We start from the raw sequence: 144,179 nt of genomic DNA on the forward strand, positions 1-144,179 counted from the left end.
ATTTTTAAAATAAATTAACAAAAAACATATTGACAAACATTTACAACTAACATAAAGTACAATGTGTCACGAAAAAGCAATCTCGGAATCAACTGAATAAGTAAAAGCATTCCAAAGTGTCAGATTTTAAAAAATGGAGGCGTGTCAGGTAGGTCAAAACTGGCAGGAAGGGGTTAAACCACCATCTAACCAGCTTCATACAGACATAATCTGTGTTGGAGAAACCTGAAATGGATCTGCAACACCATCTTGGAGAAATCTCCCACTGTTCTCAATGAGGCCAGCAGCAGCGATTAAAAAGCAATGGGAGAACTCTACGATCCTCTGCTGCGGCTGTGACAGCCGCAGTGGTGATTTCCTTCATTCCCGCAGTGATGTGAGGCTGTTTTCACATTAAAAAAACGCCTCGCATCCACAGCACTTTTTACATAGTGGCAAGCACGATATCAGGCCGTGAATCACAGTCGGATATTGCCCTCGCCCGTGTGAATGAGCCCTTAAGTATCTTTCCTCAAATGTTTTTCTGTATGCTGCAGCTATATGTTAGCTTAATGCAGGCCTGCACAATATGTGGTCTGGTAGAGGATTCCTTGCAGCTTTCAGCACAGTCATTTCACGATGGGGGCGCCACTACCGCAAAGTTGACTGTGCAGGCAGTCTTTTCCTAAATGACCTTCAGGGATTGAAAGCCATGCGACCGGCTATGGTGTGCAGCGCGTGGCCAGTCACATGACTGACATTCAATTTAGGGAAGGTCCTTTTAGCCCCAGGAACAGCAGTGCAAGTATCAGCTGAGACAAAATCCTTCATACTGATGGCGGAGAGCGCTGACAGCGTAAAGGCTGTGGGGGTAAGGGGAGCGCGGTATCTTCTGAGATCAGCTGCGTATCCACAGCTGATTCTTAATCAAAATCCCCAACGATGATGTCAGAGTCCGCGAGTTCGCTCTCGCAGCCTTTTTCTACAAATGCCTCGCATCACTTCTGCGAACTTCCAATCCTTTCACGCATGATAGAGGATTGGCAGTGTTTCCCATTGATTTGAATAGGAAACCTTGCATCAGAATTGCATGCACATCACACAGCATGCGAGAGCCATGCAATGTATTTAAGGTCCCATTGAGATCAATAGGCGATGCGTTCCAAGGAACACAAAAAAATTGGCCATGCGGCAATTTTTTTCTCTCACAGCATCGCAAATGAAGTTCATATTCACTTGAGCGTCTCGCAACACAATTCAAGTGAGGTTCACACTCGTGTGAAAATAGCCTTAGTGATTGAGAAGGACTAAACAATCACTATTTAAAGTGAATCATAAGTGAACGAGCAAGGAATCACTTTTTTTTCACCATTCATTTTATGCAAAAGTAACAAATCAAGAATTCTCTTTAGTTGTTGGTAACTTCATTTGATTGTTGGGTACACTTAGGGCTCTTCACACTTGCATTTTTCTTGCTTGTTTTTTTCACGCAATATCGCTAAGTTTTTTAACGCAAATATGAATGGGACTTTCTCATGTTAAAAATGCATCGCACAAAAATCACAAAGCACAAACTTGCAGTTTTTGTGCAATGCATTTTTAACAGTAGAAAGTCCGATTGACATTTGCGTTAACGCAGCATTAAAAAAACGCAAGTGTGTGGGAGCCCTTAGGCCTCATGTCCACGGGGAAAATCAGGTCCGCTACGGATTCTACATGGAGAATCTGCAGCGGGTCCCTCCTGCCCCGCGGACATGAGCGCTGAAAATAGGAATTTAAAAGAATTTACCCATCCGGAGCGGGCGGGGAAAGTCTTCTCTTCCTCACGGCCGGATCTTCTTTTTCGGCCGGCGGATGAACTCGTCACGGCTGCGGCACGTCGCCGACGTGCCGCGCGCATGCGCCGGGCACATCCGCCGAGCCGAAGCAAGAAAGATCCGGCCGTGAGGAAGAGAAGACCTTCCCCGCCCGCTCCGGATGGGTAAATTCTTTTAAATTCCTATTTTAGGTCTCCCGCTTCAATAGAAGCCCGCGGGAGCCGTCCCCGCGGGAGACCCGCACGAAAATGGAGCATGGTCCAGATTTTTTCATGCTCCATTTTTTTAAAAATCACTTTTATTGACCATCCGCGGGTATTTATCTACCCGCGGGTGGTCAATGCATCCCTATGGGGTGCGGATCCGCGGGCAGGAGAAGAGTTAAAATCTGCTGCGGATTTTAATTCTTCTTTTGCCCGTGGACATGAGCCCTTAAGGTCCATTTAGACACAACGATTATTGCTCAAAAGCCATCTAAATGTGCTGCCATTGTTCACTGCTCATGCACTATTTGTTCAGTGTTGATTTGTAGCAAGCTAGAAATTAGCAATGAGCCTTATCAGTGCCACACGCTGATTTTCTCAGCGGGCAGCGCTGATAGCATTGTTTCAGCTGGTGGGACACAGCTGATAATTGCAAGAACAAAGAAACTGTTTGCATATACAAAACAGCTGCTTTGTTCTCGGATCTATGGCAGCGGTATCCCACTCCGCCTGCATAACTCTTAAGTAGTTAATTAGCTACTTTAAAACATACAAACATGATAGCTTAAAACTGTCACTTAAACTGTCGTTTGAGCGATCATTGTTCTGTGTAAATGGGCCTTTAGGATGAACCTTTGCTTGTTTGAATGATTTTTTGAACAATAATCGCCCCGTGTGAAAAGGCCTTTAGGGCTCATGCCCACTGATGGAGCAGGTTACGCCTGCCATTTTATGCCACGGGAATCCCGCGAGGATAAGCAAAGCCGTCTCCACTGGTGATTGTGGAAAAACATGCTTTTTAACGCATTTTTCCGCAGTCTCCATTAATACTATGTTATTATATTACGCGGCATAAATCCATCTGTGGTCATTAGCCCTTAAGGTGCATTTGCACACACAGATGATCGCTCAAAATTAATCAGAAACTGAGAGTTTTGAGTGATCATTTTGCATTAGGCAGTAATGGGCTAATCAGCCCTTTAGTACTTCATTGCATGTATTTAGAGAACAGCGGGTGGTCTGTTCTCTAAATACACTGCTATTGTTCTCCAGTGGGACAGCTGGTGTTAACAGCTGTTAAAGAATGTTATCAGCTCTGCCTGTGAAGAACACAGCTTGCAGTCTGTCTTATCATCCTGAGGGACAAGGATTGCATGCGGACCTGAAATCAGCAATGGACGAAAAGTGCACGGTAAGTGCATGAAGGGCGCACATTTGCACACATTCATTATCGCTCAACAGATGGCTTTTGAGCGAATTTTGAGCGATATCGTTGTGTGTAAAAGGGCCTTCCAGAATTCCATTGTTCTAGTCCTAAGTGCCTTGCTCTGGTATGTGTCTTGTTCCTTCATTATTCCTAGTCCAGTCTGTATTTCCTACTTTGTGGTTTGTATTTTCATTTCTTGTTTGTTTCTGCCTGCCTTGGTTCATATTTCAGCATTGCTTGTTTGTGTCTTGACTGGGCCCTAGTGCCAACTAGCCACTTAGCAAACGGAGCTCACAGGCGCCACCATATATTGTATCACCACAACGGGCTGTTTCTGGGTGGCACTCAGAGAGAGGAGGGACAGTTACCTAGGAAAGCCGACTGCCCGTTCAATGCTGCAGACTCCCCTGCCTGGTCCTCCAACCACTGAGAGACTGCAGTTGTGATTCATCACAACTGCAGTCTATCAGTGCAATGCCGGCCGCGTGATTGGTCTGGATGGCAGTGGCTGATAGTGAGGAGAGGAGCGACCATGCAGTGCAACCAGGTATGTACTACATATACTTATACATGTTTAACTGGTATAAGTTATATTGTATAGCCTATACAAGCTGTACATATATAATTATATACAGGAGATTCCTAGGGTATACCAGCATGTTCCATTATCACTATATACAGGGAGATGTATAACTTACATTAGCTGTACATATATAATTATATACAGGAGATACCCAGGTTACACCAGCATGGTCCATATCACTAGCATATCATAGTAAAGTGCAAACTCCACTGGATAACCAGTATGATAGAGAGAGAAACAAAGTATCACAAATATAGATATTAGACTCAATACAGATACATCATCTCCATGTGGTAAATCAGAGAGGTATTCTAGGACGTTTTTAATTTTCTCTATTGATTACTGTCAGGTCGTCAATAGATAATGATAATAATCATAAACTTTATTTGTATAGCGCCAACATATTCCGCAGCGCTTACATAGACAGGGGGGAATACAGAAAGACAAAATACAAACATTACAGAACCACGGTTACATAGTAATCAGTTGATGGAAACAATAGGGGTGAGGGTCCTGCTCCAACGAGCTTACATACTACAAGTAATGGGATGATACAGAGGGTAAAGGGGCTGGAGATGTGCACTGTATGGCGAGGTGGAGAGTGAGGGGTGATATACACATAGACAATGGTCAGACATTTAGCCGTGTGACGGCAGAAACGGTATGAACGCAGGAGCGGTTTATGATGGCTAGCAGGGATTGCAGTCAGTAGGTCAGGGAGCATGTTATCAGGCGGAGTACAGAGGGGTTTGTTTCTTAGGGAATGCGGTATGCCTCCCTGAAGAGGTGCGTTTTTAGAGCACGCCTGAAGTTCTGCGAGTCCTGGATTGCTCGGGTAGCCTTTGGTAGTGCGTTCCAGAGGACCGGTGCTGCTCTGGAGATGTCTTGGAGGCGGGAATGAGAAGTTCGAATGAAAGGGGCGCTCAGTCTGGTTTCATTAGCAGAGCGGAGAGCCCGGGCTGGTTGATGGATTGAGATGAGGGAGGCGATATAGGGTGGCGCTGCACTGTGGAGGGCTTTGTGGATGAAGGTAGCGAGTTTGAATTGAATTCTGTATTTAACGGGCAGCCAGTGCAGTGACTGGCACAGGGCAGAGGCGTCCGAGTAGCGGTTGGACAGGAAGATGAGCCTGGCTGCCGCATTCAGGATGGACTGGAGAGGGTAGAGTCTGGTGCAGGGGAGGCCGATCGGCCGAACATGCTGCTCAGAACCTCGCCGATCATCTGATTCCCAGGGCCCGCCGATCATCAGCTGTCAGTCATCAATAAAAAAATTTAAATGTCCCAGAATACCCCTCTAAGCACCTATAGGCACAAATACTGGGGTAACTATAGGGAATGCAGAGGGGTGCGGTTGCACCCGGGCCCAGGAGCCTTAGGGGGCTCATAAGGCCACTCTTCTCCATGTAGGGAGCCCAGTACTATGAATAAAGCATTATAGTTGGGGGTCATGTTACAGGTTTTGCATTGGGGCCCAGGAGCTTCAAGTTACGCCTCTGCATTATGGGGTTAGGAGAAGTTGGGCGACGCCATGATAAAGTTTTGCATCCGGGCCCATGAGCCTTTAGCTACGCCCCTGGGCACAAATATAAAATTCAGGATCCAAGAAGCCTCCTACATTAACCCTTTCCAATCCACTGTCTGACCTCTGAAGACATTATGATTTAAGGCTGTACAGCTCTGATGTTGGAAGACATCCGTCGGGGCTCTCTTACTGTATATTGCCAGCCTCTCTGCTGTCGGAGCCTATCTAATATGTCACCTCATGCAGTACTGGTGTTAGCCAGCATATAGCACCGTTGTATAACGGCAGAAAAAGAGTAAGCCCCCTAGGAAAACCAGGATACAAATTGGATTGGAAAGGGTTAATGACACTTTGGACCACTCTCCACCTCTCCCAGGCTTATTAACTTGTTCTTACGTACCTGTAAGAAGTGTTGTGATACACCCGATATTGGACATTTATTCATGGCATCATTAGGCTGGCCACATGCAATGTGCTCCGATATTCATATTTTTAATTTGTGTGTGGTGCAGCACCTATACTGCAGGCTGCATATAGGACTCTATAAAAGATACACAACATACATGGTGTTGCAAGTTATGTATGATTTGATGGGACAACTAATATTATTCTAAAAAGAAAAATACACCTAAAGTTTTTATTAGAATATGGCAAAGAGCACACTGTAGGTCTTCACACCTATGGGTGCCTTCTCACTTGCGATTGCGATATCGCTGCGTTTTTTTAACGTGAATGTCAATAGGACTTTCTAATGTTAAAAACGCATTGCACAAAAATTGCGTAAAAGAAAACCTGCAGCGATATCGTAATCGCAAGTGTGGAGGCACCGGATAAGATCCTTTGTATATAAGCCATGTATGGTGTGTTTAATGTTAAAATACAGATCCTGTTGATAGGTCATCAGTAGTATTCATGCCTGGAAAACCCCTTTAACCTTTCCGCTATGCAATGGCACACTTATAGATTGAATGCATAAAGCATGTTTCATGGGCTCACATATTCTCCAATGGGTAAATTCCAAATATTGTGGTGAGAATGGTAACTATCTACATGGAAAATGATACTGTCACTCATTAGTTTCCTCTGTAATTTAGATAGATTTTTCCTGGTGTTGAATCTCCAGTAAGCAAAACATCCAAAAGTAGACTGATAGAGTCATGTAACACAGATTATATTGATTGATATTTAAATCACCTGGGTGAAAATTTTTGCCATATATCTCATTGGTTTTATATTTTGCCTTCCTCTGGATCAACGTTGCAGGATAATAGGCTGAACTAGATGGACACATGTTTTTTCGGCCTTACATACTACATTACCTCTAACTGTTTTGCAACATTAATAAACATATAGTACAATGTACAAAAATAGAACATGGTAGTATAAAAACACAAAATCATTACCTGCCCTGTTCAGAACACTAAGAACAAGATGTTTGCATGCTCAGCTTCACAGTTTAGGACAAGCTTAGGCAATTAAAAGACCTTGACAAGAATCTAGAGTAGCGAATATAAAACATTTACTTGTTATTCTCAATGGCCACACTGAATCATTGTCTACCTTACAATAAACTACCTTGACACTGTTTGTAACTTGCATATGAAAATGACAATGAAATGCAAAATCATATGAAAAGAACTCTGTGCATGTAAGAGATTTGGAAAGTGATGTGGACTGTCAGTAAGCCCAACCACCCATTACTGTATCCCTGAAGCGTAAACAGTTTACTGTTGGCACGTTCACCACCACTATGTGTTGCATTGTTCATCATGTTCCTGTTATCCTGAAATGCACTTTGTTCGCAGGCAGTTGTTGGAGAAATGTATTATTGTACACAGTGATAATCATGATGCTCACACCCTGTAACTTTAAGGCTTTGTGAGAGCATCCTGGCTAGGTGTGAGGACGTACTAAGATTGTGCTGCACAGCCCTGTGACCAGGAGCATATTGCATAGTATAAGGGTGTCTGTCCATTGCTATGGAAAGTGCGGCACCTGTCCACGAGTGGAGAATCATTGCGATTCTCTGCTTGCGGCGGTCAATTCGCAGCATACTGCGAATTGGCCCGATTCTCCACGGCCAGCTTATCTATTAGATAGTGCTGACCGGCGAAGAATCGGCGGCTGCTCCCGCGGCGGAGATCTGCCGCTGGACTTCGCATTGCCGTGGACAGGGGGCCTAAGGAAGCTGCTTACAGCACCTCAAGGCAATAGATAGAGTGAAAGTGAGAGTGTACTGCTCGCTATTAAGGTGCACCACCCTGGGAACGTGTAATGCATCAAAAAGTACTGTACCACCCTAGATAGGCTATGGTGTGAGGTTAAAGGAGTTTTCTACCTCTTTTTAACTGATAACCTATCCAGTAGTTGATGGATGTGGGTTTGCTACTCCGTTGACATCACTGGTCATAGGAGGAAGTTGGAGTGCTGGCTTCACTCTTGCTCAGGACCATGGTCAGCATGTCACATCCTGTCTTGAGCTGGAAGTGTAAGGCCGCCTGCACACGAGCGGAAATCCCGCCGCGGGATTTCCCGGGGGATTTCCGCCGCTGAAAGTTTGCATAGGAGTGCATTAAAATACGCACTACTATGCAGACGGCCGCGGTTTGGCCGCGCGAAATCTCGCGCGGCAAACAAACCGTGGCATGTCCTAATTTTCTGCGGGGCAGGCACTCACCCGGCCGCCGGCTCCGGTCTGTGCATGCGCCGGCTGCGCGGCAGCCGGCACATGAAAGAGCCGGGGGGCCGCCAGGCGCGGGTGAGTACGCGCTCGTCCCTGCAGGCGCTCGGGTCGGATCGCGCGGCGAGAATTCTCGCTGCCGGATCCGACCCGCTCGTCTGCAGGCGGCCTAAATGCAATGCAGCATCTCCCATTGATTTCACTGAGAGTGAAACCAATTCTCCAACTTCCTCCCCTAACTAGTGATGACTACATCCGACCCTCTGCACTGGACAGCAGGCTGGATGATCAGCTGATGGATGGGGGTTTCCAAGCAGAGGACCCCCGTAAATCCACTTACTGATGACAGAGGCATAACTTGAAGCTTGTGGACACCCATGCAAAATCTGAAACAGGGCCCCCAAATATAATGCTTTATTCATAGTACTGTGCTCCCTTTATGGAGAAAAGTGGCCTTATGGACCCCTTATGGCTCCTGGGCCTGGGTGCAACCGCATTCTCTGCAGCCCCTATAGTTACTCCCCTGATTGATGACAAATCCAGGGGTGGCACCCAGCGGTCACATGATCGCCGAGCCGGGAGACAGAAGGGAGAATGCGGAAGACGCCGGACAGGTAAGCAGGCCCCCCCACGGTGCAGGCTCCCGGCTCGGCGTTCATGTGACCACTGGGTGTCAGGTGACACCAGCGGTCACATGATCGCCAGCCGGAATCTCCGTGCATTGCATAGAGCTAATTGAGCGCTATGTAATGTGTAAAGGAGAAGGTAGAAAGGGTTACAAACCCTTTCTGCCTTCTCCTCGGGGGTCCTCGACCAGTGCAGGAGTGTATCTGCACCCGATGTGTCTGATGATCGGGTGCAGATGCACTCCTGCACAGCAGTGTTGGGCCTGCCCCAACATCAGAGCTGTGGAGGGAAATTATGATGTTGGGGCAGACCCGACATTGGATTGGAAAAGGTTAAATTACAGCACTGAGACTGTAGGAGAGTTGGGCACACTGTAGATTGAGGAGCAGCCCTAGAGATTATGTCTGGTAAGAGACCAAGTCCTGAGAGATACCCAGAAGGTATCCCGCAAATGGTTGTGGATTACTACAAAGAGAGGAGTCCTTGGGTGATCTACCAAGTATGTCCTCTAAGTGTGACCTGAGATGTGCTGACCAGTTTTCCACCCTGAGAAAGTCTCTGGAGCTGAGTCACACAGATCAAGTGTGTGTACTAACATCTATGTAGTGAGTCCTGCTGATATGCGATGAGCCACCCTGCAGATGGGAGACAAAAGCAAGTCCTTTTAACTGGAGAATTGCCTGACATGCTTGTGGTTGATACTGTGTACTAAGGTAAAACTGCAGCGGGATACGAGCAAGGGACTATAGTGGAAACTATTGCTACAGGCAACCACTGGTTGGAGTAAAAGTGTTAGAGGCTGTGTTACTGCAAACTACTAAATTATAACCTCTGTAAAGAAGCATAATTGCCAAATTATTGCATCTGTAAAGAAATGTTATGTTACCATGCAGGGCGGCGCAGGGTCCCGCGGTCAGTGCGCGCCGCTCCAGCGTCCTGGAGCTCTGACGTCAGGGCTCTCCCGGCGACGTGGGGCGGCCGGTGTGCGGCGGCGTGGGTGTGTCCACCTGTAGGGTGCCGCCCGCACTCCTCCACCTTTCTTATGCAGCAGTGGGGGAGTTGGCTCCTCCCACTCTCCACCCCCAGACGGAGTCTTGTAGTTATAAGGCTGGCAGTGACCTGAGCTCACTGCCAGTTATTGGTTCTGTCAGCCGCTAGTCAGTTCTGTCTGCAGCCTGTCTCAGTCAGTCCTAGTTGCTAGTCAGTGTCCTTTCCAGTTTGCCTGTAGCTCAGTCTTTTCCTGTTTGGTCATTCCATCTGCCTTTTCTGTCGGCACTCTGTCCCCCGTCAGTTAGTTCATCTTGCAGTCGCCAGGTCCCTACCTAGTGTAGGGACCGCCGTCCAGTTGTCCGCCTGGGGTTATCCAGGGTCGAGGCAAGTAGGCAGGGACAGTGGGGTGCGGGAAGTTCAGGGCACCCCACCTGGCGCTCGGGGGGTCAGAGAGCCGTAACATAATAACTGGCCCTTAAAACTGTTTTCCATGGAGGCGATCAGCTCCCTCGCAAACCAGCTGCAAGCCCTGGTGCCGGTGATCAGGATTTATCCACTCGCATGGCAGCCTAGGAGCAGCGGGGGTTGTTGCAGGGGACAGACACCTCAACCACTCCAGAACCCAAGTGCCCTCTTCCCGAGGTGTTTGCTGGGGAGAGGAACAAATTTTTTGCTTTCCAACAAGCTTGTCGCTTGTTTTTTCGGATGCGGCCGCGTTCTTCCGGGTCAGAGGCCCAGAGGGTCGGGCTTATAATGTCCCTGCTGCGGGGCTCTGCCCAGACCTCGGCTTTTTCCATTCCCGAGGGTTCCCCCTGCCTGCAGTCGGTGGACTCCTTTTTTCAGGAACTCGAGGGTCTCTACGACGAACCGGACCGAGTGGGATTGGCGGTTTATCGGCTATTGGCGTTGCATCAGGGGTCGCTTTGTGTGGAGGATTATTGGTCCAACTTCAGACGCTATGCGGGTGATACGGCATGGAACGATAGCGCTCTGAAAGATGTCTTTCTGCAGGGCCTCTTGGACGCGGTTAAAGACCTGTTGATTTCCCATCCCCGGGTCCTTAAAGGAGGCTATGGAGCTAGCGGTGAAGGCAGATAGGAGGCTCAGGTCTAGGAAGCAAGATAAACAGGCCCGTAGAGTCAGGGACGTCGTTTGTCCTGTTCCCTCTTCTTCCTTACCAGTCTCTGTTCCCGAGCCTATGGAGGTGGACCCGCTGGACCCCAAGGAGCGACGCTGGAGTCGTTTGTTGCGTCATCTATGCCTCTACTGCGGGAAAGCTGGACATCGGGTGATAACCTGCCCCCTGAGGCTTCAGTGCTCACAGTCGGAACCAGCGGAAAACTCCGAGTCCTAGGCGATTGTAGGGAGGATCGCCTAGGACTTCAGGTACTTCCTAAACTTCTGGTACCTTGTCAGGTTAGATTCCGGGATTTTTCCCGCTCTGGGCAGGCGTTTATTGATTCCGGAGCAGCCGCTAACCTGATAAGCATGTGTTTCGTTAGACCCCTGTTGGCTGAATTTGTGACGCTGAAGACGCCAATTCATTTTACTAGTATTGATGCTACCCCTCTCTCTACGGGCCTGGTGTGGTGGAGGACCCCAGTGTTACAGTTCACGGTGGGGATTCTCCACTCGGAAGAGCTATCATTCCTGGTGATGGAGAAAATGTCGATAGACATGGTGCTAGGGATGCCGTGGTTGGCGTTGCACAACCCCCAATTCAATTGGACCACCCGGGAGCTGACTCATTGGGGACCATCCTGCCAAAGCCACCTTGCTCCCCTTCCTCTCTGTTTAGTAGATACCGCACTCATTCCGGAATACCTGTCTGACTTCCGGGATGTGTTTTCTTAAAGACTGTCAGAGACCCTGCCTCCCCACAGAGAGTGGGATTGTGGGATAGACCTTATTCCAAATAAGGCCATCCCTAAGGAAGCCATTTTTAACTTATCAGGGCGGGAGTACGAAGCTCTCAAGGTCTATATTACGGAGTCCCTGGCCAAACATCATATTAGGCCATCCCGTTCCCCTGCTGGGGCGGGTCTCTTCTTTGTCGAGAAGAAGGATGGGACATTGAGGCCTTGTGTAGATTATCGGGCCTTGAATCAGATCACAGTTAAGAACCAGTGCTCTCTGCCCCTGATTCCTGACCTCCTGAATCAGGTGGTGGGAGCCCACTGGTTTTCGAAACTAGATTTAAGAGGGGCTTATAATTTGATCCGTATCCGCGAGGGGGATGAGTGGAAGACAGCTTTCAATACCCCCTTGGGACACTTTGAATGTCTGGTGATGCCTTTTGGCCTGTGTAATACCCCTGCGGTCTTTCAGGGGTTTATGAATGCAGTATTTCACGACGTCTTGGGGGTGTTTTTAGTCATCTACCTCTACGACATCCTGGTATATTCTCCTGACTGGGACTCTCATGTGCAGCACCTTAGGTTGGTACTAACCCGGTTACGCGAGTACCAGTTGTTTGTCAAATTGGAGAAATGTCTGTTTGGCACTCAACAAGTGTCCTTTCTGGGGTACGTAATTTCTCCGACTTCCGTGCAAATGGAGTCAGATAAAGTGGCAGCTATCTCCCAGTGGGTCCGACCAGGTAATCTGAAAGCACTCCAACGGTTCTTAGGTTTTGCGAATTTCTATTGCAAGTTCATCAGAAACTATTCAGTCATCGCTCAACCGTTGATCGATCTTACCAGGAAGGGGGCTGACTTGGTAAGATGGCCACCTGAGGCCCTGGAGGCGTTCGATCGTCTCAAAAGGGGGTTCTCGGCCGCCCCGGTGCTCGTCCAGCCTGACCCACAATGCCCCTTTTTCGTGGAGGTTGATGCATCTGAGGTGGGGGCTGGCTCTGTGTTGTCTCAGGTGGTTAGCGGGAGAGCAGGCTACAGTCCATGTGCATTCTTCTCACGAAAGTTCAGTTCGGCAGAGCGTAATTACGATGTAGGTAATCGAGAGCTGTTGGCAATCAAGTGGTCCTTAGAAGAGTGGCGTCACCATCTTGAGGGCGCTCGACATCCCGTCATGGTGTACACTGATCATAAGTACTTGGTATATCTCGCCAACGCTAAACGACTCACGGCACGTCAGGCCAGGTGGGCTTTGTTCTTTTCTAGATTTAATCTCATAGTGACGTATCTCCCGGGGGCTAAGAATGTCAAGGCTGATGCTCTCTCGCGGAGTTTTGGGGTGCCAGAATGTGAGTCGCTGCCTCCCGAAAATATCCTGGAACCTGAGGTTGTGGTTGCGGCTGTGAACTCTGGTCTCATTCCCCGCCTTCAGAGTGCTCAGCAGGACGCTACATCGGGGGTGCCAGAGGGCAGATGGTTTGTGCCAGAATCTTTACGCCTCACGGTTATTGAAGAGTCCCACTCGTCAGCTTTTGCGGGTCATCCGGGAGTGCAAGGGACCCTGGATCTCTGCTCCAGGCACTTACTGGTGGCCTGGCATGTCCCGTCAGATACGTGACTTTGTAAAGGGGTGCTCGGTCTGTGCTCGCAGCAAGACTCGCCGGCGGCGTCCGGAGGGTCCCCTAATACCATTGCCTGTGCCGTCGCGCCCCTGGTCACACCTTTAGGTAGATTTTATTACTGACTTGCCAGAGTCACAGGGGTTCACCACCGTTCTGGTGGTGGTGGACCGTTTCTCGAAGATGGCCCATTTTGTGGCGTTAGAGAAACTTCCTTCGGCGATTGAATTTGCCCAGGTCTTCGTTAAAGAAATTGTTCGCCTCCATGGAGTCCCTGAAAACATTGTTTCCGATCAGGGGGTCCAGTTCGTGGCGCAGTTTTGGCAGGCCTTTTGCAGAAACCTTGGGACTTCGCTTTCATTCTCCTCAGCATTCCACCCGCAGACTAATGGTCAAACTGAGCGGAAGAACCAGGATTTGGTGCAATATTTAAGGCTGTTTGCAAGCGAAAAGGCTCATCAGTGGGTTGAATTTCTGCCGTTGGCTGAGTTTGCACTGAACAACCGTACCAGTTCTTCCACTGGGGTCTCTCCGTTTTGGTGCGTTTATGGCCAGCATCCCCGTTTCCTGACTTCTCTTCCTACCCCGTCTGCCTGTCCTGCAGCTAATGTCACCACTGATGAGCTGCAGGAGGTAGGGAAGGAAGTACAGAAGAATCTGGAGGTAGTGGGGTCTCGCATGCAGCTGCGCAGTGGGAGAAGCCTCTCCGTTTCCGAACATTACAAAGTGGGTCAAAAGGTGTATCTGTCATCCAGGAACCTAAGATTGAAGGTCCCGTCCTTAAAGCTGGCACCGCGCTTTGTAGGCCCTTTTACCATCACGCGTGTAAATAACCCGCTCGCTTACGAACTTGAGTTGCCAGCCACGTGGGAAGTGCATAGGGTTTTCCACAAGTCCTTATTGAAACAATTCGTCCCTTCGGTGCTCGGAGGGTCAGAGTGCCGTAACATGTTAGCACTGTTATTTGTAACAGCCACGCCTTACGGAGTAAGGATGTGTATCTCCGAAGCTTGCAGCACTCATTCAGAGACTGTATCGAACATGTCCATTGCTGTAGAGTAAAGGCCCATCTGGACACAACGATTATTGCTCAAACGACATCTTTTAAGCAATAACTGTTGTGTCTAAACACGCAGCCATCGTGCACTATTCGTTCAGTGATTTCTAGCAAGCTAGAAATCACTGATGACTGTTATGAGCGAAGCACACTGATTTTCTCAGCGGGCGGCGCTGATAGTATTCTTTCAGCTGGTATCCCTGTGGCAGTTCTCAGCGGGACACCAGCTGAAAGCTCAGATAACAATGCAGCTGTTTGCACATACAAAACAGCTGGTTTGTTCTCTGAGCTATCGCGGCGGTATCCTGCTCCACCTGCATTAACTATTAAGTAGATAATTAGCTACTTAGAGTTATGCAAAGATGATTGCTCAAAACTGTCACTCAAACTGTCCTTTGAGTGATTGTCTTTCAGTGTAAATGGGCCTTAAGTAAGTGTTCTTTTTTGTTAACCTTGCTGTGTCCATGTCATTGCCCCATCTTTGAGTGAAGTCCAAGCTACACACTCTGGCCTAAAACCCATAAGGACTGTTCTGCCTTACATGTGTGCTTGCAATTCTTTCATGAAGGAGAAAGCAACAGAAATTTTTGTGTCACACCTTAATATGCATGTAGTGCGGTCTACAAGAGTTTGTTGCACAGTTAAATCAAGATGAATTTCAAATCTTTGAAATGTGGAATCAATACTTAATCGTTAACAGTCAAAGCACTGTGCTCAATCTATGTAATATAACTGCTGTATGCCGGGGTCACCTGTGTTTGGGGTTAAAGCGTACCTGAATTTTCAAAAGATTTTTCACAAGCAGCCCAGGTCCTCGTTGTCCACGGCTTCGCTGCTGTTTGCACAGTGTTTGAGCTTTATGTAGCATCTTACCAGCACTGGGTAGGAGCTGCGAGTGTAGTAGCCATGCAGGGCTGGAGTGTAATAAGGAGGAAGCCGAAGGCCATCAGCAGGTAGATACGTTTGCAGTACAAATGCATGAGGCAAAAAGCGTAGTCAGATGGAAAGCCAGGAGTTATTGTCGGGAAGTCTGGGAATGTAGTACAAAAGGATGAGGCAGAAAGATTAGTCGGGAGGAGAGACAGGAGTCATCAGCAGGTAGTCACAATTTACAGGAGGGGAGCAGGTTAGGAGATGAGGCTTGATGAAGCACAATAATCATCAGCACAATTTTCTCCTTTATTGTTGCTACTCAAGCCGTTTGACTCACAGTCAGCCTGAGGACCTGAAAACCTTCAAGCTAAACCGGGATAAATCAAACTACTAACGACGACCTGTCCATCCCTGCGTTAGTAGTCAGTGGGTTTGTGAGTGACTTACATGCTCCGCTTCAGATAACATGACGGTGACATCATCAAAGGTCCTTTATCTCCAGTGAGGGAGTTATATGCTCCGCCACTGATCACATGACGTTGACATCATCATAAGCCCTGTATGCACACAGCTGCTGTCTGACTACACGTTTGTCAGTATTCCATAGCAACTGAGGCTGCAAGGGGCTTGTAGTCCACCCATAATCTGCACAAGGATGCAGGAACTTTGATGTTGTCCCTGTCATGTGATTAGAGGTGGAGCAAGTAAGTTCTTCACTTGGGATAAGCGTCGCCGTCATGTGATGTGATCAGGGTCGGAGCAAGACGGTGACGTTATCACAGTCCTTCATCTCCAGTGCTGTGCTGCTTCTGATCCCCGTTGTATGAGATGAACAAAGTATGTAGCAGAGCTCTATGTGTATGAGGCGCGCACGGAGCAAAGCGGTGTCTGTGTGTGAGGCGCGCACGGAGCAAAGCGGTGTCTGTGTGTGAGTTGCGCACGGAGCAAAGCGGTGTCTGTGTGTGAGGTGCGCACGGAGCAAAGCGGTGTCTGTATGTGAGGTGCGCACGGAGCAAAGCGGTGTCTGTGTGTGAGGTGCGCACGGAGCAAAGCGGTGTCTGTGTGTGAGGTGCGCACGGAGCAAAGCTGTGTCTGCGTGTGTGAGGTGCGCACGGAACAAAGCGGTGTCTGCGTGTGTGAGGTGCGCACGGAACAAAGCGGTGTCTGTGTGTGAGGCGCGCATGGAACAAAGCGGTGTCTGTGTGTGAGGCATGCATAGAACAAAGCGGTGTCTGTGTATGAGGCGTGCACGGAGCAGAGCTGTGTCTATGTGTGAGGCGCGCACGGAGCAGAGCTGTGTCTGTGTGTGAGGCGCACACGGAGCAGAGCTGTGTCTGTGTGTGAGGAGCGCACGGAGCAGAGCTGTGTCTGTGTGTGAGGAGCGCACGGAGCAGAGCTGTGTGTGTGTGTGTGTGAGGCACGCATGGAGCAGAACTGTGTCTGTGTGACAGGCGCGCATGGAGCAGAGCTGTGCGTGTGTGAGGTGCACATGGAGCAGAGCTGTGCGTATGGGACGTGCATCTAGCAGAGCTTTGCGTATGACGCGCATGTAGCAGAGCTGTGCGTATGTGACGTGCATGTAGCAGAACTGTGTGTGACGTGCATGTAGCAGAGCTGTGTATGTGACGCACATGTAGGATAGCTGTATGTGACGCTCATGTAGCAGAGCTGTGTATGTGATGCGCATGAGGCAGAGCCGTGTGTATGTGACACACATGTAGCAGAGCTGTGTGTATGTGACGTGCATGTAGCAGACCTGTGTATGTGAAGCACATGTAGCAGAGTTATGTGTATGTGACACGCATGTAGCAGAGCTGTGTGTATGTGACATACACAAAGCAGAACTATTATCAATCAAACACCCTAGAGGCTGAATGATGGTGACGTCATCACAGGTCCTAAAACTGCAGCTATATGCTTACAACTTCAATCCCTTTCACTATATTACATCAGTCAGTGGTGCATTACACCACCAGAAACACTGGTACTATAATTTCCTAATCATTACTAGTACTACCTACTAACTAGATGAACATAACGTTGTGTTATATATTTTGAAATTTATATTATTTTAAATTGATAAGAGTACAAGAAGGCAGATACAATGTCTAAATATGGTCTCCACAACTCGTCCCCACATGTACTCGCTTCCGTGCTGTTACAGAACAGCAAAAATTGTTGGCTCGCAGCGAGGTGGCTGGAGGAAATTTCACTCCTCACTCTCCCTAGCCCTTTTCCATTCACTTAACACAGCAACTATTCAGTACTGAATGGCTGCTGTTTACACTCATCATTCAGGATTTCATGCAGCCCAAACGATGAGCAATGATCTGAACAATGATTGTTCAGTGTAAACAGCAGCAGTTCAGTACTGAATAGCCGCTGTTTACAGTAAATGAAGAGAAGCGGGGGGAGAGCGAGGAGTGAAATCTCCTTCAGCCACCTTGGCCCCTTGCTGGCCGCTCTGTGAGAGAGCCAGTAAATCTTGTTCCTGTGTGACAGCATGGGGGTGAGTACACACAGGGACGAATGTCGGTGTTTCCATGAGGCCGGTCAGGGGCCCTGGGCGACGGGGGCGCGGGTCGCCACGGCATCCTTGGATGACGTTGCGTCCGCGTTCAGGTTGGCGAGCGGCGGCGCCGTGCTCCGGTGTGTGTAAGCGGCCGTGCGCGCGCATGTGCTTGCTGTGAGAGGCGCGCGTGCTCTATCTCTGTGAGTTATAGTGGCTGGCTGGGAGCTCCAGTCAGCCGGCTTGATTGGTCTCTGCCCTAAGGGCGGAGACTCCTGAATACAGTCTGGCAGCTGCTGATAGCAGTTGCCAGTTATTGGTTCCATCCTCTGTATGTTTGACCTTAGTCCTTCTCCAGTGGAAGTTACCCAGTCCCGATCCAGCTCTGCCTGTGTTCTGTGGTTTTTTTTCCCGTTGGTTATTCCATCTGCCTAGCTTGTCAGTACTAGTGAGTAGTCACCTGCATAGGTACAGTGGTTTCTGCCTGTCCTGCCTTTAGGCAGAGTAGGGTCAGAGTTGGCGGCCTGGACGTGTCCACTTTCAGGGCTATCTCCAGGAAGGGACATTGGGCGTGGGTAAGATTCAGGGAGCCCCGCGCCGTGCGTACCTATGCACCCCACTAGTACTGTAACAGTCGGGCATCGTTTGCCCAACATTTGTCCAGTGTAAATGCACCTTAAGTTGTATTAACCCTTTGAATAATAAGATTAACACAGAGATCATTTTGATATTTTCACATCTTGCTTTGCCACAGACCTCAGGCTTTCAGCCTCCTAACAGATTCTCTGCAACAGAGTAATTTCCAGTAGCAGCCTTGCTCTGGCTTTCAGCAACCAAACTCAATGTGTCTGGAGGTTTTAATACATATGTTACACACACACGTGGCCGTATCATAAGCAAACATTGGCAGGTGCACTGCGTATGACAGCATATCTCACTTTTATCTTTTTTTTAAATTCCCTGTTCTGTCTCATGGCGGAGTTGCATATGTATCGTTGCTCATAAGCGTATGGGTAGCTTATGGGTGCATACGCTACCCATAAAAAAAGAATAGGGCTCATGCTGCGTGGTACGTGGTGAATTAGAGTGAGCTAAAGAAAGACATTGATAAAATAGAACAAGTCCAAAGATGAGATACAAAATTGGCGGAAAGCCTCAAGAACAAAACTTATTACTAAAGACTTAAAGAACTTACATTTGTGTAGCCTAGAAGAGAGAAGGGAGGGGCGGACATGACAAACTTTTAAATATGTTAAAGGTATAAATAAGGTTCAGGATGGAAGTGTTTTATTAGGAAACTGAGCACTATTTTGGCTCAATAATAGACTATTTAGAAATGTAAGTGGCTTCTCCATAGGTGAATTTTCTCTTGAATATAAGGTTTACCTAAGTTTTCTTCAAAAGCCGTCAGACATGCAGATGATAATTGCTGAGAAATATTTTGGATTCATAAAGAATTTAGTTGTTGGATGTTATCTGTGCCATTAAAGCTCACTGTACAGTTTATCCAATAGTACAACGACAACACAGGGGATTTATGAGTACTTAGGTTTTATTAAAGACATACATTTTCCGCCCCCCAAGTAACCATCTTCAAAGAATGGCCCGTTATGCTTTTCTTTGCATATTAGCCATTGTTCTAAGCAAACCAGAGAAATTCGGTAGTCTGGATTTCTATACTATCTTAGAAAAGTTGACTAATATGTGCTAACTCTGAGCTGTCATCTGTCTCTGAGATCTGTAGGAGTACCAGTATTAATGTTATCATTATCTATTGTACTTCTACATGCATTTGAATTTTTTGTTTGTAGATCTGTAGCTGATTTCACCACTCTTCATATTGTCACTGCCATGTTTATTGGCAATGTTACTGTTATAGTCATTTGCCACAACTTTTGACATATTTACACTATTATTAAAACTTTGAAAATATTTTGTTAATTTTGTTTGATTGTGATTATTACTGCATCTTTTCATTATTAAAGGGGTTGTCTCGCGCCGAAACGTTTTTGTTTTTTTTCAATAGGCCCCCCGTTCTGCGCGAGACAAACCCAAGGGATGGGTTAAAAAAAAAAATATATATATATATATTACTTACCCGAATCCCCGCTCTGCGACGACTTCTTTCTTCCTTCTCCAAGATGGCCGCCGGGATCTTCACCCTCGATGCACCGCAGGTCTTCTCCCATGGTGCACCGTGGGCTCTGTGCGGTCCATTGCCGATTCCAGCCTCCTGATTGGCTGGAATCGGCACACGTGACGGGGCGGAGCTACGATGACGACGCGGGACCAGCTCTCCGGCACGAGCGGCCCCATTCACCAGGCAGAAGACCGGACTGCGCAAGCGCGTCTAAAAACGCCAGAAGACAGCGAATTTAGACAGATCCATGGCGACGGGGACACTAGCAACGGAGCAGGTAAGTGAATACCTTCTGTATGGCTCATAATTAATGCACGATGTACATTACAAAGTGCATTAATATGGCCATACAGAAGTGTATGACCCCACTTGCTGCCGCGGGACAACCCCTTTAATTATGGGTATATAAGAAAATTTGGGTTTCTAATTGTAAATAGGTGAAAATCACAGGGTGAACAATGGAAGTCAAAGGACAAATTAGTTTGCAAGATGGACTACCATTAAAACTTAACCTTTATTATAATCTTAAAATACTCAGTTCAATTGTGTGTAATCTTATAAAGAAAAAAAGAAAGAAGAGTGAAGAAAAGACTGGGATCAAATTATCCTTACTCTGCCCTTACCCAATTGCCCTTCCTGTCAATCTTGGGAAACCTGCCCTGACAAGGGTGATCCCAATAGGAACCTCCTGTATACATACTGTTGCGCCCTGTATTCAGGGAATGAAGTGAATATCTTCTACTACAAAATTCACATTCAAATGTAGAATCAGTCTAATCTCTGGAGGGAAGTCTCATAATAAATAATATTTCACATAGGGTTCATATTGAAGCCAGCGGTCATTAAATATGATAATTTCACTGAGATACTTTATATAAATCTAAATCATGCAAACCATCTGCAATTATTCACATATCACGTACATCAAATGGTCTGCTTCGAAGTTATGAACTCTACCCTATTAGAGTAATGAATATATCAAAGATATAGAAATAAGACCATTGGGTATCCCATGCATGAATAGCCAATTATATGTCCAGCATACACATACACACACACATATATATATATATATATATATATATATATATATTATACACACAAGACATACATCCCTCATAATACAAATATTCAAAATCTCATTAAGAGCAGCCCATTATGAAGGTGCTTCTTAGCCAATGTGCCGTAGGTCTGCTATGATCCTGTTATATGTACATATGTATAGTCTATTTAAATAAAAGATTAAATCTTTCTCCTCTGTGTTTCCCTGAACTGTTATCTAATGTCCCTTTTACACGTGACGGCCATCATCTAAACCAGTGGTCCCCAACCTTTTTGGAACATTTTTACAAGGCCCGGCAGGGTTGGGCGAGGTTTTGGTTATATGGGGCGGGGTTATGAAGGGGGTTGTTTAGTGCATACTTATTTTAATGATGACATTTAAAATGTCCTGGTAGTACACTCATAGGGCAGTATAATGGCAGTATAATATATCCCCCCCGCCTGGCAGCACACACATAGGGCAGTATATAATCTATCCCCCCCCCGCCGCCCCCCAGCACACACATAGGGCAGAATATAATTTATCTCCCCCCCAGCACACACATAGGGCAGCATATAATTTATCTCCCCCCCCAGTAATACAGTCCTCCCCATTAATAAGCAGCCCTCCCCCCCAGTAATTAGCAGCCCCCCCTGTAATAAGTAGCACCCATCCCCAGTAATAGGCAGCCCCCCCCCCCTCAGTAATAGGCAGCCCCCCCAGTAATAACCAGCCCACCCCCAGTAATAAGCAGCCCCCCCAGTAATAAGCAGCCCCCCCCAGTAGTAAGCAGCCCCCCCAGTAACAGGCAGTCCCCCCCAGTAACAGGCAGTCCCCCCCAGTAATAACCAGCCCCCCCTAGTAATAAGCGCCCCCCCTAGTAATAAGCACCCCCCCAACCCATATACTTACCTCCTCCCTGCTGTCAGCGTCGCTCTCTCTCTCTGCTTGCCCTGACGTCAGTGTGCAGCCCGGCACGCTTCCTCCCCGAGTCCTCTACTGCAGAACTAATGAGCAGGGGACTGAGGGAGGAAGATCCTGGCTCCACACTGACGCCCCCGCTGGTAATCGCTTCAGTGGCGAGCAGCATCGGCACGCCGCGGGCCACATAACACGAGGCAGCGGGCCGCATTCGGCCCGCAGGCCTTGTGTTTAGAAGAAAAGTTCCCGGCGGTGCCGCGGAACAGCGCTAAGCACCTAACGGCCTGGCCCCGGACCGGTGGTTGGGGACCCCTGATCTAAACTACTGCACGAGTGCTGACGTCACCCCTAAGTTAGTTAGCGCTCGTGCAGAGCATTTAGACAGGAAGACTTAGCGCTGGATCGCAGGCTTCTCGCTCAGCGCTTCACCTTCTATGTGAAGCACTGAGCGGGGAGCATTTAACCCCTTGAGTGGTGGGTTTCTTACCACCCTGTCGGACCCACCAGGGCAGGTTTTTTAAATGGTCTAATCATTTAATTTCAACTAATTTTGCAGTCGCGTTCCAAGAGCCATAACTTTTTCATTTTTCCATTGACACAGCCATACGAGGGCTTGTTTTTTGCGGGACAAGTTGTACTTTTTGATGGCATCATTTTTGGTTATATATAATGTATTGCATAACTTTTGTAAAAACATTTGTAGGGGGATTGGGGGGAAAAAAATTCTGCCATTTGTTTTTTCGATTTCATTTTTGCGACGTTCAGCGTGCAGAATAAATAATGTGATAACATTATTCTCTGAGTCACACGATTCTGGCGATACCAAGTTTATACAGTTTTTTTATGTTTTGCTATTTTTGTACATTTAAAACATTTTTTCTTAAAAGGTTTGCTTTTGTGTCACCACATTTCAAGAGCCATATTCATTTTTTTTCCATTGCCAGAGCTCTAGAAGGCCTTGTTTTTTTTGCGGGATGAACTCTAGTCTTCATTTATCAAATTTTTTGGAACCTTTAAAACTTTGATCACTTTTTATTCCATTTTTTCTAGTGGCAAGATTAACAAAATCTGTAATTCTGGCATGTTTTTTATTTTTCACTGCATTCTCTCTGCAGTATAAATAATATATTAAAGTAATTCTACAGGCCAGTACGACTATGCCTATACCAAATTGTAATAGTTTTTTTCCACAACTTTTTCGCACTTTAAAAAAAAAAAAAAAAAAAAAAAAAATGGAATTAGTTTAAATCACCCTCCTTTTGCCGTATCTATAATAAAAAAAATCTAAATCATAAAAGAAAGTGCATTATTTACCCCGCATGGTGAACGTAGTCCGGAAAAAAAATAAAGAATGCCAGAAATGCACTTTTTCAGTCACCCTGTCTCCCAGAAAAAAAGCGATCAAAAAGTCGTATGTATTCCGAATTAGCACTAATGTAAACTACAGGACATCTCGCAAAAAATGAGCCCTTGCTCAAGTACGTCAACGGAAAAATAAAAATGTTATTGGGCGCAGAAGATGCAGCAGAAAATAATTTTAAAAATGTAAATGTCTTTGAAAAAAAATACAAGTACTACAGCAAAAAAACCCACACACGTGTGTTATCGTAGTAATTGTACTGACCCATAGAATAAAGTTATCAGGTCATTTTTGTTGCAGTTTGTGTGCCGTAGAAACGAAACGCACTAAAAGATGGTGGAGTGTCATTTTTTTTCATTTGACTCCACTTAGAATTTTGTAAATGTTTTTCAGTACATTATATGGTACTTTAAATAGCACCATTGAAAAATACAACTCGTCCCGCAAAAAACAAGCCCTCAAACAGCGACATCGATGAATAAATAAAGAAGTTATGATTTTTTAAACGGGGGGACGAAAAAAAGAAATGGGGAAAAAAGAAAAAAAGGGGCCATGTCATTAGGGATTAAATAATGTACTAACTTCTTCCTCTGGGTCATTACGATGCAGGAATACCACAAGTGTAATTTTATTTTTAATTTTTTACCAAGTAAAGGGAGACAAGTGTTTTTTTTAAAATAATTTTTTTACTTTTTTTTTTTCTTTACTTTTTTTAAAATTTGTGTCCCTTTAGGGGACCTTCACAGAGACCGATGGTGACAGCCCTTTACATGCTGCAGTCAAATAGACTGCAGCATTTAAAGGGTTAAGACAGCAGAGATCGGAGGTTTTCTCTGATCTCTGTTGTAAGAACTAGTGCCTGGCTGTCCTCTGACAGCCAAGCACCAGCTCTCCCTGCCACAGAGACAATGGGCTTGCTTCTGACAAGCCGATGGTCTCTATGGCAACCTGTAAACAAAGCAGTGCAGGACTTTGAATTTAGAAGCGGGAGATTGCCGGCAGATCGGCAATTTCTTCCTGCTTCTGTTTTTCTAAGTTCTGCACTGTTCTGTGTGGCTCTGTGCACGCAGAGCACACTGTCACAGCTTATGGCAGTGTGCTCTGCAGCTCCCATAGTGAAACATAGCCCAGAAATCCTCCGGGCTATATCGCTATGGGCAGTGGAGCTCGTACCGGAACATTCCCGGGCGTGCCACTAAAGGGGTTAAACTGAACGATAATCCGCGATCCAGCAATGGTTTTTTATGCTGACTGAAAGTCAGTGATAACGGATAGTGAATAAATAGTAAAGTACTTTTTTACACTGAACGATTATTGCTCAATTTAGTTTGTTGAATGAATTTTGAGAGATAATCGTCCAGTGTAAATGGCCCATAAAGCCTCATTTTTGCAGGCAGTCAGATTCCAACATAATATCATGGACATAAGAGAAAAAGGTGATGTTTCATAGTTGACACTCATGCACAACTTGTACAAATATAACCACATGTTAGTTGTGTCTCAGTATGTATACATCTATCAGGCAAAGATTTGGTTCCAGTGGAGTTCCAGTTTGTGGCAATTACCATCACTATTGCAGTATGGCCTCATTGATATATCTTTGATGTGTTCATCATTCTATTAGGGTATATTTCAGAACATACGACACCCGACTGAATCTGTACAGTAGAATGCAGAGCTTATGTGGCTAAAACTGCTGCAATTTTGTCTTCATGAACCTTTGAATACTCCATTGACTTGTACAAAGAAGGAATATGTACAAAGTTTTATTTTACAAATCAAGGTCTATAGACAGCAACGATTTTATTCCTAGCATTCATCCAGCACACAAAGACTTTATTACTATATGGCAAAAACATTTCTTGTGATACAATTTTGCTAGTAATGACATTTGTCTTTCTTTAAATATATATATTATTCAGTAGGAAATCTACTTGATATTTCACACTTAGCAGTGCACTCAAAATACATTCTCTTAGTTTTTTAATTCTGTAAAATATATCTTTATAATAATCCAGTGGGATGCTTCCTGTCAAAATCATGTGACTTGTGACCTGAAATGTATCTGTGATCAAATCTTAAAATAAAATTGTTTGCAGTAATAAACTATAGACATCAAAGTGTTAAATCTTTTCTGCATAGGCTGAGCAATAGAGCAGTAATGAGAATCTTTCTTTTTGGGAATGCTTAGTCTTATGGGTAATTGAAAAAGTGTTAATTTTTTGTTATATGTCAGAATTTCAACTTTTTAGAATTATTAGGAAATAGACTAACATATAAAGCATTCATAGATCAGACCTGTTCAAAAACTGATCAGTGTGTGTTAATGCTGCTTTAGTTGAAGAGTTAAATCATTACGCTACTACTTCTCAGTTTATATAGGGAGGTCATTATGTTCATGGCCACTCTGTACTGTACCATGGCCCCAGCAGATTTAAGCAGAATGCTTCTCGACCCCTTGTTTAATGCCTAGAACAAGATGAAGGAACCAGTTGAACTGCACAGTCCAGCCTTTATCTCTGCAGACCTCAATTTGGTCAAGAAAATGTTTTTTAGCATTGTCTTCATTCTTCCCAACAGTCAGTGACTCTCGAATGTACTCAATGTCCTCTTTACTTGTTAACTGGGGCATGCCTGTCATGAGCATCATGGAGAACAAGATGATCATAAGGTTTGTATGATGTCGCAGAGCCAAATAGGCTTTTACACATACATCCTGAAAATAAAAAAAATATGCATTCAGTTACCATAGCAATTCAAAAAACTGCACTGTCTGTGGTTAAAACGGCTCCCTACATATTTCTAAATACACTTTAATTATAACTAGAGATGAGCGAACCTACTCGGCTACGCCCCTTTTTTCGCCCGAGCGCCGTGATTTTCGGGTGAAAAGATTCGGGGGGGGGGGGGGGGGGCGCCGTGGGTGAGTGGGGGGTTGCAGCGGGGAGTGGGGGGGAGAGGGCCCCCCCCTGTTCCCCGCTGCTACCCCCCGCTTCGCCACGCCTCCCCCCGCCCCCTGAATCTTTTCACCCGAGTACGAAAGTACTCGAAAATCGCGGTGCTCGATCGAGTGATTACTCGAAACGAGTACGTTCGCTCATCTCTAATTATAACCGAATGAAAAAACAGTAATTTTCTAATACATTTTAGGCTTCAGTTTCAGATCTTTCTTGTTCACAGTGAATGAAAGTGTTCTTGCTAATATCGAATGCTGAAAACAAGTCCCAACCAAGTGCTGCTCACAGGTGATCTGTTACAGTGTATTACTCTAGCCAAACCTCTATCAGCAAAAGAAAGCAGCACAGGTACAGTACAGGCCAGGTGTCATTGTCTCTGACAACTAATGCCTGCGTGCAACAGTCTCGATCGAAGAGAACTCCAATTGTAGTTGTTAACCATTTAAATGCCACTGTCAATTCTGACAGCGGTATTTAAATGCCCTTATTAGGACTAAAATGTCCCAAGTACCACCCCCCATAATATGATTGCGGGGTGGCATTAGATTGTCATGGCAGGCTGGAGCATTCTACCTAATAAGACTTGTCTATGTTGGTCAAACAATCGCAAGTTCAAGTCGACTATGAGAAGTTAAAAAAAAGTAAAAATAAGTAAGTTATAATTTTGTAATTATTACAAAAAATGTAAAAAAAATAAAAAGTATAAAAATCCCCCCTTTTTGTATCAAAATATTAAGAAATTGGTAATGCTGCATCTATAAAAATGCCCTTTACTAAAATATATTATTAATCCTTCACAATGAACACCATCTGAAAAAAAACACACAATTTCAGACTTGCCCTTTTTTTCATCTCGTCTTCAAGAAAAAATTGAACAAAAAACAATCAAAAAGTTGTATGTGCCCCAAGACGGTACCAATAAAATCTACAAGTCGCTTTGCAAGAGACAGGCATTTACACAGTTGCATTGACGGGAAAAAAAAGAATCGTATGGGGTGGGTCAAATGTTTGTGGCACAAAGCAATTTTTTGAAAAAAAAAAAAAAGATTTTATATTTTTAGGTACTACATAAAAAACGATATAAATTTGTTAGCGCTAAATCCACCAATGCACAGAATAAAGATAACAAGTCATCTTTACTGTAGCATGAATGTCGTAAGAAGAAATCTCACCAAAAATGTCGCAATTGCTTTTTCTCCCCATTTGTGCCCTACTTATAAGGTACTGAATTTACAAATTTCTATGGTACGTCAAATGGCACCATTGAAAAAACCTCAACCCACAAAAACACACCCTTATGTAACCACGCTGCTGGAAAAATAAGAAAGTGGAGAATAAACACTGAAACAGAAAAACAAAAAGGGCTGCTGCGAAAAGGGGTTAAGGGAAGTGATAATAAAGACCAAAGTTATATAGATTATCTACAATCCTTCTGGAAAAATGTTCTATGGACAGATGAACCAAATAAGTGCTTGATGGCAATGTATACCAGCATTTTGTTTATAGACGACAAAATCAGGCCTATAAAGAAAAGTGAACCCTACCTATAGTGAAACATGGTGGAGGATACCTATTGTTTTAGAGCTCCTTTGCTGCCTCTAGGCCTAGAGGCTTGACCATGTTATAAGAAAAATGAAATCAGAGCATTATCTGGAGGATTTTAAGGCAAAATGTGCTCCCAGGTGTAATAATATTTAGGGTTCAATTGAACAAAATGGGTCCTACAGCAGAAGAGAGCTGAAATCTGCAATTAACAGAAGGAACCCTGCAGGCGTTCAAGACCTTGAGAGAATTGCAGCCGAAGAAAGTATCAGCAGACAGCTGCAAGAATCTCACAGGTGACTGCACAACCTTTATCAAAATGACAGCCTCCAAATGTTTTCTGTGGCCAAGTCTTAGGGATGGTGCCTTTAATCCAGTCCATGTTATATAGTAAGTGTATTCCTTATATCTCTTTAGAGATGACCACATGTATGTTGGCAGGTAACTTTTTTTGTTGAACTTAGTTGGACACGCTATTAAACTATTTTAATGATACAAAGTTAGTTCACATCAACTTATTTCTGAGGATATTGGCTTTTATTGTACTAAGCAAATTATCAAGAGTGCCAATAATGTTGACCACAACTGTAAAGGCCCATTTACACGCGCAGATAATCCCTCAAAGATTTGAGCAACAGCTTTGAGCAATTATTTTGCATAAAAAATAATTGGTATTCAAGTAGCTACTCAGCTACTTAAATGCCAATTATGTATGTTAATGAAGCCTTCCTTGAACTCAGCTAATAGCCAGAGGCCATTATCTGTGCTCAGATCCTTTGTTCTCCACGGGGAAGCAATGCTATCAGCACTCCCCCCCCCCCCCCCCCCCATGGAGAACTACTGATAAAACTGATGGCTAAAATCAGGTAAGCTTGATTTTAATGATCACCAAAAAGTGCCCAAAATGTGGCTGCCCCGCGCCCATTTACATGCACCGATTATCACTAAAACGATCGCCGATTAGCGAATTTTTAGACATAATTGTCCAGTGTAAATGGGCCTTAGGCTGCATTCCCACGAACGTATATCGGCTCGGTTTTCACGCCGAGCCGATATACGTCGCCCTCATCTGCAGGGGGGGGGGGGGATGGAAGAGCCAGGAGCAGGAACTGAGCTCCCGCCCCCTCTCTGCCTCCTCTGCACAATTTGCAATGGGGAGAGGTGGGGAGGGGGCGGGGCTAATTCTCAGCACTTAGCCCCACCCTGTCCCATCTCCTTTCATTGCAAATAGTGCAGAGGGGCAGAGAGGAGGCAGAGAGGGGGCGGGAGCTCAGTTCCTGCTCCTGGCTCTTCCATCCTCCTCCCCCCTGCTGATGAGGACGACGTATATCGGCTCGGCGTGAATACGTTCGTGGGAATGCAGCCTAAAGTCCCAGTATCCAACATAGTTGTAATGACATAAATATTCATCTCAACATTCTAACAAGTCAGAGATTGGTAAATGGTTTAGAAATAGGTAAAGGTGTTCAGACATTTATCTACAGATCGTTATCTCTTCACTATTTCTGCAAACCATTTATGTGTTTAAAATGATCATTTTGATAATAAATACTAGATGTGTTTTTCCTAGGTCACGCATGTGAGTAGAGGATGAAATATACATTGCATTTCATGCATTTTTAATGGTGTCTTCGTGTACCTCTTTGTGCTCTGGAGCCCTTACAATTGTTGGAGGAGTTTTGCTAAGAAATTAACCTTTTTTTCTCTACAGAGACACTTCCTTTCTATTGCATTATTCTACCAAAGAGTCTAGCTGGAGCCAACTGCATTTCAATGCAAGCAATGCAGCTCCAATGCTTTTTCAAATGATTTCTAAAATATAGAATATCTATAAGGTCACCTGCACATGAACGGATTTGCACTGCAGAATCCACGGTTGTGCAGCAAATACAGTTTATAGCATGCTGTAGAAAATTGCTTCCTCCTGCACACTTGCAGAATCGAATTGTGATTTTCGCAAGTGGAGGAAAAATTGCAGCATGCTCTACTTTTGTGTGGATTCCGCACAGACGTCTTCCATCGAAGTCAATGGCATCTGTCTGACCCGTGGCCCTTACGCAATCAACATTGCGGAAAGGTTGCGGATTCCATGTCACCGCCTAGCGACAGCACAGGAAAAAGAAAAGTTGAAAAAAAAATCTGTACTGCGCATGTCCAACAGCGAGTCGTCTGGACCATCTGCAGTTTATGTATGAGTAGAAGTACTTTAAAAACCATATCATTCCTTTCTGTATTGCTTACAAATTTGTCTTGCTTTAGGCCGAAGGCAGACAGGCGATCGGATTCCGACTGTGAGATTCTCACAGCGGGATGCGACCTTGTGCCCCTGCAGTGACCTCTGGCTTACCTGTCCGGCATCTTCAGTCTGCGGATGTGCCGGCTGGTGCAAAGCTGCACATGCACAGTGCAGAGCCGGCCTGTTAGCGACGACGTGGCCGTGTGAGCCTTAACGAGGCTCGCACTGAAATAGGACATGCCGCAATTTGTTTTATTGTGCAAGTTTTCCACGATTAAAATCGCATCTGTCTGCATTGGTTTGTGTAAAACAATGCAATCCTATGGCAGCGTTCAACGGCAGAAATTCTGTGCGGAATCGCGCTGCGGAATTTCCACCCATGTGCCCATGCACTGTATTCAGCATGCTCAGTTTGTAAATATTAGATACAGTGTAGTAATACCTGGAATTTAAGAAAGTATTCACTTGTTTTCTTTCCTGAAGTTCCCATCACATGTAAGAAATCTGGTGTTAGAACAAATGGAACCCTCTCCTTGTTAATGCCCAGAAAGCTTTTATAGTTACCAAGGATGTGTCCAAAATCAATGTGGAATAGATTACCTAAAATCAAAAACATATTACAGGTAAGAACATCTAACATTTTATTTCTAACTTCTTAGATTCTACTTTGCGGTGAACCAACCATAACTTAGGGCCGTTTGGTTTTGTTGCTGCTTTTATACAATGAAGATAATGTGTGTTTCTTCCCACAAGGTGGGGATCCTGTAGTGAGTCCAACTTGTACACCAACAACATGTAGCAAACTTAATCCACATTGTCAAATGTATTCTTATTCTAAAACTAATTATATGTATATATGTACTGCATATAAAACCTTGATATGATTTACAACAAACATGAGCTGATATTTCTAGAAAAATGTTCAGGCTTGCAACTATAATTTTTCTAATGATATTTAGGGGATGTGAAAGGAGAACATTCTAGGCTTAAGTCTAATCCGTTTTCATTTCCCATGTCACTGAGCCATTATGAGTTGTTAAATATTTTAGTACAGATTAAATATTTAAAGCGATCCTGTGTTGGAAGAAAAAAAATGACACATTCAGTTCATGTTCACTTAAAAAATACAAAGTGTGTTTGTTGTTTGTTTCATTCGTCAGTGTTATTTTCAATTATATAGCCGTTAATATTGGCTAAATATTGTAATCAATGGACTACGGTCTTACCTGTCTCAGTTACCATTATATTGTCATTGTGTCTGTCTCCAATTCCAAGTACAAAAGTTGCTACACAATAACCAGCACAGGAATAAACAAACCTCTCCACGGCTGCATTCAGCTTAGAAGAAGTGAAGTGATAATGTTAGATGAGAAATACAACAGAGAAACACATACAAAAGGCGCATAAACTAATTACTGAGATATTTAAAATGCTTTTAAAAATTAGAATGCTGTGCCTGAGTGATTCTGGGAAACCGAGAAAATGCACAGAATCTAAGAACTACAGCAGTCCCTCAAGTTACAATCTTAAAATGTTCCAGTAAGACACTGTAAACTGAGAACATTATGACTTGACATTATAACTCTATGGAAAACTAGCAATTGGTTCAGAAGCCCCCCAAAACAGAAATAAAGCAAGACCTTACATAAAAAAGTCAGGAACATCAGCTGGACAATGTAAATCCCTTTCTGTGTAGAGGACAGGAGTTTCCTTAGGGCTCTCGGAAAATAACATGGCAGCACCCTCAGCTGGTGACTAAAGGAGCAGCTCATCCAGTACAGTATATGTAGTACTGTACTCTAATGTAGAGAAGCGTTATAAGACCGTGCATGCACTTCAATAATATAGGTTTTTTACCAGTGAAATGCCCATGCTGATTGGCTGAATCTTCTAGCCTGTCATTCATGTAGGAGATCAGCGGTGTCTGTGCCATTTTATGTTGTATCTGGTTTCAAGTTACAATGGACTAGAAAACAGCATTGTATATTGAAAGTATTGTAACACAAGGGCATTGTAACCCGAGGGACCACCGTACCTGCATTTCAATAAAACTTTAGGTACATTTCAACATGGTGGTCATAATCTGTAAATGTTCATGATTTAGGCTGATCTTAGCAATAAATCTTCTTGATTTACTTATATCGGAAGCTTCATGCATATAAAGCAGATACAGACGTGCTTAGAAATTGATATTTTTTCATATTCGTTCCACAAGCCGTTACTTTTGTGGAAGACAGTTGCTAGGGTTATTCTTATAAACGGTGTTTGGGTTATTTTTAGAACTCCTGACAATAGTCACATATATAGATCTCCCTCTACAACACATACAATGCTATACAATTTGGAATATCATGTAACAAATTAAAGCCGGGCTCACGCAATCAAAATCAGTGCGGAGGATCCGCGGTAGCGCAACATTAAAAAGCATATAAAATCGCTTTTTCACTCACACTCACGAATTGCATATTCTGCGAGCGGAGGGAAAAAATTACAGCATGCTCTATTTTGCCGTGGATTCTGCATGGTGGGTCTTCATTGAAGTCAAAGGAGGCCGCCTGACACGCAGTCCATACACAATTTTAACATTGCGCATGGGGCGCAGATACTCATGCAGTCACCTAGCGATGCCACCACAGTCATACACAATACAGAGAAAAAAAAGGTATGCAGCATCGTCGGCCAGGCTCACAATCAGAGTCCGCTGCAGGCCTTCAGCATGCAAAATCGAATATGCCCTTGTGAGAGCAATAATTATCCACTACACAAATACTATCTATCTCTTTGCAATTTCAAGTTACAGAAAGGAACACAGAAAGCTTTCACAATCGGCATGATAAAGCTATACCTTGTCTTCAAGTGGGCATTTTTCTTTCAACCACTGACTTAGAACTTCATCTTTAAATGCACCAGTATTCCCAACTGTACTCTGCTGTATCTGAGCAATGGTAGTAGCGTCTTTGACAATTTCAATCATTCCTGAAATGTGAACCGATGTAAAAGAACAAATATAATTGCTCTGTAGAGGAATCAAGGATTTGACAGGCAATAGCAGGATGACTAAATGCAGGTATAATAAAACTACATAAAGAAAACTGGCTAGTTCTTAGTCAATACAGCAACCATAATTCTTAATATATACAAACTACATTCACTGCAAGGTCAAAACTATTTACACATTCTGTACATCCTTTTTTCCCAATTAATTCAGTGTAGATATGGTGTAATTGCTCGACTTTTTTCATAACTTGCATAGATTTCAATGTGCTTTTCCATAATTCCCAAAACAGTGAATGAAGTTATGGAAACCATAGTGCAGCTGCCAATTTCTGTATCCACCACTCACTTCCATGTGATTTACAGAAACAATGTAGAACAACCAGTTCAGCTATTTCTGTACTCCCAGCAACCAGTGGCAGTAATCCAGGACGGGGTCGGGCGTTCCTCGTTCTGATGATTCCCAGAGGTGGAACCCACATCTATCAGATATATGGCATGCCTTTGGACATGCCATAAATGTCTGATATTGGTAAGTTTTATACTTAAGACATTACACCATTTTTGTAGCCTATCTTTGGACTTGTTTTATTTTATCTATGTCTTTATGTAGAGGAGGTCTCCAAAACGGAGTACAGTATACCACATATGGTTTCACCAGAGCTCTATAAAGCAGGATCACAATCTCTCTCTTGCTACTGGTTATATTTCTAGCTATGCAGCAAAGCATCCTACTTGCCTTCTTTGTTGCCTGGCTGCACTGTGGACTCATTTTGAAGCTGTCAGAATTCAGAAACCCTAAATCCTATGCTTCTGAAGTCCTGGATAATGCCAAACTGCCAATACAATACTCAGGCCCAAAATGATTTTTCCCCAAGTGCATTATTTTACATTTGGAAGCATTAAAAGACAGTTTCCATTGTTTTTATAAAAGTGGGAAACGGTATTCAATGATGAATTAATTATGAATACAGCTCTGACAGTTCCTAATAAATTAATAATACAGTAAATTGGTTATTGCTGCCAGTACACTAATGTCCCTACTCTACAAATACGCAACTACCCTAATTTTTTTGTATTAAATTGCTGTACCACAGTGTAATGCCGGAGATAGTATCCAAATGTTTGCACAGAATAGTCCTCCAGTTGATAAATGTTTTTGGCATCTCTTATTGAAAACAAATCAGTTTGCCAAAAACTAGACTTGGTGTGCAACATGCACATTGTGATATGCTGTACCTCATACTCAGTAAGTGGAATGGTAATGGATATGGCTGCATAAGCTTTAGAGTAAAGCAGTCAGTTGTGAAAATAAGATATAGATATATATATATATTACATAGTACATAAAAAGGCAGAACCAGTATCACAGTATGGTTTTACCTATCACGCCGCATCACTCACCTATCTTGTTTCCTGTGGAAATGCAGCCATAGGGCAACAAGCAAAGGTCTAGCGATTCACCTTCCCAAATAGATTCCATAATTCGAAGTATCTGAATAAAATAAACAAATTAAATGAAAATATTGAAATCTATTAATCCTTTTCCTAGCCATGATGTACAACTGTACATTTACCTAATGGCCAGGAAGAGGTTAGCAGCACACATTGCTAAGCATTTACATGACATGGTGACACACTAGTGATGGCTGCTGTCATCAGCAGCAGCCAATCATCAGTTACTGCCAGAGGAGCAATCAAAGCTGTCTGGACTCAGTAATCCTTTGATTTGTCAGTCAATATTGACTGAGCAATCAAAGTGTTTTAGCCAGAAGAATGGACGGTTTCTCTCAACCCACACTTTTAACTACTTCAGTTCTTTTACTGTGACAATTAAATCAGGAGCTTGTACTAGAGTCAGCGACCATAGACCCTGTTGGTGAAAAGAAAATACAACTTGCGGTCTTCAGCCCATCACTTTCCTGCGATTTCTCTCCCACAGAGATCAACTCCCTGTGATCACTTCCCTGATCCCTTCATGCCATCTTCCCCATCATCTACCTGTGAATACCTCCCTGTCATCCCCTTTTATCAGTGGACATTTTTCTATAAAACTATAAAAAAAAGTTTAAAAGGGGTAATATAGTTTGGGTGATGGGAATAGCGCTTTTTGTGTGAATTAAATTTTTAAAACATAAGAAAATTAATACTTAATTGCTTTTTCAAGTAATATTACTTCATTTTAGTACTTAGTTTACAGTACATATTATTAACCCCACATGTGTTGAAACATCTCATACACAAGCACAGCCTCCCCCCCCCAAAAAAAAAATTGCCGCAGAGTGTTTCCTATTAAGGAGGCGTACGCCTTTGTCTCTTCTGAAACTGAGGTAGCTGCTATCATTCCCTTCATACTCTACCACAGGACTGTATTGCATATATATCACTGCATTGGCCCCTGACTCTTCTGACTCTATGCAGATAAGCCCCAAAATTATGTACTCCAGATCCCTAAGTTCCCTGGGATCTCAAGGATACAGTTTGACGCACCGGTCTCAGAGAAATGGACTTTTAAAGTCTCTTTTCCCTGATGATGTAAAGGGGTTTTGCAGGGATAATGCTACTGATGACGTATCCTCAGGATAGGTCATCAACAGTTGATCGGCTGGAGTCTGTTGCTCAGGACCCCGACTGATGAGCTGAGCGGACGCATGCTGTCAGCGCCGCAAATACACAGGGGTCGGAGCGGAAGTCTCTGTGCCGACCTCTGTATAGTGGCTGGTGCTTTTAACTGCCGGCATGGCTCTCATGGATTTCAATGAGAGCCATGCCTGCAGTTACAAGGGCCGGCCACTACACAGAGGTCGGCATGGAGACTTGCGCTGCTTCTGCTCCAACCTCTGTGTATTTGCGGTGCTGACAGCATGCGCCCACTCAGCTGATCTGTCGGGATCCCAAGCAACGGACCCCAGCCAATCAACTGTTGATGACCTATCCTGAGGATAGGTCATCAATAGTATTCTCCCTGCAAAACCGCTTTAATTGATTCAATGGTGGTCTAGGCATAATTGTATGCCCAACCATTTATAGACCAAAACCCCATCTTTTTTTATGCTAAATCCCATAGATGCAATGACTATGGTTACATTTTGGAGCCTTGTATCGAATATGACTAGTAAAGAACCTAAGCATTAGAAAGTACTAGAGCATGGATATCTTCTATGCCACCTAATGTCCTGCATGGCCATTGCTACGGCACATTTGGAAATGATCCTTAGGTTTACTATATTAACCTGCCCACCTGTAGATGACCCCAATTATGACAATTTATATAAAATCAGGCCCTTAACAGACCATTTCTGTGCCACGTTTGCCTTGGCATACATCACCAGGAAGTGCATTTCTATTGATGACTCACTAGTATGTTTTTTTAAGGTGAGGCGTGAATTCCGCCAGTATCTGTAGAGCAAGAGGCAATTTATGGCATGAAGATGTATAAGCTGTGAAAGAGTACATTAATATAAACCCACAAGTTTAGGATTTATGAAGTGAAGGCAGGGACAAAACAAGAGGTACCAAACAAACACCACGGACAGCAGTATTGTCCAACTCCCCGCCCTTCTCCTAATGGTAGCAGTACCATCCACTTCCCTCCCCTCTCTCCCACTGGCACAGCAGTATTGTCCACTTTCCAATCTCTCCCCATCTGGCAGCATTATCATCCATTTTCCCATCTCTCCCCCCAACTGGCAGCAGTATCGTCCACCTTCCCACCTCTATTCCCACTGGCAGCAACGTTGGTCCCCATCTTCCCCTCCCTGATGGGCAGCAGCACCTGTGATATTGCAGAGACGGCTTTATGGGCTCCTCTCATACCTTCTCTGCAGACAGTTGCTGAACCACAGAGTGAAGGACCTGTGATGATCAAGTAACTGATGTAATCACAGGTTCTTGTCCTAATCTAGCCCTTGGAAACTGCAGGGATTATACAGGGCTGGCATTACCAGTGCAGTGTGTGCCCTGAGATGACAGCCAGTCCACTGGGAATCTGCCCGACTGGCTAGATTACCATTCCAGGCCTGAGCTTACAACATCAGGCAGAAGCTTTATGTTGGAGTATGGCATGATTTCTCTTCTGTGAGATTTGCATAGAATCTGCAAAAAAATATCCTGATGACATGTGGGGTGCACAGAGGTATGGTATAGGCCCCACACCAAGTGCACTATTGCAGCTCCATATGAATCAGAGCTACAATACAAATATGTGCATAAGGTCTAGTTATTGGGTCATTGTAAAGATGTTGAAGATTATATTTATATCAAGTTCTTCTCTTCAACACTGTACATAGACAGGGGGTCTTGCACCAGTCACCCCACTGAAGCACATAATTGTGCCATGCGTGAGCTTTTCATTGAGACCAGATACAAAGGTTATAAAATACCCAAAAGCCATGCATGTAAAAATAATCAGCTATGGGAGAAGAAAAAGTTCTGCATGTGTGTCCTGGGTATCACAGAGACTGTTTTTAATGGGGATATGTATTAAAATAAGCATATTGTGATAACGAATATTCAGCAGTATGCAATTTTACAACACGACTGAGTCCATGTAGAATAACTGCTTGGTTACACAAATGTTACCTGTAAAATGAGCATATCTTGACGAAGGTCATCTCCATGCTTAAATATTATTCCTATGGTCTCATTTGACAATGCCGTTGTGTCAGCACATTTAAATTCCAGCCACAGTGGTTTCTTTTTTGAAGCCATTACTTTGCACTTTTCTACCTTTTGTACAAAAACATATTCATTATCACCAGATTCTTGTGTCTCATCATAATTAAATCTACTTTAAGCATTTTAATTACCATATCTGATATATAGCTGCGCACATCCACAGGATAAGGGATAACTTTAAAGTTTGTGAGTGTCTGACTGCTCATTGGGCCACCCATTGATCCCAATAGAAGGACATCTGCGCATCCTGAAGTGTGAACAATTGCACATGTACAACGCCGCTCAAGTCATTTCAATGGGACCACTGGAGATTGCCAAGAACATGAACTCTGCTATCTCCAGTTGACCCTTTGAAATAAACAAGATGTCAGTGCGCATGAGTGACTGTCACTGCCCTCACTTCAGAACCCCATTCTCAGGATTGGTGGGCACCACAGCAGTTGGACCCTAAGTGATCTGAAACTTATCCGCTATCCTGTTGATAGGGTTTAACTCACAGCCCCTTTAACAGAGAAACTGTAACAATACGATCCAGTGTTATAGTAATCTTAGCAAGAAGATGGATGCATTTTCCTACGATGTTATGTACATCTTGCCTATTATGAGACAGGCAATGAGAACTAAGCACTGGCATCTCAGAGAGCCAGCACCACATACGGGGAGCCACTCAGTTTTTCCATCTAGCACTGCCCAAAGCTGTCAGATTTATTTTCTTGTCTATGGTCAAGAAATTTGCAGTGCTAAATGGAGGTAAGTAGTAGAAAATAGTACTGTGGTGTGAGACAGTATGGGTACTAAACGTTTACCTTTTCCTTCCTCTGCTGACAGATTGCATAAATAAAATATCTGAATGGAATTTCATGAAATCATATATTTTTGTTACATTATTTTAAAGAAATATTTCCATCTACTTAATAGCAGTTCTGCTTCTCTCCAGGCTTGAGAGTTGGCAGGTAAACTATGCTCAGGGTATGGTCACACGCAGCGGAAAAGCTGCAGATTTTCTGCAGCAGTAAACTCAGTGGCAAATCTGCAACATTTCCGCAGCAGGAAAAACAGTCAAAATCCTTCATCATTGGCGTGGACTTTGACTCAAAATCAGCTGCCCCTCAATGCAGTGCACTAAGCAGCCCTCATATCCCTCACCCAGCAACCATTATGGATCCACAGCTAATTTTAAATCAAAATCCGCAACAATAGTGCAGATTTTGACTCTGTTTCGGTGTGGGCATACTGTGGAATTTTCTGTGAATATACCCTCAGGCTGTGTAGGATAGCCCAGTCTGGATACAAGTTTTCTAAACTCAATTCTGAAAAGTGTAAGACAGGTTTCCATTACTGGCAGCAAACAGAGATCTTGAACATTTTGGGGAATTGGAAAATTACTGAACTTTTCAATATGCAATGATTAAAGGGATTGGCACAAGATTAGAAAAGCAGAGCTGCTTTCTTCCAAAAAGAAAACCACAACCGTCCATGGGTTCTGTCTAGTAATGCACCACAGAACCAGTTGAGCTTCAATACCGGACAGCAAACATGGACAGGTGTGGGCTGCTTTCAGATGTTTCTTGAATACTGGATAACCCCTATATGATTTATATACTTCAGAAAACAAATGAAGAAATATGATCATACTGTATGCTAAAAGACAACCTGTCACCAGGTTCATGCTGAACAATCCACGGACAATATGAACTTGGGACAGGCACACAACTAAAAGGCTGTGTTATTTTGAAACATTGTGGCATTTCAGAAGAAACATACTTTAAAACAGAACGGTAGAGGCTGGCAACGAGGTTCCGCCCCATGATTAAGGCCGCCTGCAGACGGCCGGGTTGGATCCCGCTGCGAGAATTCTCACAGCGAGACGAGACCCGAGCCCCTGCAGGAATCAGCGTGGCACTCACCTCTCCCGCGGCTCCGGCTATTTGATGAGCCAGCTGCCAGCCAGCCAGTGCATGCACAGAACGTAGCCGTCAGCCCCGCACAGAAATAGAGCATGCCGCGATTTGTTTTCTGTGCGTGATTTCACGTGGACAAATCGCGTCCGTCTGCCTAGGATTGCATTTTCTAATGCAATCCTATGGCAGCGGCCACAGGCAGAAATTCTGTGGTAAATCCTGCCGCGGAATTTCTGCCCGTGTGCAGGGGGCCTAAGAGCCCAGTTCCATGACAATCTTCAAAGTATGTTTATTCTGAAATGCTATAGTGTTTCAGAACAACAAACATGCACCCCTTAAATGGATGTACCTGTCCATGGGTGGGACAGCATGAACTTGGTGCCAGGTTTTCTTTAACATAAAACCCCTCCTGCCTTCTCCTCCGGGTTATCAGCTGGGACTAACAGCTGACAACCTGACATGCTTCTGATTGATTGCAGAAGCTTTAAACTCCAGCCGTATTTTTACTATCGGCTGAGTTTAAAGCCCAGGACCAAGCAACATAAATTTACTGTGCTTGGTCCTTAATGGGTTAAATCAATGTGCAGAAGTATGATACACTTACATATTTGAATACACTCCATGTAAGATAATAATACATGCATACAAATAAAACAAATGTGACTTACAACCAGTGCTCCAGCTCTTAGTCCAGGATCATAGGGCACTCTAAAGCTCTCTGGTAGATAAGATCCCTGTAGTTTTTCAAGCTTTTGTCGTAGTTGTGTTATAACTAAGAAACAATAAGCACGATATGTATGATTGACACATGAGAAATTAGTAATTGAACAGATATATAGTATGTAGCCTTTGTATTAAAGTATAAATTCATTACAGTTATTGAATAACATACACCATGATACTCAACTCATGTGATCATAATTAAGCTTTAAAGTCCAGATAAGTGGATTGCATAAGCAGGAATCTGAGTGGTAAAATGCAGTGTGTCACGAAGGGCTCATATACACATTGCACATTACTGCTATGTAATACGGAGCTGCAGACTCACAGATTTCTATAGCGTTACATAACTTAATACAAAGGCATACAGAAATTTTTTTCTTGGTCCCTAGATGAATTCGACACGATAAAATAGTATGATGTATCATGTAGTTATTCTTCTAAATGCATTGTCTCTACAGGGTGATATATCTGGAATTCTCTGCCACGTGGGAGCCTATAGCTCTGTAGCACGGATCCACCAGGTTTCATGTGTGCATGATCAGTGTACTGTACACTATTTATAAGCCATAATGAGGATTGGAACCAACATGGAGAATAACTGTAATGGAATGTCTGCACCTCCTCCTTATCTTGGATCCACTCCTGGTTATGGCTTACTGATGCTGGTGCAAACTACTGAAAAAAAAGGTACCTTTGTGAAAACTGGCATAAAATAATTCAGCTATCCTATGGATTCTTGTCTATGGTGCAAGAAAGTGAGAACTGCACACAAATGATCTGCCACTGTGCAATGTACATTGGGAAATTGTATTGCACTTACATTAACACTGCTTTATACAGCCAATGAGCTACATAGTAACATAGTATGTTAGGCCAAAAGGAGACAATGTCCATCTAGTTCAGCCTGTTTCCACCCGCCCACCCTTGCTGATCCAGAGGAAGGCAAAAAAACCCCAAAACAACGAGGCAGAAGCCAATTTGGACCATGTGGGGGAAAAAATTCCTTCCCGACTGCATAATGGTAGTCAGAATGAACTGTCAGTCTTTTCATTTACAATTAATCCAGTTTTCCCTCATGTGTTTCTGATTTTTCTGGGCCAGGAAGGGTATCATTTCTCCTTAGGTAGAGCACCTAGAACAGTTGTGCTAGAGGCGGCACGCAGAACCTACCCTGCTGGCACGCATGCCGCGGACACTCACGACAGTAGTAAATATTGTAGTAGTTTTCACTACTACTGGTAGTGAGGTTAGTGTATCCCCTGCCGGTATTCACTCAGCGGTGCTGCTAACAGCGCTGATCCCAGGTGCACACCGTGACGTCAGTGTGCTCCCGGGATTCTCCTCCCCGGATGCCTCCTCCTTAGTTCTGTGAGAACAGAGGGGAAGAGGTGTCCGGACGCACACACTGACGTCACAGTGTGCTCCTTGGATCAGCGCCGCTAGCAGTGTCGAGCAGAAGAGCAGGGGCGCTTTGACGAGGAGCGGGTAAGTATAACGGTCTCAGGGGAGCGCTATTACTACTGGGGCTGATACAGGCGATACTATTAGTAAAAGTGTCTCCTATATCGGCCCCAGTAGTAATAGCATTATTACTGTGGCTGATGTGGGAGTCACTATTACTATTGGGGCTACTGTGGGCGCCATATTACTGCTGGGGCCGCTGTGGAGGTCACAATTACTACTGGGGCTGCTGTAGAGGTCACTATCACTACTGGGACAGCTGTAGAATCACTATTACTACTGGGGTCGCTGTAGAGGTCCCTATTACTACTGGGGCCGCTGTAGGGGTCACTATTACTACTGGGGCCGCTGTAGGGGTCACTATTACTACTGGGGCCGCTGTAGGGGTCACTATTACTACTGGGGCCGCTGTAGGGGTCACTATTACTACTGGGGCCGCTGTAGGGGTCACTATTACTACTGGGGCCGCTGTAGGGGTCACTATTACTACTGGGGCCGCTGTAGGGGTCACTATTACTACTGGGGCCGCTGTAGGGGTCACTATTACTACTGGGGCCGCTGTAGGGGTCACTATTACTACTGGGGCCGCTGTAGGGGTCACTATTACTACTGGGGCCGCTGTAGGGGTCACTATTACTACTGGGGCCGCTGTAGGGGTCACTATTACTACTCGGGCCGCTGTAGGGGTCACTATTACTACTGGGGCCGCTGTAGGGGTCACTATTACTACTGGGGCCGCTGTAGGGGGTCACTATTACTACTGGGGCCGCTGTAGGGGGTCACTATTACTACTGGGGCCGCTGTAGGGGGTCACTATTACTACTGGGGCTGCTGTAGGGGTCGCTATTACTACTGGGGCCGCTGGTGGGGGTCACCATTACTACTGAAGCTACTGTGGGGGGGTCACAATAATAATAATAATAATTTTTACTTATATAGTGCCAACATATTTCACATCACTTACTGCTGACACTGCTGTGGGGGTCCCTATTACTGCTGAAGCTGCTGTGGGGGTCACTTATACTACTGAGGCCACCGTGGGGGGGGGGGGTCACTATTAATACTGAGATTACTGTAGGGGTCACCATTACTACTGAGGCTACTATGGGAGGGTCATTATTACTACTGGGGCTACTGTGTGGGTCACTATTACTGCTGAGACCACTGTGGGGGTCACTATTACTGCTGAGAACACTGTGGGAGTCAATATTACTGCTGAGACCACTGTGGGGGTCACTATTACTGCTGAGAACACTGTGGGGGTCAATATTACTGCTGAGACCACTGTGGGGGTCAATATTACTGCTGAGACCACTGTGGGGGTCAATATTACTGCTGAGACCACTGTGGGGAACACTATTTCTACTGAAACTCGTGTGGTGCAAATATAATTGGCTATTTGTAGCCCTCCATTTTGTATCTTATTGTAATGCAAGCCTATATAAATGGCTATTTATGTTCCTTTATCCTCCATTTTGTATCTTAAATGTGAAATGCTATGAACACTCCTGTGAACTTTAAACCTGTTTGTTGTAGGCTTAGTTATCCAAAACAGTGTTAATTGAATTAACTACAGTTACAAAACAGTGTTAATTGAATCTACTACAATTACCAAAACAATGTTAATTGCATTAACTACAATTCAGTTTGTATAGGTTTTTTTTAACTCTGTCTATATACAATTTATCACCATGAATCTGTTGAGTCTTGTTAATCCTGTGATATCATCATCATTGTCTAGGGAATTGAGTTTTGTTGATTCTGAACCTTTCATCAATGAAGCTGGCTACTTCAGATGGTGGGGGTTCTCAGATTGATAACATCTTGGCTGCAAAGCTTGGAGCATATGGCAGATAACTAAAGGCCCATTTACACCAGCCGATGATCGCTTGAAAAAAAGAAAGAAAAAAAAAAAAAAGCTAATCTGTGATCGTTTTAGCGATAATTGGTGCGTGTAAATGTGCACCCATCATCCGCTTTTCGGGCACTGTTAGCTGATCGTTAAATTTAAGCTTACCTAAAAATCGTTGTTCACTTTTATCAGCAGTTCTCCACGGGGAGTGCTGATAACATTGTTTCCCGTGGAGAACAAAGGATCTGAGTGCAGATAATAGCCCTCGGGCTATTAACTGCATTCAGTGAAGGCTTCATTTACACACCTAATTGGTACTTAAGTAGCTGAGTTGCTACTTAATACTTTATGCAAAATGATCGCTCAAAGCTGTCACTCAAACTGTCGTTTGAGCGATCATCTGCTGGTGTAAATGGGCTTTAAGCAAGTTATGGTGTATAAAATAGGACACAAATTGTAATACAGTGGAAGCATTTTGGACCTGTGATGGGGAATGTCCTCTCACAGTGTTGTTCCCAAGAGTCCTCCTGTTTTCTAACTTTTCTCTGTTGCTTCTTCGTTTGATGCACAAAGCAGATAAGTATACCTAAGGCTCTCGGTGATGTGAGTATTAATGTAACCATTGTTTAAGTATTGTTTACCAAAACGTTTATGCAATATTACCTATTTTTATGTAAATTTTTTTTATTTGATCATTTATTCATTTGTATTAATAAATTGTGTTGTGTCAAACCACTTGTCCTTCTTTAAAGCCGTATCCGAACTTGTTGTTTTCCAGTTGGCAAAACATGTGGGGAACACTATTATTACTGAGGCAACTGTGGGGGACACCATTACTACTGAAACCACTGTTGGGATCACTATTACTGCTTAGGCCACTGTGGGGGTCACTATTACTACTGAGGTATGTTTACACATGGCAGAAATGCTGCAGAATGTCCTCAGCGGAAATTACTGTGGCAAATTCTGCAGCATTTCCGCATGCAAAAAGCAGTCAAAATCTGCACCCTGTCTATTTTGAAACAGCCCTGTTCTTTTTATAACAACAGAGGTAAAAATCATATGCTGTGATACGCCCCGCCTCCTGACATGTTGCCACTTTGCGATAAATAAGTGGGTTTTGTGTTGCAATTTGGGCACTTGGTCTCTAAAAGGTTCAACATCACTGACCTAGAAGGTGTGAAGAGATTTATAAACCAATCCATGCAAATAGGAAGACGGAACAATACCTCTGCAGCATCTGATAACCCAGCCGTTTATAACCTATATTACTAATATGCTATGCTTAAACTGTAAATTCTCCTTTATTGTTCACCATGTACATGCAGGCTATTTACCTTGTGAAGTTACATCATACTTTTCAGCAGAAACACTTTTGATCTCCATGGTAACTTTATGAAGAACTTCTGTGACTTGAACCTGCTTCATGAAATCATTTAATATTGAGGTGCCGCAGCCTCTAAGGTAGGCTTCCAAGATTACGGCAAACCGCTGCTGATAATGCATAGATTGTGCAATCTCACTTCTGAGAAACCAGAACAAGAAGTGGCCAATTCGTTTACTCTGCAAACAGAAGCAGATTAAAAATACAAACAGCTTATACAATGTAAATCACCAGTAAACTACGGAAACATTTTATGTGGGATTTTCTGCACTTGTGAAATTTCATTGCATGAATATATACTTATGTGTTTGCATACATGGCTGCAAAAGTTCTTATACGGTTCTCAAAGATTTAACCCATTAAAAATCAGCAACTTTATGGTTTTTCATTCTCGTTTTCTCCTCTCCTGCCCACTTTCATCATAATTTTTACAATTTTTCTTTTGACGTAGCCATATGAGGGCTTGTTTTTTGCAAGCGGAGTTGTATTTTTTAAATGGCATCATTTAAAATACCATATAATGTACTGAGAATCTAAAACATTTCTAAGTGGGTTAAAAACACAATTGTATCATTTTTTGTGAGGGGTGGGGCTATCTTGCTTTTAAGGCATTCAGGGTACAGTATTTATATAATCTTTATTATGTTTTACTACTTTTAAAAAATAAACTTATAAATGCTATTTGTCACCTATATTCTGACCCCCATAACTTTACTTTTCACTCAATGGGGCGGGCTGTAGTTTTTACTGGTACAATTACAGGGTACATACGACTTTTTAAATCACTTTTTATGTTGTTTTTTTCTCGGACAGGTGTGGCAGGGTGACAAAATAGCCTGCAATTCCTAACAGGTGTGGCTAGCTCTCAGCATGGCTGGCTGCAAGATCTGAGTATCACACTCTAGGTGTTAGGTGCACTGGTCAGACACAATCCTCTGCTTCTGTGTCTGGCAGGCATGGGTGTCGTCCTGCTCTCCCTGTTCACCAAACTTTCATTTATTCTCTTCCAGCACACCTAGGCTTAATTGCCTTTGGGCCTCCTGCTCAGCTGATGCATCTTTTCTAATCAGCGCCCTATATAGCTGCCCTGTACCTTTCAGTCAGTGCTGTTGTGTTGTTCTGTGATTCATGTCCATAACTCCAGGTTTAGCAGCTGCTCTGGTAGTTTCCTTGTTACCTTGCCTTATGCTCGTGTTCTGAGTCCTCCATTCGTGTATCCAGCTGTCTGTTATCCTCGTGAGTCTGCCTCTTTGTTTATCCTTGTCAGTCTGTACCTCCTTTATTCCTGTATGCTCGGTATTGTTCTGTCATTTGTTTTATAGTTGTTCTGTCCTGTCAGGGTTAGTCAACGCCTAAAGGAAGACCATGGGGTTTTCCCTATCGGGATGAGTGCTCAGCTTATAGGCAGGGCTTTCCCTCTCCTGGTTATTAGTTCAGGGCAAGATACCTTCCATAGTTTCCATCTGTATATGGGGTTCGTATACCCGGTATCTTACCTCCCACGCTGGGCTTGGCTGTCAACCGTGCTGAACTGGATCATCACCTACCTGGTAGGTTCACACACTGTCTCCACATCCACAGTCATTACACTAGGGACTGCTCTTCACTAAATTTCTAAGCTCATCCTGATACATCATACATCTATCTGCTGGGAGAACCACCATCACTTCAGTTTGGGACTGTCTGCTGACCCTAGAGAGTGTAATCTGCGTTCAGTCCACCTGTGTGCTCCATCTGCCTGGTAGTGGGGCTGCAGTGTAGACTGGCTGTGGAGCCAGAGGGAAATAGAATTGTTGCAGGAACCCTCTCTCCCACAATATCATCTGTAGTGTACTTGCTGGACCTGCCGTTAGAATCATACAATGGTAGACTTGGAAAGGACCTCCAAGGTCATCGAGTCCAACCTCTTGCTCAATGCAGGATTCACTTAATAATCCCAGAGAAATGTTTGTCCAGCCTCTGTTTGAAGACTTCTATTGAAGGAGAACTCACCACCTCCCGTGGCATAGAATCATAGATGATTATGTTCTCTCATCAGTACCTCTGGTTCCGCTCTCGGTCTTTCCTTTATGTTTTTTATCCTCACAGACTTTGAATTTGGAGCCAGGGAAACTCTGGGCATAAGGAAAATTGGCGATTTATATGAAAATAATTCTATATTACATTTTCCTACACTTTGTCAGCTCCTTGTTTTGTGAGCAATGAAGAAGATTCTAGCTGATTCTCAGAAGAATCCCTAGGGAGCGCTCGGCTCTACTGTATTCTAATTACCATATTTTTCGCTTTATACCATGCACTTTTCTTCCCTCCCCTAAAGTGGGGGGAAAAAAGTCAGTGTGTCTTATAAAACGCTAATGCCGAAATTCAAGATGGCTCTCATGATCAGGGGTTTGTTCTCACGATCAGCTAGGAGAGCAGTTCTCTTTCCTCTGCACTGCCGCTTGTACGTACCGTAATTGGTGGTAAAGGCCATCAGGAACTGCTGCTGCTCCCTCGCCTCCACCAATCAGTTTAACCTCTTCCTCCTATGAAGGACAGTACTGACAGTCCTTTCATTACTGTATTAGAAAACTACCTTAGTCTCCTGCTGCATCCAATTTTAGAAAGATGTAAAAGCAGAAAAGACTAGCATATAAAATCCCTTTTAAACTGGAGGTAGTAAAATATGCCAAAGAACACGGAAACAGAGCAGCTGAGAGACATTTTGGGCTGTTTCCAACTGAAAAAAAGATATCGGAATGGAGGAAATGGTAGGATGAGCTGCAAAAAGAAGATAAAGGTAAACACACTTTTCATTGGCGTACTCCAAAATGGCCACATATAGATGTGGAAATGAAAGAGTGGATCACACATCACAGGAACAATGAATCTTCAGTCTCTATGAAAATGATATTTCAAGCCAAGTGTCTTGTTGCAGAGAAAGGCATTGAGGACCTCACTGGATCCGCATCCTGGTACTACAGGTTCATGAGATGTTGCCTTGCCATGCGCACCAAAACTAGAATTGTGCAAAAAATGCCTAAAGAATATGAATCCAAGATTGTGTCTTTTCATAAAATTGTAATCGATGCCAGAAAGAAAAATGGCTTTGAAATAGGCCAGATTGGGAATATGGATGAAGTCCTGTTAAAGGGGTTGTCTCGCGGCAAACATCAAAATTTTACATTACCCTATTCCCCCTGTCACCCCCCTGGCATAAAATAGCAATTTAAAGCGGTTTTTAAACCGCTTGCTACTCACCGATCCGACGAAATATGGAGTTATAAAAATCTTCTCCCTAAGGACCCGCCGGTCCTTTCCCAGGGATGCACTGCGGTTTTCTCCCATGGTGCACCGCGGGTCTTCTCCCATGGTGCACCATGGGCTCTGTGCGTTCCATTGCCGATTCCAGCCTCCTGATTGGCTGGAATCGGCACACGTGATGGGGCGGAGCTACGATGATGACGCGGTGACCAGCTCTCCGGCACGAGCGGCCCCATTCAACAGGCAGAAGCACGGACTGCGCAAGCGCGTCTAAAAACACCAGAAGACATCAGAATTAGACGGATCCATGGCGACAGGGACGCTAGCAACGGAGCAGGTAAGTGAATAACTTCTGTATGGCTCATATTTAATGCACGATGTACATTACAAAGTGCATTAATATGGCCATACAGAAGTGCTGAACCCCACTTGCTTTCGCGAGACAACCCCTTTAACCTCCGATGTTCCATCGAACAGGACTGTTGATGTGAAAGCTGTAAAAATCGTCACCATGAAAACTCCAGGACATGAGAAAACTCATTACATGGGTTAGCCTGCTGTGCAGATGGCACCAAACTTCCACCAATGGTAATCTTCAAAAGAAAAAAAATGCCAAAAGAGGCAGTTTCAGGAGGAGTTATTGTCCATGTTCATGAGAAAGGATGGATGAAAGAGGAATGAAAATATTGGTCGAAAAAGTGTGGTCCAAATGCCCTGAAGGACTTCTGAAGAAACCTGCCCTACTATTACTTGACCAGTTTAGGGCACATATCAGTGAAAACACAAAAAAGATCTTTAAAGTGAAGCCCCATCTAGCTGTAATTCCTGGGGAACTTACTAGCCAGTTGCAACCATGCGAGAGAAGTGTAGCAAGTGGAGGTCTGCTAAGAATCATGACTTGACACCCAGTTGACAAATTAAAAGGCCCACTATCACTCAAGTTTGTCAGTGGGTGAAAACATTGTGGCAGGCTGTGAAGGATGAAACTGTTGTAGGATGCTTCAAAAAAATGTGGCATCCGTAATGCCTAGAACGGTTCGGAGATTGGTATCCTTTATGAAGATCCTGACATCAGTGATAGTGAGCTACTGAGCTTGATAAGTTCCAATAATAGCGAAGAGTTTCTGGGGTTTCCTGATGACTAGAGGGTGTATTTTTCTGAGATAAAAATCTCTCTTTATCTGTTAATTACAGCAATAATAGTTCCTAATGCTGTTGTTGACTGCTGTCCATGTTTACATATTATTCTGTTACTTTATGAAGTATTTTAGCCCACTTTTTATTGTGGTCCCCTCTACCTTCTCATATAAAGGGATACTGGCCACGTATTAGCTTCATTAGATACAATAATATGGAAAAAAACCGTATATCTGATGCAAATTGGACGTTAGTGCTCTTTACTCAAATATTCCACATGATTTAGGTGTGAGAGCAGTCAAAAATTCTTTAAAAGATGATCCTCTAATGCCGAGACAACAAAAAAAATTTTATTTTAGAAGCTATTTTATTCATCTTAAAAAATAATTATTTCTTATATGAAAAAAGGTTTTATATTAAAAAGAACGGAACTGCGATGGGCACCAAATTAACGTCAAGCTACATGGATTTATTTATGGGGTATTTTGAAGGTAAATTTATGATAAACCCACATATTGTATTTTACAAACATTTTATTGATGACATGCTTTTACTTTTGGATGGTGAAATGGAAGATCTCCAGTCTTTTATTAGTAATATTAATAGGAATTACTATAATCTAGAGTTTACAGGAAACATCAGTAGGACCCATATAGTATTTTTAGATCTGAAACTATCTACAGTGGATGGTAAAATTCAAACTAGGACTCATTTAAAGAAAAAAAAATTGCGAACAGCTATCTAAACTTTTCAAGAAGCCACGAAAATTGCTGGAAAAGAAATATCCTATTTGGCCAATTTAAAAGGATAAGGAGGAATTGTTCCACAATGATGATGATTATCCATTCAGTCACATCCGGCCTTCGGTCACTCTATGGATCAATGTTCTCCTTGAGTTTGTGTCATTCACTGCTCCTATCAGTTCCGCGATTGACATTTTCATTGTGGCCTTGATACTAGCCATCTTGTTCATTGTCGTCCTGATCTTCTTTCCACTGACTTTGCCAAGCATCAATACTGTTTCCAGTGACTTAGAGTGCATCACGTGGCCAAAAAAAAAAAGTCACTCTTTGCTGATTTTGCCCTCTAGTGATATTTTTGGTTTGACGCGATATAACACTATCTTTTTCGTTGTCATAGCAGTCCAAGGTATCCATAGCATTCTCATCCAGCAACTTTGTTTAAACGCATGAATTTTCCTTCTGTCTGTTTTCCTGATCGTCCAACTTTCACAACCATACATAGTTATGGGAAAGACTATTGTAATGACCACTCTGATTTTTGTTGCAATGCTAAGATCCTTGATTTTCTAGATCTTTTCGATTCCTTGCATTGCAATCCTACCAAGTGTAATACATCTATTGATCTCAGGTCCAGTTTGCCCGTCGCAATCGATTTTGGATCCAAGAAAGATGAAATCTTGGATCAACTCGACTTCTTCATTGTTAATTTCCAAAATAGGGATGTTCAAAGAAAAATCTGATACAGTGAGAAGATGAATTTTAGAAAAAGGATTTCCATCTATGCTTGTAGATTCGGCCTACAGAAAAGCACTAGTGGAAGTGAGACCTCAAATTTAAAAAGAAAACATAGTTCATAAAAATAGAAATAAACAGTTTACCAATAAAATTTCTTTTATCACAAAGTTTAGTTCTCAAAATATATTTATTAAAAACATTTTGAGAAAACATAGGAATCCCTACCTAAAAGGAGAGACTCAGGAGAACCCGAGGGTTTTTTCCGAAAAAACAAAACTCTTAAGAACATTCTAGCACCTTCGTGTCCCTTCAAGAAATAAAAAGATAAAAAAGAAAAAAAAAGAGAAGACGGGGTATATAAGTGTGGTCACAGTCGGTGTAAGTGTTGTCCACACATACAAAATGGAGATTCTGACTTAATCAGAATCAGAAACTATTAAAATAAGACAACCGCTAGATTGTGGCTTGGAGTACGTCATGTACCTTATGGAATGCCCTTGCGGACTTAGATATGTAGAACGGACATCAATTCCCTACGATCTCGCCCTAATAAGCACAGGTTTAATATTGTAAGAAGCTATACAAAACATAGTGTATCACGGCATTTCTCTGAGCAACATGATAAAAATATCTCCGGCCTCTGTCTAACCCCGCTTGAAAGTTTAGGTTCCAGATGTTTCTCATGACTGAGAGCCAGAGAAATGTTCTGGATTTTTAGACTGGACATTTAAAAACCCAAATGGCTTGAACAAAATATTATTAAAAAAATCTAGAAAGAATAATAGACTCCCCCTCCTTCTCTTTTACAAAACCCCCCTATTCATTTATGGTGCTTTTTCTGATATTTTATATATTAGATTTGATTAGTCAGCACGTTTATATATACTTTGTATTTTATGAAGCTGATTGAGGGCTCCCTCACACAGGGCGTTTTGTACAGCGTTTAGCACTGCCTTTTTAGCCCAGCACTAAACGCTGTACAAGGCTCCCATTCATTTTAATTATGGCTGCTCACACAGCTCTGAAAATGCAGTGCCTTCCAACGCTGCGCTTTGACAGTGAAGCATGTTCTATTTTTGGGCGTTTTCAGCCCTGCGTTGCCCATTGAAATGAATGGGCAGCGGTTTCAGCACTGCCGAAAACGCGGCAACACCTGGTGCCGCGTTTTTGGCAGCGTTAACCGCTCACCGATTTTCGGGGGAAGGGCTTGCAATAGAAGCCCTATCCCGAAAATCAGTGCCAGCTAGGCTAGATAGAGAAAAAAAGAAAGTAATACTCACCTAGCCGCTGCGGTCCGGGTCGGGGCCGCTGGTCTCTGCCGCTGATCCGGGCTTCCCCTGCACTCACAAGTCTATTGCCGTAGGCCAGGTTTGAGAACCCCGCCTCCAGCAATAGAGTGCTGTGATTGGTTGTCGGCGCTGGCTCGATGCCCAATCACAGCCCTTCATTGACTGTCTCAGCCAATCAGCGCCGGCAAGAGTTTCCCCTCTTTCCCCCGCCCCTCCCCAGCTTTTTTTTCCCTTTCCTTCTCTTACTCTCCCTCCCCTCCCCTTTCAGGCAGACCAACACAGCATTTTTACAGATGAACATTTATTCATTATTAATATTGCTGCACCAGTGTTCATTTCATTAATGTCTTGTGTCATTAAAGTTTGTTGATCTCTTGAGATCATATGGGACGTTATCTACCTTTCAGTGGAACACACCTTGCATTCCAAACCGTGGCCATTTTGGGCTCAGAAAGCCATGCAAGATGAGAGCATGACGTCACCCAGGTGCCCGGCACTCCAGCCGGTGGGGACTGCAGCACCATCCTGCTATTGGCGAGTTTGTCGTCCTTAGGACTACAAATTCTGTGCATATTTTCACTACTGTAGGCTTAATAAAGGTGTTATTATACGCCAAAACGCGTTGGAATCTTGACAGTATATGCTGTACATTGGGCTGACGACCTCTTTATCTGGCTGTTTGCTGTACTTGTCATCCACCACTGGTTTGGTGTGCCTGCCTGTACCTGCTTCCTGTTGTATATCTGGCTTTTTATTCATTATATGAGCCATCCACTGCATGTGTTCAATTAAAGAAACCCTTTGAAGGAATTTTCAAAGCTTTCCTGGATTCATGGGAGGCAGGCATTCCTCTCTGGTACAGAGTTTAAAGGGATCTCTCTGTACCAGAGACGAATGCCCGCCTCCGATGAAGGAAGAATGGGAATCATATAAAGAGACCAGGATGGATGAACACAGAACATGCAAACATGTTAAAAACAAAGAAAAATATGTTTATCAAATGAAAAGGAGGGGGGAATATCTAAAGAAGAATATAATGCGGTCTGCAGAAACTGTAGGTCAAGTGTCAGAAAACCTAAAGCTGATAATGAATTGATGCTTGCAACAGATGCCAAAAGCAATAAAAAAGGATTTTGAGGGTATGTTAAAAGCAAAAGAAAAGTCAAAAATGCTATTGGATGCTTACAAGATAAAAATGGTGAATTGGTTAAGAATGATGTTGAGAAGGCCAAACTTTTAAATTCCTATTTTTTATCTGTTTTCTCTCAGAAAGTAGATGGAACTTCAACTGATCTTCCCTGTGCTATTGAGGGAACAAAAGAATGCAGGCTATTTATAAGCAGAGAAATGGTGAGGGAACACGTAGCTAACTTAAATGAATTCAAGTCTCAAGGTCAAGATGAATTACATCCTAGGATACTAAAGGAAGCAGCAGATGTAATTGCTGAACCACTCGCCATAATCTTTGAAAATTCTTGGAGAACAGGAGAAATCCCACAAGATTGGAAAAGAGAAAATGTTGTCCCTATCTTCAAAAAAAAAAAGGGAAAAAGATCCAGGAAACTACAGGCCTGTGAGCCTGACTTCTATACCAGGAAAGATCTTTGAACAAATTATTAAACAGCAAATATGCAAGTACTTTGATAAAAATGGAGTAATTAACCAGAGCCAGCATGGGTTTGTAACAAACAAGTCATGCCAGACTAATCTAATTTCCTTCTATGACAGAATCACCAATTGGGTTAATCAGGAAAATGCAGTGGATATAGTATATCTTGACTTTAGTAAAGCATTTGACAAAGTATCTCTTACCATACTTATTGAAAAAAATGACCAAATATGGGATTGACAAGGCAACTGTTAGATGGATTCACAAGTGTCTGAGTGATCGTACTCAGAGTGGTCATAAATGGCTGTACATCCAAATAGAAGAATTTATCAAGTGGGGTACCACAAGACTCTTTCCTAGGCCCAGTGTTCAACATTTTTTAAAATGATCTGGAGGAGTGAATTGATGGGAAACTAATCAAATTTGCCGACGACACAAAGCTTGGAGGGATAGCTAACACTACAGAAGAGAGAGTATTCAAAAAGATCTAGAAAAGATTAAACAATGGGCGGCGACTAACAGAATGGTATGTAACAAAGAGAAATGCAAAGTCCTACATCTAGGCAAGAAAAATGAAAAAAGCACATCCAGAATGTGAGGAATTGGGCTAAACAGCAGCACATGTGAAAAAGACGGGTATACTAATAGATCATAGACTGAACATGAGTCAGTGTGATGCAGCAGCCAAAAAGGCAAACACAATTCTGGGCTGTATTAAGAGAAGCATAAAGTCTAAATCACGTGAGGTAATTATCCCCCTCTACTCTTCCTTAGTGAGACCTCATCTGGAATACTGTGTCCAGTTCTGGGCACCCCACTTTAAAAAAAAAAAACATAGACAAACTGGAGCAAGTTCAGAGAAGAGTTACCAAGATGGTGAGCGGTCTGCAAATCATGTCCTATGAGGAACAGTTAAAAGATCTGGGAATGTTTAGCTTGCAAAAAAGAAGGCTGAGAGGAGACTTAATAGCGGTCTACAAATATCTGAAGGGCTGTCACAGTGCAGAGGGAGCAGTCCTATTCTCATTTGCACAAGGAAAGACTAGAAGCAATGGGATGAAACTGAAAGGGAGGAGACACAAATTAGATATTAGAAAAAACTTTCTGACAGCGAGGGTGATCAATGAGTGGAACAGGTTACCACGGGAGGTTGGCGAGTTCCCCTTCAATAGAAGTGTTCAAACAAAGGCTGGACAAATATCTGTCTGGGATGATTTAGTGATCCTGCACTAAGCGGGGGTTGGACCCGATGACCCTGGAAGTCCCTCCCAACTCTACCATTCTGTGATCTATTCATAAATAGTTGCACATAAGTGCAAAAAAAGTGATATCAGCGCTACTTATAGTTATCACAGGAATCCCAAAAAGTGATAATAATCAAAAGAATTCTTTATTTGGACACAAAGGTCCTAGGTGCAACGCGTTTCGTCTTTAAAAAGACTTTGTCAAGCACAAAAATGAATATGACCATGGTGGGTCCTATTTTACAATAAGACCCACAATATCAGCTGCTCTCCGGACCGAGCCCCCTCTGGATTGGTGAAGCATTTACTGATACTGTTGCAGTGGATATATACAGGAGTATATATATATATATATAATTACAAGCATACTTGGATATGGAGGTGATAGTGGGGTCCTGACAGACCTCACTATTCACCGGGTAAGTCCCATTGATTTTATACTCCGTTGTGCACACTGTGTATTGGACTCCGTCTGGAGCACCCTCCTAATACCATTATCTTCTATTCTGTGATCTATGATTTTATGATTCTATGGAACCCCCCACCTCCAAAGTAAGTTTATATATATACATATATATATATATATATATATATACATATATACACATATACACACACACACACACACACACACACACACACTTTATGATCTCTGAACATCCCTAACCGCATGAAGGTCTCTTAACCTATTGTCACATAGCCCACTTTTTAGTTAAAAATATATTTTTCCTATTTTTACATTTGGTGGTTGCGTGGTGTGATACTTTGAACTGCAGCAATGCTGACTAGGTTGCAGTCTCCTTGCTTTCACACTATCTACGAACCCACGGATGTGCTGAAATGAGATTAAAGGGTTTGGGGGGCGGGGGGGGGGGGGGACAGAGTATTAATTGGACAGTGGGTTGTTAGGTCAGTAGCTCCATAGATCTATAGCTCTGTCCTGGATATGTTGGACACCTATATGAGAGGTAGGTTGATAAGCTCCACAGTCCCAATATGCAGTGGGATGGGACAGCATTTTTGCAGCACTTCCAGCAAAAATGTTATTCAGTGATGCAATACAGTCAGCCGTAGGTTTGTTTTTAGGGTTGTGTCTGCAAAATAACTTGAAGCTGGACTGTACTGCACAAAGTATGTTAATGTTGATGAATAGTATCTTTAAATGTGACAGAGCTAATACTTCATGAGCTTTGACATAGCAATTCAACGTTGAAAGCAAATGCAGAAAAGAGTTATTTGAATCTGCTGTGGTGCTTTATATAGATAACATTCCAATCATTCAGCATTTTGGGGCGTTGGTTACTCTTCAAACTAAGACCTCATGTCCACAGGTATGCGCGGATTCCAAGTGCAGAATCCCGCAGCGGATTCCAACCGTGCCCGCAGCAAACGACATTTTCTCACCTGTCCGTTGCGGTGTGGGTCTTCTTCTCGGCTGGATCTTCTCCTTCCCGGCTGGAACTTTTCTTCTGCACTGCTGAGTGTGCGAGCGAGCCGGGCGGCGTGCCGCACGCACGCATGTGCAGTGCATTTTTTTTGCAGTCTCCTGCTTTCCTATGGCACATCCGCTATGGGTGTGCCGTGGCTTGGACGGCTTCCATTAAGTTCAATGGCAGCCGTCCGTGCGGGAATCCACAGAAAATGGCGCATGCTGCAAATTTTTATCCTGCGCGTGCGATCCGCGCGTCGGGATAAAATTACATCTGCAGGTATTAAATTACCTGCGGATGCCCAATGATTGTCTATGGGCACATTGAACTGTGGATCGTCCACGCGGGTGACCCGCAAGGATTACGCAATTCAATTTTGCCCGTGGATATGAGGCCTATGTTCGTTTGTTTATACATGCAGATAAATTCTTCGCTATTGCATTCGCAAATGCGTTCACATATTGTGCAGTCCTTCACATTTACTGTACCAGTGAATGACTAAATGATCATTGTTCACATACAATAACATGCGAATGAGCGAACGAATTTTATGCCTGCATAAAACGAACAAGTAGCCAATGAATTCTCGTTTGTCGTTCAATTGTTGGCCGCATTTACACTGAATGATTGTTCAAATTTGTATGATCCAACGATTGTTTGAACGATAATTGTTCTGTATACAAGGGCCCTAAGTTCGGACTGTGTATACTGTGAATTTAGCTGCATGTAGAACACTGCACATGACTCTAGTAGAGGACGGTTTGAATGAAAAGAAAGATTTTGATTTTGTTTTTCTTTTGCAGAAACAGGGAGTGTTAGCAACATGAGTTCATTTTTTATATTTGGTATTGTGTACATATTTTTGGTGTTTTTACTATACATAGGCAAGAACTAATATTTTTCTAATTTGCAGGACTAATAAAGATAACTTGAAATGTGATCACTGCATAAAAGCTAGGATATAAATTTATTTCAGCGCTGACCATTTTTATCCACAAAAATAGCTAGAATAAATAGTGTTTTTATTTGATTATGAAAAATGCACATTTGTTCTTTTTTGGTGACTTTCACTTTTGTGAAATCTAGTGAAAAATCTATTTTTGTGACTTGTTTTGGTGCTTATAGTAAATGCATATTTTGGTTTATGTGTGAAGACAAAGGTATGACTGACCCGCGTTTGTTTCTTTGTCCGTTATGCGTCATCTGTCTGCATGTTATATGGTTACTGTGTAGCATTGACCAGCTGAACAAAGACTTAGAGAAGCACTTGGCCAGACCACAGGGGGTGGAACTAGGTGATGAAAGGGGGGGGGGGGGCATATGTAGTATTTCTTAGATAGAACAGACTTTTGCTCCTCCTTAACCCAGACTTTACATGCCAACCTAACATAGAAGAACAGCTTGTCTCCATTTGAGTTGAATACATATATATTCTTGATGCGTGCACACAGTGTACATAATATATTAAATATACTGGGTTTTGCTTATTTGGATAATATTAGTTTACAAAGGGTAATGAGGTTTTAAACATACATTTACATAGGGTAATGGAATAACTGAGTAATAAAACAAGTCAAGGAAGCACATTTGCAAATACAATTACCAAAGAGTATGGGGTCAATTGGTGAAGAATAAATCTGGAATGAGAAGTTTTAAAATGCACCCCACACAGCTTACTGCTATGAACTGCATTTTTTTACACTGTCATAGGGCGCCTGCACACGAGCGGAAATTCCGTGGCGGAATTATAGCAGGGAATCCCAGCGGTCTCGTGACTCCCCGGGCTCACATAGTGGAAGAAACACTTCCACTTTTGTACATATCGCTCACTGAGTGATGTGTACTAAAGAAAGCAGGAGGCAGAAACTGTTAAAACCCACTTCTCCCTCCTTCTCCGGGTTATCACGTGTGACTAACAGCTGACAACCCGTCCTGCTTCTGATTGATTACAGAAGCAGGAGGCTTTAATCCCAGCCGTAGTTTTACTTTAAAAGTTTGCTTTAGGCCCGTGACCAAGCGCCGTAAATTTACAGTGCTTGGTCCTAAATGGGTTAAAACTTTGCCCCATAACCTTTGAGAGTATGACTATAAAATGACTTATTGGAAAATCTAGTAGAAATATCATGTGTCATCCATAGTTTATAAATTCACTGCAAAGGCAAGTGGGAGTCCACCATAGAAGGGTATTAAAGTCTACTCTCGACCTTTTGGGTTGATGAACATCGACAACTCCCTCTCCCTCCAGATTGACTTTCCACATACCCACTGGGATGAATGCTAAGTGTAATATTACTTTGTTTTTCTGTATCTTGCTGATACTCTATTTGTATATCCCGTATCTTTTGGTCTTACATGTCTCGCATGGGCATCTCTTTCTTGATATTTTGGTTGTCTTTTGATTTATTGCATGTATATCTACTTTCATCACTTTAAGTAAACTTAATATATGGCCTGTGTGTAAGTGATCACATTTATTCTCGCAGTGGAACCCACCATAAATAGCTACTTTCTGTAACTGCTATTCATGTAAATGGAGAGAAATCCAACAACCATGTCCTGCTCTCCCCAGGCTGCTGGAATGAAATCCATCCATTTAATGAGTTGCTGTGGGTTCTCAGCCACCAGACACTGAACAATCAGTGATATCACATGTTCTACTGACAAGTCAGAAAATACTTGGAATAGTTAAACGGCTTTAATAAACTTATGACTAATACCTTACTGATGCAACTCCTAACCCAGAGATACACAAAGCATTAATAAAATAAATATCTTACCCTTAAGGCACGTCTCAATAAAAACCTGGATAATGCACTGTCATGATATGGTTCAAACTTAACAGCCTACAAATGAGAAATAATTAAACACATTTGTTTTATCATTTCAGGTTACAGTGTTACACAAGTTTCTTTCTGTGTGCTATTTTGTCCAATAAAATAACAGAGGGCATAATGGAAATCCAACAGACCCCATCATAGTTAATGCGGCTCATTGGGTGCTATTCGTGTTTGTCCTGTCATTCGCGGTTGTTTAAGCTGACTTTTCTCTTTCAGTTTTGTTGAGGTTCCAGGCATCATCACAGATCACTCATCACAGTTTTAGGCCTCATGTCCACGGGAGCATTGGTTTCCGTATGCGGAAACCATTTTCGGGAGATTGCGGATGTAATGGTTTTGCCGAGCGGATGCACTGCGGCTCATCTGCGCAGAAAAAAATCTGTAACCTTACCACCCTAATTAATTTTAACCTTCCAATCTGCAGTGCATCCACAATTGTACCTGTAGATGCACTGCGGATTGTTTGCTTCTATTGAGGCCGTCCGCACTAAATCCACCCTGAAATAGAGCATGCTGCGATTTGTTTTCGGCACCAAACGGTCCGCAAATCAAATCTATATGCTTAAATTCAGTTGCGGATGCCGATGCTTCCCTATGGGCACTTTGAATTGTGACTCTTCCATGCGAGTGACCTGTGCGGATTCCGCAAATCAAATCCGCCCATGGACATGAGGCATTATAGAAAATGTAATTGACATGCCATCAAATTTACTCATTAGAAAAAACTTTAAGACAACTGATCCTAAGAAGCTGACAGGAAACAGATTATTTTCATTTCATTCTGCTGGAATTGTGTATTACCCATGTTCAGCAGACAGAAATCAAGATAACTAGTGTGTCGTCCTGCATAAATGAGCCACGAGCATTTGCCATATTTTTCATAAGAAATTAACTGGGAACTGAAATGTAGCAATAACTTCCAAAATATTGCTGACTTTGAATGTACAATGCCAAATGTGAAGTACTGGGTGTGTTTTCTGCATATTCAAGACAGGTTCTCATATTGCCCTTTGTACTCCTGGAAGTGATTAAAAGAAAATGTAGCTGAAGAAAACAAGTTAACCAACAGCTAATCCAAAACAAATAAAGAAAGCATCCAAATCCAAAGAGAGATTAGAAAATAGAAGAAGTATTTGTTCATGAAACATAAATATATCATTGTGCTTATGCAAATTAAACCCTGTATGGAGGAACTAGATGAAAATTACCTGTACTAGTTGTAAAAGATAATGCAATACATCATCATCCTGTAAGCTCTCCAGTTTCTGGACTGCCATAGCTCGAACATTTTCATCAGAAAAGTTGCAGTCAAGAAGCTGAATAGTTAGTCCAACATCTAGGGAACAGTCATCCCACGCCTCTCTTTTATTCAGCAGCTGGTATGTTTTGGCCACCATTTCTTGCTGTCCCCATTTTACAGAACTTAATAATTTTGGATAGGCATCTGGGTTCTTCATAACCTCAAATCTAAAATGCCACAAAAGTTCTTTGTCCTCTGGAGTGAGTGGATGTAGTGGGTCAGTAGATATAATTTCTTCAAGTTGCTTTCGTAGTTGATTGGGCATTTCAGATCTTGCCCTGTCTAGTTCAGGATCTGATACCGACTTGTGTTTTGGGAGAGCAACAGGATGACAGTATTTGTCCAGACTTATTGCAATAGCCATTGATCTATCTTTGTCAGGGTTTGTTGCCGATGTTAGTTTATCTGCATTGATGCTGCCTTGATCTTCTCCTTTACCTGGTATTCTCCACATATGAAGAACAAACTCGCCCTGTCTTAACAAGGACCTATGATCTATTAACAGCAGATTTACATAATATAGAAGCTGGTTTTTAAATTTTGAGTCTGAGCTAGTTGAATCTGATGACTGTATGTTAGATTTCCCTGTGGCGGTCTGAGCTTTGCAGCAAAATATCTGCAAATTTAAAAGAGCTCCTTTTGGTATATCTTTTATTTTGATATCAAATTCCAGCCAGGTGTTCCACAGGACCTCTTCTGTAAAGGGCTTGCATGATGTCCTCCTTTGGGAAAGCACCTGTTGTCCATGAAGGATGTTGGCTTCTACGAAAACAATAAGCTCAGTATTTCTTGGTAAACTTGGTATATCAATCCCAATCACTTTCACTCTGAATTTTCTATTACAATCCCAAAGGGATATAGTGAAAATTTTCTCATGATCTTTTCCATCAATCGTAAGCTGCTCGTGAAAACCTGTTACACCAGTACAATCATCAACCAGAGGCCACTCTTCTTTCTGCACTTTATCTTCTGAGGGGTCAGGCGGAACATCCAAAACAAAATGTATCTCATCACCATTCTTAATACATTGCCTAATGTAATGGAAATCTTTGATGGGTGCATTCCCAATTAGATACTCATCTCTCCCACAAACCCGAAGAACAAAATCCAGTTCACTATGCTCCTCTGAAATGTCCAACAATGATTTTTTCTTGGCCATTTTTGTAAAGAAGCTCTGCAGTATTACATCTGGTGTGTCATCAATGGAGACTCGAATTGTATGGCTTGTCATACCTTTGTGTATTATTATGAATATATTATTGGTGGAAATCTTTTTGCACAAATACTCTGGAAGTGGTTTAGATGTGACCCAAGGGTCCATTGAATATAACCTGGCATCTCTTTTCACCAACTCAATCATTCGTGGTGTAACCAATCTACGGCGGGTAAACTCTAGCTCATCATCATGTACATTACTTACGTCAGTAACATCATATCCAATTAGATAATTTAACTGCTTTTGATACTCCAGTGTTTCTTCTGAAGGTTTTTCTTTCTGGATAATATATATCTTTCCCACAGTTTTTTGCAAAACCTTCCAATACACTATACAGTCCAAAGTTTGGATCACTTGATGTTTGTCATAGATTTCATACCACTGGCCCTTTTTCTGGTATTGCAAGAGAAACTGATCTGGAGCAAGCCTGTGGTAGAAATCACTGTTGTGGCTCTTCTCTATTGCACTCATCCAGACCTGTGCCTTCATTTGTTCAACTGTGCAGTTACCAGCAATTTCTAATAGAATTGTGTCTTGTACTTTGCTGTTTTTATGGCTAGTAGGTAAAATGAATTCTACAGGAATTGCCTCCATGGAAAACATGCTTGATGTCGCTGCTGAGTGGGGTCTCATTTTTCGCCTTCTTCGTTTATTCTCATCCCTCAGAACAACAGGCTGCTCATAATTCTCCAGCTCCATGCCAGCCCCAAGCTTCAAATAAAAGGAAAGGTATAATGTTTTACTATAGCTTACATTTTTGTGAATTATAGTATAGTTAGTATCAAGACATACATATGGCTGTTAAAGAAAAATATGAATATAATGAGGCTCACAACTCAAAGGCTAGTCTGCTGGTTCAGTTTAATAGAAGCATGTTTGGTGCTGTCAATGTCCATTTAATGGTAGTGTTATATGTGGCCAATAAGTAAAACAATGTAAGATAATCAATGCATTAAGGGTGTATTCCCAAGATTACATTGGTGTCTCAGTGTGTTCTGTTTTTAGAAATGCACCATTATTGAGTTCTCCCTCCCAAAAGACTGTGCCAGAACTGCATTTACCAGCAGTTGCTACTGGAAACATCCTCCAGTAGTTCTTCTCTGGATGGTCAAGCATGCACAGTTCTTCCTCCTGAGCTTGAATGGAATCGCTTTCTCCTCTGTGCAAGGAAACCACATATGTGTGGTTTCCCCATCTTCAGCTTGGGCGAGAATAAACAGAGAGAACCTTAGCGTCTCTTTGCTTTGCCTCCTCTTGCCTGCCTCTACTAACCGCTGCTCAGCTGACAGCTTCAGAGGAACACACACTGAAGATACATACACTGCCCACCAACAGAAGTAACAGAAGATAAAGGCATGCATATTTATTAGTAGAAGGGGAAAGTGATACTGAATGTGTATGTATGTGTGTGTGGGTGGTGATAGTAGACTTAAGGACATGATGAACAGAGCCTCCTATCTGCATTGAAGTACTGTAACATGTTCCAGCTAGTGCAGTCAGCTTATTTTACTGACGTCTGTCTCGGTTCCTACGCTCTGTAACTTATATCAGACTGTGTTTTGAACGGTTACAGAGCACATGATCCGGGACAGTCGTCAGTAAGATAAGCTGTCAGCTCCTCCTGGGAGGTATTGCAGCAATCCAATGCAAGAGTGGTGTGTATATAACAAATGGTCCTGGAAAAAGTGCTGGGACTGGGAGAGGAAGACACACTGTACCACTGTTTGCATGTTCTATATATTATACACACACATCTGAACTCAATATAGACAGATGGAAACAGAGCTATGGTGAGATATGAAGAAGGCTTGCATTTGTTTAATTGGGGAAAGATGCTCGTGGCCCAGAGGAGACTCATTGTGCGGCTGGAAACTATAGTTCCTCAGCAGTCATGTGATATTAGAAGCAGGACCGCCCATTCTGCTCTATGAAGAAGGCTGTATGCTCAGATGAAACGGGCGCCAAGTACATACAAAGGGAGGACATTTATTTTGGCATTAGGAAATCTATTTATACACGTTATAGTACTGGGCTTTTTGTAAAAATGGCAGATTGTGGGAATACCCATTTAATAATCCAGGGGATATGTGAATGACAGAACAGAATATTTATGTTATAGATTTGCAACATACAAAACTGTAATAGACAACTATACTATTTACATATGTAATCTGTATGGTAGAAAGAAAAAAAGTTTGGTACCAAAAGGCCTAAGGCCGCCCGCACACGGCAGAGCCATATTCCGCATGCGGGAACCTGTAGCAGAATCCAATCCTGACAGTAGCGGCATCTGCGCATACCTGTCATTTCTGTTCCTCATCTGTACTGTGGATGGACCTAGTGGCTCTTGGTCGGACATGCACAACACAGAATTTTTTTTCCCAAATCTTTTTTTCCCTGCGCCATTACTAAGTGATGACACAGAATCCGCAACCTGTCTACAATGTTAACTGCGGACGGGCCGCAGGTTGGACGGCTTCCATTGACTACAATGAAAGCCGTCTGCACAGAATCCATGACAAAATTGTGCATGCTGCGATTTTTCCTCTGCGAACGAAAATCGCAATTGATTTCTGCACATGTGCAGGAAGAATCGATTTCCCATAGAATGCTGGACGATCTTTGCTGCAGACCTGCGATGCGGACCCCCGCGCCGCAGATTCCACAGCAAGAATCCGCCCCTTGTGCAGGTGACCCAAATAGTCTCGTAAGCTCCCTGTAACATCATGTATTTTTGTTGGCCATTAAAAGGCATCATATCTACAAGATTACTTTGTTTTTCTTATTGAGAACAAATCACATTTGATCCAGAATGGAGGTTGGTCTTTCTACGATGGTGCAATGCTCATTCATAATAGTATAGTTAAAAGGTATTATCCACAGACAGATGCCATTCAGCCATTATCCAAGCGATAGTGACTAGTGAAAAGAGTGGGATAGGTGAGCATGCTGTGTCCTATCATTGCTACTTACCTATTTTAACGATTTACTGAAGAAATTGGAAATCTGTAACGCTGCAGTGAAAATTGAGGTCAGGAATTAAATTTGAACATGGACATAATGCTTCAAAAGCAAATCTTCAATGAATTTTCACAAACTGATTATACAAGTATGTAATGTGATCAAGTAACACTGCATGGATGGTCGTAGGTAAAAAGATAAAATATTTATGGGGCAGCCAGTCTCTTGCACAGCGGATGTGTGGTGTGCGGTTCTTCCAGGATTTGTTCTTTTATGATACATAACTATTCATCTCCTTCAGCCTCCATAGCTTGTTAATCCAAGTGATACATGAATGTGTGACAAGCATCTCTTTTGCAATTGCAGCCTTGGTGGTGATCAGTTCATCACTGCAAGTCCAGTTCCTGCACCCCCAACAAAGTCAGCTATGAATAGACAGATTTCCTGTTCTGTGGCTGCAGGGAAAATTTAGTATTATATGGCAGACATTCAGACGAATGGCCATAAATATAGTACATGAACTGCTTGAATTGACTAGACTATGAACCACTCTAACAGAGTGACTTTCTGTTCTGGCTAATAGAGGGAGGGCTCCAAGCAAAGGACTACTTCTGCGACGTAAATATGTCTTTACAGGGAATGTACACAGGGTTTCTATTGACAAGATCACCTCTTTAAAGGGTATTAGTGATCATGTTTAAGCAAATAATTTATGGCCAGGTTGCATTTTGTTTTTTCGATTCAACAAATACAAATGCTTGTCAAGTAATAGCCTGTGTAAATTTTAAAAGTTTTTTTAAACCTGCTTAAAATCTTTTGTCCTGGCAATCACCATAATTGCCTAAGGCCCAATGTCCACGGCGGATCTTAATTATAAAATCTGTGCGTGTCTCCTGTGTGGGAGATCCGCAGTTCTAGAAGATGCATTAACATCCATAAGGCGACTAAAAGCATGTGGATGTGATTTTTTTTCCCGGCGTGCGGATCTATTTTCCTGCAGATCCCACAGGGATGACTTCCATTGAAGTCCGTGGAAGCCGTCCCATCCGCGGCAAACCCACAGCTTTTATTGTGGCTGTGTCGCGGATCCGCGGGAAAGCGGGAGATTAAAAAGAAAAAATAGCACTACGTATGCATCCGACAGATCCATACACCAACTGAATGCCGAACGAGAAGTCATTCACTTCTCATTCAGTTTCTGCATATAGAAAACTGAATAATGTATCATTCGGTGTAAACAGGGAGCCATTCACTTTTGCACAACTGCCTGCTTATTGTGAACGAAGGCGGACGGGACAGAACGATCCTCAGCCCACTCCGACTCGATCCAGTCAGCAATGCGTGTTATTGTGTAAAAGGCCAGGAATGATTATCGCTGGGACGACTTGTTGGACAACGTTGCCTGACAGATCGTCCTCTGTAAAGACACGCTTAGGAGTAACAACGGATAATATTCACTTCACCCATATCACTCATGCTGGTCATGGCTCTTTTACAGACAAGCAGTAAGTACATGGTCAGTTCAAGACTCCCTGTCAGCAGGCACAGGCTGGTACGCAAAACAAAGACTTCATTTTCATGAAGAGCAACTACTATTCAGGAGATGACGAAACCCATATGATTTTTCAGTCCTTGATATCCAGAGTTTTACAGCTTGAAGGATGAAAAAAGTGTCAACTGTTAGACCACTGGGAAAGTTAGTTTGATCTAGCAATGCAAATAAATAGGGATAATACTACAACATTCATACACACATATACTGTATGCACATACCAAATGGCAACTTTATTAGAGTCAAACATCTAGAAGCGTGTTGAACCTCTTTTAGCCTTCTGAACTGCATCGGTTTGCTATGGCATAGACTCCACTAGGTGATTACATGGTTCTGCAGGAATACTGGCCCACGCGGACAGGGTAGCTTCTTCTAGTTACTGCATATCAGATGGAGGGAATGATATGCTCTGAATAGCTGATTCATGCTGCCTGTGCCAGACTGTAAGCTTCCCATCAGCATGTGCATCAGAGATCTGGATTCATCTGACCATGCAGTGTTTTCACTGCTCAGTGATCCAATTTATGCTCTCTTGCTCACTGGAGTCCCGCTTTTCTGTTTCTCCAAGACATGCAAAGGAACGAGTTGTGTATTCGGACAAGTTAGTTGGAGCACCAGCGCTGTATATGGCTACATTTGTGCATTGCCTGTTCATCATAACAATTCTTGACATCCTCATCTAACTCCTTTCACTGATAAGTTGTTTACGCCCACAGGATGGCCTTCTGCTCATTGTTTTTCCTCTAATTCCAAGTCACTGTATACTCACAACAAAGAGGAAAGTCCAGCGCTTCATTAAAAGCAGAATCTTCTTTATTATATCATCACAGGTTACAAATCCTCAAACATAGTGCAATGCTTACATGTTTCGAGCTACTCACTAGCTCTTGATCACAGCATGTGACTAAGACCTATTGTGTAGCTCGAAACACGCAAACATTGCGCTGTATTGGGACTTTTAACCAATGATGACATACTAAAGAAGATTCTGCTTTTATGGAAGTGCTGTAATTTGCGTTGTCCTTTGCACTCCTCACATGGATGGCCTGGGTAAGGTACATTTCAAACTGTGAAGCGATTTTGAACTTTTGAAAAAATTTGCTTATATTCTCAACACCATAGCATAAGAATACCACAAAGTTTGTAGTTTTTTAAAGACTGGCCCTGTTAGTCCAGTACCAATGGCCACTCAGATTGCTCAATTTTCCAATTCAAATATGGGTTCACACTAAAACTGACCCACATTAAACTTGCTCACTTGATTTTATGCTGCCATTCGAGGTCATGTGTCTAATAGCCATACAGGAAAGCTCCAATTGTGAAAAGGCCGGTATCTCTAGCACAGTGGTCATTCAGTTTATGTATGATATGTAGAGCGTATGTAAGATTATCTCCCTAGGGATAGGCAAAATGCAGTCAGAGATAATGACAGGGAAGTTCAGAACTTGGCCTGTGTTTACTTTTTGCACAAAATAAACACATAGTCTTTACATTCAGGTAGAAAAATGCCAAAGTAACTCCTGCTTGTCTAAATGCTAACTAAACATGAGACGGCCTAACTACATGGAATGACATTCTACCAACCACTTAAAAACGTGAAGGTTTGCAGTGTCACATCTTTAAACCTCAGAAATGATCTGGTCTTCACCTGTACTGATTGTGGGCTACAGGAAAACTCCATACAGGACAGGAGGAGGGGGGAAGGGGGGGGGGGGGGGGAGGGAGACATGTTCCTTAACCAAACTGCCCATCATCCCATAAAATCCAAGCCTGAAACATGACTTACTATAGTCTTGGCAAACTCTGCTTTGCTGGGGACATCCATATATCTCATCCAGCTTTCCTTGGATGAGATCTATACTTTCTGCAGTCTAATACACATATGGCAGGGCTCTTGGGGAAAACTAGCACTGCCTAACCCCTTTTCTTGCCATTCTCTCTCTCCAAAAAAATAATTTTATATATATATCAATGCATGTAACATATGTAACAGGTGCATTACTCTCACAAACAAAACAAAAATCCTGCACAAACAGAGGTCTACTTTTACTTGTTGTAATACTGACAGTGTTCTCCAACAAGGTTACATTCCCCCAACATAGAATGTTAGAATGTATTATAATAAATGCTGGTACTTATTAATTGTATAATGGACTGCTTGACATTTGACATTCCTTCTGAACATAGTATAAATAACACTCCTTTCCCCATTTTTGATACTCGCAAGGAGCTGAGAACCACGTTTATATCAGTCTCTCGGCTCACTTGAATTGTCTATATGGCTCTCAACTAATGTACTTATTATTAAAATCTCTGATAGGGTGCTAACTTTGCAGAGACAGTTTATCTATGCTGAGAGACCAAGATTAATAAGGTCTCTCTGCAATCCATCTAGGATAGTCACTCGACCTATAAAGAGAGTAAAGGTTTCTAAGCATACTGATTGCATTGATCATTGTTATTTTTTGAGATATAACCACATTATTGGAAAGTTTAGGTGTTCGTCCTAGTTACTGTATTTGTGTTTTTCATAGATACTAAAATATAATTTATTAGTAAAAGTTATTTTAGTTAGTCCAGTCTGTGATGGGTACTTATTAAAGGGGTTGTCCCGCGACAGCAAGTGGGGTTATACACTTCTGTATGGCCATATTAATGCACTTTGTAATGTACATTGTGCATTAAATATTGGCCATACAGAAGTTATACACTTACCCCCTCTGGTGCTGGCGTCCCCGTCTCCATGGTGCTGTCCAAAGCTGTCTTCTCCCTGGATTAGACACGCTTGCGCTTTCTGTCCGGCTCAGGAGTGCTCGCGCCGCACAGGGCCTGTGCGGCGCGAGCACGCCGGAGTGGCCCCTTCAGCGCAAGTGCGTCTAATCCAGGAAGAAGGCAGCTTTGGACAGCACCATGGAGACGGGGACGCCAGCACCAGAGGGGGTAAGTGTATAACTTCTGTATGGCCAATATTTAATGCACGATGTATATTACAAAGTGCATTAATATGGCCATACAGAAGTGTATAACCCCACTTGCTATCACGGGACAACCCCTTTAATTGTAGAAGTGTCCCTTACAGGCTTAAAAAAAAAGGGAGAAATCATGTTCTCTGCTAAAAATGTAAACAGTTACAAATGAAAATACAAATCTTTAAATCTACATTTTATATTTGCTTGTACTATATCATATAAAGTCTAATTAATATTAACAAGAGCACAATACATTAAACGTAGGCTACACATTGATTTATACATACTAACCAGTGAGCTGCACAATCCAATTGTATGTACCCAATGTCGAGTACCTTTGTTTTCTTCCCTTCTCTATCCATCTGAATATATATATTTATGAATCTTGCACTCATCAATCTTTCCATCTTAATTTAGGCAACTGCTTACTCATATCAATACATTCAGCTTCTTTGTACTGGAATTTGCCTTACAACTGATGGTGTTTTTGTATATGACATCTCACTTGCTTACTTTTATAATCAGCTAGAAAGAAAATCTGGTCAACATCCTTGTGCTAAAAGGACTCAACAGATGAACAAATCGACACCCCACCCCGTCTTCTCCTGCCGCTTCCTTTCTTGCAGTTAGATGGTGCAGTGAATATTTAGGAACCATCATTGCACTTGTCCTGACCAAGCCAGGAGCTATAAGAACTGTCACTACTTGTAAATTGTCTTTACTGATTTTTTACAAATAAAACATTACAATTTAGCCAAATCCCCTCAAAAAATGAAACCCACAAATGGTTACCTGCTTAGCTGAGACGAGTAATACCGCTGAAGACTCATTTGTTCAGGGTATTGAGACTACATCCAAGTTGTCAGCACTGCTGTCTGGCAAGAGACTGCCGGCTTCAGTGGCACTTCTGCTGTGTTTCTGGCCTTTCCTCCAAGCTACAGAGGAAGTACTGCTGGCAACAGGAAGGAAGCTTAAACCACATTGATGTGATTACATATTTAGAAAATCTACTGAGCACTTCCCTTAGCTACAGCAACAATAAATAGAAAACAGCATCACAATCTTTGCATTTAAGCTTTAATGACTGCCTGCAAGTGATGTGCTGAGATAAGCTAGAAGTGTGCAGGAAGGAGCAGCACGGCACCTGGTGACAATCACCACCCGACACGGTGAGAACGCCAGTGTAAGCCCCTAACCAGCTGCTCATTCAGTTGCTGTTACATTAGTGCTACTTTACACTAAGGCCTCGTTCACAAGAGCATGGTTTTAGGCGCTTCAAAAGATTGCGGCTATACCAAATTAAAAATCGCGCGAATGGACGATTTTTTTAAATATTAAGTTTTGAGCTTAAAGGGGTTGTCCCGCGGCAGCAAGTGGGTCTATACACTTCTGTATGGCCATATTAATGCACTTTGTAATGTACATTGTGCATTAATTATGAGCCATACAGAAGTTATCAAAAGTTTTATACTTACCTGCTCCGTTGCTGGCGTCCTCGTTCCCATGGTGCCGACTAATTTTCGGCCTCCGATGGCCAAATTAGCCGCGCTTGCGCAGTCCGGGTCTTCTGCTGTCTTCAATGGGGCCGCTCGTGCAGAATGCCGGCTCCGTGTAGCTCCGCCCCGTCACGTGCCGATTCCAGCCAATCAGGAGGCTGGAATCGGCAATGGACCGCACAGAAGAGCTGCGGTCCACGGAGGAAGAGGATCCCGGCGGCCATCTTCAGCCGGTAAGTATAGAAGTCACCGGAGCGCGGGGATTCAGGTAAGCGCTGTGCTGTTTTTTTTAATGTCCCTGCATCGGGGTTGTCTCGCGCCGAACGGGGGGGGTTGAAAAAAAAAAAACCCGTTTCGGCGCGGGACAACCCCTTTAATTAGCAGTGAAATTGCCCAATCACACGATCGGGAGCTGCGTGTTATCCAGCTTCCATAGGAGTCTATGGAGACTCCTGCACAGCACGAACCACAGATAGGCCAGGTCCTATCTTTTCTCGCAGCACAGACCTTAGATGTGAGCTTTGCAGATGCATGTTCTATCTTTATAAGGTGCAAGCTTTTTGTGCGTCTTAAATTCCTTCACGTGAACGATTTTATAGGAAACCATTGGTTCTATTAGACGCGATCTTTCACGTGCCTATGCTGCGCTAAAATTATGCTTGTGAAAAGAAAAATTAAAATAAGAGTGCTGTGAAAGTGCTCCAAAATAACCTACCCAGTCACGGAAAATACAGTATTTCTTCTTCCTCTTTAAATGTTTCTAGACACTTGGGAAGCATACAACATAAATGAAATATATTGAACTGAGAAATGTGCCATTTCACCGTGGGTGCGAGGCATTGTTGTGTCAAAACCCACCTCATTTCACGAAAGTAGCGATCCTCAAGTAGGATCGACATGTGTTTCCCATTGTTTTCAACACACAAATCTCGTATGATTTTCTCAGTCGTCTGAAAGTGGCCTTAGTGCTGTCTGTCCATGCATGCCTGTCTGTGTGTAGTGTATATGTAAATGATAGGCTGCTTTAAAAACCACATGAATCCCTATGCATTATTCTGCATGAGACACTTATTGTCAAAGACTGTAAAAGTAACCATACAGTTGGTTCCACATACAGGGTTTTTATGGGAAACAACATGTATGAGTGTCATTTTTTCATGGTGTTTTTTTGGTGCAGCTGGATGTGTCACAAGTCTATAGAGAATATAAGTGTGTGTTTACACAGGGTGGAAATGCTGCGGAATGTCCGCAACAGGTATTCCACAGCAATTCCGCCTCCAAAACAGAGTCAAAATCCACAACTTTTGATGTGGCAGCTGATTTCAGGGGATACAGCGCTCACCTCTGCAGTCTTTAGCTGTGATTGCACTCCTTTCACCCGGTACCCAGCAGCCTGCACCGAGCGTAGCGCCACTAGTCAAGTGATACCATCACACTAATGTTTTGCCTCCGTTAACCCTGTCTGTTCGTTTTTGGAGTAGAGAAGAGTAAATAAAACTGAAATAGACCACTTTCAAATTAATCTATTTTAGCTCCATATTTGGTCCATGTTCTGCAGACAGTAAGGCCGGCTTCACACGGCCGTGACGGGCTCCGCCGCGGAATTCCGCGGCGGAGCCCGTCACGGCGCCCCCCAGAGACCCCAATACTTACCTGCGGATCCGGCGTCCTACGTCCCGCATGACGCTTCGGCGCGCATGCGCAATAGAGCGCGTGACGGGCCGGCCGCGTCATATGACACGCCCACAGTGTCACATGACGCACCAGCCGCGTCATATGACATGGCTGGCGGTAGGCGGGAAAGCAGTTTCACGCTATCTTCCGCTGTAGCACAGCGGAAGATAGCGTGACGGACGGCTTTCATTGACTGCAATGGAAGCCGTGCGCGCGTACACCGGCGGCAAATAGAGCATGCCGTGGGTGAGGACGGGTGGTTTTACGGTGCGGAATTCAACGGTGGAATTCCGCACCGTAAGCATTGTGCTATTAGGTTCAATAGAACCTAATAGCTGCGGGCAACGCAGCGGAAATCCGTCCGTGGGAAGGAGCCCTAATACAGAGTTAATGTAAATCGATGCATCTATTTACATTGCTGTATTTTTCAAACTTTTTTAATTTTATTTATTTTTTTGGTTTTTATAACTCTTTTTTATTAGGTTTTATAAATAGTACAAAGTACAAATGACAATAACATAGACATTTCACAGCATATTGAAGAAAGGCATGTGACAATCAGTATCACTTGCTTGTATAGTCATACAATTCTCCATCATTGTGTAAAGCCAACTAGGACTAGTACATTGCCTTTAGACTATAGAGACTAGGTGGAAGTCTGTTATATCATGTCACTCCCGTTATCGTCCCGTGCTGCTATGAAATATTCATATACTTAAGCCGACTAACTAACCTTCCGGGCACCGAAGTCACTCTACCCCTCTCTGCACTCGATATTATACATGAATATTGGTGTTCTAAATCGAAAATTTGCTTGTTATTGGTATGACGTTTGTATCACAACCTTCGGTAAGTTATCTATCGCTGTTTGTTGATTTTTTTTTTTAAGACAGTTCTTGTGTATCTGCTTCCATATTGCTGTTTTTTTCGATTGGGCAAATACTGGTGAATATACTGATGACATACACTTCTACTATGTCATCTGGAATACATCCATTGTACAGATCCATATTACGGACGTGTTTCCATACGCTCGTCTGAAACTGCCCATAAATGTCTGCTAAATTAGTTATTCCAGTAAAAAAACTAAAACAAAATAGAACTGACACAAACGGAAAGCATTCAGTTTTTTTAAAAACCCATTGCAATCAATGGGGAAAAAAACGGAAACAGAGGCCAAACACTAATGTGAATTTAGCCTCCATCATACAAGGCATTAGGAGTGAGGTGACTATGGCTTTTTCATATTCTTCCAGAACTTTGAGGTGCCTTCATAATGTTTTCCTGGACAACCCTTTCTGTGAAATATTTTTGTTATACATCTAGCCTGAGCTCCCAATAAGTCTGGATTGGTTTGCCACTATCCATAGTACCAAAGCATAATAGAAGATCTTATAATACTAGCTATGTGTCCAGTCCTGATGCGGGCACAGATTTCAACAATGAAGGGCACAAGCTGAGCATGTTGGGCTGTTCACATCCCATTTCCGCTATCCACCCAACGTATATATTTGTATATCAATAGAAGTATTCCTTGACCGACCCACATACTTCGTTGGGCCAAATGTCATTCAAAAGAGTACATGCTTGAGTACGGTAAGTTTGTCTTTCTACCCGTTTCTCTACTTTTTTGGTGGATAGAATATGCATGATTTCCACAATTTTCTTACATAGATTTCAAAGGGTGACGTATGGAAACTTAATGCTTTACACTTGCATATATTTGACATATGCATTTAAAATTCCTTTTTGGTTCAAGCAAAGGAAAAAAGTTATAACCCCAAGCATATGAAAAAAAATTAATTGCAAAGAGGTACACAAACTGATTTTGGTTCATAGTATACTACCAAATGTGTGGTGTAAAGAAGGCAAGATTCTATTAGCACGTGCCACTGTGATAAATTTGGCATTTTCTGTCTGTCCAGTCGAACTTTACATTGTCTAATTATATTAGACAGGATTCTTACGTTTGCTCCACGGATTCCACCAAATGTGGTCAGTTTACAATTGGTCATATCAGCAATGGTCACATATGAACACCCTTTGAGCATTTTGACAATGATGTGCCATTTTTAACTCTTCAACATGTACCATGTATTTGATAAATTAAGGGTGTGGCTACTAAACTCACTATGGCCGTGCCAAACTTTTATAGACAACCACCATTTCTTAGTGAGGTGAGATGGTGCTAAAAAAAAAAAGATGTGTCTACTATGCCAAGAGTAGCTCCACATGCATTATGTAGGATCCGCTATTTGATAAATTTGGCATAATTCATTATAGTCAATGGTGTAGCTATAGGGGTCTCAGTGGTCGCAGTTATGACCGGGCCCCTAAGCTAGAAGCCCAGCCCTTTTGCCATACTAATGCTGCTCTGAACTCCTCCTGCTCTGCGTAACAACACCTTGGTGGCCCATTCCCTGCAATGTAGTGTGACTCCACACCAGGCACAGACAGGGCTGTATTCTGCCCCATGTGCAGGACCAACTATGGCCAGCTTCCCCTCTGCTCCACTGCTGCATCTATAGAGACAGTGAAGCAGCTCCATGAGAATGAATATGATCAGGACCTGCAACCTCATCATGGACGCCTCCTCCCAAGCAATGAGCCATTATCTCAGCTTGATAATGAAGTTACCATATTGTGTTGAAAAAGTAATGATTGGCATTTCCTTATAACACTGGTAATTCGTATCATAGGCGGATGATATAAGGCGTTTCTGCTTTTATGTAACACAACATTAGTTGCCCGCCGTAGTGAACATTTAGGGTAACCACGTGATATGAACCTTCTCTTAGTTTCAGTTACATTCCGTTCATATATGGCATTACTCGAACAAGCACGTTTAATTCTTGTAAGTTCATCCACTGGAATTTATTCTAAAGTAAGTTTCTGGTAATTGCTTCTTGCATATAATGTAGAGGGTGGGCCATGGAAAGGTAGCCTGCCTCCGACAATACTGCAGCAGGGAGAACAAGAAGTGGATTGCTTTTTCCAAAACTTTTATTGCTTTACCCATGTTATAGCAGATGCTGGAAGTGGTCCATGTTCACTTCTATGCACCTGTGGGCACCTCGCAACATGTTGGCTGATACTGCCTGCAGCTCTTCAGTGTTGATCCTGAGGATAGTGTTTGTGATGCTTTCCGTGAGTTCATCCAGAGTATGCAGATTATTGGTGTACACTTTCTGCTTTAAATTTCCCCAGAGATAGAAATCGCATATGGACAAATCCAGGGAATGTAGTGACCATAACCCCTTGTTCACAGTTCGCTTCTCCGTAAACAGCTCATGACACTGTGCCAGTAAGTGTGGCATGCTGCCCCATCTTGTTGGAAAAAGCCGTACATCCATTCTTCTAGTTTCAGTTGGTCTTAAAAAAGTTCAAACATGTCCAAATAACCTACCATATTCACAGCTGATTCAAGAAAATTAGGCCCACTACTTGTGTTTCTGGCACCGCGCATCAATTTCCTGGTCCTGCAGTGGTGTTTTGTGAGTCTGGTGGGGATTTCTATTAGACCAGTACCTCATATTCTGTGAATCCAAGTAATCTGATAAATAAAACCATGTTTTGCCCATTAAAAAATACAAGCAATGGCTCCAAGCCCTCTAGCAATCACAGTTAACAACCGCGTACGTCTTTAGTGTTGTTGATCTCTTTTAGTTCTGGCACACACTTTCTGGTATGGCTTCAGGTTCAGAGAATTCAGCCCTCGCTGACATATCTTTTGTGATACTCCAACTACTGGGACACCGAGGGCTATTTTTTCTTCACACCGCTGTGGATCGCTTTGGATATCTGTACTGATGGAGAACTCGGTTTCTTCATGTTTGTGACATACCCGGTTTGGCGCCATTTCTGAACCAGGGTTTGAATACAACATTTAGCAGGTGGTTTTGTAGCAGGGTACTTGTTGACGAAGTCTTCTTGTATTTCCTTAATTGTTGCGCTTCACACATAGCCTTCCACAATAACTATTCGCTATTGCAGGGAGAACACCAGGGGGCAGATTTATGAAAGCTGCCTTAAAGAACTTATGTCTTTGTTGCCCATAGCAACCAACTACAGCGCATTTCATTTCCTATGATGCCAAGGTAAAATGAAAGGATCTGAGTTGTCATAGGTGAAGGACTGGCTGTCGGCTCATTATCATATAGCAAGACTCCCTTTTCTATCACTTAATGGGTGGTGATAAAAAGAAGGGCTTGCCTAATTATTATAATGGGCCAACAGCTTGTCCCTCACCTAGGACGTCGCCAACACCAGCCGGCCTTTAATCACAGTAGGGTGATACTATCAGTCAGGGTACAGCGATATTTATTAGTCATGGTACGGTCCAATCAGTCACGGTACGGTAGTATTATTTAGTCACTGTATGGGAGAATTATCTAGACAGTATGATGATCTTAGAGCTCATTCACACAGAAATCATGTCTGTCAGTATGAGGGTTTAAACAGATGGGCGCATACGCCAATACACTCACCGCCGCTGGTGTAACTATAGGGGATGCGGTTGTCCCCAGGCCTAAAAGCCTTAGGGGGCCCATAAGGCCTCTTTTCTCCATATAAGAAGCCCAGTACTATGAATAAAGCATTATAGTTGGGGGCCCTGTTACAGATTCTGCATTGGGGCCCAGAAGCTTCAAGTTACGCCTCTGTGAAACGCTACGAAGCGTATTGACGCATGAACTGTTTTTTTCCCCTTACAATTCAAGCTATTAAGAACGAGTTAGAAAAAAAAGTGGGCAGATGGTAGTTTTTCTACATGCGAGAAAGATAAGGTAGAACCTATCATTTCTCACGTGTACTATTAATGCCCGACAATCCTGCCAGTGAGAAAGAAACCATTGAAATCATTCGTTATGTCTTGTCCCATTTTACAGTCGTGATAATCACACCCATCTGTTCAAGCCCTTACATCCATATTCTCTACGGACATAATATGGACAGCATACAAAACCAATTGATTATATAGATAGTCCCCGACTTGCGAACGTTCGAGTTACGAACTTCACAAGTTAGTCACAGATATAGAATTTAAAATGAGAATTTTATTAGAAATTATTTAAAAAGTCAAGGCCTACTAACGAAAAACAATTACATAAAACATATAGTAACAGGACAGACAGATACGCAACAGGGGGATCCTGGGAAGGGTAAGGGAGTGAGAGATATGTCAACAACTCCCCAAATCTTCCCCAAAGTCGACAAGAGTCACTTATATTTAGTAGATGGAACCGTAGCCTCTATCCAGGTAAGTGTATAGCACTTAGGCTGTTGTGTGGTTTGTATATGCTCAAAAAGGAGACAGTTATTCAATAAGGATATATATGTGGTACGAATCAAACAGCCTGTTTTGTTTGGGACTCTTGTGATTTTAATATTTGAACCGGTGTCATTTGGTGCATTATTTACACTTTATCATTTAGTGCATTGTTTGCACTCTTTGCACAGTTTCTGTTTTGATAACTCTTCAAACCAGTATAATAGAAACTTTTCGGTTGATATAGCTTATGCTCTATATTGCTATTGTTCATACAACTTATGCTCTTCAGCTGATATGACTTTTGCTCGACGCGTTTCTCTATCGGAATAGCCGATAGTTCATCAGGAGCCGGACAGCAATAAGCCCTTGAGTAAGCAAAAAAGAATTTTCTATCAGAGATGATCACCAGATTGATGGTTAAAATACGCCTGTCACTATTCAATTAAAGAAATCCTCCAAGTTGCCTCATTTATATATAGTGCTTGAACCCTACCGATAGTTTGGGTCCCCAGCGTGCTCTAATCATTCAGGATCCAGAGATAATTACAACTGGATCTTTTTGGCTCGCAGCTAGACACTGAGATCAGCCTATAAGTGTAACTCTGGTATAGAGTATAGTAGCTGTGCACCGTGTGCGTCATGTGAAAACGATGCACATGCGGGGAACAGTACCCCAATTCAGCCTATAAGCTACTAGTAACTGCCACAATGGCAAAATGCAATTTTAAGCTAACTAGACGGCTTGCATTAATAGGACAGAGTCAGCTATAATAGTCTGTAGAGCGAGGGAGAGAAAATAGAGCAAGGCAAAGAGGAGTGCTAGGAGTAATCTCCAGGAGCGCCTGCTGGTGGTCGACTCTTGTCGACTTTGGGGAAGATTTGGGGAGTTGTTGACCTATCTCTCACTCCCTTACCCTTCCCAGGATCCCCCTGTTGCGTATCTGTCTGTCCTGTTACTATATGTTTTATGTAATTGTTTTTCGTTAGTAGGCCTTGACTTTTTAAATAATTTCTAATAAAATTCTCATTTTAAATTCTGTATCTGTGACGGCCTTAGTTTTGACTATATAGATATCTCATACCACTGTGATTTGTGAACTTCACAAGATGCGAACAATCTGTCCTGCACAGTATGATGCTATGCTATGGCATTACATCCTACAGTGCAGGGACCGGGCAGGCTTCTAACAAGCCTGATAGAAGCCTGTCCGGTCAGATCGCGGTTGCTAGGCAGCCGGGGGCCTCCTGAAAGGCCCTAGGGCTGTCTATGCAGAGCGCCTAGCAAGCCGTGCACTTGATAGGCACTCTGCATAGGCAGCCCTGAGGCCTTTCAAGAGGTCCCCGGCTGCCTAGCAACCGCACAGCGTCCTGCGATCTCATCATGGGACGCTGTACGGGCCCCCTGAATGTCGGGTGCAGGCTGTTTCTTACAGCCGGCACCCGGCGGCAGCAGTTCCGACGAGCCCTGCGCCGCTCCTCGGAACTGTTAACACTTTAAATACCGCTGTCAGCGGTATTTAAAGTGTTGACAGTCCGACGAGCGGTGTAGCTTGTCGTAACTGCAGCCGCCGGGTGTCCGCTGTAATATAAGCCGGCACCCGACATTGTATGGAGCGGGATCCACCCGCGATCCCGCTCCATACAAACATTTGTTCAGACTTGCAGACAAATGTACTTGCGAACAGGTTCCTGGAACGGAACCTGTTCGCAAGTAGGGGACCATCTGTATTGGTGTATTCGGACATGTATTTTTTTCTGCACTTTAAAAAAAAAAAAAAATAAATTTCAGCATGTCCTTTTTAGGTCCTTATCAGGAACTGAAATTCCCACTAAAAGTCCCGTGGATTGCATGAAAATAAAGCGCATGCACAGCTGCATGCGGATTCACTGCATTTTCTACGCACGTTGCCAGAGGAAGTAAGAAAAAAAGCGACATCAATCGTGCATTTTTTTTGAGCACGTGAAAACGTAGTAAATATGAACATAAAGAAACGTAGATCTGCGCCAAATCCGCTCACACACGCAGTGAAAACTGTGTTTTTTACTAAACAGAATTGCACGTGCCGTGTGAATGAGGCCTTAGTCACGGTGTGGTGCTAAACGTTCGCACCAGGGCCCCCCCATCCTTTAGTTTACCCCTTATTATTGTACTCAACTGCTTTTATTCTTTGGCATGCAGAGTTCCAAGAATGTAGGAAACTTCTAAGTACAGAGCCTGCTGACCCTACTAACCTGCCATGTTCACCCCTAACCCAGAGGGCAGGGGGTCAGTGACCTGCTCACACAGCTGCACACGTGACGTAACAGCATCAGTGCACCGCTGACGTCACCGCCGGGAAACACTTGCTGTGTTGTCACTCCGCCTTGGCCGCCGGGGACAGCAGGCCTCGTCCGCCGCTGAGTGACAGCACTGCCCCCACACAAGAGGGGGCTGACGGGGGAGACTGCAGACAACCCCCGCCCCATCTACTCACCAGATCCTCCGCTCAGCCGCCTCTGCCCGTCGTGCTTTCTGCTCACTTCTTCCGCCGCTGTGAATATGATTCTAGAGTTAGGCTGGGACAATGGCGCCACCTAGTGGACGCTACACATTTAGTTATCATATGGGGAATGGAAAGCACCAAATATTCCCAGCGTCTTCATCAGCCCATAACTACAGAAGGAGTAGAACAAGTGCTTCTCGGCAAAAAAAAAGGGGTACAATAACGTAGTTTATGTAGTGAAAGTCCAAGGAGACATCAGAACGCGTCAGAATACAAAAATGGCAAAGAACTACATCTCTTAGGCCGGATTCACGCAAACGTATTTGCGCAACAGAAAATTTGCACGCACAATACACAGAAAATAAAACCTGTTGATTTTATAGTTTATTCTCATATTTTGCATGCGCAATTCTGTTGCATAAAAATGACAGAATGTTCTATTTTCTTTAGATAAAAATTCTTTATATATGAAATTTGGGTTGGATACAGAAAAAAAGGGGGAGGAGCACACCAAAATACTGCCATCAGCAAACTCGTACAGAACAATGTGTGAAAGGAAGGAAAGAGAATGTTTTGCACTCATGAAACTAATGGCCATTTGAATGGCTGAGCATTGGCGCATGTTTTTTTTTGACGCACACAATTGTGCACAATTTGCACACACAAAAAATACAGTAAAATACACCGATGTGTGTGCAAATACGCAACACCCATTTTTCACAAAAATGCAACACAAAAACGTGCAAATACACTTAGGCCGCTCTCACACAGGCGCTTGGCAAAACACTGCGATTTCGATGCTTTGCCGCTATTTTTCTTTTATTTTCAGCCGACAGCGTGGTTTAGCGCACCCCATCATTGTGATGGGTGATGAGGTGTGCTAAACACAGAAACAGAGCAGACAGCTCTCAAAAATCGCAGCGCTGGAAAGCGCCATCCAGCGCCGCGACTGAACATATGTCTGCGAGGCTCGATTGAAATCAATGGGAGCATTATACCGCGATTACCGTGGTGTTCAAAATGCCGCGGTAATCGCTGTAAAAGACGGATGTGTGAGAGTTGCCTTACAGTCATATGAATCCGGCCTTAGCAAGTTACACTACGGGACTACAGATTTCACAGCATTGTTCTCTTCAATGACTGTCTTTGCTTTATTGTTTCCATTAAGTAGGCCTCATTGAGACTTGTGCTCAGACCTCCAGCTGATTGCTGATGTTCACCTCCATCCTCGGAGCCGAGCAACAAAAATACCAGAAGCGTATATGCTTGTGTATATAAACCCTAAGGGCGCCTTCAGACAACCGTATATCAGCTGAGTGCCGATATACGGCGTCCCTCTCTGCAGGGGGAGGAGGCTGGAAGAGCCGGGAGCAGTGCTCTGAGCTCCCGCCCCCTCTCCGCCCCTCTCCACTATTTGCAATAGGCCTCGCCCCTCCCTTTGCAAGTAGTGGTGAGGGGCGAAGAGGAGGCGGAGCTAAGTGCACTGCTCCTGGCTCTTCCAGTCTCCTCCCCCTGCAGAGAGGGACGCGTCTGAAGGCGCCCTAAGGCTGCATTCCCACGAACGTATATCGGCTCAGTTTTCACGCCGAGCCGAAATACGTCGTCCTCATCTGCAGGGGGGGAGGATGGAAGAGCCAAAAGCAGGAACTGAGCTCCCGCCCCCTCTCTGCCTCCTCTCCGCCCCTCTGCACTATTTGCAATGGGGAGAGGCGGGGTGGGGGTGGGGCTAAGTGTCGAGAATGAGCCCCGCCCCCGCCCCTCCCCATTGCAAATAGTGCAGAGGGGTGGAGAGGGGGCAGAGAGAGGGCGGGAGCTCAGTTCCTGCTCCTGGCTCTTCCACCCCCCCCCTGCAGATGCGGACGAAGTATATATACGTTCTTGTGAATGCAGCCTGAGGCTGTTTTTAGATCAGTGTATTTTTACTCTATATACCATCCGTGTTGAAGGGACTGTAACACGGAGCTAATATGAATCTATAGGGCTAATCATATGGCTGTATTTTTACAGCCGTTTTTCAAAAACATAACAAGCTCTATTTTTTGTGGATTTGCCTGAGAATTTGTATTCTTTTCTATTGGGCAAATACAGATTAGTATTCGTCCAATAGAAAATAATTAAAATATGGAGTAAAATCCAGATTAAAAATTGATGACATACGGATGTAATATTGATGTATATTACGGGCATATTTTTATACACTCGTCTGAAAACACCTTGAAGAGATTTGCTTCTCCCAGTGTCCAAACCGCAAATGCACTCTAATTAAAGCAGCTGGGACAGATGAAGAAATAGGGTGTAGGAGAGACATGGAGGCAGCCACTCCTCCAGAGATGCAAGTGCAACAGAAAACAAGCTACATCAGCACTTCCTACATGTAAATCCAATGCCATTAAAACCATGGCTGCAACAATATAGAAGCAAAAGCCCCCCCTTCAGATCTCTGGGATCTTTCACACGGAACAGGATTATTCTGCAGCGGAATTTGACTCCGCGTAAATCTGCAAAAAAGCTCTTCAGCTCTAAATGTGGGTTTTGAAGTGGAATTCCTGCAGAATTAAGCCATTTTCAATTCTGCATTATAATCCAGACTTTAGACATGCAGATTTCTCCCTGCAGCATTTTAATAATTTTTCAACCATATGTTCTGCCCACAGAGACCGTGTATGGCTGCGTATGGCACTGCGCATGACCGTGTATCACACACAGACGGACATGCGCTATGTGAGGCCTCCCTTTCTTCAACACGACGTTTACTGCGGTTTCAGCAGTGTTGTCGTCAAGCTAAGAGTCAGACAATCCCAGCCAGTGCATCTAGGAGGCGGGGATTTTTAAATCCCTGGGCAGAAGAGTTGAAGAAGACCAATGCTGGGGACCAGGAAGAAGCTGCAGTGGAGCCCCGGATAGCTCTTCTAGGTGAAGTATACTTTTAAAAAAAATGTTCTGCAGTTAGGGCTTATTTTCAAGGTAGGGTTTATATTTCAAGCCCCCCTGAAAATCCTCGCATGTGGTGCTACAAAGTCGCGCAACTTTGTAGCGCCACAAAATCATGATATTGCCGCGAGAAGATGCAGCAATATCGAACGGACTAGCGATGCAATACCGCTGAGATTTTCTCACGGCGATGTGGTGTCGTCTGTGTGAAGGAGGCCTAAAAGTGCAAGGTTCTCCCAATGTGGCAGCTGAGGCCTCATTCAGACGAGCTATTCCTACGGGAGCTAATAAAAAAAAGGATGGGGAGGGAGTTTACCTGCTCCGGCGCTCGTTGAAGAAGACAGCTGGCTCTGTTTAGCTATTTAAGCTAAATAGAACCATTCTGCCGACTGCCAATGTAGCGTCCTTTTCATGAGATGCGGCCATGTGAAAGGACGAGAAAACACTAAGACCTCATGTCCATGGGCAAAAGAATTAAAATCCGCAGCGGATTTTAACTCTTCTCCTGCCCGCGGATCCGCATCCCATAGGGATGTATTGACCACCCGCGGGTAGTTAAATACCCGCGGATGGTCAATAAAAGTGATTTTTTAAAAAATGGAGCATGAGCATGGAGCATGTCCACGGGGAAAATCAGGCCTGTTATGGATTGTCCATGGAGAATCCGTAGCGGGTCCCTCCTACCCCGCGGACGATGGACGTTTTTCCGCAATCATGGCCAGCGTTTTCTCGCCCATTTGCACAGTCGTGAGTGTCGTTTTTAGCGAAAAAATATGTTGCACCCTGGAAAGCCCTTGCTCTGCCTATATAGAGACACCTGTAAGTTTTTTGCAGAGTTGGACCCTGCTAAAATGCCTCCCCCTCCCTTTCTGTGTCCAGCTTCCATAAGAGTCTATGGGAGCCACCGCCGTATATCGGGCGATAGATAGTTCCAGAACTATCTTTTTGCCCACTGTATATGAGTTGTCGAGTTTTTCGGTCACGTATGTTCCATTTTTCATGGGTCGACGTTTTTACGCACCGTATATTCACTCATGTAAACGAATGCATAGTAAACCAATGCCTCAGATGGTCGCGTATATTGGGGCAGTCGTGAAAGGGTTGCCGTTTAGGCGCTCGTGTGAATGAAGTCTTAATCATGCGGTATAAATGACAATGATACAGTTTTTTCTGCGGGTCGGTTCAATTACGACAATACTAAAAATATTAATTTTTTTATGTTTTTCCACTTTTGCACAATAAAAAACCCTTTTTTGAGAAATTTTTGTTATTTTTTCATAGCTGCATTCAAAGTTCCATAACTGTTTTATTTTTCCATGGTCAGAACTCTGTGAAGGCTTGCTTTTTGCATGACGAGTTGTAGTTTTTATTTGTACCATTTTGGGGTGAATATAGCTTTTTATTGCTTTTTTGGGGGAAAGCAAAATGAACAAAATAAGAATTTTGCCTTTTAGTGTTACTTTTTACGATTTTTGCCAATGACATCACAGAGGGAGTGTGCTCCCTCTGTGAGCACCTTACATAACATGATCTACATAGATCGTGGCATGTACGGAGTTAACAGCAGGGATCACTGTTTTTAAGTATCCCAACTGTTGCAGCGGGAGGCCAGCTATAGGTAACAGCCGACTCCCACTGCAGGATGGCAAGGGCTCAGCTTTTGATCCCGTGCCATGCACATGACGTAAGTTTACGTCCTGTTGCATTAAGTACCCACTTGAGTGATGTGACCTGCTTATTGTTAAAAAAAAAGTTTAAGTCTGGTATTGGTAGACTCATTTTAATAGAGATCTTTCACTTTTTGCAGAAATTTTTCCTGTAAGGTTTTACATATGAAAACTCTTGATAATGGCGCAAAATGCTAAAATACTTTCACTTCTTGATTTCAGTTTCAATGTGACAGTAAGGGGATATCCAATATTATTATGGCAAGTGCTCTTTAACATATGGTTAAAGGGTTCTATAGTTTTTATTAACTAAAGGGTTATTGCCATCTTATATATTCAGCGCATATTGCTTCTATAATTTTTGATGGATCACTATTGCGGCTTCTTAAGAGGGGTTGTCCCATGAAAATATTACTTCACATTATATACAACCCAACTTCTAAACATTTTTTGTAATTACACGTATTAAAAACATTTCTATTCCCAGATATTGCAGGACTGGTGTTTGAATAGGGCTACCTGCTGTTTCTATTGAAGGGCCTTTCTGTGTGTGGCCCACCATTTAAGGTGGTCACACCTATTCTGCCCTGCTTTTCTGCAGTAACGCTATCTTAGCGACCTTTCATACGGGACAGAATGCAATGCGTCCTGCTGAACATCTTGTAAAATTTCTTGGTATTTTTTTTATGCAGACTTAAATGCAGAATTACATTTCTTGTATGTTAGAAATCCACAATAACAGTTCCTCAATTCTGCAGCAGTAAGCTTTTCCCCTATGAAATTTAATCTTGCAATTTTGAAGTAAAGACGTGCGGATTTTACCAAGTCGAAATTCAAGCCCCATAGGGATAACACTGAATGACGCTCCGATATCGCTCTCGCAATCCTCCTGAAGCCCTGGATGCGAGGCGTTTTCACAGGGAAACAGCCTCCCATCCCAGCAGGGTTGAAGAAATCCCCTGCTCTGGCTGTCACAGCCACGGCAGGAGATAGTGATTTTCTCTCATTGATTTCAATGGGGCCAGCAGCAACGCCAGCCCCATTGAAGTTAAGGAAACACGATCACTGAAGGAATCCCCTGCTGCAGCTGTCACAGCCACGGCAGGAGATAGTGATCTTTTCCCATTTATTTCAATGGGGCCAGGGCCAGCGGCGTCAACCCATCGAAATCAAGGGAAGATGATCCCGAACCTCTGCTACTGCTGGGACTCCCCACGGCGAGGATTTTCAGGGTGGGGTGGGGGCTTGAAATATAAACCCTACCCCGAAAATAATCCATAACTGTAGGAAATAGAATAAAAAATAATAATACATCACCTTAGAAGCCTGTCATATCAAGTGCATATTCTAGTAGGTCCCCAGCACACTTCTTCAGCTTCTCTTCTGTCTGGGGATTGAAAAATCCCCGCCTCCTGAAACCCCGCTGTGACCAATCAGAGGCAGCGCTCAGCTGTCATTCAATGAATGGCTGTCACAGCAGTGGCAGAGGATTGCGACCATCTCCCATTGATCTCAATAAGGCCAGCACTGCTTCCACCGGCCTCATTGGAAACAATGGGCGAGAACGCAAAAAGAATGGACATGCTGCGATTTTGTTTTCACGCTGCATCGCAAGTGTTAAAGCATCGCACATGTGAATGGAGCCATTGAAGGCCATTCGTTGCATAATTTTACAATTTCTCACAGCCTCGCAGCGCTGGGAAATCGTGCGATTTCATCGCCAGTGTGAAAGCACCCCGAGGGAATGGAGGGGGGTGGGTGGGGGTTTGCACAACCCATGGAGATCAATAAAGCTAAAAAAGAACACTTTTTTCTTGTTTCATTTCAGTTTCCACACTTTAAAAACAAAAAGCCTACATCTTTCCTATCCTATTTTTAGTCCCTAATGAGCATCATTCCTCGGGGTCTGTCCTCGTGGGTGTTTTTTCCTCTTTTTTGCTTTTTCATACGATATTAAATTGAGTTTGGTCTGTAAGATTTCTAGAGCAACCCTTTTAGAGGGTAGTATTGTATTAAACCGAGAGACTTTTATTGAACAGCCACGAGCTGGTGAAAAGTGTATCAAACAGACTCTTATCTTCGCAGTTTTCAAAGTTTTGTTGATATTTTATTTTACTTTATTTTTTCTTGGAGCTGACTCTGTTATATTGTGTGTATTGCAAATTCTCTAATAAAAACAGATTTTGAACTAAAAACAAAAAACCCTGAACTGAGCCATAATACACGTGCAAAAACACCCTACTTCAGTAATCTTTCAACACCACATCTGCCACACAGCTGACATTTGTGTATGCAGATGTCAGCCAGGTGTCAGAAGTGATGAAGGCAAAATGACCAACCCTCCAAGATACTCAACTGAAGGAAGGTCCATTGCTGTAAAAAAATGTTAATGTCTTGTGGTATTAAAGGCAACCTGAACCTGTCTTATCCATAGCGCAAAAGTTACTTCCTCATTAGAACCTCCGGTAGATGTATCCAGTGTCCTGGTCTAGATACGTAGGTATTGCAGATGGAGCTGCAAGTGGTGGATGCAGATTAGGAGGGCGCCTCAATGTTGTAAATGGAGGTGGATGTAGATTCAGAGAGACTGTCATTGGGGGCTGGAAGCCATACCCATACATGTGGTCCATTGTGTAGCCAGATTGGTGTGAAGGCTGTGCAGTCTGCTTTCTATTTCCAAGATAACTGTCTTCATCCAGTTGGCCAAGTAGCCCTTCACTATTCAACTCATAGTGTATCCTTGGATATTCGGTCATGCGTCTCGATTTGAAGACAATGCTCTGTGCAATAGAATCAAAGTCATCTGGTTGATATTCTAGAAGTTTCTTGGCTGTTTCTAAGAGCTCATTTCTTTTCTGCTCCCTTAGCTCTCTTGCATGGTTGGATGGTATTTTGGAGATGGACTTGAGGGATTGATGTGCTGGTCTCCTCTTGGGTGTTGATTTCTTCTGTCTTAATCCTTGTACTTTGTAGAAAATATAAAAAAACACACATTAATTTAGCACATTAATCACTGATGGAAATCATAATATTAGTATACTCTTTGAGGTATTGCTGGGCATTTACTTACACTGTCCAAAGTTGGCTGGCTAGCCTGTGTTCTGCCCATGCAGCTGGGCTTCATGGCACAACTTTTACATCAACCTACTTTCCTGTCAAATGCAGAGATCACCGGTCAGTCATGACTTCCGCACAATGCAGCTTAAATGGCAATCACCTTCCTGTTTAAGGGAGCTGGGAATCCTCCCTCTTTGCCTCGTGCTTTTGCCTGTGTGTGTTTTGTCCATTTCCTTCCAGTCTGTGCATCGTTCCGGTCTCTGTGGTAAGTCAGTCCTGTTCTGTGTGCCTTATATTCAGTACTTTGACCCTGTGTCCTGTCAGGGATAGTTAGCCCTGAGATTCAAGCACGGGGCCGATCTTATTAGGATGCCTACCCTGCTTTTAGACAGGGGTCTTCCCATCCTCCTGATTTGCTAAGGGCAAGATTCCCCGTTTGAGATTGCCTTGCAGCATTTAATCTGATCTCTGGGGTCAGTTGCCAGCCACACTCGGTCTGGTGCAAAAGCCAGGCTGGTTGGTTAGCACAGTGGGTCCACTTCCGCTATCTGTAACACTATGTGGAAACGTTAAAACTTTTTTATATTCTTTCAACAGCCAAACACATACTTCCATAAACAAAGAGCATGTTTTTTTTCCCTCTCCCTTCACAGAAAAGCTCCCTAAGGCCGGCTGCACACGGCTGTGACGGGCTCCGCCGCGAAATTCCGCGGTGGAGCCCGTCACGGCGCCCCCCAGAGACCCCCAAACTTACCTGCGGATCCGGCGTCCTCGCTCCCGCATGACGCGTCATGTGACACGCCGGCTACGTCACATGACACAGCTACAGCGGAAGATAGCGTGAACGGACGGCTTCCATTGACTGCAATGGAAGCCGTCCGCGCGTACACCCGCGGCAAATAGAGCATGCCGCGGGTGAGGACGGGTGAATTCACGGTGCGGAATTCTGTGGTGGAATTCCGCACCGTGAGCACTGAGCTATTAGGTTTAATAGAACCTAATAGCTGCGGGCAAGGCAGCAGATTTCCGCCGCGAATTATGCGGTGGAAATCCGTCCGTGGGAAGGAGGCCTAAAACGATAACTTTATTAATAAGGTAAAATTGGAGCTACAGGACAAAGAAGACCAACACAGCAAGGAGTACACAAACCACACATAGGTAGAAGCCAATGGTATATTTTACACTGCTCAACAAGAGGATAATATTTCCATCCTTCCAATCATATGAAGAAGGAGAATTTAAAGTGTAAAAGGAACAATCTTTTTTAGTATGAGCGAGTGGAGCCAAAACATCCACTCTGACCAGTATTATAATAAATCTGTATCCTTGGATGTTTATCAAAAAAGCCCCAAATAACACTCCCAAACTAAAATGGTCACCCAAAGGGTGACAACTAAGAATTATTATTCAACTCTAGATCAAAGGATAGTAAACTAGGATGATAATTCCCAGCCAAAATTTAGGATTAATTCTGACAGTTCATGGTTACTTCTGATAAATCTGAATCTATAATCCAGACTCGCCTATTATTAATAGTACACTCAATACTCAATCATGATTTAGAGTAGGTTCTAACAGTTCCTATTTCTTTCTGATAACTAAAGATCTCGTTCTGAAAGATTTCTTATACTCTCTGAATATTTAGGATCTAAAATACAAATTTATCTAGTATCAGAAGTACACTAGGATGGCTAGTGATCAAAGAAAAAGTGGCTGAACACGGTTCCCTAGGAAGACCCTAGTTCTTCAGGTGCTTGGTGCCAATAAACATTACACAGTGGGATTCGGTGAAAATAGATGTTCAGATGCACAACACCTGAAAAAGGTGTCCTATCAAAGAAATAAAAATAATTCAGAGATGCATTATAGTACCCAGTGTAACAGCTTGCCTAAAATTCCCTAAAATAAGGATGTAACTGGCATAGATTGCTCATGTAAACCAACCTGGTTGCAAAATGATCACACCAGAGGACATAAACCGATGGTAAAAAGAGAAACAGCAGATATAAAAGCTCTTCATGGAATCGTCAATGAGAACCACTCTGCTGGACACTGATTTTTTTCCCTTGCATATATCCTTGCCCACCTGAAGAAACAATGGTCTGCCAACAATCAATGACATACAATACCAAAGGCTTTCTTCACATTAATGCTCACACAGCTGAGCAAACAAACAACCAGTTATCTTTAGGTTTAAATCCTACCAAACAACCAAGAGAACGAGTGAAATAGCGAGAAATGTAAACAATTATCGTTACATGTAAACAGTCATCTTTTGAAACCAAACAAGTTGTTAGATTCTTCGCTCGTTCAAACGATATCGGCTCGTGTAAGAGACCATTACACTGCCAAGTGAGAGAATGTATGAGCTCTTGCTTTATATCATGTTACTGCAGTATAGGCCATGTTCACATCTGCACTTTCCAGTTCCGTTGTTTGGCTCCATCCTAAAAATCAAGCAAGGGAAAAACTGGAAGCAATGCAGTTGACATGCTGGATCCAAATAGTGCCAGACTGACCTCATTCACCATCATCGGTCCATTTGGCTTCCAGTATGTCAGACGGTATTTTCCCAAACAAAATAGTGCAGCATACTGTACTCTTACCACCAGGATTTCATGCCAAATTTGCACTGCAAGCTCTAAATGGAACTTGTGGCACCGATATGAACATTAGCATAATGCTGGACTCACATGGGTACATCATCATTCCACATCACATGGGAAATTTTTCCACGTGCAACATGTGATGCCAATAGGCTATTGATTTCCCATGGGAGGTGGTAAATTTTCCTTCAATGGAAGTGTTCAAACAAAGGCTGGAGAAATATCTGTCTGGGATGATTTAGTGAATCCTGCACTGAGCAGGGGGTTGGACCCGATGACCCTGGAGGTCCCTTTCAACTCTACTATTCTATGATTCTATTGGGCCACTTACACCTGCATTTTTTTTGTATGCATATTACTGTGTACTCGCATTCAAGAGTTGCACGTGTGGCATGCATGTGATCACGGTTGTGTGAGCCTGGCCTTATGCTGTAATATTGAAGGAGTTTTCTGGGACTTAAAAAGAATTTCATAGGGTTAAAGTTGTATATATATAAAAAAAAAAAATCCATACTCCCCTACTCCAGCAGCCCCCAGTCCACCACTGTAGCCCCGATGCTCACTGCTTGAAACCCAGAAGTCACAAGCTGGCAGTCACATACCGTTTATTGTGCATGTGACCCCTCAGCCAATCACAATTCTTCCATGGCCGCTGAAGCCTGTAATTGGCTGAGTGGTCATATGCACATTGAATAGTACATGATTGTCCGCCTGCCCAGAGAGCTCCTCGACTAGGCAAGTATTTCTTTTACACAACTCTAAGCCTGGTATATTTTTGAAGTCCTGGAACCCCTTTACATTGTCACAAATGTATTGGAGATATGATCGTATTTACCGGGATTGGATGTAGCCTAGTGTCTGTTTAAGTTATTTAATTCTACTTAATAACAGTGCGCACAATTCCCATTGACTCAAAGTACACAAAATCGACAGTGAATTATAACTTTTAGGGAATGCTAAGATGACCAATGATTGGCTGGAATCGGCACATGTGACGGGGGCGGAGCTACGTGATGACGCGTACAAGGGGCGGAGCCAAAACGCCGCTGCTGCCGAGCCGAAGGGAGAAGACCCATCTGCGCAAGCGTGTCTAAAAAAGCAAGAAGACACCGAAATTAGACGGAGCCATGGAGACGGGGACGCCAGCAACGGAGCAGGTAAGTGAATAACTTCTGTATGGCTCATATTTAATGCACGATGTATATTACAAAGTGCATTAATATGGCCATACAGAAGTACTTAACCCCACTTACTTTCGCGAGACAACCCCTTTAAGGCCCATTTAGACGGGATGAATGTAGGGCAAACAATGCCCGACACTCCTCTCTGCACATACTGTGCACCTGCATGGGAGCTAGCATCGCTGGCTCACAGCAGAGAGGCTGGAGGAGATTTCACTCCTCGCTCTCCCCGCCCCTCTCCCTTGACTTAACATAGTGGCTATTCAATACTGAATGGCTGCTATTTACACTGAACGATCAGCATTCAGCTCATCATCCATCGGCCAGCAGGGGGTAGGGAGGCTGCAGGAGTGGCCGATTGCAGCTGTTGCCACCGGGTGTTGGCTGTAATAAACAGCCTGCACCCACAATGTATGAAAAGAGATAGCCACGTGATCTCTCTTCATACATACCCCAATCCCGCAGGACGTAACTGTATGTCCTATAGTGGGAAGGGGTTAATGTGTGGGTGGTGTAAGCTCCCAGTTGGAACCCGCCATCCCATTCCTTTAAATGATGAAAGGATCTACCTGCAGCTTCATTATTTTCCATCTATAATTTATTAGGAAACAAAAAAAACAAAAGAAAACCCCTTTAATCTTACTGCAAACCAGAACTTATCCTATCTGTAGAACTGTCCCTATTCTGAAAACTGCTAATTGGAGGGGAGGGAGAGAAGGGAACCTTGGGAGTTCTGGGAAGGAAGGGAGGTGGGGAGAGACAGAGAAGTAGAAAAAGGAAAGAAAGAGGAAGAGAGAGAAGAAGAGGGAATGAAGAAAAAAAAAGGGGGGGGAGAAGATGAACTTACACATGGTCTTCCTTCCTATCCTTAAGATCACTGACCCAGATCCTGTCTTTGCAGGAATGGTTCTAATCTAACTGCGACTCCCTTCTGGGATCTTGTGTAATTAGGAGTTGTAGATCTTAGGGTATTCCATCGAGTCTCGAAATTCAATCCAGTGAAACCATGTTTTCATGAACTTATCATATTTACCTTTCATTGATGCGGTCAGGTCTTCCATCTCTATTGTCTCCTCTATTACCACAAACTACATTAGGACTGATGGGAGAGCAGTCTGAACCCATAGCCTGCATTCACCAGATGTCGCACCACCGAGCATTTGTATGTTGCCAGTGGTATGTCGCTGTGGTGCAACAGGAACAGCACAGGTAACTTGGGTAGGGTGAAATTTGTGAATTTTGAAGTAATTCTCCACACCTCAGTCCAAAATCTAGTCAATCTTGCGCATTGAAAATATATGCAGCATTGTACCCTGCTCCTCTCCGCATCTCCAACATATCGGGGAGACCGAAGGGAACATGGCATGCAGGCGAGAGGGCACCCTATACCAGCGTGTGCGTATCTTGAACCCTGTCTCCTGGGTTTTGCTAGAAGTAGACGATTTGTGTGTGTCTCAGTTCTGTTGTAAATGACACCAACAGGTCTCTTCCCCATTTAATTAGGTATGATGGTTCTAGTGCCTCTGGTTGGGAAGTAAGCTGTTTGTAAATGTGTAAGAGATTATGTCTGGCTGGGCCCTCAACCATGCACAATTGTTCAAAGGTTTTTTTGGGGCGAATGAAACTTTGGGGGAGGGGGGGTGGGGTGGGGTAGGGACGAAAGAAAGTGATGCGGCCGCCTTATATGCCATGTTGGTAGAGGGGTCAGATCTGTGAGCACACTCAGTTCCTCCACTGACATCCATGACCTATCCTATCATGAAATGACCTGCTCTAAATTTTTTCTTTGCTATCCATCTACTGAAGACCTCTATCTCCAGCCCAGGTGGGAAGGCGGGGTTCCCAAGAATTGGGAAAAATGGAGAGGAGGTGGGGGAGCTATCTGGCCTCTTGTGTACTTTAAGAATTGTCTCCATAGTAGGCCCAATTGTTGGGTGGTGTCTGGCTTCTAGGGGAAGGGTACTCTCTATCCATGGTAATGCTGTTAAGGGCATTGATAGGCTTCTCCTTCTATGACTATCCATTGTTTGGTGTCCCTGTGTCTATGCCAATCCACTACTCTGAGTAGGTGAGATGCTTGGTGGTATGTCTTAACCTCAGGGAGGCCCAACCCACCTTCTGATTTTGGTCTTATCAGTGTGGAGCGGGCTATGCAAGTCGGTTTGTTTGCCCAGATGAATTTGCCTATTAAGGAGTTTTAGTGTCTGAAGAATTGAGATGGCATAGTGATTGGGATGACTTGAAAGAAATACTGGAGTCTATGTAGAATGTTCATTTTAAATAATGCGCATGTCCCCAGCCAAGAAAATAGACCCTTTGTCCAGGCTGTCTAGGTCTAATCTTATTTCATTAAGCAGGCCTGGATAATTAGCTGTGTAAAGATCCTTCGTGTTTGCAGTCAATTTAATGCCCAGGTATTTTATGTGATCATTAGCCCATCGGAAGGAGAAGGACTCCTTCAAATCTGGCACAAGGGGTTTGGCTAGTGATATATTAAGTGCTGCAGACTTTTGACAGTCAATTTTAAAGTTAGAGAGTTGTGCATATCGTTGCAATTCTGCTACTAAGTTGGGGAGTGAGATGCGTGGTGTTGTGAGCATAAATAGAAGGTCATTGGCATATGCGGCTACTTTGTGCATGGTTCTCCTCGACCGTATCCCCAGAATGTCTGGGTTAGCTCGAACATGTCCCAGGAAGGGGGTGATACATTGTTTAATTTTGCCATATTGCCCCCTAGTTATATAGTGAGGAAAAAAACAAAAAATGGAAAGAGTAGTAACATCTATTTATGTTAATAGTCCTCTCTATGCACATCTGTCTTTTGCTATATGAGTAGTCTGCAGTCACCAATCTGAACAGGGTATGTGAAGAGACAAATAATATGACTGTATATATATTTGGCAACCAAATGGCTTGTAAAAAGAATAAACCCTTTAAACTAGTTAGGGATTTTATTGCAGGATGGGGGTGTGCTAGACCATGACTGCCAGAGCCTAAGGGTTATCACTTGAAGGAGACAGTGTGGCTTTTCACACCTAAACCTGATTTTTGCAGCTTTGAAGAACGGGCAGATGGACATCTGTTTACACAAACTCAGGTGCCATCTTGAAGTTAGAAACCTGAGCTGAGAACTGAAAATAATGAAAAAATATTTTGGACAATAAATATTGATTCTCATGTTTAAGGGTGCCTGCACACGAACAGAATTTCCAGCGCGTTATTTTAGGCACATTATGGCCGCCTGCACACGAGCGGAAATCCCGCCGCGGGATTTCCCGCGGGATTTCCGCCGCTGAAGGTTTGCATAGGAGTGCATTAAAATACGCACTCCTATGCAGACGGCCGCGGTTTGGCCGCGCGAAATCTCGCGCGGCAAACAAACCGCGGCATGTCCTAATTTTCTGCGGGGCACGCACTCACCTGGCCGCCGGCTCCGGTCTGCGCATGCGCCGGCTGCGCGGCAGCCGGCACATGAAAGAGCCGGGGCCGCCAGGCGCGGGTGAGTACGCGCTCGTCCCTGCAGGCGCTCGGGTCGGATCGCGCGGCGAGAATTCTCGCTGCCGGATCCGACCCGTTCGTCTGCAGACGGCCTATCTGCCCCAGACCGCAGCCAATATACTCCTATGAGGATCCGCAGTTGTCCCCAGACGGACGGATTTGTATCGCGTTTTTTCACGCGCGTGAAAAAATCTGCGACCTGTTCTAATTTGGGTCGGATTCTGCGCGTGAAGCCTCCAATACAAGTGAATGGGTGCGTTTTTTCACGCAGTACATCCGCAGTGCAGCTGCAGATGGAGTCACTGGTTGCTATGACTACAGGAAGTAGGCATGGTAGGAGGCGTCCCAACACACAGCAGAGCTTCACAGGCAAATTTGTAGAGGGAGATAGGTAGTATTTCTTGCCAATGCAGGATGTAAGAATGCAAAATCTGTAGTAATGAATTCCTCTTGTGAATTTTTTTGCAGTGACTGAAATAAAGTCACGCTGGATAAGCGCCTGAAAAAAGTTACATGGATCAACCATGCCCACAAAGACATCAATAATTTAACGGTGCTCGCACAAGCAAGAGGGACAAAACGGAGTCTGGGTGTTGGTTTTAAGGCCTCCTTCCCACGAAGGGATTTACGCCGCGTAATTCGCGGCGAAAATCCGCTGCGTTGCCCGCTGCTATTAGGCTCTATTGAACCTAATAGCACAATGCTCACGATGCGGAATTCCACCGCGGAATTTCGCACCGTGAAATCTCCCATCCTCACCCGCAGCATGCTCTATTTGCCGCGGGTGTACGCGCTGACGGCTTCCATTGCAGTCAATGGAAGCCGTCCGTTCACGCTATCTCCCGCTGTAACACAGCAGAAGATAGCGTGAAAACGCTTTCCCGCCTACCGCCGCATCATATGACGCGGTCGGCGCATCACGTGACACGGCCGGTTGCGTCATGTGACGCGGTGGGCGTGTCACATGACGTGGCGGCGGTGGGCGGGGAAGCGTCTTCACGCTATCTTCCGCTGGTAAGTATGGGGTCTCTGGGGGGGCGCCGTGACGGGCTTCCTCGCGGAATATTCCGCGGCGGAGCCCGTCACGCTCGTGTGAAGCCGGCCTTAAGCTATTTTCCAAGGAATGGGCAGTTCTCTAGGGGTTGGGTTTACAATAAGGGGTGTCTGCTGGTTTTTCTGCGCGTTTTTTTCCGCAACACATCCGCGTATATCCGCACGTGATTTTCACGCATCCGCACCTATCCGCAAGCACATTTAGGTACCATACGCGCGTGAAAATCCGCTAGCGGAATCCGGAACGCTCGTGTGCAGGCGGCCTAAAGGGAAAGATCCGGGGTTTGAGGTGTGTATCCTTTATTCTACCCCCCAATTAAGCAGAAAGGACTCAGAGAATTGTGTTATTTCTCCCTTTTAATTTGTAACTTTTTGCTTGTATTTGTAGGTGATCTTATCATGTCTCTTTGTGTACATTTTGTAGGCACTGTAAATTATGTCTTAAAGCTTAAAACTAATACATTTGAGTGAGCAGAAATAGAGCAACCCCTAGCAGTTACACCAACATGACATGCTGCAGAATTGTGCAGATGAAAGAGTGCCTATTTAATTTCACCAATAGACACACTGGGTAATTTCAAGTTTGTGGTCCATTTATCATCTTCACCAATAAGCACCAATAACACCAGAGCGACTATTTGTAACAGGGTACTTCTCCTCGTCCTAGCTACAGCCTGTGGTACCCACCAAGGTCCGACATGGGAGACAGTGAGGCAGCATGGAGATCCAATGTCCAGATTCACATGCTACACAATTTTTTTTCTCTATGCCCTGCTCATTTATTTAGGACAGGCCCCGAAACTATTGCAATTTCAGCACAAATACTACATATGACCCCCTTTTACACACTGTGAAATGAATATTGATTATACATTAAACGCCATCAACAAGTACAAGCCAGCCCCACCCTTCACACAAACCACAGCCCTTTAGACAGACGCACCCTGTAAACTGACTCCAGGCCAAAATCCCTGTATACATACCTTTCTCTACACCTTCCCTCTTGATATTTGCAAACTACCACTTTACAGGTAAAGTCCCCTGGTGCAAGCACCGAGTCATGACCGACTCCTAGGGTGACGTCACATTGTGAAGTTTTCTTGGCAGACTGTTTTTGCGGGGTGGTTTGCCATTGCCTTCCCCAGTCATCTTTACCCCCCAGCAAGCTGGATATTCATTTTACCGACCTCGGAAAAATGGAAGGCTGAGTCAACCTTAAGCCGGCTACCTGAACCACTTTACAGACCCCAAACGAAATGTGCAGCTACTTGTTTTTTCCCATTTCTCCACTAAAAAGGATCATGAACAATGATGAACAACTAAAGAGAAGTTTTCAAAGCCCCAAAGGTTAAGGCCTCATGTCCACAGGGAAAATAAGAATTAAAATCCGCAGCATTTTTCCGGCACGCGGATCCACGCCCCATAGGAATGCATTGACCACCCGCGGGTAGATAAATACCCGCGGATGGTAATTAAAAAATTTCTGGAGCATGAAAAAAAATGGACATGCTCCATTTTAGTGCGGATCACGCATGCGGGAGCTCATAGAGCACATAGCTCAATTGATCTCCCGCATGAAAAATAAAAGACAATTACAGTGCACCCGCAGCCTAAATCCGCGTTACAAATCCGCAGCGGATCTGATTTTCCCTGTGGACATGAGGCCTTTAGTAGAGCTTCCCAAGGATTCTTTCAAATATTGTAGCCAATCACTGAAAAAATCAATTGGTAAACTCTGATCCATAAACATTTGACTCGGGCATGACCACTAAATGTGATTCATCTCTCCAGAAACTTTACAGGCAGATACCCTGGAATTGCATGGGCTATTCGGGTGCGAACTAGATACCTAAATAATACCTTGTAAGATGTTTCTAGCTTTAGAGTATTACGAACGCTTTTGTTGGTTCACTCCCAAATCTGAGCCCACTCGTCATCAGTAAGAGCATTGCTTACGTCTGTCTCCCATTTAGATACGTATCTTAGTTGGCACCCAACTAAGGAGGAGTGGCTAAATCATTATAAACTTCCGAACTTTCCAGGTTTCTAGGAGCAGTCGAAGTCTCCTAAGAAGATGGAGATAGTTTTGTGCGTATAATGTGGAGTAATTATTAGTAAGTCGCACTCCTAAATAGTCTAATGATTTCGAAACCCATTGGAATGGGAAGTTTGATTGGAGTTGCGAGACTACATGCGGAGGTAATGATAGGTTAAAGGCTCTGGCTTTGGAATTGTTAATTTGTAAGACAGATAAGGACCCAAACCTGGACATATCCGCCACTAAATTAGGGATGCGAATGTGAGGGGAGGATAGTAACAATAGGATATCATCAACAAACAGACTGATTTTATGTTGTACTGAGGCAATCTTGATCCCTGTGATGTTTGGATTGTTTCGAATTTTCATTGCTAACAGCTCTAGAGCCAATATAAACAGGAGGGGAGATAGGGTATATCCCTGCCTTGTGCCTCTCAGGATTGAGATAGTGTCTGAACAAAAGCTTTTGTATCTGATAAATGCCTTTGGAGAAGAGTATAGTATTTGTAACCATGTTAAAAATTATTTTGGGAATTTCCATTTGTTGAGAACTGAGAATAGCTTTTGCTAGTTTATGGTATCAAAGGCCTTCTATATATCTAATGAAAGTAACATGGCTGGGATGTTTCAAGAGTGACATGAGTGTATAGGGTATGCGACTTGTCGTATACTGTCAGGTGTCTGGTGACCTGGTATGAACCTTACCTCATCCCCTCTTATTAAGTGGGAAAGAGTGGTATTAAAGCACTGAGCCAAAATTTTAGTCAATAGTTTCATGTCCACATTAATAAGAAAGATTGGACAGTAATTTTCTCTATTTAGGGGATCCCTCTATGGTTTGAGAATCATCAAAATAGTCGCTAGTAGTGATGTTTGCCCTACTGCTTACCCGTCTCGAACCTGACAAATTTACTGAGACTGGCCAACCATCTAATGTGTATGGAGGTGTCCTGGCTCTTTCCCAATATTGAGCATGTCGAAATGTTGATCCAACATCCTTAGTGGTCTAGTGAAGTGAAGGAGTTACTGTCTGTATCCCTGATGATATAGGGCAGTGAAGGAGTTAATGTTTGTATGCCTGCCGATCTGAGGCAGTAAGGCTGGGTTCAGATGGGGCGTAATTGCCGCAGAAATTCCCCCTGCGGCTTTTTATCCTGGGATTAGCCAGCAAAGTGGACAAGATTTGCAAAAATCTCATCCACATGCTGCGGCCGATCCGTTGCAGCCAAGCCACCCGAAACGGTGGTGTCTTTCCCTTAGCCCAGTAGGCCTCAACCACTACCGAGCAGATCCAACGTGAGATGACAACTTTGGAGGCCTCGAGACCACGTCTCGGACCTTCTGGTGTAGTGAATAGAGAATCAGAGCATCAGAATGAAAGTCTGTTCCAAATAGATCTTCAGTGCTTGCACTAGGTCTAAAGTGTGCAGAGCCTGTCCTCTTGGGTGGACCGTCACCGGACAGAACGTTGGCAGCACAATGTCCTTATTGATATGGAAAGCCGACACCACCTTGGGGAGGAATAAAGGAACTGGACGCAATACAACCTTATCCTGGTGAAACACCGTAAAAGGTTGCTTTGCCAACCGTGCCGCGATCTCAGAGACCGTTTGGAGGAAAGTAACCGCCACTAGGAAGGCTACCTTCCAGGACAATAACCGCCATGGTACCTCTGCTATTGGTTCAAACGGATGAGCCTGTAGAGCATCCAAGACCAGATTCAAATCCCAAGGTGTACCGGGGAGCAAAATGGAGGTGCGGTGTGAGCGACTCCCTGCAGGAAGGTGCGCACAGCTGACCTCGATGCCAAGAGATACTGAAAAAGAACAGGCAAGGCAGAAATTTGTCCCTTGATGGAACTAAGGCTGAGCCCCATCTTCAGCCCATCCTGGAGGAAGGACAGAAGGCGGGCCAAGGAAAAACGTATAGGGTGAAAACCTCTCCACTTGCACCAAAGGATGAACCCTCTCCACACGTGATGGTACACTTTGATGACGACGGCTTCCTCACCTTAATCATTGTTTGGATGACCGGGCCCGAAAAACCCTGTGCTTGTAAAACCATGGCCTCAACAGCCATGCCGTCAAACATAGCGTGGACAAACTCAGGTGGTAGAGGGATCCTTGAGAGAAGATCTTCACGCCGAGGAAGGCACCAGGGAGTGTCTGCCAGTAGATCAATAAGCTCCACGTATCATGCCTGCCAAGGCCAATCCGGAGCTATGAGAATCACTGGAAGCTCTTCCTTCCTAATTATCTTGAGTAGCCAGGGAATGAGAGGCACTGGAGGAAACACATAGGGAAAATGAAACCCCGTCCAGGGAGCTATCATCGCGTCTGCTGCTTGAGCCCTGGAATCCTTCGATCTGGCCACAAAGACTGGTCCTTCTGATTGAAGCGAGATGCCATCAGATCGATGTCCGGCTAGCCCCATCTCCGACATACTGCCTGAAAAACCTCAGGATTCAACTCACATTTCCCTAGATCTACTGACTCCCTGCTAAGGAAGTCGGCTATCCAATTTTCTACTTCCGGAAAGAAGACTGCCGATAGCGCAGGGAGATGACCCTCGGGCCATGACAGGATCCTCTCCACCTCCACCATGATCCTTCTGCTGCGGGTTCCGCCCTGATGATTTATATATGCAACGGCGGTCGCGTTGTCTGACTGGATCCATACCGGATTTCCCGTCAGCTGAGGCGCAAAGTACTGCAGAGCCCGGTGAATTGCCCGAAGCTCAAATATTTTGATTGAGAGACCTGATTCCTGCCTGGACCAGGTCCCCTGCACCACTAGGCCCCGTAGTGTACACCTCAGCCTGTCAAACTGGCATCCGTGGTAAGAACTTGCCACCGTAGGGGCAGGAACGACTTGCCCTGCTGAATATGTGGAGAGTCTAGCCACCATTGGAGGGAGTGCTGCGTCCTCGGCGAAACCTTTATCTTCCGATCGAGGGAGTGCACCGACCTATCCCATCTTGACAGTATGGTCCATTGCAGGGGTCGGGCGTGGAACTGGGCAAAAGGAATCGCCTCAAAAGAAGAGACCATCAGACCCAGAACTCTCATACCGTACCAAATCGACACCGGGTGTCGGGACAACAGAGAGCACACCTGTCCCTAGAGAAGTCGGCGCTTTGCTGCAGAGAGGACCACTCGGCCCTGCAGAGTGTCGAAACATATCCCCAAGTATTCCATGCGTTGTGAGGGTACGAGCAAAGACTTCCGGTGGTTGAACCTGGTCAATGTATCCATTGTAATGCGCAGCAGAGAATTCCATGCAGGAAAAAGTGTCATCCACGCTTGCTTGCAGAATAAAATATATAATCTTCCTTTATTTAGACATTTTTAAAATTGCCAGGTATACACATCTCTGGACCAGACGCGTATCGGCTGCACAGAACAAGCAGTGAATCGTGAGATATATGAAGTGAGCAAGCTGACAGCACAGCACACTATTTTCAAGTGTCTTTTTCATTGTAATGCGCAGGCTCTGCAGGTTGTCCTGCCGGATTGGGGCCTTTACCATGATGACGTCCAGATATGAGATGATGACAATCCCTTTGGAATGGAGAATTGCCATCACCACTGCTAGGACCTTCATAAAGACCCCCTCCTCTGGAAACTAAACTAAAAACTGATTAGCCTGGTGGCGGCAGGAAGGGATATAGCCAGTGAGCGGAGCTAACACTTTTGTGTTTAGTGTCGCCTCCTAGTGGCAGTAGCTATATCCCATGGTCTTTGCTGTGTCCCCCAATGACATGAGTGAGAAAACTGGTGTTCCCTACGTGCTGCCTGCTCAGCGGAAAGCCAAACCTTTGTGTGGTAAGGTGGATCTATGTCCACCTGCCTGACTAGCTTTTGGGCACTTAAAAGAGCCAGCATCCCTACATCCCACTTCTCTTTTCCCATAGTCTTTTATTAAAAATTATATAGTTTGCTTTTGGATTTGGTTTTTCTGGGAGATCTTCCTTTTGCTGGTTCGTGGGAAAGGGATCTTGCTCCCCATTCCACAAGCTGATTGGACCAAGTCCTTTATCTTGACCCATTGAATGCCAATAACTTGTGGAGCTCAGGAACAGAACTATAAAATAATGACCAAATGGTACCGGTGCCTGTCCATGCTTCATCAGTTGTTCACTTTGCTGTCCTCAGAGTAATGGAGATGTGGATTCGGGGAAGGAAGTATGCTGCACCTGTAATGGAACTGTCTTCTACCTTTTTGGAATATGGTTTTCTCCACTTATGCAAACCTTAGTGGGCATTCTACGGCAGTAAATTCAAAACTGCATTATTCTGTATATTACCTGTTTCTATGGCTTCTAGCAAAAAGATTCTTCTCTGTCATTTCTTCATACCCCGCTGACACTGGAAGTCCCCCCAAGCTCCTTTGTTTGTAGAATGGCTCCAGGAGGGGAATAGCTTGGTGAGAATGGAGGAATTGGTGGCCAAAGATTCTGGTGACCTATGTAAATTCTTTTTGGCGTGGCAACCTTCAATTACTTTTCAAAGATCCACAGAATTCCAGTTCCTGTTTATCTCAGAGTTTTTCTATCACTCTCACTCTAACTTACACCCTTCCTGTTCTCCCCTCCTCCCTTTTTTTTCCTTTTCTCATTTCTTTCCTCTGCCTCCTCTTAGCTCCCTTCCCCCAGTACTTTCCCTTCCCCCTTTCCACCTTCCTAACTTTTTCTTGTTGTCTTGTTGCTTCACTACCTTTGTCAGTCTGTCTTTTGTGTTTTGGTGTTTATGGTTGAATGTTGACATGTATGCCCACTCCTGAATAATAAAAAGTAAAATAGCCAAGCTGTACAGCCAGTATTAGCCCTGAAATAATAATTTAAGGGCTAATACTGGCTGTACCACTTGGCTATTGCACGTTTTCTCTTGTTTACAGCCTTTGCGAATGGACATTGTATACATTTTCACTAGCGCCTCTTTTTTGTATTATACTGTCTACAACTAATTCTTGTAAATGCAATCATGCAAGTTATCATTTTGTATACTTTGCTAGCGGTGGGTTTACCGCTGGACTTTATCCATGTTTCACATTCCCTTCTTTCTATATTATTAATGTTCTGTGACCCCACAGTTTTTGAATGAAGCAATTTCACCTCCCCTCATGGATCGGATCGGTCATTGCAGGTGAAACTTTAACTTTTTTTACTTTTAAGTGATCGTCGCTTTCTATTGGGAAATTGTGATCACGTGACCAGGGACCGCAAACTGTGGCCTTCTGTGAAATCTCCAGGCTCTTGGCTATGCTTAGTAGCCAGGAGCAGGTAAATTTTAAATTAGCCTGGCAATCTGCGGTTTTTGCACATGCGTCCGCCATCTTGGCAGCGAGCGCATGCGCAGAAGCCATGGTGAGGTCCACAGATAAATCCGGGGCCTTAGGTACGTAATTTTACCTCCCCTCACAGATATGTGAGGGGACATGAGACTTAAACTTTTTTAAAACAGTTTTTTACTTTACATGATCGCTGTTATGCATTGGATAGCAGCAATTATGTGACCGGGAACTGCATACAGCGGCTCCTGGTGACATCTCTCTGCTCTCAGCTACATATGGGAGCTGGGAGCCAGACAGTTTTTAAATTTCCCGGGCCGCGCACCCTTCTGGCACGCACCTGACGTATGATGTCTGGTGCGCATGCGCAGAAGGCGCCGTCGGGACCCGGGAGGCCAGGACAACGTGAGACATCGCGGAGGAGGTGGGTGAGTACTTTCAGCTGCTCTGATGGATCCGATCCATCAGGGCAGCTGAATCTTTAACTTTTTTTTACCTTTTTGTTGACTTTTATATTATCGCCAGCATTCGGTAAATGCCGGTGATCATGTGACCGGGGTGGGGGTCCCGCGGCCCGGGATGACAGCTCCAGGTTGCCGACTACCTCCAGGAGCCGGCAGCATGGAGCTGTCACATCCTCATGTTGCAGGGCCTTAATCCCTGCAGGAAACATGTCTCAACGTCCTCAGGGATTAAGGTCCAGCAAGCTAGGACGTAAAAAGGCAATGGGCTGGTCACTAAGGGGTTAATGATTTTCTTGAGTTAAAATAGCTCTATATCTCAAATGAACAAAATATTCCTAGTTTATTGTATATACATAATTTCTATCAATATAGTTATGATGAAATATAAAAACTTCTGCTTTATGATATCCATATGCTTTAACAGGGGTTGTCTTCATGACAGGTTTTCTTCACCCCTATAGACTAGATAGGTAGAAAGCATTTTGTTATACTCTTTAATGTTTTTTTAAGTAAAAAAATGCTATGGCTGGATGTTTAAAGTCCATAATGAAATATAAAATGCACTACATTCAATGAGTTTTGTTTATTGCAGTTTTTTCCCCGAAAAGCAGCATTCTTTGGGTATGGCTTTTTTTCTGGCATTGTTAGCATAGGCTTCTTTATTCAACTCGAAAAGCACCAGAAAAAATTGTGTTCTAAATGTGCAAAATAAAATAAACTGCACCAAAAACACTTAAAATACACCATAAGAAATGCTTGAAATGCATGGTGTTTTTAAAGTCTTTATAAACACTGCAAAAATTGCGTGGGATGGAATCTTAGGAATCACAGACGGTTTCCTGACTTCTGGTGTGGTTTTGGGTCGAGGTTTCTTTAAAAACACAGTACGTTCTAGATATAGTGTTTTCCCATTGGCTTCTCCATAAGAAAAACAAAAACACCCCCCACCCCCAAAAAAAGATGTCTAAAATGTCGATAATACAAATTTTTTGTAAAAAAAACTATGTATTTCAAGATCCAAAAACTGCAACAAAAAAGTGGGTGCAACGGAAGCCTAATGTTCACAGAGAGGAATTTTTCTGCAAATTTGACGTAGAATCTACGCCAATTCTGTGTCACATCCGCATCCTATTATTTTCAATGTGATTTTACATTGTAGTCTATACAGTGTGGATTGTTTCCACTTCTACCTTAGCTGCAGATTTCCATCACGGATTTTAGAAGTGGAATCCATGCAGAATACACTCTTCAGATTTCACCATGTGATTATACCCTTAGGGTGCATGTGCTGTTATGATGCAGTGTTTGAAGCCACAAGTACAGTAGGAGCGGGTTCGAAAATGAGAAGTAGAATATTTCCTATGCAGTAACATAGTATATTGGGCCGAAAAAAGACGTATGTCCATCCAGTTCAGCCTATGTTGATCCAGAGGAAGGCAAAAAAAACAATAAGGTAGAAGCCAGTTTTCCCCATGTAAGGGAAAAAATGCCTTTCCAACTCCAAGTCTGGCAAGTGGAATAATCAGTACTATAACGTGATATTATTACACTCAATAAAAAGTGTCCAGGGCCCTCTTAAACTCTTTTATCGAATGTGTCATCACTATGACCTCAGGCAGAGAGTACCATAGTCTCACTGCTCTTACAGTAAAAAATCCATTTCTATCCTTCTTTCCTCTAGATGTAGAGGATGCCCCCTTGTTGCAGTCGCAGTTTTTGTGTACAAATAGATGATGGGAGAGATCTCTGTGCTGTTCCCCGTTAAATTTATAAATAATTATTAAGTCACTCCTTAGCCAACCGTTTTCCAAACTATATAACCCCAATTTTGATAACCACTCTGAATATTGTAGTCTGCCCATTCCTTTTACGAGTATTAATTTAGTAGCCCACCTTTGTACCTGCTCAAGCTCTGATATGTCCTTCTTGAGTACCAGTCCCCCAAACTGTAGCCAGTATTCCATGCTTGGTCTGACTTGTAAAGAGGAAGAACAATGTTCTCATCATGTGCCCATATACTTCTTTTGATGTACCCCATGATCCTATTTGCCTTGGCAGCAGCTGCCTGACACTGGTTGCTCCAGTTAAGTTTACAGTTAACTAAAACCCCCAAGTCCTTTTCAATGTAATTTTTTCGCCAGGGGATGCCCGGAGAAATTTGAGAAGATCTGGGGTGGCTGGGTGAGTTAAGTATTAAAGAGGAAATGGGTTGAGGGGCACTCGCTAGACCTGTCTCTTAAGCTGCATCAGTTCTTTAGGGAGTCGCACTGGGGCGTTAGGGTAGGGGGTGTTGTTTTTGTTGTTTATCTTTTCTCTTTGCTTTCTGTTAAAGTTAAAATATACTCTTCCAGCCAAGTACTATGTATCAGGAGGAATGTATGCATATATATATAGGCAATGATGGTTTTCCTGTTTTTCTATTTATGCAAGGTTTTATATCACTGTGATGGGCACCTGTGGTGCCAGCTATCTTTGCCTATTTGTTAAATGTCTTGGCTAAATAAAGAGTTCCTTAAAAAAAAAAAAAGAATAGGACCCAATACCGACCACTGTGGTATCCCACTAGTAATGGTGACTCAGAGTATGTACCATTAATAACTACCCTCTGCTTTCTATCACTGAGCCACTTACACACATTCTCACCCAGACCAAGCATTCTCATTTTATATACCAACTTTTTATGCAGCACAGTATCAAACACTTTGGAAAGGTCAATATATCTGAGATCCCATGACTCTGCCCAGTTCAGTCCAGATCTTACATTCTTGTAGAAGAACTTTTTCATCTGGTAAAAAAGGCCAATGAGGTGCAGGAACCAAACGGACCCCATTATAGTCAATGGGGTCTCTCAACACAATTTGGTACCGTTATGAGACGGATCCATTCTAGGATCTAGGAGATTCCGTTTTTATTTTACATAATTATGGGGGCAATTATTTTTCCTTATTTTCCAGTGGTTATATAGCGCCAACATATTCTGCAGCACTGTTAACATATTGTTACCATTCACATGCAACATTAAGTGGGAGGAGAAGTGGAGTTGTTTGCATCACCTTTTGTTAGTGGTGTTTTCTGCCTCAGGCTTTACAATAGAGGTGTTACCTTCCATTGTAATGCTGTTTGTTATGATAATAAGATGACTCCTCACCATACTACACCCCCAGCTTACACAACTCAAGAGGGTTCAGTCTATTGTTAGTGATCAATGGCCATAATTAAAACATTGAAAATATGTAAACGATAACAGGATATGGAAAATATAAAAGAAACCCCACCCATTGTTATAAAAATCTAGATGTGAAATGTTATGTTTGTTTTTCCACCCCCACCTTTCAGTAATATGTTTTTAAAAATACAATTGTGCCATTATTTGGGGGTGTTTGTTTGTAGAGCACATTATTCTGTGGGTCAGAGCAATTACAGCAATACCAAATTTATTTAGTCTCTTTTGTGTTTTACTATTTCTAAGAAATGAAAAAACTCTTTTTAAAAAAGAAAATAAAATAGCGTTATGTCTCCATATTCTGAGATCCATAACTTTTTTATTTCCCCATCAATTCATCTGTATATGGACTTGCTTTTTGTGAAGTGAGCTGTAGTTTTCATTAGTACCATTTTTGCCTACATATGACTTTATTATTCAATCTTTTGGGGTAATGGGGTGCTAATAAACCCCAATTCTGAGATTGTGTATTTTTTAAAATGTTTAGAACACATTATAATAAAATATTTTAAAAATTCATACTTTTATGTATAGAAGAATATGAATTATGTTTCCTTTTTATGCTTTATTTTTCTTTTTTATTTGAAAAATTGGGAAAGTATATATTTTTTATTAGGCTGAAATCTGTGGCAGATCTAGGAGCTCCCATTAAGCCTCAGCCTTATTGGCTTCATCAAAACTCCACATGTGAAAGCAAGCACCCTACAGTTTTCTTGTTTGTTACCTGTATTTTGGGCCAGGGCCTTTTTTGTAACCATAGGAGGCTGTAGGCTTGGCATTTTTTGACATTTTCCCCTAGACTTCTCTATAGAAAGAAATAATGTCAAGAGAGAAACATGTAAAGAATGTGTGAATTAAAAATACGCCCGAAAATGACTCTTAAGAAATGCATGTAACAGTTTAAAAAATTATTGGCTTTTTTTTATATTTGTTGTTGGGGTCCAAAAACGGTCACCAGAATACTGTGTGTGAACGAAACCTCAGAGAGACTTTACACATTTGTTTTTTATGCAGTTTTTTTGTGGCAGGTTTTCATGCGCTTCTTGAGCCAAAGCCAGAAATAGATTTAAAAGAAATTGGAAATATAGAAGCAGCACTTCTACTTCTTCCTGCTGAATCTACTTCTGGCTTTGGCTAAAAAAAAACTGCATCAAAAACAGTAATATCATCTATTTTCTTTGTATCCTCTCATGTGTTTGTCTGAAAAACTGTAAAGTTCCATTTACACATAAAGATGATCACTCAAAATTCATTCAAAAGATAGGGAGAATAACAGTTTAGCAGCTTATTACCTTAATTTGCATGTAAATGAGCCTCCCTTCGCTATATGCAGAGAACAGCGGGTGGTTTGTTCTCTGCATACAGCGCCTTTGTTCTCCCGCGGGACTGCAGCTGAATACAATGTTATCAGTGCTCCCATGGGGAATCACAGCGTGCAGTCCCTGCTATCAGTTCTCCGGCGAACAATGGATTTTAAGCTCAGCTAAAAATCATCAGCCAAAAGTAAATGATGGTAGCATTTACACGCCACAATTATCGCTCGAAAGACATCATTTGTGCAAATTGTGAGTGATATCGTTGCGTGTAAATGGGGCTTAAGGCTTTATTCCCATCTCTGTTGGAGGCTCCAGCAAGTGATGGTAGACGAAAAAGTTATGCATTCAGGGAGTTTTCATCCAGTAAAAATGCTGGACAGGTGCAGGAACCACAGGGACCCCATTATAGTGCCAACATATTTCACAGCACTGTTAAGATATTGTGACCATTCACATGTAACTTCAAGTGGGAGGAGAAGCAGAGCTGTTTCAGTCACCTTTTGTTAGTGGTGTTATCTGACTCAGGCTTTACAATAAAGGCGTTACCTTTCATTGTAATACTGTTTGTTATGATAATAGGATGACTCCTCACCATACTACACCCCCAGCTTACACAACTCAACAAGTTTCGGTCTATTGTTAGTGATCAATGGCCATGGTGAAAAAATGTAAAAGATAACGGAATATTTTTTACATAGTGATATTAAATATAAAAAAGAAACCCCACCCACAGTGTTATAAAAAAGGTAAACATAATGTCCAGATGCAAAATGTTCTGCTAGTTTGTTCACCCCCACTTTTCAAGATCCATGAGGTTTTTTTCTCACTGACAGAGCCTTATGAGGGCTTGTTTTATGTGACAAGTTGCATCTTTCAGTGCTGCTATTTAATGCACCGTGAAATGTATTTAAAAAGTTTTAAAAATGTTTAGGTGAAGTAAAATAGTTAAAAAACAACATTGTGCCATTGTTTTGGGGGGGTTGTTTGTACAGGATGCAATGTGTGATAGAAATCATAGATTCATGTTATTCTGTGGGTCAGTGCAATTACAGCATAATTGGCACCCCATGATTGTAATGCAGGGGCCAGTAGGGTGCTAGAGGGACCCACCACTCAACCAAGCTGCTTAGACTGCAGACCATGGTTTGCTGCGCAGTGCTGACTGTGGCATCTAAACAGTTAAACAACTGCGATCGGAGCTAGCACTAATTGGGTCGGTGTGCCCGTCTATCCACTGCATGAAGCAGCTGACTGCCATTGGTTATGGAGAAGGCTCGGCTCCCGGGTCTTACCCAAACACAGCGGATGACATAGTTACGTCACGCAGAGACAAAATGTGGCTCTGCCAAGAGAACAAGGCTATTTCAGCCTGCAGATCAGCTGTTCCCCGGGTCACCTTTGACTTGCGTTCAGCCAGAACCATAGACTTCCATTAGTCAGGGACACTTGGGTCTCTGTTTTCCGTGGTTTACTCTCCACCATTTTTGCTGGCCACAATATGATGGCTGGCTGCACTATTCTGCCCAACAAGAGTAACCAAAGCCGGGGCACACGGAGACCGAAGCCGGGCCGCCACGCTGAGACCGAAGCCGGGCCGCCACGCTGAGACCGAAGCCGGGCCGCCACGCTGAGACCGAAGCCGGGCCGCCACGCTGAGACCGAAGCCGGGCCGCCACGCTGAGACTGAAGCCGGGCCGCCACGCTGAGACCGAAGCCGGGCCGCCACGCTGAGACCGAAGCCGGGCCGCCACACGGCGACCGAAGCCGGGGGCACACGGGGACCGAAGCCGGGGGCACACGGGGACCGAAGCCGGGGGCACACGGGGACCGAAGCCGGGGGCACACGGGGACCGAAGCCGGGGGCACACGGGGACCGAAGCCGGGGGCACCGAAGGCGGGGGCACACGGGGACCGAAGGCGGGGGCACACGGGGACCGAAGGCGGGGGCACACGGGGACCGAAGCCGGGTCGCCACGCTGAGACCGAAGCCGGGTCGCCACGCTGAGACGGAAGCCGGGTCGCCACGCTGAGACGGAAGCCGGGTCGCCACGCTGAGACGGAAGCCGGGTCGCCACGCTGAGACGGAAGCCGGGTCGCCACGCTGAGACGGAAGCCGGGTCGCCACGCGGAGACGGAAGCCGGGGCCACACGGCGACCGAAGCCGGGGGCACACGGGGACCGAAGCCGGGGGCACCGAAGGCGGGGGCACACGGGGACCGAAGGCGGGGGCACACGGGGACCGAAGGCGGGGGCACACGGGGACCGAAGGCGGGTCACCACACGGCCACCGAAGCCGGGTCACCACACGGCCACCGAAGCCGGGTCACCACACGGCCACCGAAGCCGGGTCACCACACGGCGACCGAAGCCGGGTCACCACACGGCCACCGAAGCCGGGTCACCACACGGCGACCGAAGCCGGGTCACCACACGGAGACCGAAGCCGGGTCACCACACGGAGACCGAAGCCGGGTCACCACACGGAGACCGAAGCCGGGGGCCTATGGAGACCGAAACCTGTGGCCTTTGTTTCCGTCTGACTAATGACGGTCTACAGTTCCCTCCTGTCTGAATGCTGCTTTTGGTGATTCGCATGGAGCCCAGGGATGGAAACACTGGGCACATGTGGTGTGAACCAACCTTAGGGGTATCGGGGCGCTGCCACCACACACTACCAACACAACTATACAATGAGGTAGCGACCCCCCAGTGTGGCCCCCACGTGCAGGTACTGGTGGCATGGAGACACAGAAGCCCCTCATTACAGCTATGTTGGTGGGTAGCTTGCAGTGTTGGGTGAAGTTCCCCCCCATGGTTCCCCCTCACTGCTGCCGTCCGCAGCCCCAGAACCCCACCACGCTCTGCACCGGGTACAACAGTCACGTGATCTCTCCCACGTCTGGGCAACTTCATCCGCTGCTGCCGCTCATACAGCGAGCAGAGGGCTGCGGGCGCGGCGCCACAAACTAGCTAAGAAACAGTCAAACAAAGTAGCCGGCTCTCCAGCGGGGAGGTAACATGGCCGACGCAACGAGACGACTCGCGAGCCCCATCTATTACTCCACTTTTGGCACCCCCTCCACGCCCGCCAAAGCCCCTCCCATATCTTTGCCGCTCTCCAATCCGGGCACGACTATGCTGCGGCTAGCCAATCGCTGCACCGGATCCCCACGATGTGGGCGGAGCTGGGGTATGTCGTATTTCAAAGAAGCAGCTATATAGCCAACGGTAGAGGCCGTTCAAAGAAGCCATTTTGTTTCCCGTTCCGTATTGGAGCGCCCTGCGTTAAAGCCAGCGGCCAGGAGGGGGGCGCTTCATAAAGCTCTTGGCAGCAGTTAAGTTTTTTTTTTTTTTCCTCGCCTGGCCATAGATTTAACTCTTCAGCTGCCCGAGCCGGGGAAGAGACAAAGGCGGCGGGAGTGATGGAGGACGAGAAAGTTGTGTACTCCCGGTCGCAGCTGGTGTTCGCGGGCATGAAGCCGCTGGAGGACGCTCTGGAGATCTTTGTGCCGGAGTCCAAGCAGTTCATGAGCTCAGACACGGAGCTGTGGAACTTCCTGTGCAGCCTGAAGCGGGACTTCTCCCCGGTCATCCTCCGCAGCAAGGACGTGTACGGCTACTCGTCATGCCGCTCCGTGGTGCCCGAGCCGGGGCAGCTCTCCCGCAGGAGAGCCGGGGAGCAGCCGCTGCCCGCCCAGCCCAAGAAGCCGGCGGCGAAGAGGAAGCGAAGGGGCATGAGGCTGAGCTGCAAGAAGCGCCGGCGGGGCAAGACGGCGGCCAGCGAGGAGTCCGGAGCCAGTAGTAGCAGCGGGAGCAGCAGCGGCTGCAGCAGCCCGACCCCCTCCGACATCCCGGGGCTGCTGGGCAGGTCGCTGGAGGACATCTGGAGAGCGGCAGCCCCGAAGCTCACCACCTTCCCCACCATACGGGTCCGGGACGTGTCCTGCCAGGCGAAGCTCGCCGCTGCATGCCGGCGGGCGCAGGAGATCCTGCAGGTCAACCTGCAGCCGGTGGTGCGGATCCGCCGCTTCCCTCTGCTGGCGCCCTGAAGCCCCTGGTGGGCTGCCGCTGACCCTGTTTACAAGCTCCGGGACCCCCTGGCTCTCTGCACTTTACTACTAGAAGAGTGGGATCTTCTAGGGAGGACGGTCCCGGGGATCCACCACGACTTGTGGAGTAGTTGCAATATGGGGGCACAACCCGCATTCTTCCCTGGACGGTGGCACTGCTGTGGCTTAGTTTTGTCTGATCGCCCCTTGCAATTGCCAGCTCTGCCTAGGATGGCAACAGGTTATGCAAAGACTTGGAGAGCCGTTAGTGATCCACCTGTCACCGGCAACTACCTCAGTACCGATCCAAAGACATTCATGATGGTTTCACTTTATTCAAGACTTCTTATTATCCTTTTTGTGCCATTTGCCAAGTATTTTCTGGATGGTGAAGGACTGTGGCAGGCTGGATGCCCGTTTATGCAAACTATTTTATTTTTTTCTTAAATTTATTAATTGTGTCAAGGGAATTGCAAGGACATTGATTACAAGTGTCTGGTCTTGTTCTAGATCCGTGTGATTGCTTGTATGTGCCAAGCCTGGTGAACAAACTAGAAGTAGATCTCTTTATTTTATTTTTTCTTTAGGTGTTTAATAAAGACAAGACTTTTTCAGTCCGATGTCAAGTCCTTGTTTTCCGTAGAGCCGGCATGGCATAGCTGTAGCGTTCGTGGTCATGTGACTTTTAGTGACATTGTTACATTTTGTACTTCTGAGGAAGGATATTTATTTGCCTTCATGAGTCATGTGACCGGTGCTCACAGAACAGGTCCTCCTGATGGTAACATTACAGTTGGTGCCACCTCTAACAGATGTATGTGCCTTTCGACAATTCCACGTGTCAACTTCCAGATGTTGGTGGCACAAGATATGTATTACTGTCCATTAATGGTGCTATGTTGTCTGTTCACTTCTACTTTGTTATATAAGCTGAATTTTACCCTTTTTTTTACAGTGTTGAACATGATCTGCCCCTCTCCCGCCTTCCCCACCAGACCCCTGCCTACAGTCTGGTACTACAGAGGGCACCATATGCATAAAACTCTTGACTAAAACGATCTATAGCGACCAATATGACTTAAGTAATAACCTGTGCTCATCAGTTGGGTAATATACTTCCATTAAATGTTTTTTACCGCTGTAAATCAAGCCTGACGTGTCAGCATCCCTTCTGCAATCCACTGTTTGTTGTTGGGCATTGAGCTTCTGTAGCTACAGACTCCACAGCAAGACATCCTAACATCTGTTACTTGAGAAGCTTAAAGCCTAAAGGTACCTTTTAGGCCGCCTGCACACAACCGGGTCGGATCCTGCAACAGGATCCAACCCTGTGCCTGTCCGGTGATACCTCCACCCCTCTGTGTTAGCTGGTCCGCATGCGCAGTACAGTTATTGCTGCAACTTTGGTAGGTGCTCATGCGTATCCCGTGACCTTTCTGTAGTGAGTGCGGAAGGGCCACAGGTCAGGTGGTTTCTATTGACTACAATGAAAGCCGTCCGTACGGAATCCACTAGAAATAGCACATGCTGTGACTCCCTCCCCCCCCCCCCCCCCCCCATTTAATTTCTACTTGTGGGCAGGAAAAAGCGCTCTTCAATAGCATGCTAGGGCAGGTGTTTACTGCAAAATCTGGAGGCGGCGGCCCTCTCTGGATTCTGCAATTCAAAACCAGCCACGTGCAGGTGCCCTTACACAGGGCAGGTAACTGGTGTATAAAGGCCTATTTACATGCCACGGTTTGAGTGATAATTGTTACGTGTAAACGCGAAGCCACTGTGCACTACGTGTTCACCTGTGTATTGCTGAGTTTCACTGCATAAAAATGGCTTAAGTGGCATCCTTTTAGTTTTTCAGATTATTTGAGGCAAGATGATTGCCATACTTGTTTACTCGTGCAGCAGAAGTCAATGACTTTCTTCACATAATTACAAACCTGGCCAGAGATTCCTCGCATAAACACCCACCCGCCTAAGCAAACAACGTATACAGTGGTTACATAGCTAATGAGGGCAATAGAGAGGATTTCAAACCATTATCTTTATGTGTAAACACTCAGCATTCATATACAAAAATGTTGTTTGTTCAAATGACAACTGTTGCGTGTAAATGGGCCAAAAGCTGCCCCAGCAACTGTCACTCTTGTGCAGTAACCATTCAGAGCATGGAGGCAGTCACCCGAGATCTCTTCCAGCCTCTTGCATGCATTCACTGCAAACAGGCACTCGTTCATACTTAGTTTTTGGGTGAGCTAAAAACGAAGCAACGTCTCCCTCAGGACCCTGTTTGTGGCTGTATGGACACAGGACTACAATCTCCCTGTGTAGAGGTACTTTACAGGCAGAGGATTGTACAGGGGATGCACTCCAATCCTGACTTGCAGTGGTAAGACTCAAAGTATATTACAAGATTGAGACACACAGGCTATTGGATGAGCAGAACGTCTCTGAAAAGTTAGTGCCCCTTTGAACTTTTGTGGGGCTGATTTGAAATACATGTATAGCAACTGGTTTCTGTTGGCAAAGGCATATAACTAAGGCGGTCCAGGTAGGAAAAAAAATGGGGCTGGATGTTGGTTCACACAGCCGTTGACTTGGGTTCTACGACGCTCTGGATGTCCATCCCACTCTACTTGTTTGTGAATGGTGCTGTAACAATGAAACTCAACACTAGCTAATCTAGCCCATAGCAGAGGTATTGTAATATACCCCCAAAGACCAGAGCAACTGCTGTTATACATGCTGGCTAGAGTTGAGTGAGCATACTTGATAAGGCAAACTACTCAAGCGAGTAGTGCCTTATTCGAGTACCTGCCTGCTCGTCTTTAAAGATTCGGGTGCGGGTGAGAGGCGAGTTGCGGCGGTGAGCAGGGGGAAGAGAGGGAGAGAGAGAGATCTCCCCGCTCTCCCCCGCTGGCAGCCGAATCTTTAGAGACGAGTGGGCAGGTACTAGAATAAGGCACTACTCGCTCGAGTAGTTTTTCTTATCGAGTATGCTCGCTCATCTCTAATGCTGTCCTATCTGCAGATGTTGGAGTAGGCGGAGCCAAGAAGATTGATATATGCCGAATCTTTTCCTTCAGAACTGTACATCGATCTGCTCAGCTCTTCCTACTCCCTGCCCAACGGCCTGCCCGCAGATGGGACAGAATATCTAATAAAGTGACTAGTGGTATTTCAAGTGTACTACCAATTCTAAACCACTCTACAGAAGTCAGTAGAACATCTGATGGATCATATTGGAGAAAATATCTTTCTCCACTTATCAGGCTCTTCTCCCCCACTCTCAAAGTGTAACTGTACTTTCAAAAAGAACTTTGGACAGGACATGGGGAGATGTCAAAAAGGTTCGATTGGTGAGGTCCGGGTGCTGAGAGCCTCACGATCGCTAGACTGGAGTGGTAAAGGCTCTTGATCGAGGGCTGCTGTCTGCCTGCTAGGGGAAGACAGGCTACCTATAAAAAAGTTTGAGCCTGGCTTCAGCTAAAAGTGTAAACTGAACTGGAACGTGATCATGTTAGTGTTTCGTTTCTAAAGATTGGGTATCTCTACCTGGCTCCCCACTGATCAAAACTGACATCTCTCTATGATATTTCAAAAGTTTATGAAAGTACATCTCCATTTTAGTGGTTCACTCACTCATTTGCAGATAATCCCTTTCCAGAGGATATAGCGTTTTAGTTTCACTGAGCTATTGAGTTAGAGCTGCTGCCCATTGAAGTCTATGGTGAAGAGGAGGATGGAGTAGCTGCAGAGACATCACAAAGATGTTGCAATAAGTGTTGTATCTTGTCCAGTTCTGAATGCATAGCTGCACTGCTATATAATTATCCATGCTGCTGCTTCTGTATGTGATAGAGGTGCAAGCTCTCCCCTTCTCTATGGGTACAGGGTTAAGGCGACAGTGTAGCAGTCTCTGTCTCCTACCTCTTCCATAGATTTCTGAAGAAAACAATCTGACCTCTCGGTGAAGCTGAAAAGCCATATCCTCTCTGTATATGGATTTTATCAGTGAATTCTAAATGAGTCAACAGTTAAGGGGGGGGGGGGGTGTCTGCTAAGTTTAGAGGCATTTTGCTCCCATAGAAGTCTATGGCGAGGGTCTCCTCCAGTAAACATTTTTTATATATTTGCTTGTATTTCTGGGAAAATGTTTATAAGTGAAGGTCCACTTTATGCTTGCTTATTGTTAATAGTGATGGATCTACTTGCATGGAGCTGTGTGACGTTTAGAAAGTAAGGGTGTGGACAGCCCTTCTCAGGTTCCCACCGTGACCTGCTGTGATCTACTGCTACAATTGGGGGGACTACAGTACATCTGTCTGTGCTGGCAGCGCTGCCTAACAAATGGTGCTTGACTCAGTTTTGGGTGTGGAGACAGGAAAAAAGGACTATCTAAACGAGGAAGCGAACATTTTTATATCAATTGCTGAGGGAAGTTGTCTTGTGATATCTAGCGTTAAAGTAGTTATTTAATGATGAAGCAGAAGAAGTTATATATCCAGTTGACTGGACAAATCAGGAAAGCCATGTGAAGGCAATGACGGTATTGTGAGGCAGCCAAAAAATGGCCACAGCTGCTGAGGTCTGTCGCCATCCGTAGGGAGTAAGACGGTTCAGTTTGATTAAAAAAATAGGCCTAACACCAACCTCTTGGTGTACTGTACTAGTAAGGGCTGAGATGGTGGTTCAGTTAGGCCTTTCTCACACAGGCATGTTGGGTTTTTTTCCCCCCCCCCCCCAGTGTTTTGTGAGCGTTTGAAACACCCGCTAAAACCGCTGTACTGAGTCTCTATTGATTTCAATGGAGCTTCTCAGACGAGCGTTTTAGGGAAGCATTTCTAATACGCTCTAAATTTTTGTGCGTTGAGTGTGTTTTTTAATGCACCACATCATCCATTGCTATGATGGGGTGCATTAACAACCCTGTCAAATGCGTTTAAAAACTCAGCGTTTTTACAAACTCCTGTGTGAGAGTGGCCTAGTGTTCTACGTGACCTGATAATTGTATTAAGTTGGATCTTAAAACTTGGGCAGAGATAAAGTCACAATTGTTGGGGACCGTTCTGGAGCTGCCATTCAATCATGGAGTGGAATGCTAAAATATCAGTGACTGCACTCGCAGACTGCCTTTTTTTTTAGGTAGGGAGAAGGAGAGCCACAAAAATCACAAGTGGCCATGGTTGCTTTTTTTTTTATCTGTTGGTGTTTATATAAAAAAAAAAATTCACATATGCAGTTTATTAGTTTTTTTTAAAAATCTTACCGAAGGATGCCTGTGGGGGTAAAACCCCGTCCCCAGAGCATACTGTGATTTGTGCATAAAGAGAAAACGCCACGTCACCCCCCCCCCCCCCCAAAAAAAAATGCAACAGAAGTGAGGAAAATGTGGTGATTGTAAAACGTTATCTTACTAGTGATCTAAAGCAAACCTCAGGATGCAGAGTTGTTTTCCCAGAATACCACTGTGACACAGCACCAAGAACTCTTGGCAAAAAAGACTGAAACCAGCCTCTGTTCACCTGCTGAAATCCCTGTTTGCGAGCCCTGCACAGAAATAGAGCATGCCACGATTTGTATTTTTCGCGGACAAATCTCGGCAGTCTGCATAGCATTGCATTTTCTAATACAATCCTATGGCAGCGTCCACAGGCGGAAATTCTGCCCTTGTGCAGGGGGCCTAAGGCTGTATGCACATGGACTGATTAAAAAGTTGTGCCAGAGTTCCTAGCATGCAACTTTCAGTCTGTGGTCATAGATCGGACAGCACGCGCCTAATGTCCGAGAATCGGGCAAAAATGGAACATGCTGCAACTTTTTTTTTTTTTTTTTACTCAGACTATTTATCCGATTAAAAAGGCTCGTGTGAATATACCCATTCAAATCTGTGTGTGCGTGACCTCTAAGGCTGGGGAGACCTCCACTGAAACTAGTCAGCCATGCAGTTGGCTTGGGTGAATCCCATAGCTCAGAATGGCTACAACTCAACAAACTTGATAAAACATGGAAGCTCTAACATTGTTTATATACCTGTGAACATTCATGTGGGTTTTTTTCATCCTCCCAATCTTGGGATTTATTTTACTTTTTTCCCCCTTTTTCTTAATAGACCTCATAATTCTACAGATGAAAGTTCTGTCTCTCTCAACAGCCCAATGTAATGCAATAACTAGACAAACATTGGGTGGCCCATTGCATTACAAGGTCATTTTGTCAGATTTAATCTTCCTAAAATGTGTTTGTTTTTTTCTTAACATTTTGTGTAAATTGACACATACACTTGGTCAAAATAACAAAGTGAATGTTCTCCTTTCACTGTTGCATTCTGCTTTTCCTTATATATATTTTTAACCTTTTTAGTAAATTATTAAATTGTTAATAAAATCCTTCCAATTATCTTGTGGATTGAGTTGTGGTTTTTTTTTTTTTTTTTCTCTTCTGCTTATTCTCCCTATAAGGCCTCGTTCACATAAGCGCTGTTTTAGCGCATTAGAGGTGCACACAGAATGCGCTTCTGTTAAAACCAATGGTTTCCTATAGAACCGTTCAGATGAATGAATTTGAGATGCGCTAAATCCTTGCACCCAACAAAGAGAGGACATGTGAGTGCAAGGTCGCATCCAAGCTCCGTGGTGCGAGAAAAGATGGGACCTGACCGATCTTTGGTGTGCGTTTCCACAGACTCCTATGGCAGCTGGATAACACGCACCTCGGATCATGTGAACAGGCCAATTCAAATAGCTGGGATTCACTCGTTCACGCGATCTTTAGTGCAGTATAGGTACGGTCTCATGCGCCTATACTGTGCTAAAACCGCGCTCGTCTGAACAAGCCCTAAGGTTGGGGTCACACGTGACAAAGCTCACAGAATGTCTGCAGTGGGATCGCATGGAAATCCCGTAAGAAGCAGCAGAAATGTTGCTTCAAAACACGCACCATTTGGCACAGGTTTTGAAGCGACTTTTTGGCCTTTATTATGCTGCAGAACTCTCCCCATCGAGAGAAGAGAGCCTTCAGCGGAAGCAGCGCCAAAAGTGACATGTCACGGATTTCAATTCTTCGCCGCATGTCAGTTTCCACGGGGTTTGTCCACTGCAGACTGTCAGCAGCGCGTGAATGAGATTTTTGCAAATCCCGTCCACTTTGCTGCTCAGTCTCAGTTTTAGGCCTCATGTCCACGGGCAAAAGAAGAATTAAAATCCGCAGCGGATTTTAACTCTTCTCCCACCTGCGGATCCGCACCCCATAGGGATGCATTGACCACCCGCGGGTAGATAAATACTCGCGGATGGTCAATAAAAGTGAATTTAAAAAATGGAGCATGTAAAAAAACGCGACATGCTCCATTGTAGTGCGGGTCTCCCGCAGGCTTCTATTGAAGCCTATGGAAGCCGTCCGGATCCGCGGGAGACCTAAAATAAGAATAACTCACCCGCAGCAGGCCGGGCACGTCTTCTCTTTTTCACGGCTGGATCTTTCTTGCTTCGGCCGACGTGCCGAGTTCATCCGCCGGCCGAAGAAAGAAGATCCGGCCATGAGGAAGAGAAGACCTTCCCGGCCCGCTGTGGGTGAGTTAATTCTTTTAACTTTCTATTTTCAGCGCTCATGTCCGCAGGGCAGGAGGGACCCGCTGCAGATTCTACATGTAGAATCCGTAGCGGGCCTGATTTTCCCTGTGGATATGAGGCCTTAAAAATATATGTGGAATTTCCATGTGGAGGTTCCGCTTGGAAAATTCCACAGCATTTCCGTCCCATGTAAGCCCAGCCTTGGGCTACAGTCACATAAGTATAAATTTCGCACTTTTCCAGATGCACAACTTGCTTAAATATGAACTCCATCATTTTGAATGGAGTTGGTTTTCCCATACAGCGATGCTGCGAGGTAAAAAAATTGCATGTCCTATTTTTAATGTTTTTTTTCTGTGCTCCCTCGATTGCATTGCTCATTGTTTTCAATGGGACAGTGAAACACATTGCAGGCTGTGCATGTGATGGGATGTTTCCCATTGAAATCAATAGGAAACCCCAATCCTCCACTCGTGAAACAAGCACCAGAGCATTGCAATTTCACAGAAGTGATGCAAGGTGTTTTTGAATGAACATCACATCCTCGTGTAAAGCGCATGTTGACACGTGTGATATCTGGCTGAGTTTCTCGGCCTCATATTGCGCTCGCCGATGTGCATGTAGCCTAAGGGTACTATTGCATGAGCACTATAACTGTAAATTGCAAAATGCTTTTCCGGGATATAAAAAGTTTTATAAGGGCTTAAAATAAAGAAAAATTAATTACCTTTCCTGGCAGCTCCCTTTCCAGCGCTGTAGCCCTGGGGTCTACAGCATGGAGCCCCGAAAAAGCAACAGCAGGTGCTCACATGCCATTCATTGTGCATGTAACCGCTCAACCAGTCATAGGCTTCAGCGGCAAACAAAGAATCACCTCTGTGTAACCGGTTATGTATACGGCATGTAACTACCTGCTGCTTTTTTCATGGATTTCATGGGGTGGGCACCAGAGCTGCAGCACTGGACAGGGAGCCACCAGAATAGGGGAGGATTCAATTTTTCATCCTAAGCCCTTAACCTTTTTTTTTTCTTTTTTCTCTCTCCTCTGTCCCACAAAACTCCTTTAGTTACTGGGCTGCACTTGGACTTGCAACTTCAGTCTGGCAATTTTCAGTAAAGCGCTAGCTATAGTGGTGCCTGCTTTCTCATGTAATCAATCAAGCTACTAACGGTGAACTGTCCGTTTGTGCATGAGTGAGTTTGTGAGTGACTTACATGGTCCGCCCCGATCACATGATGATGACGTCATCAAAGGTCCTTCATACCCAGTGAGGGAGTTATATGCTCCGCTTCTAATCACATAATGGTGACATCATCACAGGTCCTCTACGTACACGGCAGCTGTCCGGCTAGGTGTTCGTTAGTATTCCATAGCAACTGAGGGTTTGTAGTTCGCCTTTAATTTGCACAAGGATGCAGGACCTTTGATGACCTCACCATCATGTGATAAGAAGCAGAGCATGCAACTCCCTCACAGGCGATGAAGGAGCTTTGATGACGTCACCATCATGTGATCAGGGGCGGAGCATGATGGTGACGACATCACAGGTCCTTCATCTCCACTGCTCTGCTGCTTCTGATCCCTGTTGTATGGGATGAACAATGTTCACAGCAGTGCTGTGTGTGTGTAACATGCATGTAGCAGAGCTGTGTGGCACATTGCACCACCAGAAACACTGACCACAGGGTTGGATACCGCTGTGGAATCACACATCCGGAATCCGACTTGGTCGTGTACAGCTGGCCTAAAAACTACAGTTTGTAATGCAAATAAAGTTTTGAATGTAGTGATGCATTGTTATCATACCAACCCACGGGAAAAAAAATCATGTTGTTTATGCTGCATGATTAATGCTGTAAGAAAAAAAGTAGAATTTTTTTTCCTGCCCTTCAAAAATAAGAAACATTTATACATAATATGTAACCAAATAATATCAATAAAAAGTACAACTTGCCATGCAAAAAACAATCCCTCATATGGCCACGGTGACTGAAAAATAAAGTTACGGATTTCAAAAAATGGAGGTGAAAATCACTAAGGGGTTAAAGCATTGTGAAGGGGGTGGAGAAATGTTTTTCTTTTCAATTAAAATGTAAATGTTGTGGTCAGCAATGACTATGATATCTGTGGGATTACATGGCAGAGAGCAGCGATTAGATGAACAAATACTCATCTTATCACACCTTTTCTGGAGGGAAACCCTCTAACCCCCCTAATGTTTAGCAATCAGAGAGCAAATGTGTACTCTGATGGGGGTGGTAGTAACATGAACAAAAGTCCATGTTACCCCTTCCCAGGCACAAGGGAACTGATAGTAGAATCACATATTGCACTCTGCTGCCTGCTTGTTCCCATCTGTACACAGACTGACATGGAGGGCTTATTCACACGAGCGTATATCGGCGGGCGGTTTCACGGCCAGCCGATATATGCTACCAAGTGATGCACAGGCTCGGTGTATATGCCATTGGGCAGCGGAAAAAAGGAGGCTCCATAGGGAAACATGAGCAATAAAAAAAATAAATACAAAAAATGTTTACAAAATCGCAAAATGCAGAAAGATAGGACATGCTGTGATTTTTTTAATCGCAACATCGCATGACTGAAAATATCGCAAATGTGAATAAACCATTGAAAATCATTGGTTTCATAATTATGCGTATTCACTCACTCTCGCATTGCACGAAAATCGTGGTAAAAATAATCTGATAGAATTTGTGTATATTTATTAAAAGCTCCAAAATTGGGAAAATAAAAAAAAAAAATCGTAATGTTTTCACATTTTCAACTGTAATATCTCAAATATGTGCAAACATACTATACAGATTTTTGATAAAATATATATCTCCATCTGTTTACTTTATTCTGGAAGCACATTGGAAAAACTTTAGTTTTTCTTAACCAATTAGGAAACATACAAATTTAACATTGATTCAACATTTTGAGGAACACTTTGTTTTTCTACACCAAACCAAGATTTAAAAAAGGCTCATAGGTGTTATAATGATAGATCCCCCCACAAATGACCCCATTTAAAAAAAAAAAAAAATTGTGCAGCACACACATGAATGAAGATCTGAACCCCCAAATGGATACCCCTGTTTGTCCCGTGTTCAGATACATACTCATTGTGGCCCTAATCTTATGTCTGTATGTACAACAGGGCCCAAAATGAAAGGAGCAGCCGGTGGGTTTCAGAACAGAAATTTTGCTTGAAGGTGATTTAGGCCCCATTGCTCACTTGTAGAGCCCTTAAGCGGCCAAAATGATGGAGAACCCCCATAAATGACCCCATTTTGAAAATTAGACCCCTAAATGAATTTATCTAGGGGTGTACTGCATATTTTGATCCTACAGTTTTTGAATGAATCTAAGCAAAGCAGAAGGAAATAATTATGATTTTCAGTTTCTTGGCAATTGTGTCAATTTAAAAACAGCTTTTTCTGTCCAGCACACACATGAATGACAATTTGCAACCCAAAATGGATACCCCTGTTTGTCCTGTGTTCAGAAACATACCCATTGTAGCCCCAATCTACTTACAGGTCACATGGCTAGGCCTGTAATGGAGGGAACACCCTTTGGATTTCAGGGCACAACTGAATAAATTTCAGGCCCTATTGTACACTTGTGCAGAAAAAAATTTGACTCCATAAAAATAATTCCCCCCCCCTCCCCGCGCGCTCTTTTTGGCATTCCCCAAATCTTAGATAAAAGTTATAATGTAAACTGTGTGTTATGTCTGAAGACAGGGGTAATTACAGAGGCTGGTTGGGATGGGCATATGGGGCAATAAAACCGGGTATCCCCCCTCCTCCCATGCTTTTTTAAGAGGGTATTTCTTGACCTCAACAGCAGGGATGGGGTGTAAAAAGTGGCGCTCTATGAGTCTCCGTAACCTTGATGAGGTGCGGCGGTCTCACACAGAAGGCATTCAACAAGCTGCTCCTGGAACTGCAGGAAGGCGAACGTTCCCGGGGACTTCTTGTAAATTATGTATCACAGGTAGTGATCTAAATAACACCAGACTCACACAGTGGAATCCACTTGCAGAGGCCCGCAGTGGATCCCAGCTGGATTCAGCCGTGAAATGTACTGCGCATAACTGTGTCTCACACAGGCGGTCATGCGCAGTACACCTTTTTTTGTTTGTATTTCCCGCACCATCACTTAGCGATGACGTGGGTACCCACAGCCCATACACAATGTAGTTGCATATGGGCTGTGGGTATATCCATGACCATAGAGTACAATGGGCTCTATGTCACGGATATTCGTGGTAAAATAGAACCTGCTGCATTCTGCTTTCTGTGAGTGGATTACGTAATTCTGACCCGCTAATGTGAGCAGAATTCTGTAGTCCAATGCATTTGATTGAACCGCGTATTACTGCGGAATCCACAATTTCTATCCGGTGTGAGACCGGCCTAAGGTAGATTGCTACCTTTTTATCACGTGACCAGGGACCACTCAACGAGGCCACCAGTCACTGCTCCAGGCTCTTGGCGACCATTGGTAACTGGGAGCAAGTAGATTAAAAATTTCCTGGTCTCCCCGACTCCTGCGCAGGTGTCTGGCATTTTGCCAGTGGGCGTATGGGCAGGAGCCGGGTAAGGTCCGTGGAGGATGATCGCGTTGGGGTTCAAATGCGGAGGCCTCCGGTAAGAAGTTTCATCTCCTCTCACCGATCGCATCGGTGAGGGGAGATGAAACTTCAACAATTTTTTAAACTTTTCATTGGATAATGGCGATCATGTGACCAGTAACCGCATATTGCAGCCCCCCGTGACATCTCCAGGCTCTCGGCTACCTTTGGTAGCCATGAGCAAGGAGATTTTAAGTTTCCCGGGCAATCCTTAACTTTTGCGCATGCATCCACCATTATGCTGACAGGCACATACACTGAAGCCAGGGTAAGGTTCGTGGATAAAGATCTGATTGGGGGAAAAATCTGGGGACCTTAGGTATGTCATTTCAAGTCCCCTAATGCATACGATTTGTTAGAGGAAATGAAACTTCAACTACAGTGGTTCCCTGTGACATCTCCCTGTACTCAGCTATCTTTGACAGCCGTGTGCAGGGGAATTTAAAATCTGCTGGGCTCTACGGCCATCGGCGCATGCGCAAAAGCCCACGGCAGGTGCAGATCGCCACGTGACATCACGGAGGACAGGGCTGAGTATATTCATGGATCAGGTCCATGAGGTGAAACTTTAACTTTTTTAAACCTTATTTTTCACTTTTCCGTGATAACAGCAATCACGGGCCCAGGGACCGGTCTCCGCTGACATCTCCTGTCTTTGTGCTACCTTTAGGAGCCAGGAGATTTCAAATTCGCCGGGGCTTCCGGCATTGCGTCAGTCACATGCGCAGAAGTGGGAGGAGTCCAGAAAGTGCGGGAGCTGGAACTGAGGAGATAAAAGGAGGAGTCAGTGAGTCAGTTAGACAGACTCAGCCAGACGTCAGAAAGGAGAAGCTGCAGTCAGCCGTGTTGGAAGGGAGGAGGTACACGTGCAGAAGTAAACCAGCAATTCAACATGTTTTCCTGTCAAGGTTGAGTGTAATGAAAACTTGTTCCCTTATCATCCCACTGCAGAAGGAGAGAGAGCCTTTCCGAGGTCGCCCTTCTACAAACAGTGAGTCGGTATTAGTGTATCGTGACGCCACTAGGAAGTCCTGGTGGAGTCAAGATTGACAGAGGGGTGATGCCCCTGATGCTGATTGGCTGCACAGCAGCGTGGGCTGCAGGTCCTGGAAGGCCAGTAGGCACCAAACGAAAATCCAAGCGCTTACTGTGAGAAGCATGTTTACATACAGGCTGAGCAATCCAGCAATGATATGTCTGCCCACCGCTGGAATGCAGAAACAAATGACCAAACTAATGCACAGTGTTGCCGCACTGTGCCAGAAAGTTAGTAAGCTGGACAGCCCACGTTCAATACCTCAGCCGTTACTACCCGAGCACCGGTTACCACCGGTTGTCCACGCCCCTCGTGGCCATTTTGTGAACATTGCCAACAACACAGACATTAGATTAACACATGCTTCTGTTTAAACGGGCGACCCCTGGGAAGAAGGACCGTTCACTGGGAGGACAGACAATAGGTCCACACACCCAAAGAGGAATTTCTTAGTACGTAGGCCCCCGTCCAGAAATGATGTTGTTTGTGGACAGTATGCCCCTGCCTGCACTAGTTACTACAATCAGAAAATGTGATTTTGAAAAATACTGGTCCCCAGAAGTACTCAGTTGCCCGCCTAAGCAATCAATAAGCGTGATAGCGAGCAACGGCTTACCCGTACCTATACTGGGGTACTGGGAGCCGACCGTTATAGCTGGGAGAGCAGAATTAAACCAACAAGGGATTCTGGTAGTGGATGTACCCAACAAAAATGCACCAATTATCACGCTAGGAATAAACATTCTCAAAAACTGCTATGCAGAAATACTAGAGGGGCTGCAAAGTAATCTGTCTGCAGCATCCCAGGCCCAGCGAGCTGTGTTAAAGACCACTATTAAATCTTTAGCAGCTCAGCAGCAGTTTGCTAATCTGCAGGGTCATGTGGGAAGAGCCCGCGTGAAAGACATCAGACCAGTTCTAATTCTCCCGGAATCTGAGTTTGTCTTTTGGTGCCAGACACGTCCAGGCCTACATGGTCATGCATATGAGGGTATAGTAGAGCCCATACCCATAGACGGTTACTCATTCCTGATAGCTGCCCGGAGCCTGACTACTGTCACAGATGAAAGGGTGCTTATATGTCTTATTAACACTGGGAATGTCCCAGTCCAATTGAAGAAATATACTGCCGTTGCACAGGTGTCTCTGCTTGCCCCTGACGACGTCCTAGAGGGTGAGACTGACCAGGCCTTATAAGAGACTCAGTCCATACAGACAGATCCCGTCAAGACTCCTTCTTGGCTGTCTGAACTACATATTGGAGATGCCCAGACATCCTCTGAACAAATACAGAGAGTAAGAGACGTAGCCAGGGAGAAGAAAAAATGCTTTCAGTCAGCATAGCCTCGACATTGGACAGGTGAAAGATATCTGTCACTCCATCCCTACCAACGGTCACGCACCAATTAAGATGAGGTATGGCCCTACTCCACCTTCCTACTATCAATAAGTAAAAAATATGATTCAGGAGATGAATGACAATCACATCATGAGGGAGAGTCATAGCCCCTGGGCCGCTCCCATAGTTCTAGTAAAGAAAAAGGACAAGGGCATCCGCTTCTGTGTTGATTACCAGAAGCTCAATAATGTAACTCATAAAGAAGCCTACCGACTGCCTTGCATTGAAGAGCCCCTCACTGCTCTAGGTTCTGCCGCATATTTTTCTACCCTGGATCTGACCAGCAGATATTGGCAGGTACCAATGAGCGAGGCACATAGAGAAAAGACTGCTTTCACTACACCCATGGGGCTATTTCATTTTAAATGCACGCCCTTTGGCCTCTGCAACGCCCCAGTTACTTCCCAACGGCTAATGAAAAGGTGTTTAGGACACAAAAATTTTTAATCTGTCCTCCCTTTATCTAGATGATGTAATAATATATTTGATAAACTATCCAGAACATGTCCAGCATCTCAGGGAGGTGTTTCAGATCCTTATCGATCATGAGCTAAAAATCAAGCCATCTAAATGCCACCTGTTACAGACACGGGTGGCTACCTTGAGCATATTGTCAGCGCCAAGGGATTAAATCCGGATCCCGACAAAGTAGATGCAGTGAAAAACAGGCCTACTCCAAAGACTCTGAGAGTCATTCGCAGCTTTCTAGGCTTCGAAGGGTACTATAGGCGCTTTGTCCCTAAGTTTGTGCAAATTGCATCCCACTTACAAAAAATTTTACGCAGGCACTCAAATGAGACCTTCAAAAGCCTAGCCGCTATCATTTGGGAGAAAGAACACGAGCAGGCTTTTCAAGTACTCAAAGAAAGATTGACTACCCCCCCTATCCTTGCCTATCCTGATTATGCACTCCCCTTTAACTTGTATACAGACGCTAGGTTCAAAGGCCTAGGCACAGTACTTAGCAAGTGCAAGAGGGTAAAGAAAGAGTAGTCGCATATGCTAGTCACTCCCTAAAAGGTGCTGAGAGGAATGACCAGAACTACAGCTCCTTCAAACTGGAAGTTCTTGCTTTAGTCCGAGCTGTTACTGAAAAATTGAAGGACTACCTGGCCACTGCAACTTTCACTGCTTTCACGGATAATAATCCAGTCGCCCACCTGAACTCAGCAAAGCCCGTAGCATTAGAACAAAGATTGCTGTCCCGCTTAGTTAACATTTAGGAGGAAATTGAAATGCCAGATTTTACCTCAACCCAACAAAATTGTCAAACTGCCTTTGCTGATCCAAACTGTCCTTCAGAAAATGCAGACACTCTAAAAAAATGGCTCTTGCTCCAATAAGACTGTAGGACTGTTGGTGAACTTCAAGAGCACTTACAGGAGCTATTCCAAAAGGTATCCTGCGTAAATCCATGGACTACAACGTTTTTCAAACCAAAGAAAGAGACTATTCCTTAAGAAAAATATCTATAGAAGTTCTATCGACCCCGCGTCCGGAAACTGCATTCATCAAATAGTGATTCCCGGCAGAGATGCCAGCCAAGTTCTACTCTCTTATCACGATCAGTCTGGACATTTTGGAGTTCATAAGACAGAAGCTATAGTTCGTCAGCGGTTGTATTGGATTGGCATGAGGAATGACATCGAGAAATGGTGTCAAGAATGCACAGTATGTGAAATGAGAAGAGCCCAAAATGACCAAAAAGCTGAACTACACCCCATCATCACCACCAAGCCATTGTAAATCCTCCCCATTGACCACTTAAAGATAGAACCCAGTAAATCTGGATATAGCTATGTACTCACTCTGATTGACCACTGCACCAAATTTACATTTGCCGTCCCCGTCCGACATCTCACTGCCAGAACTACGGCTATTCTCAGCTATGGCTGTTCTGGTCAAAACCTATCTGAAAGAGGCCCCGCTTTTGAATCTCAACTTTTCCAGGAATTGTGTGACACTTATGATTGCAAGAAACTCCACACCACGGCTTATCACCCCTAAGGCAATGGACCCTTGACCGAAAAATATAATAAAATATAACTTTTATTAAAGAAATAACTAAAAGGAAGAACAAACACACATAAATCTAGATCCAGGAAAACCCGTGAAACCGATAAAAATGTATCGATACCACTGTCCATAAACAGTAATGGACCGATCAGTCTGAGTATCGTTATGACTCAGCTATTTAGTGTATTCGGTCTCTTTGCAGAATCTGACAGGATTATCAGAATCTATTGCATACACGTCAACCTAATCAGAGGATGAAAAAGTGACATAAGTCCGACAATTGGATGTTACAGGACGTGACCTAGACTCCAGTGATCAGGTTCAGTGATGTATACGTCGTTCACATCAAGAAAATAGTCTATGCCGGACCACTAACAATTATAAGCGTAACCCAACGCGTTTCTCCCACAACGTGGGTTCATCAGGGGTTTCAATGCGCAAAAGATGGTAGTTTACTGGTTTAATGACACCCAGTCAGAAATCGGATAGTGGTACAAAAATAAAAAATTGATGAAGCCTCAAAATGTCCAGTACTGTCAAATAAATGACACACTGGATATAGAGGGATCAGTCAGAGTAGAACTGTCATTTCCACTGGTGACAATTATATTACTAAATAGATTATTGTCGCCATATAAGATAAATGAACTGACAGGACTACGAAAATCCTACTACTACAATGGTAGAAATAAGAGTAGGGTACAGGTAAGAAAAATTTCTACCCTTTAGGCGAGAAAAAATTATACTTTCTCAGGGATAATAGTCCCGAGTACAGAAAGATAGAAGAATTTTAGCCGTTAAGTCAAAGAGTATCCCGAGGGCAAAATTTTTTGCAATCGGGTCCCTGGATACTCAAATGGCATATTCACAGCAGCCCAGACTAGCCGCCTTTTGGATAGCCATCTGATAAATTTTAGCTCTAGACCTACAAGGAAAATTCCTAAGACCTATAATAGTCCCTCAATAGAGTGGTAAGAGAATTCTAAGACCTATATTAGTCCCTCAATAAGGTGGTCACTAAGTCAGAGCCTTAATAAGCAAAAACTGAAATCAAACAAATAAACAAAACGGCGGCATGTCAGCCCTAGTGGTGGACTGACAGCAAGTCAGTACTCGGGACTATTATCCCTGAGAAAGTATAATTTTTTCTCGCCTAAAGGGTAGAAATTTTTCTTACCTGTACCCTACTCTTATTTCTACCATTGTAGTAGTAGGGTTTTCGTAGTCCTGTCAGTTCATTTATCTTATATGGCGACAATAATCTATTTAGTAATATAATTGTCACCAGTGGAAATGACAGTTCTACTCTGACTGATCCCTCTATATCCAGTGTGTCATTTATTTGACAGTACTGGACATTTTGAGGCTTCATCAATTTTTTATTTTTGTACCACTATCCGATTTCTGACTGGGTGTCATTAAACCAGTAAACTACCATCTTTTGCGCATTGAAACCCCTGATGAACCCACGTTGTGGGAGAAACGCATTGGGTTACGCTTATAATTGTTAGTGGTCCGGCATAGACTATTTTCTTGATGTGAACGACGTATGCATCACTGAACCTGATCACTGGAGTCTAGGTCACGTCCTGTAACATCCAATTGTCGGACTTATGTCACTTTTTCATCCTCTGATTAGGTTGACGTGTATGCAATAGATTCTGATAATCCTGTCAGATTCTGCAAAGAGACCGAATACACTAAATGGCTGAGTCATAACGATACTCAGACTGATCGGTCCATTACTGTTTATGGACAGTGGTATCAATACATTTTTATCGGTTCCACGGGTTTTCCTGGATCTAGATTTATGTGTGTTTGTTCTTCCTTTTAGTTATTTCTTTAATAAAAGTTATATTTTATTATATTTTTCGGTCAAGGGTCCACATAGTCAGTTCTTTCCAAACTAGTTGGACTTCACTGCCTCTGTTAAATTGCCTAAGGCAATGGACTGTGTAAAAAAGCTAAATCAGACTATCTTAGAGTTACTTAGAACCATTCCATCCAAACAAACAGCGTATTGGCCCACTTTGCTTCCAGAACGTATCTATACTTACAACAGCACTCCCCATTGTTCCACCGGATACAAACCATATTACTTGATGTTTGGCCGCCAAGGAAAATTACTTGCTGACCTTAAATTGGGGATTCAAGTGACTGATGACTACAACCCTCTGCCTAAAACATATTAGATTCAAGATCATCAGAGGAGACTCAAAGAAGCACAGGAAATTGTTGACACTCACTTGGAAGGAGTCAGAGAAAAACAAGCCCATGACTTTGACAAACAAGCCCATGCATCAGATCTACAAATTGGAGATCAAGTCTGGCTAAGAAAGGAGCTCCATAATGGCAAGCAAGACCCCCAATGGGAAACTACCCCCTATACAGTCATCACTATCATATCTCCAAAAAAAAAGGACTTTACCGCATCGCCCATCCTGAAGGGAAAGTTCAAGTTGTTTATCACAATCATCTCAAAATTTGCCTTGCTCCACCACTTTACCTGCAGACTCTAAGGAAGAAGAAAGCCCACGAGATCAAGAAGAAGAAAACCCTAAAACTACTCCAAAATCAATCACAGAATATCCTTCTCCCTTTCACTTGAAAAAATCAGTTGCTTTGGTATCTTAACCCTTTCTCTCACTTAGTATACCAAGCACCACCCCACCTAATTCTACAGAAGCGTCGCAAAGTCCCCTAGTTTCCAGTTCTTTATCAGCTGCCTCTACTTCATCTACCCCATCCAACTCTACACCAGCTTCACCGGTGTTGTCACCAACTCTCAGGAAAAGGTTACCTGCGTTACCCATCATTCTCAGAAGATCTACCAGGACCACACATGGTCAATCACCTCCAAGATTCCTTAAATAGACTTTGTCATGCAAACGTCATCTTATCAATCCCATAGAATACTACTTTATTTATTGCAACATTTGCCTCAACCAAGTTTATTGCTCTGAGAAAGAGAATAGAACTAAAAAACTGGCAGTGGAGAAGGCGCAACACTCCAGGTTAAAGCAAATAGGAAGTGACCAAAGGTTTGGAAAACTTCTCCTTTTATTTAATAAAGTACGTGATCAGCTCATGAAAACGCTTTTCGGGATAACCCCTTCGTTAGTTCAGCTGGTGTTTAAAACATACAAGCAATTCGTGGGTCCCAAAAGGGTTAATGATTAGATCTGTTTGCCTGTGGGGTGCGGGTCAGCCAGGGCAGGAGCAGGAGAACCATTGGTTCTAATAGCTGCACTGTGTGCTTATGTGAACAAGGCCTTATACACACAGAGCACAAAACTAGTAAAGCTTAAAAAAAAAAAAAGTGTTTTCCTGTGCTCTCAGTTAATGAGTTAATTAGCAGCTAGGTAAGAGGGCTTAATAAGAGCTGCCTGAGCCGTGCCTAAAATGACTCCAATTCTGAAGAAGAGACAGGCTACGTGGGAGGTGGTTACATAAAGCGGTAAATATGCATTGTCTGCATTAGTCTAGTTTCACATGGGTGAAAATGATTTTGTAGTGAGAAAATCACTGCAAAATCACGTCTTTGTTCCCGCAATTTTTGAACACCCCCGTCCTGCCCCCTCCCATTGCAAACGACGGAGTGGAGGAGAGAGGCAGAGAGACGATGAGGGGGAGGGAAGGTGGAATTGTTTAGACGGGGGCGTATTTCAGACGGCCTTGAAAACACCGGCCAATATACGCTCGTGTACAAAAGCCCTTACTATGATGTGTTTTGGGATGTAGGCATTAGGCCTACACCTGGTTTAGAGAGTGACTGTACCACTCTATTTAGCTAGTGGTCAGATGGCCATGATTTACTTTTACTTGAATTGTGAATGTGAAGTGTTTGACATGAGGATAATAAAAAACTGGTGCTATGAGTTTTAAGCAAAAACTTGGTGTTTCAGAGTATTTTTGATGTTTATGCCAACCATCTTACCAGAAAGCTGACATCCCCAAATTAACAGACTATCTACATATTACAACAGAAAGATTTACTGGTAGCTTTAATTACTGCGCAAACATTCTTGGATTTCATCTGAATAGTGCTCAGGAAGCCATGCCACTTTCTGGTAATAATCCTAAAGGCACATTCGACAAAACGACGAGTTCGTGTGAGACAGTAATTAATCCGTTAGTGACCAAGCCTGTTTGCGCCTTAATGATCAGGCCAAATTTTGGAAATCTGACATGTGTCACTTTAACATAGAACAGCTCCGTAAAGATTTTGCATATCCAAGTCATTCTGACATTATTTTTTTTCGCCACATATTGTACTTCATTTAGGTGCTGAAAATAGTCCGATATAATTTGTGTATATAAATTAAAATTGCCAAAATTGGGAAAATTTTGAAAAAATTATCGTTTTTTCACATTTTCAATTGTAATATATCAAATATGTACAAACATACTATACAAACTTTTACTAAGATATATGTTTCCATTTGTTTACCTTATTCTGAATGCACATTTGAAAAACTTTTATGCTTTTTTTTTATTTAGATGACATACAAATTTAACATTACTTTTCAGCATTTTGAGGAACACTTTGTTTTCCTACACCAAGCCAAGATTGCAAAGGCTCATAGGTGTCAGAATGATAAAAACCCCTACAAATGACCCTATTTTGTCACTGAGGGGTGTCATGAGTATTTTGACCCCACAGTTTTTTTCAGGAATTAATTCAATTTAGAGGAGAAAAAGTAAAATTTCATATTTTTGCAAATGTCATTTTAAAGACATATTTTTTTCCTATAGTGCATATGAAAATGAGGATTTACACCCCAAAATTAATCCCCCTATTTGTCCTGTGTTCAGAAATATACCCATTGTGGCCCTAATCTTATGTCTGGTTGCACAAAGGGGCCCAAAATGAAAGGAGTAGTCAGTGTCTTTCAGAACAGAAATTTTGCTTGAAGTCCTTTTAGGCCCAATAGCACACTTGTAGAGTTCTTGAGCGGCTAAAACTAGAGATGAGCGAGTATACTCGCTAAGGCACATTACTCGAGCGAGTAGTGCCTTAGTCGAGTATCTCCCCACTCGTCTCTAAAGATTCGGAGGCCGGCGGGGGGCGGGGAGCGGCGGAAGAGAGCTGGGAGGAACGGAGGGGAGATCTTTCTCTCCCTCTCCCCCCCCCCCCCCGCTCCCCCTGCTCCCCGCCACAACTCACCTGTCACCGCCGCTGGCCCCCGAATCTTTAGAGACGAGTGGGGAGATACTCGGCTAAGGCACTACTCGCTCGAGTAATGTGCCTTAGCGAGTATACTCACTTATCTCTAGCCAAAACCATAGAGCACCCCCACAACTGACCCCATTTTCAAAACTAAACTCCTTAACGAATTTATCTAGGGCTGTGCTCCCCATTGTGACGCCACAGTTTTTGAATGAATTCAAGCCAAGCAAAAGGAAAAAATTGTGATTTTCCTTTTTTTTGGCAATTCTGTCATTTTAAAAACAGCTTTTTTTGTACAGCACACATATGAATAACGACTTGCACCCCAAAATGGATACTTCTGTTTGTCCTGTTTTCAGAAATATACCCATTGTGGCCCTAATCTTATGCCTGGATGCACAACAGGGCCCAAAATGAAATGAGTAGTCGGTGGCTTTTAGAACATAAATTATGCTTGAAGGCCTTTTATCCCCCATACCACACTTGTAGAGTTCTTGAGCAACCAAAACTATAGAGAACCCCCACAAATGACCCCATTTTGAAAACTAGACCCCTTAACAAATTCATCTACAGCTGTACTGTGTGTTTTTACCCTACAATTTTTGAATAAATCTAAGCAAAGCAGTAGGAAAAAATAACAATTTTCATTTTTTGGGCAATTGTGTCAATTTTAAAACAGCTTTTTTTGTACAGCACATATATAAATTAAGACTTTTACCCAAAAATGGATACCTCTGTTTGTCTCGTGTTCAGAAACATACCCATTGTGGCCCTAATCTACTTACAGGACACATGGCTAGGCCTATAATGGAAGCAGCACCCTTTGGATTTCAGGGTACAACCGATTAAATTCCAGGCCCCATTGCCCACTTATAGAGCTATTGAGCGGCCAAAACAATAAGGAACCCCCTCAAATGACCCCATTTTGAAAACTAGACCCCTTAACGAATTCATCTAGGGGTGTACTGCATATTTTGACCCCACAGTATTTGAATGAATCTAAGCAAAGCAGAAGGAAAAAATACGATTTTCATTTTTTTCACAATTTTCTCGATTTAAAAACAGTTTTTTTTGTACAGTGTACATAGGAATGAAGACGTTCACCCCAAAATGGATCCCCCCCTTTTGTCCCGTGTTCAGAAACATATCCATTGTGGCCTTAATCTACTTACAGGACACATTGCAAGGCCTATAATGGAGGGAACACCTGTTGGATTGCAGGGCACAGCTAAATAAATTCCAAGCCCCATTGGTCACCTGTACAGAATAAAAATTGACTCCCTAAAAGTATCCTCCCCCCTTCCCTCCGCGCCCTTTTCGGTGTTCCCCAAATCTTAGATAAAAGTAATAATGTGAACTGTGTGGTATCTCCGAAGACAGGGGCAATTGCATTGGTGAGGGAAGATGAAATCTCAATTTTTAAAAAACTTTTACGTGATCGCCATTATCCATTGGATAACAGCAAAGACGTGACCAGGAACCGTTCACCGTGGCCCCCCGTGAAATCTCCAGGCTCTTGGCTCAGTTTTGTAGCCAGGAGCAGGGAGAATTTAAATTATCCTGGCAATCCACGGCTTTTGCGCATGCGTCCGCCATTTTGGCGACGGGCGGATGCGCAGAAGCTGGGTTAAGGTCCGTGGATAAATCCGGGGGGCCTAAGGTACGTACTTTCATCCTCCGTCACGGATATGATCCGTGAGGGGAGATGAAACATACGCTTTTTAAACTTTTTTTTAACTTGTTTAAACTTTTTAAAAAAAAAAACTTTTTTACACTCTTTTTTACTTTAAATGATCACTGTTATCCATTGGATAATAGTGATCACATCCCCAGTGACATCTCTCTGCTCCTGGTTACACATGGTAGCCAGGAGCAGAGGAATTTTGAATTTCCTGGGGCCTGAGCCCCTCTGTGCACGCACCTCGATGACTGACGTCGGGCCTGCATGCACAGATGGGGACTTCAGATCCCAGAACACCGGGGCATCGCAGAGGACCTGAGGTGAGTATTTTCACCTTCCCTCATGGATCCGATCACCACCGCTCACCATGGTCCCTGGTGACATCTCCTGGGTCCCGGCCACCTTCAGGAGCTGGGAGCCAGGAGATTTTAAATTTGCTGGGGCCCCCGGCCTTTTGCGCATGCGCATGACATCATCCGTCTGGCGCGCATGCACAGAAGAGCGGCAGCGGGTCCAGGAGGACCAGATCAGCGGGGGAGAGTGCGGAGGATGGGGGTGAGTAATCTCAGCTGCCCCCATGGATCCATGAGGGCAGCTGAATCTTTAACTTTTTAAAAACTTTTTTTGCACTTTAATGCGATCGATGCTATCCATTGGATAGCACCGATCGCATTGCCGGGGGGTGGGACTGCCCGCAGCCCAGGATGACAGCTCCAGGCTGTCGGCTACCTGTGGGCACCGACAGCATGGAGCTGTCACGTCCATAGCCCATGTGGCTTTAATCCCTTCAGGATACATGTTTTTATGTCTTCAGGGAATAAAGCCCACTTGGGCAGGACATAAAAACACTATGGGCTGGTCACTAAGGGGTTAAAAAAAACTTACCACAAAGCAGACTGAGAGACAGAAAAGAGCCCCAGGAGCAGAGATGGTGAAGAGGAGAGTCACCAGGAAGCTGCCGGATGCCGCCGAAGAAGACCCGACGACGATACAGCACTACTTCGGGAGCCGCGGCCCGGCGGCTTCCACACCCAAGATGGCGCCGGAACATGTGCCTGCGGCGCTGCTCACAGCTGACAGCAGGGGAGATTGGATCAGGACGGAGGAGGAGGCAGGAGCTCCGGAGGCTGGCGGGACAGCTAAGTACAGCGAGGCTGTAGAAGCCACCTCACCCCCAGTTACACCCCATAAGGACCCGCAGGGCCTGAAGCCCCAGCAGCATAAGGGGGAAGATGAACTCTCATACACCGCCCCAGTCCCCCCCCCCCCAACATGGGACTGTGACAACCCCAGACCACTCAGAGGCAAGATGGGCGACAATAGGGGCCCCAATGCAACAGATGCAGCAGACACTGAGGCGGGCGGCGGCAATGGTAGCACACAAGAAAGGCAGAACCCCGCACAAAAATCCCACAGAAGCACCATTATCGGGGCCAGACCCAAAAACCCCTAGATATAACCCGCAATCCCGAGACCCCTCATCAGAGGACGAGTGGGATTGGAGAGACCACTTGCGAGCACTACCAACCAAGAGCGATTTCCAAAGGTTGGAGGCCTCCCATAAGGAAGCTATGTATACGCTGCAGCAGGAGATCAAATAAGTGGGCAACCGTTTAAGTACAATGGAGGAGTCGCATGAGAAAGTTCTTTCTACACTAGATGCGCATAGCCCGTCGATCAATGCGCAAGCCCTACAGCTGGCGGACATATTGACTCACATTGATGATTTAGAGAGCGTAATAACCTGCGCCTGAGGGGCTTATCGGAAGAGATCATGCCGGCACAATTAGAGGACTGGGCCCGCAACTTCTTTGGCTCTCTTCTACAAAGGGGACCTGAGCTTCCGATTGAGATCGATCATATACACAGGACTGTAGGCCTAAAACCAGATAACCCAAATACACCGCGAGATGTGGTCTGCCATGTTCATTATTATAAAGACAAGGAAGCTATAATGAAAAAAGCCCGCGAAAAGAAGGACACTATAACACATAATGGCACCCCGATAGAAGTGTTCCCAGACCTGGCTCGGCGCACGCTACAACTACGTAGGGCAGTAAGACCGATCCTAGATGTACTGAGAGCAAACCATATTTTGTACAGATTGGGGTACCCGTTTCAGCTCACAGCAACAAGAAACGGGAAAACAGCTTCCTTCAAATCGCCAGTAGTCCTAACAGGGTTCTTGGGAACACTAGAGCTACCTATGGTGGCGATTCCAGACTGGCCTTATGTACCAGCCCTACCTGTCAGGGCCCCAAGAGAGTCATGGCAGGAGGACAGACCCCACAGATCCAGGCCATCTGAGACCAATGGCAGGGCAAAGCGCTGAACACCCAGCACGAACTTGCCGCAGCAACAGAAGAATAATAGACTTTAGCCATGAAAATCGCGCAAGAGACATGTTGCTGACTCGAATAAAGGAATTTTGATGAGCCTTATGGGCAGAGCTTCCAGGTGGGAGGGAGGGGGCCACTTAGGGTAGCAACACAGTCTCTTAAAAATCTGTGTATATCGTCGTTACCAAGCTGCAATATGGTTGCATAAGTATTCTAATGCATGTGTTAAGAATCGTACCTAAGTATGCTACTTCACATTTGGGGGCAGTGGGAGGGGGCTTCCTTCACTGCCCGGTTACCTCACCTCACGGAATGGACGATACTTTTGTATTGTCTGCAGCTAACTTGAGGTTGGCTTCCCACTTTACCAGATTGGAGACTCGGTCTCCAATTGACGGAACAATGGTTTTCTGTCACACATACCTGTCCCGTACCCCCCCCCCCATACCTCTTTTCTTCTCTTTCTTGGACCTATACCTCACCTATATCTCAGACACGGCATATCTCCGGAGCCACTCGCCTATCTACAACGACTAACCCATGGCCAACTTAACATTATGTTCATACAACGTCAGGGGAATGAACGCACCAGCTAAACGCGTTCAGATCCTGGCACACATGCACAAGAAACAGATCATGATAGGCCTTTTCGAGGGGACACACTATAAAGCAGGCCAAGTCCCAAAAGGAAATAACAGATATTACTCTAGTTGGTATCACAGCGCACACCCTGAAAAGAGTACGTGTGGAACATCGATCACAATACATAAAACATTTCCACACAGAGTACTAGACTCAAAAATAGACAATGAAGGGAGATTTATTTTCATAAAACTTGACTTGGGAGGACGCATACTAACGATAGCAAATGTTTATTCTCAAAATTCTGGACAGGTATCATTTAGCTGCCGTATCCTGGGAGAACTGGCGCGGTTCACCTCTGGATCCAGGATCGTGCTCAGGGGGGGACTTCAACCTCGGACTAGACATGGTGCTGGACTCGTCTTCGGGTAAGTCCGGACCTATCTTGGCGGCCTTGCGTAGATTGCAGAGAAAGTTGGCGGAGCTGAGACTCGTTGATTCTCCACCCGGGGGTCAAAAGGACTACAGCCACCACTCAGTGTCCCATAATAGCTATGGGAGGCGTGATTATATATTCATCTCACACGATCTCTTAGATCTAGACCCCAAGTGTTCTATGGGCAATTTCATATGGTCGGACCACGCGCCTGTCTACGGGGCACTCATAGGACAGGAAAAGAGAGGGGGCCTGAACTCCTGGAAATTAAACAAGAACCTCTTGAACGATTCGTGTTGTCTGCAGGAGATCAGGAAGACTATCAAGACTTTCATAGACATACGTAACACGGATACAACATCTCCAACAGTGCAGTGGGAGGCCCTCAAATGTGTACTGCGGGGAGGGGGGGGGGGTCTTTATCTCCCATGGGACATGTCTTAAGAAAGATAGGACAAATCTGATCACCCAGCTAGATAAAGCGGAGCAATCTAATAAAGCGAATCCAACACAGTCTCAGGGCGCAGAGATCTCAGACCTACGTCAGCAGGTGCTAAAAATATTGGATAAAAACCACTTATGTATGAGGGATAAATTTAAAGAAAAATTTTACGAATACAGCAACAAAAGCGGATCGTGGTTAGCGCTAGCCTTAAACCCAAGGGGCAGCCAAAGCTATATATTTGCAATATAATCGAAAGAGAGAGGAAAGGTACACGCGACAAAAGACATCCTAGATTGCTTCCAGAGCTACTATAGCGCCCTATACAACATAGATAATCCAGTAGATCAAAAGGAGACTCCGAAAGCAATACCATCAGACCCAGCGCTGGCACTAGAAGAAGACTTCTGCGAACAAGAAGTCATTAAAGAAATTAAAGAGCTTAAAATAGGGAAAAGCCCAGGCCCTGATGGCTTCACCCCAAGGTTTTACAAAGCCCTTGGAGATCTCCTGGCCCCTTTAAGCAAGGCCTTTAACATAATCTCCGATAAATGCTCTTTCCCTCCACAAGCCATGCAAGCTACCATCACAGTACTACCCAAACTTGGCAAGGACCCGATGGTATGCGAGAACTATCTCCTTGTTAAATATTGACACGAAGATCTTTGAGAACGTTATCGCTACACGACTAAGACCAATAACCAGGGAGATCATTAACAGAGACCAAGTAGGGTTTGTCCCTGGAGGAGAAACCAGGGACAACACCATAAGGACACTTTCCCTGATAGAACGAGCAAAGGAGGCAGATACACCACTGTGCCTGCTCTCAGTTGATGCCAAAAAGGCTTTCGACCGAGTCAACTGGTCGTTCCTAGAAGCCACACTAAGACAGATAGGACAGGGGAAAAGATGTAGACAATGGATTATGGCCCTCTATAACAAACTCACGGTTCAAATAAGAGTAAATGGCACACTCTCCAATCCAATTAGCATAAAGAATGGAACGCGCCAGGGATGCCCCCTCTCCCCGACATTATATGCATTAGTAATGGAACTGTTAGCTAACGCCATTAGGGAGAACAAAGAAATAACAGGGTATAAAGTCGCCGGGAATGATCATAAGGTAGCATTATTTGCGGATGACCTTTTGCTCTACATGACAAATCCCAAAAAATGTCTGCCCGCTACTCTGCGAGAATGCAAAAAATATAGTCGGGTCAGCAATTTTAAAATTAACATGAATAAATCAGAGATACTAAACATTACACTTCCAGCAGAGGACATCACACAACTAGCATCAAAATTTCCCCTTAAATGGCGAGAAGACCAAATAAAATACTTGGGGGTGGTCATATCTTCGGATACTATTCGGGCTAAATTTCGAACCCATTTTAATAACCATCGCAAAAGATTTAGAGAGATGGAAAGCAATGAACTTATCTTGGCTCGGTAGAATCAATGTACTTAAAATGAATGTTTTACCCAAGCTCCTATATCTCTTCCAAACACTACCCATAAGCATACCAAAAGACTACTTCATCAGATTTCAAAAACTAGCAACCCGCTTTATATGGAAGGGATCTAGACCTCAGTTATAAATTGTTGACACAACGGAAGAGTAGAGGGGGTTTGGGGCTCCCGGACGTGAGGTTATACTATAGAGCTGCAATAGGTAAACTAGTATTAGACCTTACATGGAAGGACCCCACAGAACATTGGGTTGAATTAGAGCAAATAACCAAACAGATACAAGGCTTATTCTGGCTAAAAGGAGGGCTAGGGAGACGCAGTTACAAGGTATCCCCCTTATTGAGCTCAATACTAAAAATCTGGGACAGTTTCACAGTTAAATGCGGACTGGTAAGGGTGCCAGGGCCATGGATGCCCCTGACGTGGAACCCAGACTTCCCTCAGGGAGAGGCCGGACTACCTCTGCTGGAGGGACTGAGATTGCAGAGCCCTAGGGTGCGTGACATCATGGATAAAGACGGAATCTTGCGAATAGAGGCACTCCTGGGAGAGGGGGGGCCGTGGACAGGCGCGTGGTTCCAGTACCATCAAATCGCTCATTACATAAGAACCTTGGTTGCGATAACTCTACTGACATCACCATCGACTCCCTTTGAGGAGCTATGTGAAGCGCCTCAGAAAAAGAAGGGCGAGATATCCGCGGTCTATAATATGCTGGTCGCTGAGGGGGCCAGGACGCCAGAGAGGGAGTCAGGAAATCCTGGGAGAAGGAGCTGGGGCGAACCGTGCCAGACGAGGATTGGGCGAAGGCTCAGTGCCTGACGCACAAGATGACAGTGTCAGGTAACCATCAAGAATTAAACTACAAACTGCTTACACGATGGTACCGCACTCCGGTACGATTAGCCAGATTTTATCCGGGTGTTTCTGATGAGATATCTGACGGAACCTGGGACACTCACGCACATCTGGTGGTCGTGCCCTCAGATATCACCACTTTGGAAGGAATTCGAGAGGCTCCCTGGTCTTCACCCCTGAAATTGCCCTTCTGTCTTACCGGGGTCGATAGGGATAAATAAGAAAAGAATCCTTCGATTTTTTCTGTTTGCAACAAGGGTTATAATCCCTCGCCTTTGGAAATCACAAGTTCCACCTACTAAGCTGAATTGGGTAACAGCTTTAGACGAAATAAGTCACATGGAGGAGCTGAGAGCAGGCGATGAAAATAAATACACAACTTACCATGCGATATGGAAACCATGGCTGACATTCCGCAAGTCAGCAGATTTTGATGGGTGGCTCCAGAGGGGCGAGTTATCTGACCAATAACGAGTTCTGGGACCAATGGGCGCGCGGAGATCTGAGGCATCGTGAGGTTCTATCTACCTTTCTATTCTTCTACTTTCTATCGATAACTCTTCTCCTTTTCCCAAACTTCCCCTTACATCTCACTCTTTCACACACTCTTCCCTACACCTTCCCCAAGATTAGATGGATTAGACTTGTTACCAGGATACTCAAAGTTATACACGGTCCCGGCGTGCATCGCGCCCGGGTATATACCCAGGGCGGGATGACCGCCCACTAAGAGATTATAAGAAGGTTATGCGGTTACATTGTTGGTTTTTAGTAGATAAGAATTAAGATGCAATGTTAGTTATTAAGATTTGTTCAGCTGGAGGATAATACGGAAGTTAGTAGGAGATATTCAATGCACGAATCGAGATCAGATAAGCGGTATATGTTTTATTTCAGTTACAGTTGAATCATTATAAGTATGGAAATATAAAGCACGTACTTTGGCATGACATGATTGGACAATGTTGTAAGTTGTATGCTGCAAATAACTTCAATAAAATACTATTGAACATAAAGTTGTAATATCGGGACCTTGAATGTGGCAGCTTCTTCACATGGTTGTGCTTGCCATCCTTGGCCCCAAGGCACTTCGGAAACTGCACAGCAGCTTGGAATACCTTGGCGATGTCCAGCCAGGCTTGTTGAGAGAGCAGCAACGTCATCAATTGCTTCAGCCACTCACAAATAACCGCAAGTCTACTGATGATCCCGCAGATGGTGGAGTGGATCAACAGGAACTCAAAATGCAGAGATTCAAATGCGTTCCTGGTGGCAAGACAAGAGAGATATAAGTATAAAAAAGGGAAACACATTCAGTACTGGTGCATCTTGTCTTCAGAAATATGAACCAGAAATATGGGGGGAGACATGGGTTCGGAGTCCTGAGTTAGAGGGTACGCCTAGGTGATGGCCACAGCTGGGGATTAGCTAGCACACACACACCTCCCCACATGCACTGCCCATTCCCCTTGCCCATGTCACAGATCTGGCAGCCGGACTCCCCGCTCTCAGTGTCCATGTCCCCCCCCTCCCCCAACACAGCAGCATCAGCAGGCATCCCCGCTGTAACTGTGTTTGCTGGGGTCCCTGCTGCTGTATGCGGAGACACTGACAGAGGAGGACAGCCGCTGCAGCGTATGCAGCCGCTGGTGAGAGCCACAGGGGGAGACGGAGTATGCAGCCTCAGCTCCCGCATCCCCCCCTGTAACATGGCCCTGCTAGCTCATACCTGTCCCCTCTCTCTCCCAGCCGGCAGGGAGAAGCTGCAGAGCCGGGGGTGGAGAAGTTGCAGTGAGCGGAACGACAGAAAGGAGGAGAATGACAGCGGGGCCTGCCTGCAGCGGCCGCAGGGGGGCGGTAGCGGGGCAGAGGTGTGAGCGCGGCACCAGAGTGGGGAGGAGAGGGCCAGTATGCCCAGCTGCAGCGGTCGCAGGGGGAACGGGAACAGAGGAGAGGTATAAGCGTGGCGGCCAGCAAGCGCAGATGGAAGTCGGCGGCATCGGAGGGAAGCAAGCGCAGATGGAAGTCCGCCGGGGACGTGTGTGAGCTGCCAGGGCCATGTCACAGGGGGATGCATGAGCTAAGGGGGGCGTTAACAGGGCATTAACAAGGCGTTACCTGTCACTCTGCACCATATTTATGGTGGAGACAAGATGCATCAGTACCAAAACATTTTAGGGAACAAAAATCTCTAAACCATAAAAGACACGTGGAAACCTTCTTGCTTTTACTTCAGGGTGACCAGCAGATACTCTTCAGGGAGATACATC

The 144,179-nt window shown here is 44.1% G+C and overlaps 2 protein-coding genes across 6 annotated transcripts; one reads left to right on the forward strand and one right to left on the reverse strand.

Annotated features, from left to right (window-relative positions):
* Positions 1–24,734: 24,734 nt before the first annotated feature.
* PIK3CG (phosphatidylinositol-4,5-bisphosphate 3-kinase catalytic subunit gamma) lies at positions 24,735–79,955 on the reverse strand. 5 transcript variants are annotated; one of them, XM_066591944.1, is made up of 12 exons: positions 79,648–79,840; positions 64,468–64,508; positions 60,187–62,205; positions 58,919–58,984; positions 44,665–44,890; positions 39,960–40,063; positions 37,295–37,441; positions 34,118–34,208; positions 32,565–32,695; positions 30,946–31,057; positions 30,162–30,319; positions 24,735–25,700 (listed from the first exon to the last, which is right to left on the reverse strand). In XM_066591944.1, exons 3-12 carry the CDS (start codon positions 62,191–62,193, stop codon positions 25,419–25,421), a joined length of 3,324 nt encoding a protein of 1,107 aa, XP_066448041.1. In that variant the 5' UTR covers positions 62,194–62,205; positions 64,468–64,508; positions 79,648–79,840; the 3' UTR covers positions 24,735–25,418. The 5 variants fall into 5 exon arrangements, with proteins under 5 accessions (XP_066448041.1, XP_066448039.1, XP_066448038.1 ...); XM_066591942.1 differs by lacking the exon at positions 79,648–79,840 and adding an exon at positions 69,769–69,875; XM_066591941.1 differs by lacking the exons at positions 64,468–64,508; positions 79,648–79,840 and adding an exon at positions 79,890–79,955.
* Positions 79,956–111,443: 31,488 nt separating this feature from the next.
* Positions 111,444–112,889, forward strand: CCDC71L (coiled-coil domain containing 71 like). Its single transcript, XM_066591945.1, has one exon. The coding sequence runs from the start codon at positions 111,643–111,645 to the stop codon at positions 112,267–112,269; it is 627 nt and encodes a 208-aa protein (XP_066448042.1). The 5' UTR covers positions 111,444–111,642; the 3' UTR covers positions 112,270–112,889.
* The last annotated feature ends 31,290 nt before the right edge of the window (positions 112,890–144,179 follow it).

This window comes from Eleutherodactylus coqui, chromosome 2 (assembly GCF_035609145.1).
Source record: "Eleutherodactylus coqui strain aEleCoq1 chromosome 2, aEleCoq1.hap1, whole genome shotgun sequence".
NCBI lineage: Eukaryota > Metazoa > Chordata > Amphibia > Anura > Eleutherodactylidae > Eleutherodactylus > Eleutherodactylus coqui.

Coding starts and splice junctions, on each gene's coding strand:
- PIK3CG (XM_066591941.1), bottom strand. CDS start 62,193: ATGGAGCTGGAGAATTATGAGCAGCCTGTTGTTCTGAGGGATGAGAAT. Junction 58,985..60,186: donor ATCTTTTACAACTAGTACAG/GTAATTTTCATC, acceptor TCTCATTTGTAG/GCTGTTAAGTTTGAACCATA. Junction 40,064..44,664: donor GTATGATGTAACTTCACAAG/GTAAATAGCCTG, acceptor ATTGTTTCTTAG/TTATAACACAACTACGACAA.
- CCDC71L (XM_066591945.1), top strand. CDS start 111,643: ATGGAGGACGAGAAAGTTGTGTACTCCCGGTCGCAGCTGGTGTTCGCG.